This window comes from Acipenser ruthenus, chromosome 1 (assembly GCF_902713425.1).
Source record: "Acipenser ruthenus chromosome 1, fAciRut3.2 maternal haplotype, whole genome shotgun sequence".
Lineage (NCBI taxonomy): Eukaryota > Metazoa > Chordata > Actinopteri > Acipenseriformes > Acipenseridae > Acipenser > Acipenser ruthenus.
Window position 1 is genome coordinate 94,650,019 of NC_081189.1, and position 144,179 is coordinate 94,794,197.

At 38.0% G+C, this 144,179-nt stretch overlaps 1 protein-coding gene across 4 annotated transcripts; it reads left to right on the forward strand.

The window, feature by feature from the left end:
- Window positions 1-22,820: 22,820 nt before the first annotated feature.
- Window positions 22,821-107,911, forward strand: LOC117421044 (PR domain zinc finger protein 5-like). Of its 4 annotated transcripts, none has more exons than XM_034034911.3 (16): window positions 22,822-23,131; window positions 24,275-24,358; window positions 31,069-31,191; window positions 34,776-34,944; window positions 35,526-35,688; window positions 37,607-37,699; window positions 37,856-37,977; window positions 41,370-41,449; window positions 49,500-49,584; window positions 50,038-50,195; window positions 54,911-55,004; window positions 56,612-56,772; window positions 70,921-71,014; window positions 85,785-85,870; window positions 101,787-101,891; window positions 105,143-107,911. In XM_034034911.3, exons 1-16 carry the CDS (start codon window positions 23,033-23,035, stop codon window positions 105,305-105,307), a joined length of 1,881 nt encoding a protein of 626 aa, XP_033890802.2. In that variant the 5' UTR covers window positions 22,822-23,032; the 3' UTR covers window positions 105,308-107,911. The 4 variants fall into 4 exon arrangements, with proteins under 4 accessions (XP_058888381.1, XP_033890802.2, XP_033890805.2 ...); XM_034034912.3 differs by having other exon boundaries at window positions 22,823-23,131; window positions 34,776-34,935; XM_059032398.1 differs by lacking the exon at window positions 31,069-31,191 and having other exon boundaries at window positions 22,821-23,131.
- The last annotated feature ends 36,268 nt before the right edge of the window (window positions 107,912-144,179 follow it).

Here is a 144,179-nt window from a genome sequence, read left to right on the forward strand (position 1 = left end):
CCGTTGACCAACATCTGCCAGCATATTCCAGTCTCTAGCAGCTTCCAGTTGTCCTGGGCGAGGATTGGTTTTAACACCTTTTCTTGGTGGTTGCTCTCCTGGGCGGAGGAATGTTGTCTTTTGTGTGTAATGTTTTGATGGAACAGGTGGCAACTTATTGGTCATGTTACGCTTGTCTTCCAATGCTAAGGCCAAACATCGCAGCACCTGGTCATGGCGCCAAGTAAACCGTCCTTGGCTAAGACCCACCTTACATCCTGTCAAAATGTGCCTTAATGTTGCAGGTGATGAACACAAAGGACATGAGGGATCCTCTCCTACCCAGAGGTTTAGGTTCTGTGGTGATGGGAGAACATCATATGTTGACCTGATGAGGAAACTGATCCTGCTCTGTTCCATTGACCATAGGTCTTGCCAGCCAATCTTGCGTTGTTCCACACTCTCCCATCTCATCCATTCTCCCTGTTTGGCCTGGGAAATGGCCTTTATACACCTCATCCTCTCCTCCTGCTTTTGCACCTCGTTGACTACCAGCTTCCTCCTTTGAGCTGGGGCCGCCTTGTGCCATGTAGGAGGAGTTGAACTGAAACCAAGACCCCCTCTTCCATGCTGAACTTGCCCCATGATCTCACCAATTCGAAGGGCAGCCTTTGCATCTTCCACAGCTTTCTTTGCCGCCCACTTTCTTCCAGTTTTCAACACAGGTGCTGCCTCCCTTACGCATTTATCGCGTGACTCTACTAATGTCATTTCCAGTCTGACCTTGGCGCACTTAAACTCCTCGGTTAGAGCAGAGACTGGTAGCTGCAGTATTCCTTTACCATAAAGTCCCACTCTGCTGAGGCAGCGTGGAACTCCCAACCATTTCCTGATGTATGAACTGATTAAAGCTTCCAGCTTCTCTACTGTTGTCAAAGAAACCTCGTACACAGTCAGTGGCCACAGCAACCTCGGCAGTAGACCAAACTGAAAGCACCAGAGTTTTAGTTTACCTGGTAGAGCGCAGCTGTCTATGCTCTTCAACCCTTCCACTGTTTGTTGTCTAACTTCTCCCACACGAACTGTGTCCTTTAGATCCCCGTCGTACCATCTCCCAAGACTCTTCACTGGCTTCTCAGACACTGTTGGTATTGCCTCACCATTAATGAAGAATGTTTTATCTACTACTTTGCCTTTAATTATAGAGATGCTCCTTGATTTAGTGGGCTTGAATTGCATTCGTGCCCATTCAATGTTATTGGTTAATTTGCCCAATAATCGATTAGTGCAGGCTACTGTTGTAGTCATGGTTGTCATGTCATCCATGTATGCTCGAATTGGTGGTAGTCGCATTCCAGAAGCCAAGCGCTCTCCTCCTACTACCCATTTTGATGCCCTAATGATTACTTCCATTGCCATGGTAAAAGCCAGTGGAGAAATGGTGCATCCTGCCATTATTCCAACCTCTAGGCATTGCCATGTAGTGCTGAATTCTGAAGTTGAAAAACTGAATTGCAAATCTCCAAAATAGGCTTTCACTAAATTTGTTATTGTCATCGGTACACTGAAAAAATCAAATGCTGCCCAAAGTAGTTCATGTGGCACTGAACCATATGCATTAGCCAAATCCAGGAATGTCACATGGAGCTCCTTCCTCTCCTTTTTAGCTGATTGAATTTGTTGCCAGATCACATTGATGTGTTCTAAGCAACCTGGGAAACCTGGAATGCCCGCTTTTTGTATTGAAGTGTCAATGAAGCAGTTCTTTAATAGGTAAGCTGACAATCTCTGAGCAATAATGCTGAAGAAAATCTTGCCTTCTACGTTTAATAGGGAAATGGGACGAAACTGACTGATGCTTGTAGAATCTTTTTCTTTAGGTATAAAGACTCCACCTGCTCGGCGCCATGCTCTTGGTACAACCTGTTTTTCCCATGCCACTTTCATCAATTTCCACAGAATTCGTAGAACTCCTGAAGCACTCTTGTACACTCTGTACGGAACTCCATTAGGCCCTGGAGATGATGAAGCCCTTGCTTTTTTCACAGCTTGCTCTATTTCTTTCCACTTAGGTGCACAGTCCTCCATTTGATATTCTGGTGGATTGATAGGTGGGATGTCTGACGGAACTGACATAGGCTCCTGCCTTTTTGAATCTGTATGTGTTTCCTCCAAATATCTCTCCAGCTCAACCTTAGATGCTTTTAGTGTGCCATTCTTCTCACTGGTGAATAACTTCTTTACAAATTTGAATGGGTCTTTATAAAAGTTCGCTCTCGCACGCTCCTTCTTTTTGTAGCGTTTCCGTAGGCGCTCAGCTCTGCGCAATGTTGCAAGCTTATCTTTTATGACCCTTTGTAAGAGATTGAGTCCCTCCTTCTGACTTTGTTCTGCTCTTCTCCATTGGTTCCTCAGCTGTCTCCTTTCTCTAACTAAGCGTTCAATCTCCTGCTGCCGTCTAGACTTTCCAGGAATAGTTTGTACTTTTTCCTTCCTTTTTTCAACTCCAAACCTCTCACTTCCATATGCGTAGATGATGTCCCCAAATTTATCCAGCTTCTTTTCAACTGTTCCACTTAATCTTTCCAATGCAACGCAGAGATCTGTGTTTACTGTGTCCCATGCAGTTTTCTCACAAGCTCTTGGCCATTTAACTCCAGGCTTGTGCCCGTTGAGGTTCTTTTCTCTCTTATGCTGGTTTGTCTGACCGGGTTATACAATATCACTGTGTCATACATCTGTGTCATTGGTATCCTGTTCTTAAAGTGCTCCCATTCCCCCTATCCATGTTACTATGAATGCTAATGCCGGCCCATCACCCCTTCCTCCCTAGCAAAAGACTGTATTATGCCATTGAACATCTGCAATTCCATACAACAGAAAGTTACGCTAGGACATAGATTCATATTACAGTACTATTGGTAGTCCTTCTGTCATTTGACCATCCATTAGTTAAGGTGGAATTTTGTGAGGCAGACCGACTCCGACACGTTCAGCTTGTTCGATGTGGAACATGAACAGATTTTAGCCTTTTGGCTGACAGCGATTTGGGGATGCTATTTGTGCATTGTGATGATTTTGTTTAGACAAAAAGTTCCAAGCAGTAGTTACATCATATGTAATAAATTATAACATTAATATTATCGGTCAAATATATAAAAACATCTCGCTATACAGTAGAGACTATCGTAAATCGATGCTACGTTTATTGTATTTTGCCAATATTGCATGTACAGTTGCAGTTTATCTATTAGAATACAGTGAATTAGCTGTGCAGCTATGACCAAAAGTTTTGCATCTCCCTATATAATTAAATAATTTTGCTTCACGGAGTCGAATGGAATAATGCTACGTTAGCATACTGAATTACATACTGCTTTGTAGTTTTCTATACGTAACACAAAACTGTAATTCGTTGATCGACTTTGGGAGAGTTAGTACTGGGGAGTTTGAGGGCAGTTAAGAGTGGGAAGTTTCACTACTATGTTGCAGCATTTGATCGACTTACCCCTGCAGTTTTTGTGCTGAGATATGGAATTGCAAGCATAGACTAGAGTTAATTTGCCACTTGTTTCTCATAATTTATAGCATATTAGAATGTTTTTTCCCAAAATGTTATGCAAAGTGGCATTTGGAAGAGCTGTAGCAATAGCTTAGATTTGATAAAGTCACAGAAATGTTTAAAACTAAATATTTTGAAGAAAGTGTATTTTCAGAAAGGAATTTAAATAATTTTAACATAATAAAATGTACAGAAATCAGAAGAACTGCAACTGCTCATTCCTGCAACCGTTTCTTGCTAGTTTACAACAGATTACATTTTTTGATTATTATTTGTTTATTTAGCAGACGCCTTTATCCAAGGCAACTTACAGAGACTAGGGTGTGTGAACTATACATCAGCTGCAGAGTCACTTACAACTACGTCTCACCCGAAAGAAGGAGCACAAGGAGGTTAAGTGACTTGCTCAGGGTTTCACAATGAGTCAGTGGCTGAGATGGGCTTTGAACCGGGGACCTCTTGGTTACAAGCCCGTTTCTTTAACCACTGGACCACACAGCCTCCAGTGTGGACAATAAATGTATACCTTTGTGCTAATATTTCAGCTTTGTAGAAACTACGTCCCACTCTGAAATGTAAACATACTCAAGATTAGCATAGCTTTCCAGGTAATAACAGATACAGTATTGGTTGTTATCTAAACTGAAACATACAAATAACATACACATTCTGTTCTTCAACACACATTTAGACAATACAGTTGGATTGTCAATTGTGGACAATTACAAATGATCAAGAGGATAAAATGATTGTAATGTTGTAAGACAGGCCCTGAATGAAGCCTATTATATAACCATTGTAGCTGGATATATTAGAACATAAGAAAATGTACGAATGAAAGGAGGCCATTTGGCCAATCTAAGCTTGTCTTCCCAGTAGCTGATAGTTCTCAGAACTTGGTCAAGTTGGGTGTGAAAGAATCCAAGCGATTCTGCCTCCACAACATGACTAGGTCGTCTATTCCATACGTTCATGATCCTCTTTGTGAAACAGTCTCTTGTAATGAATTGGCATCTCAGCCCATTGAATTGGAATGGAAAGACAAGGGCAACGGCAAACCATACAGTTCAAAGATGAACGTCTTACAATTCAAGTAAAGAGCGAGCTCTGTAGTCAGAGGTAAGTACAGGTCTTATGCTGATGTCAGTACTATTAAGTCATCAGCTGCTAGGAGGAGATTCATTACAGTCTCCCCCCACTTAATCAAAGCTCGTCATCAAGAGTAAACACAAGTGCGCATCCACCTCAGCTCAGGGAGTTTCAACACTGGGATTGTACCCACGACCACTGGCTATTCCCCAGGATTCGGAGTGACTTTACAGAATCACTTCTTGCAAGCCATCATACGTGCTATAGCTTATAATTAGGGCTTCTGATTTTCGGTTTTAACCGATAAAACCTGATAAAACACCCTGATACAAAAAAATGAAATCAGTGGATAGCCAATAAACACCGGAAAACACCGGAAAATACTGTGGAAATGATTAATCAGTTCATGTTGACTTGACCCTTTAACCATTCAAAAATAAAACCTACTACAAAAATAATAATAAATACATTTCCCAGTGCTGCTGGGTAATGTCACGGCTTCCTGACTTGCATTTATCATTGATTCGTTCTGAATACTTTAAACCCGCCCCAACTACTGAGTGACAGCACATTCCTACATTTCTATTAGAGATTCCGCTTGCGAGAGTTAAAACAAGATTACAATCAGGATGGAGGCTTGTTAGCGGGATTTCAAGCTGTATTACAGTTAAGATACAGAGGATTTAAGACAAAATTGTTGCGAAATGTACAAAAATGCCTCCACACAAAACCCCAGAATAATGTGCCCGTGACCATAGGGATTTCGTTGTGGAAGACAGCAAAGGAAAGAAGGTACAACTTAAGTGTGCAAGTACTGTCCAGTTACTACTATACCAAAAACACAAATTTCATTCAGTATATCAAAAACGAAAGCCCCGTAAAAAAACGGTATACATAACACTCGAAAATAGCTAACAATAAGCACCGAAAAATACAATTAATAAAACCCGAAAAACAGAAGCCCTACTTATAATAGGCATTTTTGTACATTTCATCACAATTCTGTTTTAAATCCTCCGTATCTTAACTGTAATACAGCTTGAAATCCCGCTAACAAGCCTCCATCCTGATTGTAATCTCGTTTTAACTCTCACAAGCGGAGTCTCCAATAGAAATGTAGGAATGTGCTGTCATTCAGTAGTTGGGGCGGGTTTAAAGTATTGAGAACAAATCAAGTCAGGAAGGCGGGACATTGCCCAGCAGCGCTGGGAAATGTATTATTATTTTTATAGTAGGTTTTATTTTTTAATGGAAATGTAAATTGATTAACCATTTCCACAGTTTTTCCGGTGTTTTCCAGTGTTTCTTGGCTAGCCACCGATTTCATTTTTTTGTATCGGGGGTGTTTTATCAGGTTTTATAGGTTAAAACCAAAAATCAGAAGCCCTACTTATAATATTATGACAAGAAAACTGATATTTCATTACCTGTTTCAACCACAAGGGGCGGGATTCTTCAGTAGTGTGCCACTGTAATGAACTGGCATCTCAGCCCATTGAATTGAATGGAAAGCCAAGGGCTGGACGCAAACAGCAAACCATAAGGTTAAAAGTCAAACGACAGGTGATTCATTACACTCTCCTTCACTCTGTCCTAAGTCTATCTCCACTTAATTTCCAACTCTAGTCCTGGTTTCTGCACTTAATGTGTGGTTAAGACTTAATGATTAATGTGTTGGTTAGGGTTAAGAACTTTTAAGATTTAAAATACTTCAATCATGTCCCATCTAATTTTTAGTCTAGTTGCTCTTCGGTGGACTCTCCCCTTGGCCATAATGTCCCTTTGGTACTGTGGTGACCGGAATTGGACACAGTCCTCTAAGTGCGGTCTCAGCAGTGCATTATACAACCTCATCATAACCTCCTTAGATTTGTACTCTACACTTTTGGCCATGTACCCAAGCATTATGTTTGCTTTTTTAATTGTTTCCCTGAACTGGTTACTGACAGCAAAAAGTCTATTACAGCGATGAGTCTATTTTCTCGTGGTGAGACTGTTCCAGTTCTATACTGCCCATTTGGTATCTGGATCTTACATTTTTGTGACCAACCTATAGCACTTTCTGCCCAAATGGATAACAGCTTACTCGGTACATCTACCAAAACATCCTTTGTGGTTGTTTCTTCCCCCTTTGCTTAAAGAAGTCTGACACAGTGGTCCCTGATTTTACTGTTGCCATTGTAATCTGAGATGCAGAATCCACTACCACTATAAGGCCTACAAAAGGCCTACGACTGCTCTAAACTTTATATACAGCACAATTATTTTAATTACACTTAGCATTGCCTCATGATGTGCTTTCCTTATTTATTAACAGTACTGGTAGCAACTTACTGGGCACATTTTTAGTATAAAATGGTTGTCGGTATATCATTATTAAAATCGATCCTTTTCTGAACAGAATAATTTAAATGGCTACAATTAAAACTTATGCATACATAAAAGAAGTATAGTTTTCACATACATTTTATTACCTTTTATTTTTACTGGCCTGTTTAATACCTGTTGTAAAAACAATATTTCAAATCAGACTTTTATGTCCTCATCTGTGCTTTACAAGATATTTAGTAGCCTGAGAAGAAAACCATGTATCCGGTCTGACTGGTGGTTGTAGTAATAAGGAAACACTTGGGAGGTAACAAAATTAAATACATAATTATTTTTGTTTCAGATCAAAGATGTGCTAGGGATTCATGTTCACATAAATTAAACATTTAGTCCTCTTTTCTTCAAAAGTTTTCTTTTAACTTCCCTTTTTCATTTTTATCTTTGCAGCTTGAGTGTTCTCTTTAAGTTAAAATACCAAACTGCACCGTCTAGGTAATGTTGTTACCCTGTGGCCACTACATATACTGGCAATCTGAACCTTACACCACCCTAAGTAAGTGTATTAATTCAGACGTTTGTGGACAGATGATGTTCTTGGCTAACAAGTTCATATTAAATAAAAATGTGCCTCGTTAAACCTCATTAAACCACAATGCACCTGCATATTTCAGTCAGTATCTTCTCCCAGCAGCATAAATACTCTTTGTGTTTATCAGTTTGTTGAAGCAGTGTGATACCATCCAGATCATCCAAAGATATTGTGTATGTAGGGAACGTCATATAAATATCTAATATGCTGTACAGCACTGTGGCAGGTAGGAATATTTTGTTTTGTCAACAAAAATGTTGAGATTTGAGCTAATTCCCAAAGGCTGTAATTAATCTGTTCCTTATGGTATAGTAATAGACTTATGTACTTTCATACATTTTGGGATAGTGTTTTTCAAAAAGAAATGTGGAGTATGTTTTCAGGTGAAATGATATATCATTCCAATTAAGCATTCTTTACTAAATGAAAAATAAATATTGGATTTATTTTTCCAGGAATATTGTAAATTGAAAATACAGGAAAATACAGAAATAAAAAACAGTATTTTATCACATGAAAATGTATGAAATCATTTGCAACTAATAGTAATAATAATTAGATTATATTCAATGGGCAGCAGTGTGGAGTAGTGGTTAGGGCTCTGGACTCTTGACCGGAGGGTCGTGGGTTCAATCCCCAGTGGGGACACTGCTGCTGTACCCTTGAGCAAGGTACTTTACCTAGATTGCTCTAGTAAAAACCCAATTGTATAAATGGGTAATTGTATGTAAAAAAATAAATAAATAAAAAAAAAAAATAATAATAATGTAACAATTGTAAGTCGCCCTGGATAAGGGTGTCGGCCAAGAAATAAATAATAATAATAATGAGAGTTATCTTAAAGCAACAAGAAAAAGTTACATTTAAAGTCAATGAAACAGGAATGTAAAACAGTCCAAAACTCCCAGCAGATTCTCATAAAATTAGACATATTTATGGTTCTGTTGGGATGGGTTGTTTATGGTTTTAACACATTTAATTTTCAATCTTTAGATTTGTAACAGCTTTTGGAAAAGTCAGAGCTAAAACACCTGAGCCTGGTTGAATAAGACAACGGGTAACATAGTATCATGACTAGCCAGCTCAAGCATTTCAGAATTTCTATGCAGGCAGTTAAATAGAGTGAGTATGCGCTGTGGAACTTCACAAATAATGATGCACTTGGTTATTTGGTGCTTACAGTGTCACAGTGTCTATTTCCTGTTAGGTTGATTGTGATAAGATGAAAAAAAGATTAATCTTATGTTTACCAAAGGTGACACTGCTTATCTCCAAGGGCAGTAACAGTGTTATTCCTAAACAGGAAGGTCAAGTGATGAACAAATTACCTAAATTATTAGATTTTTGACAAGTCATCCTCATGGGTGTTTGCAACTAGCTTTGCTGATGATGAGGTACTGGTGGATGTAATTAAAGGCTTGCAGATATTCCAGAAGAATTAGCCCCCTATCACTCCATATCTTAAAGGGTACATAAGGACCTTTTTTATTGTGTTACATGTTCCCATGTGTTGCTACAACTGTTTACGTAAGGTGTGTGTTGTGTTATTTTTTTTATTTTATTTTTTTTACATTTTGATCACTTTATTAAACTTTTAAATTGCATTCCCTGCCTCAAGATGGCTTCCCATGTACCCGCATGGACCTCTCAGAACTACAGTTGTAGCAACACATGGGAAGATGTAACACAATAAAATAAAAAGGTCCTTACGTACCCTTTAAAACCTAACTTTTCCAATCCGTCATTTTCTTTTACTCCCCTTCACCTCTGACTGCTTTGCAGCTGCATCTCTCTTTCAGGGGTGAATGGTTTCAGTCACCTGGCCTTGGTTAACCTCTGAAATCTCTCAGAAATCCCATAATAACTTTCCTGGTCTAAAGAAATTAATATTATTTTAACATCCTTTGTATGAATGGAAGTATTGTTGATCTTGCTGAATATGGGCAGGTTAAAGTGTTTTCTTTAAAATACTAACCAGGTGAGATCTTGGGACACATCTAAAACTATTAGGCTATTTTAGATAAAGTAATATTAATCCTTAATTTGTATTTTTTTTTTGTTAGTTTGTAGAAAGCATTTTTTTGTGGTTTCTGTTCCAAGCTTTCTTACAATCAATGTGAATTAGGGAGAAGTGCATGAGTTTTTGTGGTCCGTGCATTTCACATTGCTCAAAGTGACTTATAGAACAGGCAAGTTTATGCAAAGCTCCAGTGTAAACTCTAACCAGGTTCTTGATTTTACCAGCATTGCAATACATACAGCCTAAAAGTTAAAGAGGGGCATACTGTTCTTACAGTTATTTTCTCCTGTATATAATTTGTCTGGGAGATATTCTGCATTGATCTAAATCAATAACCACCTAGTCAGTATTATAGCAGGAAAATAGTGTGAAATTGTAGAACCATAATGATGTCAGAAATCTGAACCATCTCAAAAACAAAGCCATGATGTCAGACGTATTAACTGTTGGAATCATGAACTGCCAGAAAATCCTGTCGACCAGCTTGGATTGATTAAAGTATTGTAGACCACCACTGACCGAGGGAAGGATAACCTCAAGCTTTACTCCAAATACTGCAACCTTTCGTGGCTGTACTTTTCACTGTTTCTCTCAGGGAAGGTTGGGTGTAGGTCCCCAGCTTGTAAAAGATTTGATGTATTTTAAAAACAATGAAACACTCTGTCCATCAGACAGTTGTGTTTATGCCTGTATGAAGCGAGTCCATTGCATTTTGCATACAATGCAGTGTATACTTGTATAGTTTTTTTTTTTTTTAATGGTTATTACTATGAAACTTTTATCAGCATAATTATTTAGTTTGACTTGTAGTACTTTAAAGGTTATAGAAATCATTAACAGGAGAATTAATAAAACAATGCAATATAACTCCCTTTATTGGTATCTGCTGTGTGGTTTGTATTTAAAAAAATAATAAAAAATTATGCCATAGCTTTGAGACCATTACAGAAAAACAGGGGGCTTGAGTTACTTGATTTCAAACTTATAGCATTTATTTTTTAATGATTATTTGGAAAGCTCATTTTATAGTTAGGCAGTTGTCTCACCCTCCTGCATTAGTTTTGAATTAGGCAGAAATCGCCACAGTCTAGGGCCCCCTGGTCCTAGGATAATACCCTTTTTAGGATAAAACGTTTGGACATTATCATGCTCACAGTTCCAGTTTACAGCTTGACTTTGCACAATGCTAAAAGTGGATTGTTTCTAAATTGCACCACATTATTTTGCCTTCATGTATAATGACTCTTTAATTGTTCGATGCATACTCAGGATATTTGTACAATATAGAAGTTCAAACCAGTGAATCCAGGGGAGACTGCAACCTGAAATCACTCGGCTATCCTGATTCACTAAAACCTTAAAATACTGTACTTGGTTTTTTACTAAATACCACTTTGGCTGAAGTTACTCCATGCTCCCTAGTAACTATGAAGGTAAATACATTTGTTTAACAGAAATCATGGGGGGAAAAAAACAGATAAAAAAATAAAAAAAAGCTAATAGCATTTCACATAAATCATAGTTGCAACATTTCTTGAAATTTTTCTTTCTTTACTATATTTTTGGTTTATTTAAAAAGGAAAACAATAACCAGATCTGGCGTACTGTTTGTCAAATCTCTTGGACCCCATTCACACCTCAGGGCCGCCTTTTCTCTTATGTGAATGCTCCATCTAGATTTAGGCCCCCTTTTCGATGTGACCCCGGGCCTGCAATCCAGGACCAGGACCAGCCTTTTTATATATATATATATATACATGAACACAAAGCAGACTTAGGGCCGCCTTTTCGTATCACATGACCAATTTGGGTACGTCGTTCAATACTCCCATGTGCGCGAAAGGTAAATAGAAAGGTGAATGTTCTGCTAGCCAAGACAACAGTGGATCAGTACAACATTCATTATAAAAATATTAAATAAAAATAAATCTAGCAGGTTAACGTTCAGGTTGTTTCTTTCACATAATATAGCAGCTGCAGCGCATTCATAATTAAGCTTAATTTGTCACAATTACCTTTTCTTCCTGTTATTTAGTAACTAAGTGATACATCTAAAAACTGCAGGATTGTAGATCTCAATATTCATATTCAGCCACCATTGTTTATTTTGCAACAATATGCATAGCTACAGAAGTGTGTGTCTTTACATTAAAATGCTGATCATTTCTTTTAGCTGCTTGCTTTTAACACTCAAAATACTGTTCTCATCCATAAATATTAAGATGCAACCTAACATTAAGTAAAAATAGTCAATAATATATAGTTTTTTTTTAATATATAACATAAAATTGCTACTGTGCTGCACTGAAAAAAATATATATTAATAAAAAAACATCTGCTACAAATCAATGATTACTGTATATCCCTGTAGCTCTTCTGAGTGCATAAAAAAACAAACAAGCAATTAGCCACATTTTAGGCCTGCTTTTCAGTCACATATGTGAACGCACAAAGGCGCCCTAAACCACAAATGTGAACAGGGTTGCAGACCTAAATATGCGGAGGCCCTGAGGCCCTGGGCCAGCACAGTAGTGTGAACGGGGTCTTGGTCTTCCCCTTGTCCCAGTGCTCAAGCATTTCAGCTAAAGTCTTCATCAGCAATAGATTATGTTGATGCTTCACCTGATTTTCCCAAATTACAAAAGTAATAAAAAAAATCAAATTGATATTCTTGAGGACCTTCTCCTGATGCAGCTGCAATGAACATCACCATCATCTGTGTCTTGGCATGTGTTTATCAGACGGGATTCTAAAAAAATCCCTGAAACTTTGCCATATACTGTACAGGCAGGCATGGCAGAAAGCATTGTGATCATCAGCAAAGACGTCGACAAATGAATGCTGATTGTAAAATCAAGCAGTGGAACTAATTACAAACCAGCAGAATAATGATCATATGGAAGAAGTGTACATGAGGTGGACTGAGCTGCAGAATAAAGGTCTGTAAAAAAGAATCATAAGAATTGAATGAGCTGCATTGTCTCAATCTAATATAGTACAGAATCTGGGCATGAATCAGAGACCATACACCCTAAGGAAGCATCTGAACCACCGCACAAAAGAGCTACAGTACAGTGGGATAGTTTGAAAATGCTGTTATGGAGCTTTTAACCATATCTCAGTGACAGTGGTCAGAATCTGTAAACGTAGTGCGTCACACAAACTGCTTCTGTTAGACTAGCTGTTAGTGGGCAGTTTGGTAAAACTGGCTCTAGAAAGTCTCAGAAAGGACTTTAATCTGCATGCTGCCTTCGTTGAAAAGGTTGCTCCCGGCAGACTTGTAGCATGCCCATAGAGTAATCTGGGGGTCCTGACATTACCCACTTCTCGAGATATCCCTTCCTAAGATGTACAGTCTGTGACATTTTACTGTCCTTTAATCAAAATGACTACATCTGATTGAAAAGGGATTTTAAAATGAAGTCAGTGATATCTAATCATTGTTAATTTGCACAGAGACTCACCCCTTTTAATTTAGTGACCAATTATTATTTTTATTTATTTTTCCCCAATTTGGAATGTCCAGTTATGTTTTTTCTCCTCACTGCAGCGAGTCCCCACACAGCACAGATGTTCTGAGGGCGTGTGAGCGTCCTCCGATCTCACAAGCCTAAAGCCAGAATCGCTTTTACGCAGAACAATCCAGAGCAGAGGTGGGCCGGCTACCGATTCCAGTGCTCGGTGTCTGACCAGTAGGGTTTGCTGTTGTGTGATGAGGAGAAGCAATCCCTGCAGGTTTCCCATCCACCACCCCGGGAGCATCAGAGCTGACATGATGCCCCCCTCAAGGTCCCCAGCAAAGTTCGGCCTCTTTGCACAGCCTGGACGCTTATTATTTTTATTTTAGTAAGTCACATACCTCTAAACACAAGACAGCTGAGCTGCGTTTCCAACATTGGTTGTTTAATCTACCATTACAGTTACGTACTTGGCTTCCTGTAATTTTGCATCTAGCAGAACCTGAGGCACCGAAGAGATTATGCCATTCTGAATCTTGTTAGAGGTACCCGAGAATACTATGGCTATTGACAAGTGATTGCTTAACATGATATCGTAGTCAGAAATCAAGAAAGTAATTCCAGATAATTACCTCTATTTGAGGAATTGATGTCTTCATCGTGCCCTCTGAATGCCAGTTTTTGCATGCCAAGGTAAACAATGGAATCAATCAAGTGTTTAAGGACCTCACGATTTTCTTACTTGCTCATTGTGATGTATTGTATCCCAACGCTTCTGCTCATCCAGCTGAACATCAGTCCGGGCTTGTCCAAAAGTTTTGAGTGTTACAGTGGCTCACAAGTGACTTTAAGAACGCTCATGTTTTTGTGCTGACTTCGTTAGACATCCTAGATTGCTGTAGCCAGTGCTGTTCCATATAGGCTTTTCTGTACTGAACAAAATCCAGTTCCAGCAGTATACTTTTTTTTAATTGACAGCTACTGGTAAGCCATGGATACCTTTCATAATTTGAATTTTGGAAGTGGTGAGTATATCCCTTCCCTTCCTGTGTCAGTTCGGGTATTTGTGGTGTATACCTCCACTTGTTCTGAGAAAGTTGTTCTTGAAAATTGATTTGTAACCAAATCGACTTCGATGTCTCCATTGTCTGATGACATTTTTGTTTAAATCTGTAAAAATCAGCTATTCTTACACCTCTTACCCTAGCATATTTATGTCCCGCCTGCTCACTAATGATTGGACAGCTGCAAAACCAGGGCAGTTCTTTGACTTTCCCATTGTTTAAACTCCCAATTATGTCCCGCCTCTGCTGACTCATTCCTGGTCTAACTATGTGGAAGCGCTGTTTCCCACTTCTGAACACCATATGTCACAGATGGCTTGTTGTGACATCAGACAGGAAGAGAAGGCAATACTGCAAGGTATGAAGCACTGTCGCGCGTGTTTATTAAACAAACTGAATACTTGAACAAACAAAACAAAACACTTTTCAAAACAAAAGGCACGATGGCCAAAACAAACAGAAAAAACACAACCAACACTAAACAAACAAGTATTGTGTTGGTTTAAGGCCAGCACGAGTAGTAATTGTTTATACTGCAACTCTCTTTACCTTACGTTCCGCCTCTGAACAACCCGACCATGATGAACAGCTGGTCCGCTCTTTTATACAGCTGTGCTGGGGCTCGTTTGCTTATTAATAAGAAGATCGAGCCCAGGCACATTCTGCACGTGATGGGAACCAGTCCTTCCCTGCCGACCTAAAACACCTGTGCACCCCAAACATTAATTTTAAATAATAATAACACACCACAAATAGAAAATAATACATATAAACACAGGGGCGGGGTATACCCTGTCACAGCCTGTTTGACAATGGATGAGCAAATAAAATATATTGCTTTTTTGAAAAAAAATGTTACAGTAGGCCAACAGTATGTACTGTATATGCACTTTATTTGCTGTTTCTAAATTGTATCTGTCGAGAAAATATTATGTCTCATTGTTAAAACAATTATTTACGGCAATGTGGGCAAAACAAAGATGTCATATATTCATTGTCCCCATTTTACACGAACAACGTAAAACCCCAAGTGCAGAGCTGCAGTACCAGTGTTTAGAGTCAGTGCTCAGTGATTAGTATTTGACACATGTTTAGACAGTGTAATCACTTTCATCAAAGCTGAGAATGTTTTTCCACATCCAGGTCATCCACAGTGCCATAGATATAAACATAAGGCACATGGAGATCAGATCGAAGCCCTGTTAATGTACAGGGGTTTCCAGCCTCAAACAATTGAAAGCATTACCTGGTACTAAGTGCTTTTTAGAGTTGCATTTAAGCCTGTCTGAAAACCAAACCTTGTAGTGGTAGAAAAACCCCATTGGCCATAAAATTAAAGACAGGGGCCTTTATCTGGGAAAATTGATGGCTTTGGTCTTCACTTCCAGGATGTGCTGTGCTACAAGTCCGGAAGCACCTACCATGTTTTCTTTCAAATTGAGGTGCACCTTGACAACATGTGCCCTACTTAAAGCCAATCTGACAACACCAATTCCATTGACACACAACCACCACCATACAGTCCCCCCATGTAATAATCAAGCAAACTTCACTGACAGGGTTGTAGAGTATAGGGTATATAACCCAGTCTTTCTGGAAAGCAGCAGCTATCAATGTTACAGTTATGTTGTATATTTGCATACTTTATTTTGCAATAGTACCTCATAGCAAACAGAGTGCCGTTAGAAAACTGGGCCTACACATACAGTACATAGCCCTGTAATCTGTTATTTTAGCAAGAATGAAAAAAATCAGATGTTCAATGTCTTAGCATAACTAGATTTTAGTAAGTAGAAGCTGGCAAGCTACTGGCCTTTCAGGTGTCTGCTTGACTTCATCAGGCATTGAATGCATAGAGGTGATTGACAATATATATATATATATATATATATATATATATATATATATATATATATATATATATATATATATATATATATATATATATATAAAATAAATGAGTGTGTGTGTTATGTAATACTTTTCTAAAGAAAAAAGATTTAAGAACGGTACTTGAAATATTACATTTTAATTGCCAAAATGATGAACATTTGCTGTCAACCCTTAAAATGACCTTATAGACAGCAATAATCTGGTGGATAATAGCAAGATGGAAAACTGTAATACAAGCATTCTTTTACTGCATGTTTAATGTTCTGCCGCTAGCTTCTGTAATTTTTTTTAATAACATATGGCTTTATCTCAGCAATGTGGCTAATTGTTTTTTTTTGCTTCTTGGCCTTCAGTTATTAAAAATATAATGTGACCTTAACATTTTCATTATAGATGATGCCTTTGCATTGACACAGTGACATACAATTTCATAATGTTATTAAACAGACAAGCTTGAATGCCATGGAATTTACCCTTCATGATTCAGAATAACCAACCTGTAACCCTTATGTTAACATACTGTATTATTATGTTACAGCAATTATTATATTAGAAAACAAGTATTATTTCTAGACTGACACAGAGGGAAAGTCCATTGTCCTTGATTCTTTGAGATCACTACCAATCTGGTTGGGTCGCCATTTTAGCTCCTGAGATGTTATAACAGGGGTGGCCCAACTTCCTGACCCTACAAGCTGTAGAACAACATTTCCCTATGGTCTGCGACCGAGACATTTTAAATACTAGCATTCTTTTTTTTTTTTTTTTAATTATCTTGAACATTATAACAGAATCTTGCACTTACTCTGTGCAGTACTGTAGTTGTTATCTCTTGATGGTGTTTCAGTGTCATTTCTATTGTAGTAGATCTACAGTGTATTAAACTTTAAATCAATCAATCAATCTTTATTTTATATAGCGCCTTTCATAGTGGACCACCATCACAAAGCGCTTTACAAGATGCAGTAACAACAAGAAAATCCATAATACTTTAAATACAGAGAAATGCATAATACATGATATACAGTAAAAACAATGCTTAATACAATACAGTGAAAAATGCATAGTACATGATAGTAACATAATACATGAAATAATAGCAGCAACGCAGCAGCTAATAGCAGACATCAGGATTAAAGAAATGTAACACTATGGTGTTTTTCTATTGTTTCTGTTTATACGGTACGTATTATGCACTTTACATAAACTATATATTCAGTTATTATGATGCAAAATATGGCAACTGTCTTGATTTCACCAAAAACACCACATAAAAAGACATTTTTGTAAGAATTCTTTTTGACAAACTCTTCTGAATGCTGGGTGTTGGCCTTTTATTTTATTTTAAAAGTTTAATTAGGTCCCATTGACATTTAAAGATACAATAATCACATCAAGCAACAAAAACACTATAAATGGATACCTGCAAATGTAAAAAGAAAATAATAGCTGGAAACATAGTTGTTACTTAGCATTCAGTTCACAATCTGTCGGCTATTAACAGTGCATTTTCTACAATGTAGTATAAGCAAATTGAAAAGCCATGTTATCCAAGTTATTGACTGGTACTATCCATTTAGCCTTTACAGACCTCCAAAGGGATATCTCACATTTCAAAGTTTCAGTTTTCTCTGTTCACAGAAGCATGAGCTGAGCTACTTTGTAAAGTGATTGTTGGCAGGGAGCGATAACAAAAGTATATTTGGCACCTAAATAAAAATCCAGCAATGTTTCTATAGTTAAGAGTAAGTGGTGTTATATCCCAAACAGGAGGGATTTAAAGAGTAACATTTGCATTGGATATGACTGCAATGTGTTTTTATGTCACACTAATGCTTTAGGAATAAAGGATAGGTTTTGTGATTGTGGCTTTGACAAATATATTTTGCATGGATACTTTTCCATTCAGTCCTTAGTTATGAACTAATAACCCTAATAACTGGATCATCTACACAGGAAGATATTTTATATGGCCCTACAAAAAGGACCTGGAGCATTACTTTCGTGTTCTTAAAATAAAGCTTCTGTTAGGAGTCTGAGGATAAAAAAATAACATTGCTGTACACATGCAACAATAAATAACAGTAACCGTACACAGACACATTCAGAAAGACTTAAGATAAGCTTGTCATTTAATTTATTACGCTTCTTTTAGTATTTCTAAAGACTATACCTTACCTCATTAGTCCACCATTAAGAATTATATAATTGACAGATTATATGTAAACACACTTGGTTACAGCAAGTTGTTCCGCTAACATCTATTTGCAAATAGAGTATATGTTTGGGGTCAGGCAACTTGTAGGAAACCACAAATTAAGGTTTAAAACCACTAAAAGAAAGTCAGAAAAATATGCAGAAAACACTCCCCCGGCCAGGCTGGCTACGCCGCCCAGGTTCCTCATAGATCAGAGGGGATCACCGGCCGGGCTGGCTATGCTGCCCAGGTTCCTCATAGATCAGAGGGGATCCCCGGCCACACCTGTTTTTTTCGCAGCTCGTGCGCTTTAGCCTCAGCGAGGCTCTAATCTATATGCCTTTCTCTTATCCTAACCCTCTTCCCCTTTCGTCCAGGTCCCGTGGGCATCCAGCGGGTGCCCGGCCCTCACTTTCGGGCTCACACGTGATGGAGGTCGGTTCTACGGACCGTACCTGTTTAGATCTTTCCTTTTTCAGGTCTGGGTACCCTTCTGTCCCCCTGGGGTAGCCAGGTCTCCCTACCACCAGTCAAGCTGCCGAGACGGGTCCTCCACCAAGTGGGGGGGTGGGTGGGGGGGGGGGGTGGAGTTTCCTCCAGTAACGTACGGTGGCCAGTCTCACACCCCACAGCATTTTTACCGCAAGAACGCATGCGTCAATATTAACTGTGCAATGGAATTTGTGTAGTCAGGTGACACAGTTAAGGCAGCGACGCACTGTGCTTTTTTCTCACTCATTGCTGAGACTATAAGGTTGGAATGCGCTTGCGCAACTGAGTAGAGTGGCTTACTCTCGCTGCCTCTTGTCTTTTCATTGAATTTTGTATGTTACCAAAAAAAAAGAATCCACTATGCAGAAACCACTGGTTTCCTCTATCAATGATTTCGGTCTCCAGCCATACCGGAGACCACTTGTCCCCTAATCTCCACAACTGCTCAAGCAGCTAGTGGACCTCCAAGCAGTAGGGGACCTGTCCTGTCTGTTCGACTTTGTCACTAACAAAGTCCCCCTAATGCCCAAGTCCCACAAGCACTCCATCCCCTTCCGTCTTTTGCAGGCTTCCTGTGAAAAGCAATAAAAGGAGCTCTTCAGTTGCAGAACTGGAATTCAACATCAGTGAAATCTTAAATGAATGAATGTTTACATTTATTGTTTTAGAGTTTATTAATGTAAGTGTAAACTGTCATAAATGTTGAGAATTAATGACTCGGTAATATCCAATCTTGAACTAAAAATATGCAACCCATTCTTACTGTTTTAAAATGAGATTAAAACTGTATGTGACATTAAAAGCAACAGTATAGGCCCTGAGTTCTGTCTGGACTTCATACCAAAGAAACACTCCTTAAAGGAGGTAAGATTCCTCTGCTAAGAGAAATGTGGGAGTAATGTAAAATGTTACGTTAAAATCTGTAATGGATGTTAAGTGCTCTTTGCTAAAGGGAGAACAAATATGTGCAGTCTGTCATATTGCTGATGTTAATAAAATAATGTGTAACTGTCTGCAATTTTGCATGGTTTATTAGTTCTGCAAGCTCTGGACATGGCTTGAAAACATCTTTAGACTTACCACTGGGGACGAAGTTGAGACCACGAAAACATAATTTATTTAGGTTCCAAATGACCTTCATGAATACAGGAAATTACTTACTGTTTCTTTAGCCTTGACAAGGTTTGAACACAGGTCGCAAAGGTAAAAGGTGAGTGCCCTTCACATATGGCATACCCACTTCCTGTATTCAGTGGTAGATTTTATTTATGATCTTTTTTCAGAGTGTGTTTCTGTTAAACTGTATCAGGCTTATAAAAAAAATTAAAAAAAAAAAACTTTAAAGAATTGCATAAAGCTATTGTAACTGTATTGTGTGAATGATTGTGCATATGGGCCCATATTTCACAAATGACTTACCAGAACCAGTGTTGCTCTAAAAAGAAAACGTAATGTTCATGTTACAAAGCTTCAAATAAATAACTCAGTAAGTTAAATTAGGGGTTGCAGCATTCAAATACCAGACAGTTTAACTCCAATATTAATTCAGAAATGTAATGTCAGAGTTACCAAAAGTATAGAGACCATTACAGGTCTTTAAGACACCATCTAGCAGAACATTGTGTGGTCCTGCAACCCACCAGTGGTAATTTGACTCCAATGGTGACTTGTTACTATACATGATTTCACTGTCCTGACATGAAGACCCTGCCCCGAGACTTGGCTGAATAAATAAAATGTCACTGTACTCTTTTTTTAGCAGTACTGTACTCAGTATTTAAATAATTAAATCAAATTATCTCTGTTACAGTCATTGGCATTTAGCCCATTATTATCAAGAGGATTAATCTGTTTTCTTGACTTAGACACAATGCCACTAAGATGCATTTATTTATTTTTTTGGTATCGAAAATGAGTAAAAACAAATTAAATTCCCAAAATAAACAAAAGACCACGAATTTAAAAATGAAAGCTTACATTCTTGCTTTTCTATCATATATATATATATATATATATATATATATATATATATATATATATATATATATATATAAATAATCAGAAAATCAAACCATATCTGGTCTAACACATGTTTTGCAGATCACTACAAAAAGGTAGACAAAGCAAAAACATTACATACATCTATTACAGGAACAATCTGCCGGAGGCTAGAGGGACAGTTTTAATAGTGAATAAAGACAAGTGTAATTGTTAAGGAAAGTTTTTAAAAAAATGTTTTTGATTTCTTAGAAAGGTATAGTTCCTAATCAGAAGTGCAACATGTGGTTTGTATTGAGGTCATGTCAATGTGATTTGTTCCGGATAGGTTGTCAGTAACTGTCCTCTCTCCATCAGCACAACACAAAGAAAAACCCAACGATCAGATACAGAACATTAACAGGAGCCATGGTCGGCAACACTGATGACCTCCATGTGTGACCCGAACTATCTTCTTCCTGCACAGTATATTAAAGTGATAGAACCTGACATCAAACAAATCTCACATTTCTAATTCCAAATTGCCATTTTGCTTTATCAGCAAAATCTCTACATTTCCTTATTAAAAGTACTGTATGTATTTAATAATAACATTAATCTACTTTGATGCCATTTCTCTTGTATTTCCACAGGGGCTTTAAACCACTGTGTCGTGTATGTGTGTGTATAAAATATGATATTTACTCAGTATATAATTCAAAAATATATATTTTCTGATGAATATGTTTAAAATTGACCATGTCTGATTAGAAACATCTCCATGTGGCCATAGTATGACCATAATAAATTAAACAATGCCACCCTTAACGGTGTAGTCAGGAGCCATAGTTATAAAACCATGCTATTTGTGTTCCACCTTTTATCGAGAATGAAAGCAAATGGGAGCCAAGATCATACTGCCTTTTAACAGAGTGCAGTGCAACAGGCTCCCTAATAAAGGGGAAGCACTGTACATTGTTTAATAGAGCTATCATTCCACTGCCTCAGTCAGCCGATACTGTTTGAATCCTAGCATGTCTGAACTGAAAGACTTGCACATGCATGTCTGAACTAAGTAGAACTAGCAGACTCAAAAGCATACAGTATATCTAAACCCAGACTGCTCTCCACTGCTTTATGTGAGGTCGCTTTGCCAAATGCAATTAAATGACCAAGAATATTTAGAAAATATTATGTCAAACTGTTCTTTTACCATGAATTCTCTGCCCTAGTAGTTTTCAGAAGCGAAGAAGTGAATAAGAAATGCTTTTTTTTTTAATGTGAACAAAAACTAAGCACCCAAATGGCACACTCTAAAAACAAAGGCATATAGAATCAAATGGTTTGTAAATACAAAGTAAATGGATATGTGTGAATTTTTTTTTACTGCTATGAAAGGGTTCATTCTTTTTGTTTTTGTTGCTGCAATACCTTTGATTAAACTTGACTAGAATCTGAGAATACAACTGGGCACTGAGTATGAGGCCAGTATCCCTGAGGTTTAGGTCTTTATCACACAGAGCCAAAAAAGTTACATAGTTACGTCAGCCATATTACATTTGAGGTAAAAGTTAAGAGTACCATGAGATTTTGCCCACAAAGACTCCACAGCATTGAAAATATGAAACAGCATCAGGCAAGGTTAAGAGATATTAGCACTTGAAATAGCACCAGCAGAAGAGTTACAAAAACATACAGAACCCCTGACAGGGATGATTTAAAATGAGTGGAGTACAATTAGAATTTAACAAAAGTATCTGTTTCATTTTTTTTTTATATCAGATTACTTGTAAAAGTGTGACTCGTTTATTTATTCAGTTGTACTTTTACCTCCTAGAAGCAAGTGAAGACATGACATTTGTAGACATATGTTGGATGTACTGTATTATGTGGTCCTGCAGGTTCCACTACAGTATCTGTGTGAATGACAAATCAGAAGTTCACAAAAAGCTAACAAAAACATATATTGGTGTAAAATTGTACAGAATCGAGGTTTTGATTTTTTTTTTTTTTTTAAAGAACACGCAGGGTTGTTTAAGTGGCATTTGGGGTAAGTCAGTCATTTACAGGTACTGGTTATTTTGATAACTTTGTAATTGTACAGGTATCAGATTGAAATCCAAATCATACACGGCTCAGTACTCCTGCACTTCTCTCTGCTCTCCACAGCTTTGTTTGGACACAAACTTTCAACCAATAGAAACACAGTATTCCGTTAACCCAGACTGCAACAACATGGAATCAGAGACTCGACTGAAAAACTTTGATTAACTTCAACCTCTTTACGCAGTTTAAAAAAAAACAAAAAAAAAACAAAAAAAAAAAACGAACGCACAGCAAATGAGACATAAATATAATTCTCTATACATGTGTTTTTGGAAGAAATGAAAATGCTCGGTATGTACGTGCCAGACAGATTTTCCTTGAAGTCCTCTCAGGTCCAAGATGGAATCGGTCTTTACACCGCCAGACGGGTGAAAAAGGTTGGTTTATTAAAAAAAAAAATGTCAATGCATATTCAGTGCAAAAAAACAAACAAACCAACAACAACAACAACAAAAAAGATATTTCTAACTATTGTGTGTTATGAACGAAAATCGGAATAGTATTATTTAGTATTTCGAAACAGCTAGCTTGCTTGCAGACTGCCTGCAGATCTCTGAGGTTTGGAGTGCCACGTATTTACTGCTGGGCTGATTGAGCAAAGTAGGCAGGACCTTTTCCCAGCCCCTCAAATGATTTAGTATAGTTTAGCGCCGTAGTAATTCATAATGCAAATCAAATTATTAGAAGATATCGGGTTCTGGATAATTTCTCATTGTAACTTCAAAGTCATATTGGTTGTAAAAACGTTTTGCTTCAGACTTCAGAGTATTGTGTAGGCTAGGTTTAAACATGTTGTTGTACGACGGTATAAAATTGTTAACAAGTAGACATATAAAGTCACAAATATTTTGTTTATTAAATCAACCTTGATACTCATTTTGTACATGTACATTAGGTTATTAGTTGGCATAGATAAAGTTGTATATAGACTAATTACTAGTTACAGGGGTTGGAATCTCCCTCACATGACTGGTAATGAAAAAGGTGTGTGTCCTGTAATCCACAAAGCAGCATGCCTGTTTCAGTCTGCTTGCTGATGGTAGGTGTTCAGTTGACAGGTGCTTGCACATCTAAGTCTGCAGACATTACTGATGTTTAATAAGGAATGGTCTTTAAAGCTGTTACTCTAGACCAGGAGTCTCCAACCCTGGTCCCGGAGAGCTGCTGTGGCTGCTGGTTTTCATTTAAACCAATCTCTCAGTTACTTAATTGAATCAATTATTGGCTTAATTAGTCAATATGAACAGGTGTTCTTTAGCCACTGATGATGTAAAGACACCTATAAAACCTGCTGGACAGGGGCTCTCCAGGAGCATGGTTGGAGACCCGTGCCCTAGACTTTGCTGCATGGTAATCACGCCAGATTAATGAAGTTCGATAGTGGTTTTTTTAGTCAATCTAACAGAGAAAAGACAAACGTTGTGTGTGACACTTTAGGTGGTCTGATCTTGAAATCTTGATGCACCAAATGAATAGAAGTCAATGCAGTAAGCTCATTTATTACATTTCCTTCTTTGAAGGGGGAGAAGTTTGGTCCATTTGCAGGGGAAAAGAGAATGCCCCCAGAGTTAGATGACAACATGGATCCTAGATTAATGTGGGAGGTAGGTTCTCTTAAGTTTCCCATTTCAGTACCACAGTGGGGCATATAGGATATTTCTATCCCAAGAGGACCACATTCTGGAATGGTGTTTCCTCCAATTGTGGTTTATGATACTGTATATAAACCACATGTGATGGAGAAAAGAGCTCCATAATAGATGTGTTCATGCAAAAGTAGAGCTGTGTTACTCATGCCCCACATATGTATGAATCTTGCAAAAAAGCCCTTTTTGATGACTGTTAATCTAAGTTTCTTCCATGTGTGGAATAGCTTATACAAATAATGCTTGTATTGTTTTAAAGCATGTTTCAAGGATGTTTACATCATATATGCCTAGGGATTCTACTTGTGCCGGAATGATCCAAAAATCAAATAAAGTCTGAAGCAGTGCTACTTCATGTAATGCCCATGTTCACGATCAACTCTGATCTGGCAGACTGAAATGTATAGTATGTTATTTCAAATGATGTAACGGCCTGTACTATGTCTGCTTCCTTTTGTCCCAGAATAGTATCCTGGGAACAGCCTTAATTATAACTTTTTGATTTCTTATGAGGAAAAAATGCAAAACAGCTGATGCCATGTACATGTCAAGAGGGGATTTTTATTTTGTTTATTTTTAGTTTTGTAAATAAAGTTAGTTTAATTTGAAAAAAAAAAAAAAACTTGTGCTAAATATGGCACGGCTGGGTTTAGAATCCCTCCGAAATAAGACAGGTGTGGAGTTTGGCCAGGCATTAATTGATTTATTGAATTTCAATTAGCCCTGGCCATATGCTATAATAGAGAAGCTGGAAAGCAGCGGGACTTCCCTTTTCAATGGGAGCAATGCTGAAGCCAACTGTGTGGTGAACTTTTATTTTCTAGCTGTGCCACAGTGTTTTGTTTTGCATTTTTTTTTTTTTTTTACAAAAAATGTAGTAGTCGCCAATTATTTTTTATTATTTTCTCCCAATATAGAATTTTCAATTATTATTTAGGCTCAGCTCACCGCTACCACCCCTGGGCTGACTCGGGAGTGGCTGACTCGGGAGTATGTGCCGTAAGCCGACCAATTCTTTTCACACTGCAGACTCACCATGCAGCCCCTACAGCGTTGGAGGACAACGCAGCTCTGGGCAGCTTACAGGCAAACCCACAGGCGCCTGGCCAGACTACAGGGGTCGCTGGTGCGCGGTGAGCTGAGGACACCCTGTCCGACCTAAACCCCCCACCCCACCGGACGGTGCTCGGCCAATTGTGTGCCGCCCCCTGGGAACTCCCGTCCACGGTCGGCAATGGAACAGCCTGGACTCGAACCGTCGACGTCCAGGCTATAGGGCGCATCCTGCACTCCACGCGGAACGCCTTTACCGGATGCGCCACTCGGGAGCCCCCCTGTTTTGCATTTTTTGTATTTCTTTTGTTTACACTTGTGTGTGTGTCCTCCTGGCACTAGTGGCGGCTTCTTGTAACAACACCTGCAAAATATTGTGAATAAAACCTGGATGCCTGTGCTGGTATATCAACTGCAATCCCTCTGTCTCTCTCTCTGTCTCACTTTCACTCTCTCACAGTGGGTTCCCACAACACTCTTACATTGTGTTATTATAATTCAAGTAACTGATTTAACTGTGCCACCTAGTCTGTCGCATATCCACCCGTCACATATCCGCCCTAGCTGTTTATCTGTGACCAACCTCTTCAGCAACGTTAGTTTATTATTGAACAGAGATTAGTTCAGAGATTGTAGATCCTACCAAAGTTTTCATACACTGTGTTGTATGTGCTCTGTGCGCAGCCATGGCTGGTAGTGTCACGTGAGCTGTTCATTGTGTTGCTATGTAAATAAATCCTGTTCGCCTGTGGTGTGTATCATCTTCAACCTCCGTCTCGATCTCCTGCCTGTCACTCAGCAGCGAATGCATGCACCCACACGGCAGATGGCGACCCTGTCACAAGCATTAATACCCTGTACCTTTCTAAACAAGGGAATTTAGGGGAGCTCCCTAATAAAAGCTGAATCTCAAAATAATAATTGTGTGAATATAGTAATTGTTACAGCATAATGGTATTTAAAACAGGATTAATTCATCTGCCTTTGTACATATCCGCCCTTACTCTGGTCCCACCGCAATCAGATATGCGACAGATTACTGTGTGTTTTTTTGTACTTGAAGTGCTAGTAAACATCAGTTAATATGTGTATTATGACTCAATTGGTATTTCATTTAATTAAAGATAACATTAAGTAAATGTTAACTGTTTAAAATGTCCTTTATTGTTTTTTTTAGGACAGCTCTAGTACTTTGTATTTCCACATCTGCTGCTGAACATTAGTGCATATCTAAAACATGAAAGGTTTCTAAAAAAACAGTTTTCTTAAGTAATACAAAGACCATATTTCATACTTGTTTTTTAATTTTTTCCAAATCATATACCTTTTCTTTGTGTGTTGGATTTGAAACATATACATGGATACTGTAAAGCCATAAATATTTGCGAGCCTTCACATATGAAAAAAAAAAAAAAAAACTGCAAACATTTTTGGCACGAATATCAAATTCCACTAAAAATACATACTTTGTATATTACTCCATTTCTGGAACAAAATAGGTTTTATGGGTGTGATTCGCCAAATGTTTTGGTCGCAAATATTTATGGCTTTACAGTATTCGGAAAATGGCCAGCAAAATGATAAGTGCATGTTTAAATTTCAAATACTTTGGACTAAATTACAAATCTCATTTCCCATATAAATCTTAAATAAGCTGTATATTGCAAAGACAGGAAGTATAACAATAATTAATGTTTATGAGTATAACAAAACACTGCAGTACCCTATGCCAAAATCATTCAATGAATGTAAATAGTTGTAATACTGCATTAACAAATGGTGCTATTTCAATAAGAGCAGCCTTTTGTTCATCAAGATCACAGCAAAGGCAACTGCTAGGGCTATTGTTTTCTTAAAGGGAATGTCAGTTGCTCCTGATTTGCTAGCAGCTTGTGACTCCCATTTTTTGTTAATTGGTCAGCACTAACGGAATTCTGACAGTGCCCAGCTCAAACTCCCTTCAGAATCACAACATGAAGGGGAAGGCGGAATTCAGCGCAAAAGTAAAGCACTTTACTTTTACGTTTGCGTTTTTTACAGCATTTCCTCAAAATCATGCCCTGTGTCTTTCAGCTGTCATTCACATGTTTTAATTGTCAGTTATAACTGGACAGAGATTATCTGCCCTGCAAAAAAAGCATGGAGGCTGTACATCTTTAAATGCAAATCAACATGAAGCGGAGACCTGCTCGGTATTTAACATATACATTTTTTTTAAAAATAATTTAGTCGATGCCAATTATTTTTTATTATTTTCTCCCCAGTTTGAAATGGCCAATTATTTTTAGGCTCAGCTCACCGCTACCACCCCTGCGCTGACTCAGGAGGGTGAAGACGAACACACGCTGTCCTCTGAAGCGTGTGCTGTCAGCCGACCGCTTTTTTTCACACTGCAGACTCACCATGCAGCCACCCAAGAGCTACAGCTTTGGAGGACAACGCAGCTCTGGGCAGCATACAGGCAAGCCCGCAGGTGCCCGGCCAGACTACAGGGGTCGCTGGTGCGCGGTGAGCCGAGGACACCCTGTCCGACCTAACACTCCCTCCCCCTGGGCGATGCTCGGCCAACTGAGCGCTGCCCCCTGGGAGCTCCAGTCCATGGTCGGCAAAGGAATAGCCTGGACTCGAACTCGCGACGTCCAGACTATAGGGCACATCCTGCACTCCACGTGGAGTGCCTTTACTGGATGCGCCACTTGTGAGCCCATTTTAACATATACATTTTTGAGGAATTTTTCATATATATTTTTCATATATATTTTCATATAATTTTTCAACTATAATGCAATCTAAATATATATTCTATGGAAGTTGCAAGGTCATGCACTTGCTTTTTAACTCATTCAGCGCTTAGTAACTTTACAGAAACAAATTCCTAGGATAACAATAAAAAATACTCATAACATAGATATATGTATTTTTATTGGTCTTCTGTTTTCCTAAAGCTTTATACAGGCCTGCAGTGTTGAAATAGTTAGTGTTATATTTTTGCATAGTAAAAATAGCCATTTTGCATTATCAACATACAGTAGATTCCGCTTATTAACAACCTCTCGCTTCCCAGCTAGAAGTTGTCATTAACCGAAAGTTGCCTATAAGCGAAAAGCCCCTGTTTTCAAGTGTATTTAGATGGAAAAAGATATACTGTAGTTGTACATATATGTCACTGAAATACATTTTAAATGTTACAGTGTTAAAAAATTAACATGAGAAACACGAAATACCCAAACATAGAACTGTTTACTTCACGTGTGTGCAAAACAAAAACAAAAAGGAGTAAGCAAAAATATGTGTTGTACTTACAGTCAATTCTGAAGAGCACAATTTTAAAATAAGAAATTTTCCAACATTGTCTGCTTTTTACAGTGTACCACCTCCCGCTGTAAAGCCATCTCAATTTTCTGTGCAGCTTTGTAGCCAGTTTCATGCCACGATTTGCGAAGTTGCGAAGTCAGTGTGTTATAAAAGCTGCATGAAGTATGTGCATAAGTCATGCAAGTGCGCTCTGTAACACTGGCAACTAGTAATAAAGATGTCAATAAGCGGCGTGCAGTTGCTAATAACAGAATTACATTAACATTAAAGTCTATGGGAAGGGATTGGTTCCTGGGAAAATGTTGTTAATAACTGAAAGTTGTCTTTATCAGGGTTGCTAATAACCGGTATCTACTGTAATTTGCTTTGAAAACATACACTGATATCATTTCAAAAAGTGAGAACACAGTGTCTACTATAATATTTAAGGTTGATCTTACATTGATGGTTTGACTTTTACCAGGTCTCCAAACGTCCTGGTAAACGTTTCTTTGCATTTGAAAATTGTGTACCTGTATTCTTGTGGAACATGGAACAAGTCAGTCTTTTATTTCAAATATATTTGTGTGTTTTAATTTTGACCCTGCCTCTTAGGTTTGAAAATGCTTTTATCAGCATAGCGAAACAAATGGCATCTGTATGGGTTGAGCATGATTTTACTATTGTACCCAGGGCTTGAATTTCAGCGCAGGACCACAGGAATTGTGCATTTTCCAAGTTGCTCCAGCATATCTGTAACTTTCAGTGCAGGAAAATCCCACAGAGATATTTTAAGACACCAGGCTACTGTATTTTCCACCGAATTTAGAATGCCTGAAACGCTACAACAATCTCTAAGGAAGTGGGTGTCAGTGACAAAAGCACTATGAGACGCATTCTGAGTAGTTCTGGTTAAAATAAATAAATAAGTGCTGGATATTTTAAGTGCCGCAAGACTTTATTCTCTCGTACGTGATTCTCGGCCGCTATCTTTAAGCATTATAGAAACTCAGTACACTGCAGTAAGTAAACAGTTTTGAAAATAAAAATACGATATTAAGTCTATCTAGGTGTTTTGCAAGCGGTGACTTTCGCTTTAAATCTTAAAACTCAGCCCCATTTATTTTAGGGTGCCAGCGCACCGAAGGTTACACACATATTACTCAGGCACTGAAAAACCACCTACCTGGTGGTCATGGCTTGTTTAAAAGTACAGATTTAGGGTTTTTCAAAGAAGTATTCAATGTGTGTACGCGGTACTCCTAGCCGGAACTACGATCGCCTGAAGTTAAGCCTCTCATCATGTGACAGAGTTAACAGCTTAGGTTTCGTTTTGAGTCTATTGCTCCGTCATTGTAGCAGCTAGACTGAAAGGGGTGGTATTGTTGGAAAGATTAGAAGCTCAGCTCCCCCCCCATGTTCATTTCATACTGAAGTTCAATGGTGCTGTTTTTTTTTTTTTTTAGACATCTATCATTACAATATATCTAAACATATATTCTCATCTCTACCACATATAGTATGCCTGATCCTGTTGCAACTTACATAATATGAAATGAAATGTTGTGGCCTTTCATCTGATATGTTACATGCATGCAGCACAAACTATCCATTAGTTAAACATACACAGTGAAAAACAGGCAGAAATAGGGCTGAATGTAAAGAGTTAAAAAAAAGAAATGGAGCGCTGGTTAAAAAGAAAAGCACCTTTTTCTTCTGCTGCAGCAAAGACTTCACGTCAGGCAATGCCAAAAGCAATGGAGAGTGCTCTGTCTCACAGTGATGAACAGCTGTTAGGTCTCCTGAAAGCAGCTTATTTTAAAGCAACACCAGTGTGAATGATGATGCAGTAAAATATACATAGTTTTTTATATGCAAAAGTGCCTTTTTGCCATTCCCCCCCAAAAATTTTGGAATCCACCCCCATAGGGGGGAAATCCCCTCAGCACACAAAAATAAAAATCAAGCCCTGGTACCAGACACCAAGCACAATGAATAAAACATAGTAACCATCGTTCATAGTAAACATAGTAAAACAAGCAACCAGAGCTCAACGGGCATACAAAACAAAATCAAAGGCATTCTATAGATGTTACAATGATAACAGTGAAATGGTTTTGGAGAAATAAAGGGGAAGAAGATAAAGCTGATTTGTACTGTTCCAGTTGTCTTAGATTTTTGTTACAGGAAAGGTAAATTGATGGAAACCCACTGAAGTAACACGAAGCTATTGCTCTGGTCTCAGTGGTCCACAGGCCTTATCTCAGAATGCACATATTAAAACTCAGTGTTTTGCTTGTAAAAATCATTTGGTGTTTCAGGTTCGTGGGAGTAAAGGAGAAGTGCTTTACATTCTAGATGCTAGTAATCCACGGCATGCAAACTGGCTACGCTTCGTCCATCAGGCGCCATCACAAGAGCAAAAAAACCTGGCTGCTATTCAGGTAAAGCTGTCTGCTTTCAGATGCTGGCCATCTTCTTATCTTTGAAAGTGTGTGTGTGTGTGTTTGCATGTTTTGTTTTGTCTGTTTTCACTGTCTGGGAAGTTCTTCCAGCGCAATTAGAAAGTCAGTTTCTGAGTATACTGTAGTACGCGTTGGAGAAATGTAGTGTATATAAAGTGGAATCAGTTAAACAGTGTTTTGAAAAGACTATAGCTTTTATAAAAACACAACTGTAGGAGTCTAACTAACCCTAATCTTTTGAAGAGCAGCGACTTGTGGAATTCAGGGAGACACAAAAATAAATAACTTAAATAATTTCTAAACACATTCAAGGAGTTTTACTGGAGCTTTCAATTTCAGGAATGAAGAAACACATCTCCAACACATTCTTTGAACTAATCTGCCAAAGAGTGAAGCAGGTGTCAAGAGACATGTGCAAGATTTTGTCTGAAGACTTGCTGCAGTTCATTTTTAAAATATTTTCACTATCATTAAAAGGATATATATGATGAGCAGATGATTTTAATATTGTCATATGTGCTATTACAAATATAGTGTTACTGGAAGCAAACATGGTTAATTCAGGCTGAAAGGAGTTCGAAAAATTATTTTTCATAAATGCATGATTCTCAAATATAGCGCTATAGATAAACTGCTTCATCCTGGTACTTCTGCTGTAGGTAACATCGCTTGGCCATTAGAGTGAGTTTGAACTGTAATACATAAAGTGATTGATACCAGGATGCATCAGCAATTTTTCATCTATAGAAAAAACAAAACAAAAGATCTTCAACTGTAAAAAAGACAACCAGCAAATGTATTGCTAGTGCTAATAACAGGTATGGTATTGATTTTAAAACAAAATGGGTCATTTGAAAATAAGTCATCATGCAGTGATAGATAAAACACATTAAAAAAAAAAATGTCAGTAAAGTTTTATTAGTTAAACAAAACAAAAAAAAACACCTTTAACACCAGATTTCATTATGAGCTCATCCAAAGGCATCTAGCCTTAACCCCTAGGTCCTAAGTCATTAAGAATATGATGCAATGTTGGTCTGTACAAGATCAAAAAAACAAAGAACCAGATTAGTGCAGCTGGAAAGGTCGGAGAAGAGTTATTTACTCTGAAGTTGAGGACTTTTTAAAGACCACACTTTAGAGATGTTAAAATGAAAGATAGTGATGAAGAACAAGCCAGCACTTTTATGCATCAGGCTATCTCTGTATAACAGGCAAAACATTTTGGAAAAAGGCAAGGAAAAGTTTGGATAAGCTGATTAATTCAGTTACATAGAGTGTAGCAGTCACACACACACATCTGAAGTCTAGTCATGGTATTTTAATATCCATTCTTTTTTTCAAAGGGCTAGGATTAACTTGTTATGCAATCAGGACACCAGATAGACCACATTAAGGATATTGAGGATGTGTTGAGGATAGATTTAACTTGTCTGAATGATGTATTTATTTTGTGGGGGAGATTAATTTATTCACTTTCAAGGTCAAATATTAAGTCAAAGTAGTCATTTAAATGAGTCATTTTCTTGTCCATTACAACCCTTTCAACATTCCAATCATCGGCATTTAAATAGACTTTTTTGCTTTTAATGATGAATTTAACTACAGTATGAGTGATACATTCGTTTTCCTGTTTCTCTTGCCTCTTTTCCACTGTAAACTGAGCCACGCCAGGACCGTACCGAGCCATCACGGTGCGGTTAAGGGGAGCCTGGGTTGTTTTTTTAAACTGCAGAGCCGAGCCGAGCAGTGCTACTGATGTCACACGCAACGAAAGACAGTTGTTATTAATTACTCTTATTAATTAACTCTGTTTGCCAAAAGACGCACAAACAAGAAACTGTGCGAGCGCAACGAGAGCCGTAGTTGTATGTATGGTGCAGCTGTACAGAATTTTGTCTGACTGTATTTTTGTAAATAAGTTTACAATTGTTTTATTTTCCGCATTTTCTTCTTTATATTAATATAATAAAGGTCAAGGATGAGAAACTTCCCACAGAGAAACTAGAGCCTGCACTTCCACAGCATCCCAAGGCTGTGCTTTTCTCTCATCGCACTCGCAGCCTGCCATGTTTGTTGTTTTGCTTTTACTGACTGATGCAACGTAATGACGAAAATCCTTAACCCCGCCCCTGGCTCAGTTCGTCTGCAGCCGGATTCAGATGTCTTGTGAGGCCGGAGTTTCACGGTTTGGTTCTCACTCGGCTTGACAAATAGCCAGTGGAGAACCACCCATACCTGTACCGTACCGTACCGAGCCCTCACGGGTCGGATGTGCCAGTGAAGAAGGAGTATCTGTGTAAAAGGTTTTTGGGTCCCAATTTATGTGCAAGGGATTCAATGAAACATTCTAGACGAGAATCTTATTTGGCCCTTACACTGCTACAATGAATAAATGTAGTGGAGTGTTAAAGCTGGTGCCATGGAAGGGATGCTACTTGTGCTGCACGCAGTCCTGGTTGTTAGAACAACCATGTAACTAAAATCAGGTGCTGCAAAAATCGCGTCCATGCTATTTTGCAGTTACCTGAAGCTTTTCCTGCCTCAATGTGGAAATAAACTGAATGAGTCTTATTACAGGTTGAAGACCTCCTATAATAACTAATTAGACATAACAAGAGGCTGGTTTCTGGCATTTGACCATTTCACTAACAAGTTGGTTCTAATAAAAAGACACTCTAAAAAGCCCTCTACTTTGTCTGTTTTTGGCTGAGAATGTTGCATCTTGTGATGCTGTGAATTGTGAAATTAATTTATCCTGAGGACAAACTTGGAGCTTAGATCTTACAGTTCTTATAGGTGCAAAAGAAAAATGCCATCAGATCTTTTTTTGTTACAACTTAGTTGTTTTTGTACATGTGAAATATGGTTAGATACTATTATACTGTATTTAAATATAAAGTTATAAGGACATTTCTCTTGGGAATTGAACATTATGCAAATTGTTGAGGTTTATTCAGGTTTTTATGTCTATTTTTATCATACAATTAGCTGCATACTTGACCAGTTGACAGTAGAAGTTAATCTTGTAATATTACAAAATTAAAAACCCTTATCTAGAAGTTTGAAGACGGACATAAATGCATAGTATAATAAACTGCGTCAGGAAGTTTAATTAACTGTGCTGGATGTTAATCAGTTCAACCTTGAGATTTATGATGCTGTTTTCAAGTCTTTATTACAGAAACATTGAATGCAGCTATTCATGGAAGTAGACACTTTTCTAGCTTTTTATTAAGCTTGCAGGTGAAATTGTCGAGAAACAGCATAATGAACTGAAGTAGTCTTAGTTACACATAGCCGACATTACAAATGTACCAGTATCCCTGGCATTTGCATCATTTTAGTTGGTTTGCTTTACACATACCTTCAAAATCAACCAATCTGTACCAAAATGTGGGGTGGGGTGGGGTGGGGGGGAGGGGGGGGAACAAGAAAATTACACATGGCTCAACAACTAAAATCTGGCCAGCAAAACCATCCTCTGGCCAAAAGCATGGAAAAAATAAAATAAAGTAATCACAAAGGTCCTATGAAAGAAACATTTTATGTTTTCATGACAGGATGGAGAAAATATATTCTACCTGGCTGTAGAGGATATTGAAACGGACACTGAGCTTTTGGTTGGTTGCTTGGACAGTGACATGGAGGAAGTAGAAGAGGAGGAGGAAGAGGAAATCCTCATCAAAGTGGAAGAAGATAGCATAGAAGCCCAACAGCCTGGTGAGAGAGGTCTGAATGGAGCATTGAGCAGTTTGAATCTCTCCATACTTGTATAAACAGCATGTCGCACAGATTTACATTTTTTAATATGGTTTTCTGCTACAGTGTTTTTCATTTTTCCTCTCAATCTGAACATAAATGATGCAACATCTAAAAAAAAACTTTGAAAATATAGTTTAATTAAACTATTGCAAGAAAGCGGTTTGCATTCCGTGGGTTGATAGTGTAAATTATTTATATTGATTCCTAGACATAGGGACAGATTCACTAAGGTTTTCGCTCTAGTGAAGAAAAGTAAAAACAAATAAATATGTACTAAACAACTTAGGAGCCCTAAAATTAGGCTATTTATATCTGGTTTTGTAAATTTACTAGTTGGTATTTCCTTTTATAATAAAATGTGGTGCATTCAGTATATTGGAGCAAAAGCTTAGTACACCAGAAAATCAGTAACAGCCATGCTTGCAGGCTTGTTGATAGTCCTGTGATGGTTTTGCATGGTTTTGAACCATCAAGTAGCAACCGGTTGATGCAGTCGTATATTAGGGTAAGGAGCTGTATGTTTCATTAGTTCCATTGTGATTTCACAGGAAAGGAGGACCACCCCTGTCCACACTGTGAGAACAGCTTCCCTAGCCAAGTGATACTTGCTGCACACTTACAGACGCTTCACCAAAAACCCAGTGAAGAAAAAGAATTCAAGTGTAGGAATTGTGGGAAGAAATTTCCTGTCAAACAGGCTTTTCAAAGACAGTAAGTGTTCAATGACTTTATATTTTTAGAGTGCATTGTTTTAAACCAGAGTACATCAATGGCCAGCTAAAACCAATATATGGATATAAACTCAAAATAACATGGGCCAGACAAAATGCTGTTATCTAGTACAGTTGATATTGTATGATATGTCTGGGTAATGTAAAAGCCTTTCATTTCTGCCTTGTAGTGGCACTTCTGAAATAAATACAACATCTGGGAGTCTGGTAGGTCAGGTTGACTGCAGAAATTCAAAATTTCAAAGGCTAAGTTAAACATGTTTAATATAAGTAGAATGGGGGGGGCCGTGTGAGTGTATTTTCTGATAAGAGCGCAAGCAAGACATTTTTCATTGTACTTCTAATTAAAAAATAAAGAAACAGTTCACCAAAAACTTCTATAATAAATTTAAGGTTGTTAACTTACAAACTCAACTTGAAAACAACAGCTTATGCATTTTTTTTTGTAAAATGTTATTCATAAAATAAAAGCAGCACTATGATATTTGATTTGTTTTTTCAGTGGCCGCAGTGCTAAATCAAATGAAAAAAAATGTATTTCTATAATAAAGACAAAGAGAGGATTGCTGGGGGCCGCACAAAGTCATGCTGGTGGACGCATTTGAGAAATGTTGGTATAGAGCCTACTACTTGTACAAATAGAAGCATGAGCATGTCTATTGTGTGATAAGGGGTGTGGGGGGAGCTTGTGCCCCTATAGCGTTAAATCTATCTTTGTGGAATGTAAACAAACAAACTGTTAACAAGCTGGTCAGATTTCTGAACAAAAAAAGTACAGTGCACAGATGGCTGACCTATGGAAGGCTATAGTAGGATTATAATAGTGTGAAATTGAACATGATTGTGGGACACATTTTAGCAATGAGCCAAGTCATTGTGAAATTGATTGAGGAACTGGAGAACGGTATATAGGGACTATTATACTAGATTGCTCACTATCTCTCTTGAACAGGCTGTGATCTTTTGTGTTACTTTTACTGCATTTACATGGTGGTGTAAGACGTCGACATGAAAGTGATTTATGGTGGTATTGCTAGACATTGGTTGAAGGTCGTAATGCTAGATGATGTTTTAAATTACTATTGTTTCCTTATTTAGATGACATTCTAGCAAATTCAAAACATAGGATGGTTTAGCATGCTGGCAAATGCATAGGACAATGTAGCTAGGGAAACTGAAGGTTATATACAGTCTGTAATTATATATATATATATATATATATATATATATATATATATATATATATATATATATATATATATATTATATATATATATATATATATATATATATAGTAAAATATATCACTGATTTTAAAGGTTTGATAGCCCTTTTGAAGCAGAAATTGATGTTTAAATAGCACTTTTACAGAAAATAAAAATCAGAAAAAACAAAACAAAAACCGTCCTTATCTAACCAACTGGACAGCTAAGCTGTTTACCAGTCAAAAACATAAACACTTTTACACCCACGAAAAGTTTCACACAATACCTTCTGCTACTGACAGCCTCTTACCTTCATACCGACTGCAGACTGCCCTGAACAAACATTTGTGAACTGTTTTATACCTGCCTGCTTAATCACAGACAGGTGATACTCGTTAAATCATTAGAACCAGGTGAGTTTCATCCTGGCTCTCTCCCGTGACATTCTGGGGAATGTCGTCTTTTAGCCTCTACATTTAGCACTACATTTCTCTCTCCTCCTCCCCCTAGTCTGCCACTCTATATATATATATATATATATATATATATATATATATATATATATATATATATATATATTACACACACACACACACCCACATTACTTACTTGTACTGCAATTGTAAGATTCATATCAGATAAGAAAAAAAAATGTATTTGTTCTTAAACCAATATTTTCTTCTATTTTTGTAGTATTCTGCAATGCACAGAAAATGCCAGCCCAGGAGACACTTCAAAAATGTTCCAGTGTTCCCTCTGCAGCACCCCCTTCAGCTCTGAGTCAAGGTTCATCTGAGAAGCTTTTCTGGAGTGCCTTCATTTTGCATGACTGCTTACAAGCATAGCTGCCTGCATCTTAACTAACACAAGCACCTAAACTCCTCTTATCTCAGTTTTACAAGGCATGAGGGTTACTCTCTTCTCTTTGGTTGTCTTGTACAGTTTCAAACAGCACAAGGAAGCCTGCAAATGTGATGCCAGGTTTATTTGTAAAGCTGTTGGCTGTGGAAAGAGGTTCAAGAGCAAGGATTCTCTGAAGAAACACAAAGAGAACGTCCATACAGGTAAAAAAATAAAAGGTCTTCTTGTTTTTCTGACTGTTGTCTGTGTTCAACGAAGTCATAAGCAGACATGAAATTCTTGTTAATGGGTTTTACATATTTGGTAAGTTTTATTGATTACAAGAAGGATTTTAGATGAACCAATACCTACACAAGTCTGTTTTTAGCCAATCGATATTTTGGACAGTTATCTAAATGGTGGTGGAGCTGTTTCATTTGAAAAAACAGTACCACTTCATGACCCTAAGTGTGTCCTTATTCATTCAATTGTTCCAGACGCTTCAAACCTCCACTTTTGTGGTGATCAAAAAAGTTACCTACAACTCCTTCTGTGATTGGACGTTGCCATAGAACAGGGAAAAGGTGTATGTAGGCAGCAAGCAAGTTATGTTTAGAAAGCGTATTTATTGTTGCATCTTTACTATATATTAACTATATGTTGTGAAACAGCTGTATTGATATTAAAGTGCTTACTATTTCTCATTATCCTAATGTTCAGCGAAACACAAAGATACAGCCAGTATTCCCTTCATGTATACTTTACACCCCTCAGATTTTGATATTTGTTTGAGAGAGCCTTTAGACATTTTTAAATCTCATAAAAGATTTAATTTTATGTGATCATATTATTTGCTGTTTGTATTTCCACAAAGTAATAGCATAGTACCTTAGGAGAATTACATTTTATGTGCAAGTAACTATCTACTGATAAAGTGTAACTTACAGCTCACCCAAATAATTGAAGTATTAAAACATAACAAAGAGCATTCCATTTCAGAAAGTGCCCCAGATGTTTGGCTCAGATGGCGTGCCATGTGTAGACCCAGCTTTGTGGCCCCTCTGAGACTTCCTTATTCTTATCACTATCAATCTTAAAGCCTGTTACTGTAACACTATAGATCAGAGTGGCTATTCTGCAAGTAATCCCATTAGGTCAAATCATGTCCCAGTTGTAGGTTACAAGCGGTAGTTATTGCATATAGGAAGCTTTCCTAGATGTTGGTGCATAAGGGTCCTGAGGTAAAATTACACTTCAAACGTATTATAAATCACAGATTATATCAAGTGGTGATTTTGAATAAGTGATGTGAAATTTGGAAAATGTGTTTTGAAGCCCCTACAGGAATGTAGAAATTACATTTTCATAAAACTTATTTGAATTGGAATTGAGGATCTAAAACAAGGAAGTGTTCTAATCTTTTTAAGCAACCCTTAATATTGCTATGGCTAATTTGATGCGCAGCTTGATGTATACAATGCCTACTAAGAGTGTGGGTAATTTGGGTCATTAAAATATGGTATTCATTATGTTTCTTTAAAAACAATATACAGCTGTGGATGGTAACTGTATCAGTGAGCCAGTTAATCTGCAAAGGGGGAAAACAGTACAGGCATACATGCATTAAACCAAAACATAAGAACGTCACTGTGCCATATTGCTAGAGCTCTGAGTGATACCATATCTAAAACGCTTCATTCCATCACACTTAGAACTAGTTTTCTGGATTAGTTAAGAATTAAAGTTCTTGGAAACTGATAATTGTTCCCACTGGTTTGGTAGATATTTTGGTTTCTAAAACTTGGCACTGTGACTTTTTTTTTCATAGAGATCTTTTGTAAAGATCGCCGTTTAGAGATACTGCATTTTCATCCAGTTTTAAATGTGTGTGTGGGCTGCTTTCCCAGCTGGTCAGTGGCTAAACAGCAATTTTAAAGGATACTTAATGCCCTTGTTCTAATCTGTATGCATGAAAACGAAAATGTGACCGGTATAATACAGTGTGTTATTGTTGTTTAGTTTCTTCTGCTCTACACAATTTAACCATGAGGCTCTAAAAAAACAAAAAAATAATAATTAGGGATGCCCTCCACCTGTACAAGCCAGTATACTGCAAGCAAAGCATTTTCCCAAATTAAAGTTTTTGATAATTACAGCTATTGCTACAAGCGTATACAGTTTCATGCTGTTATATTTATTGGGTGTGTTGATCTTTCTACATGCATCACTGCTCATTTTAATAAGCATGTTTCACCTGACTTTTTTTTTTTTTAGCAGCGTATAATTTGAAAGAGGATGTGAAACATCCACTGGTCATGTGGACATTTTTTATATATAAAAAAGAATGCAGGTCTACAATAATAGTGCCCTGTAATAAAATACATTTTATAGTCTATTAAAATGAACTTGAAGTCATTGGATATAGACTCATGTAATTAGATGCTCTGTCACTTTTTAATCCAACTGTGAAAAGGAAGGGAAATACATCTGGTAATTGACCTTCGACCTACGATACAATTTTTCATGGGTGTTCAGATTAATAGCCCCATGCTTTGAGCAGAGCGCTCATGCCTGTTTCTATTGTGAATCACTGCGTTACACTGTCAAGACCAATTCTTAATGAGATGCTATGTTAACTTTTATGTGCTTGCATACACATTATCGCGTTTCTAATATGTTTGAAATTGCCATTCCAATGGTTAATATTACTAGCTTTTACAATAATCTGTCCTAAATTAACTTGCAGTTGTTTTTTCATTTATCGTGTTTTTCATCTACACATTTCTAGTGTTTTTTTTGTGCCATCCATGTGCCATGTTGATGTTTTATGGCAGTATAATGGAAATTCATAAACATATTGCCATTTTTGTTTGTTCTAGCAATGAATATATAGCAGCCTATGAAAGCTACATGCAGTTGTGTTTTACATGCTGTTATAATTGCAAATGATTTTTAAAATGAGTGTTCTAGTACTGTTGACTGGATATGAATAATTGCATTTCTGTTTTTGCACATAAATGGAAAATGTAATGTCTTTTTATGCCTTGGTTGACTGCACTCTCCAGACACTTCTCAAGTATTCATCAATGGTTTAGTTTGACTAAATTGAAACACATTACCGACAGTAAGGGGTAAATTAATGTTTCACAACAAATGCGAATCCATTCCATATCACATTTTGTTTCTTACATTTGTCTGGGTAACATCTCACAATTGTAACTGGTATTAAAAGAATCATTCCTCCGTTTCTAACTGCTCACAGGTTTACAAAAACAGCCCCCTAGATGGTTTCTAATTACACAACAGTCGTTATACCTAAGTGGGGTCTTTTTTTGTTGCCGTTGCAGTTGCATGTTTTATTTTTTGTAGAGTGCTAGGTAATGGAATGACCTTTCTGCCTGTTCTTTAATTTGACATGCGATATCCTATCAGAAATTTCTGAAGTTACAGATCCCCCATTGAGATCCTCAGCAACCCGACACCATTAGAGAGTGTAAAACGCACAGTTTTGGATGTGTCAAGTGACCTGTGTAAAACCACACACCCAGTGGAAGCATTTAGGGGTCACTAGTGCTCTTCCTGGTCAAATGTTGGTGGTATTTTGTTTCTCTTGTAGGAAACCCTCGCAAGAAGCTGATGTGCTCCGTTTGTAATAAGAAGTGTTCTTCAGCTGTGAACCTGCAAGAGCACCGAAAGGTCAGTTGGGTAGGACTGTCTCTTGATATGCTCTGCTTGCGCCGAGGTCAATAGGTCATGTTTTTTGGACAGTTACAAAAAATATATATTGTTTCTCTTTTGATATCTGATTTAAAAGGGAAAATGGATTGCACACTTATTCTGGAAAGACAGGTTTCTCAGTGTCTCATTTCTAAATTGAATGGGTTTGTTAGAGATTTGGCATTTACTTTTCATGTTGACACTGTGAAAAGGAAAGATACACATTTCCTACCTCCCACTGCTTTTGGTGTGATATCTAGCTTTGCAACTGAGAAGCCCCAAACAACACATCATTAAAATTTTGTAGAAATAAGACTTTGGGATAGATAGGACACAGGCTTGTTTGGGTTAGGGTTAGGATTCGGTTTCTTTGGCTTTTTGGCATTTGGCAATAAATATAGTGTCCTAGTTTTGTGCCGTAGGAAACCGCTGAAGAAATAAATAGTCACCAGTTTTACACTTTCCGATGATGTGTTACATACTGAGGTTAGTAAGACATTTCACAAGCAAGTTTCAGTAGATTCCCTTAAGATTCTACTGTGAAATCTAAAACCTCACAAATAGGCTCAAGATCTTTTTAACTGCCCCATCAAAATTCCTTTCCATCATGCAGTGTACACCGGAAGTGTTACAATGAGTAATATAGTTCAAATGCAGCTTTCTGTGGGGTGAGGAGTAATAGTATTAGCAGCAGTGTGGAGTAGTGGTTAGGGCTCTGGACTCTTGACGGGAGGGTTGTGGGTTCAGTGCCAGGTGGGGGGACACTGCTGCTGTACCCTTGAGCAAGGTACTTTACCTAGATTGCTCCAGTAAAAACTCAACTGTATAAATGGATAATTGTATGTAAAAATAATGTGATGTCTTGTAACAATTGTAAGTTGCCCTGGATAAGGACGTCTGCTAAGAAATAAATAATTATATATATATATGTGTATGCCTATAGAAAGTCTACACCCCGTTTCAAAATTTTCACCTTTTGTTGCCTTATAGCCTGGAATTAAAATGCATTAAAATAGTTTTTTTTCATTTATCTACACATCCTACCCCACAACTTCCAAGTGAAAACAATATTCTAGAAATTTGTAGAAAATTAATTAAAAATAAAAACTGAAATAGCTTGGTTGGATAAGTGTCCACCCACCTTGTAATAGCAATCCTAAATTAGCTCAGGTGTAACCAATCACCTACAAAATCACACCCCCAAGTTAAGTGGCCTCCATCTATGTTAAATTGTAGTGATTCACATGATTTCAGGATAAATTCAGCAGTTCCTGTAGGTTCCCTCTGCTGGGTAGTGCATTTCAAAGCATAGACTCAACCATGAGCACCAAGGCACTTTCAAAAGAAATCCGGGACAAAGTTGTTGAAAGGCACAGATCAGGGGATGGGTATAAAAAAATATCAAAGGCCTTGAATATCCCTTGGAGCACAGTCAAGGCGATTATTAAGAAGTGGAAAGTGTATGGCGCCACCAAGACCCTGCCTAGATCAGGCCGTCCCTCCAAACTGGATGACCGAGCAAGAAGGAGACTGATCAGAGAGGCTACCAAGAGGCCCATGGCAACTTTGCAAGAGCTACAGGCTTTTATGGCCAAGACTGGTCAGAGTGTGCATGTGACAACAATATCCCAAGCACTCCATAAATCTGGCCTATATGGTAGTGTGGCAAGAAGGAAGCCATTACTCAAGAAAGCCCACCTTGAATCCCGTTTTGAAGTATGCAAAAAAAAAAAAAACACTCGGGAGATTCTGTAGCCATGTGGCAAAAAGTTTTGTGGTCTGACGAAACTAAAATGGAACTTCTTGGCCTAAATGCAAAGCGTTATGTTTGGCGCAAACCCAACCCAACATATCACCCATATATATATATATAGTCGTGAATTAAAAGAAGCACTTTTTATATGGCGTTAGTGTGCATTTACAAAGTGATATAAGTTAATGGTTTTCAACTTAGTTCGTACATGTTGCTGGTTTGAATCATTTGCCATACAACTTGAAGATGATCCATTGTGCTAAATCCACTCCTGAATCCTGCTTGCTCATTTGATTGTGCCGTCTGAAGTCTATTGGTGAGTATCTTGGTAAAAATGTTGTAGATTATAGAAAGTAAGCTAATATGTCTGTAGTTCTTGAGGTCTTCTTTATCTCCTTTCTTATGTAAAAGTATCACTGTTGCGTTGTTCCAGTCGTTTGGCACTTTATTTTGCTTAATACAATCTTTAAAAATACATAACAGTATTTTTGTCAGTTCTTCACCTCCTTCTTTCACGATGTCAGTCGTTAAGCCGTCTTCTCCGGGTGCCTTTCCTGTCTTCATATGTTTGATAGCATGTTTCACTTCTTCTGGTAGAACGTCTGGAACTTCTTCCTCGGGTTGTGTTTTTTCTGTCTGGTCTTCGTCATCTGCTACGTTGCTGTTTTCATCTTGATATAATTTTCTGTAAAAGTCTTCGACTCTCTTCAAAATCAATTTGCGGTTCTTGATGACAGTCCCCGTCCTCTTGTTTGATTGCTAAAATCTTTTTTTTCCTGACAGTTAGTCTTTATTTTGCTTTCTTCATGCTTCGGTTGTTTTCAATAGGTTACTCTATCAACCTACAGTTGAACGACCATATATCCTCAGTAATGCACTTTCTTACTGTCTTGCAGAGCTCAATGTATTCAATCTTTGACTTCACAACTGCTGTTTGTTTTATTTCTCTTATTTTCTTCATGAGGTCTTGTACTCTGTTTCAGCGATGTTTTTTGCTGTTTCTGGAATTACTCACTTCCTCAAAGATTTTGTTTACCTCGATTGCTTCATCTTTTTGCAGATCTTGAAGAGCGCTGAATCTATTCCTGAGTTCCAGTTGAAACACCAGGCTTTGCTTCTGGAGCATTTCTACGTTGACTGTGTTGGATTTCGTCATCACGAGTTTTGCTCTCTCCAGTGCTGTGTTTAGGTGTATTTTGCATCTTACAAGTCTGTGGTCACTTCCTGTGTTAAAATTGTTTAGTACTGAGACATCTTGTACGGTGTGGTTCTTGTTGGTGAGTATGTAGTCAGTTTCATTCTTCACTCCGTTGGGTCCTCTCCATGTCCATTTCCTGATTTGGTTTCTTCTGGAAGAAGGTGCTCATGATGAATAAGTTCTTGTTCTCTGGAAATTCGACCAGTCTGTCACCCCTCGTTCCTGTCGCCATGTCCAAATTTGCCAGCCTAATTCTCTTCTTCTTGCTGGGCTCCTATTTTGGCGTTGAAGTCACCGATGATGAACTTATAGTGGCTCGTCCCATTTTCGTGTAGTTCTTGTATTTCTTTATAAAAATCTTTGACTTCATCTGAATAGCTTGTTGTTGGTGCATATACTTGGATGACCTGAAGTTGATACTTCCTTGAAACTTTCACTGTCAGTCTTGCAGACCTCTCTGACATGCTGTCAATCTCTACTACATTATTCTTGATTCTCTCGAGGACAATGAATCCAACGCCTCCTGTTCGTCCATTTGTAGTGCCTCGGTAGAAAAAAAAAAAGTCCACTCTTGAGTTCTAGTAGTCCTTCGTCATTTCGTCGTACTTCGCTTAGTCCAAACGATGTCCCACTTGATTCTTCCAAGTTCTTCCAACTCTTGAAGTCTTGCTTCACCTGAAAGAGATCTGCAGATGTACGTGGCCAGGGTCAGCCTAAAATCGTAACCCGGTGATTCTTCGCACCCTCTGCCTTCATGCCTAACTGGCCGCTGCCTTGGTCGGTGGCAATCCAGTCTCCGGGGAATGAGGGCCATGTTTTTGTCTGTGCTTTCACCATGGGGGGGGGGGGGGGTTGGCCATAACTCACCACGCTGGCCAGGCGGTTTGGTGAGTGCCCCTTCCCCTTTGGCTGAGTATGTTACTCAAGCTTTCACAACATGGTTGAACCTGCCAGAGTCTGGGTCCCCGCTGTACTTCGTCTTGAGAACCCGTTGTCACCCTCCTGCCACTTTGAGGCATTGGAAGTTATATTATATTATATATCCTTCCTAAAGTCCAACTTCTAATGTGTGTATATATATATATATATATATATATATATATATATATATATATATATATATATATATATATATATATATTGGGCTGTCACTAGATTACAAATTTTGATTGGTTAATTTATGGGCATTAGTTGATTAATCTGTAGATTAATCCGTCCACATGTTTAATAAAGTTAACTGTCTTATTACGGTTGCCCTGCATAGTAATACAGTACTTCTAAATCAATAGAATCTAAAAAAATAAGCCCAGTGGGAATTAGGACCTACATATTTACCATATGCATATGGAAAACATAAAATACTTGATGTTATAAAAACAATCTAAAGAATATATGAAGTTGTATGGCGCTTTAAATACAATTCAGAAGATTTCTTTCTTAACTGTTAATTTTTTTTAACTACATTATTTGTAAAAAATCCTTAGTGGGACTTTAGCGGTCACTAAAACTGCAGCGTATGTAAAGAATGTTTTTCACCTGGCGTTCTGCACCCGCTATCAAATTAGCACTTTGCCATCATTAATCAGTTTAAATTGTATTGAAATGTATTCAAATTAAGAAAATAGCTTGGAGTTGGGCAGGGATCTGGAATACTAAGCAGGCACAAACATTATAATGAGATGTAAGGATTTTGCCTTGCACTTGGGCAATTGCTGACCCTCCAAAAACTTTGCACCTCTGACAAGGTGCAGCCCATTGTAGAAGCGAGTAATTAAGAGCTGTATAAAACCACACACCTTCAGAGACCTGAAATTGGCCCCAGGATGGCTGCTGTGGTACACTTTCTGATGCTGCGATGCTTGGCTCTTGTTGAGGACAAGCAGGGAAACCTTCGGAGGAGAAGGGCAACATGGAGAAGACCCTGCTTATTCAAACCCATAGTCAGTTTGTTTGGGATGGATTGTCCTCTCCGCTTGCCTCTCCAGCGGTGTCAGCTGTGATATGGATGGCAGCCCTCCTGTTTCTACTGCGTTGCAAGTTTCGCTTTTGTTTGCCGCCGCTGGTCCTGCCACCTTTTCGTCATCTGGTTCACTGTCCTCCTGGTAACACCGACATCATTGACTTTCTCCACTATAGAAGGCCATTTGGTAGCATAACGGATGTTGGCTTTTCCAAATAACTCAATTTCATGCTGAGTGACCTCAGCCTTAAGGACTCTCAGCTCCTCCTCAGAAAATGTTTTTCTTTCCGTGCACCAAGAGGACTTTGCTGCCCTTCCTCTGACATATTTTTTTGTTTGGTTTGGTTTTCGTGCTCCACAAATCTCATACAGCGCCTACTGTTCTCTGTACTCCTAACTCACCTCACCTCTGGGCTGTAAGTGCGGCCGCTAAATAGCTTGATGCACAGTCGGCACTCACTGTGACCCTCATTATCATGATTGAGGCTCATTATTTGTGTGTTGAGTAATTTGCATTGCTCTTAAGCTTATATCGGCTGCAAAATAATTGCCTGGCCGCTAGGCAATTTGGTGTTTGCAGGCACAGTTGTTTGCACTGCGCCTATCCTTACATCAGCCCCTAAGAGTTCTGCCAAAGACATCTAGGGCATCCAAATTATCATCAGAAATCTGAAATGAAAGCAGTAAGATCCAAATTTAATAATTTAACTGCTTAATAGCATTTTTCGACTGTCGACCAAGACAACAGATTTGAAGGCAGCTTTCTAAACTAGTCTTTCTTTTAATCTTTTTTTTTGGAAGAGGTCTGTAAACATTCATAGGTAAATAACTAAGAATAAGGGCCAAATTGCTGGCATCAGATGGAAGAAAAATGTTTTTTTTTTCTTTTAAAACAGGCAGCAGTGGGTGATTTTAATTACATTTATTTTAATGTATTCTACCAAGATCATTATCAATTGTTGATAGTTTCTTCAGGAAGTGATCCAAGCTAACAAAAAAAAATAAATAACCTACTTCACAATGCATATATTTTATTAGTCATTGGCTACTAGTCTACTGTTACATATGAGTTATGATCCTGGGTCAAAACTCTTGGCATTAGATTAACATTTTGAAAGAGTTATAATAAACACGTGTTTCTATGCTTCAGGTGCAGTTCTTTTATTAAAACAAAAGGTCAAATGGTTGCATTAAATTGTGTAACTGCCTGAATGGGGGGAAAAAAAGACAACATTTTTAACATGTGTGATATTATTGTCTTGGCTCACAAGAAAGAAAGCTGTGATTTCTTGTTTTGTTTTTATTAAAGGGGAAATGACATTCAAATTGTATTCATTTTACCTGTAATCTGTTCCCCTGGTATTATTTGTGTTTTCATTTTGTGTAAACATGTACAGCCCTCCTGTCCTGGTTTACTGGCATGAATAAGAGGTGTTTGGTTCTTTTCCCCAGGATTCTACTGTAAAAATGGTATTGTAGTACAGTGGAGATTTCACCTCTTAATATATCTACATACAGTCAGATCCCCAAACTGTCCACGACCACATTTGAGAGAGGGCTGCTAACAGCATTAAACCAGTTGCTGCAGTGTGAGGGTTCAAGATACCTGGTACTGTAGACAGTGGCAATGGGAGCTCCCTGCACGGAGATGAGCTGATGTAGAAGTGAATTATTATTATTATTATTATTATTATTATTATTATTATTATTATTATTATTATTATTATTTATTTCTTAGCAGACGTCCTTATCCAGGGTAACTTACAGTCGTAAACAAATACATTTCAAGAATCACAGTACAAGTAATAATACAATTAAGAGCAAGATAAATACAATGACTTTGCAAGTACAAGTATGACAAAATACGATTCAATAATGGAGAAGATAAGTGTCAGTGATAGTTGCATCAGGATATAATAAAATACTAAATACTACAGTTGGCAGATTACAGTACTCTAAAGTACAGGATTAAATGCAGTAAAATAGGGGGCAGATAAGAGCAAGTAAAGCGCATTTAAGGGAGAGTGATAAGTGTCCAGGGGGAAAAAAAAGAGGAGGTGCTGTCTGAAGAGGTGAGTCTTAAGGAGGCGCCGGAAGGTGATCAGGGACAGGGCAGTCCTGACATCTGGAGGAAGGTCATTCCACCACTACGGGCGAGGGTGGAGAAGCGGGCTCTGGAGGCAGGGGAGCATAGAGGAGGTAGAGCCAGTCTTCTAGTGCAGGAGGAGCGGAGAGGTCAAGTGGGGGTTTAGGGAGAGATGAGGGTCTGGAGGTAGCTGGGTGCAGTCTGGTCAAGGCATCTGTAGCTGGGTGCAGTCTGGTCAAGGCATCCATGTCCCCTTACCTCTGCTTTCCTTGTTTAGTTATTTTCCTTGATAAGGTTTCCAGTGCCAATTCTATAACATTGTGTATTGGGTTTGTTATTTCCAATCCTTTGTTCAACATTTTACTAAGCATTTTATGTGTACAGCTGGAAGCTGTTATGGAGAACACCATTTGGCCTTAGCTAACTCAAACCCAGGGCAGAAGAGGGTAGCTAACCCCCTGTTGATTACATCGATAATTAAGTGTATCCAAGGAAGCAGTAACAATAAATAGCATGTTTGTTGACTTTATTTGTATTGTGTTGTGTATCTGTAACAAAAACCAAAAACAATCTTTCACCTAACACAGAGTTATGTATATAATTGGGACTGACACAAGTAATTCTACACAGATTTCTAGTATGGAGCCATCAGTGCCTTTGAATAAATTGCCTTGATTCAAACTCAGTTGGTAAATATCTGCTTTTACACTGTCCTTTAGGAAAGTTTTAATTTAATTTACATTACAGTATATTTCATTCTTCTGCTACAGAATTGATAGCAGACTGTCATTAGTAAAAATGTTTTCAAAACCTGCAATATTTTTAATCCCCCCCCCTCTTTTTTTGAGCTGTTTAAATATTGCACATTGCATATTTTTTGGAACAATGTCCTTGGTGCTGTGAATGTTATCATAGCTGCAGGCTGGGGTGTTATTAAAGCCCACCACAGGTATACTTGGAAGCATGTGTGCTTGATCTGAAAGTCCCCTATAAAGTGTGTGTAATTGTCACCATTTATCTACACTTTTGCAGGTCCATGAAGTCTTTGACTGTCCGGAGTGTGACAAGAAATTCATTTCAACTAACCAGCTTAAACGACATATGATTACCCATTCAGGTAGGGGGCAAGGTTGTGTTTGTTGTAGGAGAGAAACCCTCCCAGCACAAGGAAACACTTTGGAAGTAATGGCACATTGTGGATAGATTTGTAATGAAGCCACTCACATTGGAGGAATCATGAGTGCTCTTACATTCATGTTCTTTATGTGACATCTGTACACTTTGAAGTCATTCTCTTTTGATTTAAGGTAATTAATCTGAGTTTTGCATTTAGAAAAGAGGATTGCTGAGAATGTACCATATTCTTGAGATTTACTAGAGTTCATCTTTTAAGAAGTGATTTAATAGTCGGAAATTAAGGGTATTAGATGCCTGTCTAATTGGTTTGAACTTAATTGCTCTGACTTAATTGCAGAATTCTCTCTGAGGAGAAGATTCTATTCCCTTTCATCTCTCTCTGATGTATTATTGAAGATTAAATGCCCTCTTCCCCCCCCACCCAAACCCACAGAGAAACGCCCCTACACCTGTGAAGTCTGCAGCAGATCTTTCAAACGCCTCGACCAAGCAACGGCTCACAAAATCATACACAGTGAAGATAAACCCTACAAGTGCAAGCTGTGTGGAAAGGAGTTTGCACATCGAAATGTGTACAAGAACCACAAGAAGGTAACCAACTATTTTTAACAGTTTTATTTTTAAAAGATAAACAAACATAAGGGCTTTGCAATCGGATATCAAAATAAGAGACAAAAGCTGTCTATTTGTGGTTGTTGGTTTAATACAATCCAATGGTTTAACAAATCTTGCTAATTTGAGGTCATTGGTAATCATACAAGTTGTATTCAAATCACGTGTAATAAGTTAACCAATCACCAAATACATGTGTTTAGTGTAACTCTTTCAACTCTGCAGACCTATATACAGGTCTAGAAAAGAGAATTATACTCAAAACAGCAGACCAGTAAACAAATGTACGAATATGTATGTCTGACAGTTTTTTCTTTATTTTTCCGTGTAAGACACTATTAAATTGGTTACCTCAGACTCTTTCTGTAAAGTTGCTCACTGCTGAAAGAGTTAGTAAAGAGGATTGTAGTTATTAAAACAGCTGGTATTTTAGAGGTACAATGTAGACTGGTACTACAATTCCAGGACTTACAGGATATAGCAGATAAATCAATCACATGAGCTGATGGAATGTCTAATTTAAAATCCCTAAAAATAAAATATCTCCTAGAAATGTGCCATGTCCAGTCAATTGCCTTTTGGTGTAGCTTTCACAGACATATCTCTTCTAGAGCAGAGGTTTTGGGGCCAGCTACTAACTGTGGTCCCCATGGTGATTCATCTAGCTAAACTGTGGTTTTATATCCAGTTTCTACACATCGGTTAGTATTGTTTCCACAGTGAAAAAAAACTTGATCTATTTGGATACAATCTTGATCTCAATACAAATATAGTGCATTACCACACTGCCAGTGCTGAGCAGACTGAAACAAGCTTGTTTAGTTCCAGTGGCATGTCTGATGCTGTTTGGTTTCTGCTGTCTAGAAGGTTTTCAAGACGCACATGCAGTGGAACTGAGAAATGATACAGTACTGGGCAGTGTCTGTACTGGTGTTTTTGTTGCTTTATTTACATGGCTTCATTTGTAGTGGTCCAGTGGTTAAAGAAAAGGGCTTGTAACCAGGAGGTCCCCGGTTCAAATCCCACCTCAGCCACTGACTCGTGTGACCCTGAGCAAGTCACTTAACCTCCTTGTGCTCCGTCTTTCGGGTGAGACGTAATTGTAAGTGATTCTGCAGCTGATGCGTACTTCACACACCCTAGTCTCTGTAAGCCGCCTTGGATAAAGGCGTCTGCTAAATAAACAAATAATAATAATAATAGTTGGTAAACGTTTAATGTTAAATATGTTTACAAAAGAACACCTCATACTCATTTTTGTTGAGAGACACATTTACATATACAATTTATTTCTAAACATAATGAACAAAAACGACTTATATTTTGAAAGAGTTGTGTGTACCAAGTCTGTAATTTTTTGGGGTTCTGTAAAAACTTATACAAGATCACTTTTAGACGGGTATATTTGTAAAATAACTTCGCATACAAAGGATGAATGAGCACAATGAGTACACTCAAACTTCTAACCCAAAGGCACCTTTATTCCAAGTACTAAGCCATTTGATCGGTTAACTGCACTGTACTGAAATATTTATTCTGATGTTTATAAGGTAAAGAATACGTCTTGTACTCTATACATCTATTGAGACTTCTAGAAGTTCACGTGGGTATTAGATGAAACAATATCCTGAGAATGTGGCCCCGACCTGCCTGGCTTAATTTCTGTAATGTCTGTCATGACATGTGACCTAAGGTTATACTTTCAACCAGCAGACTTCTCTAACTGGGGCTCAGAAATTATTAGACTGTAAAAAATGACTTGGCTGGTTTCCTGCCCAGTCCTTGGAACCACACTCCCATTGCTGGTAAAAGCGATACAAGATACTTGCAGGCTTTTTACAGTTTGGCTATGCAGTATGTCACCTGGGATTCGGTATAGGATATTTGCATCATATCTCTCATATCTTTAGTCATAAATCAAATGAAAGCAATGATAATTCTTCTTTTCTGAGTGGCATAAATCTATTCACACAGTATGGATGTGTTAAGGCCTGTAATACTGTTTGTATATATGTACAGTGTTGCCTAGTTAAATTAATTTATGAGAAAGCAGTTGAGGGCAAAGTATATGCAAGTTAATACAGTACTATAATGACATTTATGATTCACTTAAACATTTGTACTGAATTCATTCAATGGCCCATTGTCCCATAATCATGTTCAGCTGTCCACTAAACAAATATCATTACTGGGTGTCAGCTTGCACTTTATCCATCTTTTCCCTCTACTGTTGGAGTGAAACATTTTGTTTAAATGTCATGCTTTCAGTCAAATAGGCGTGTTCTGGCTACTGTTTGCAGGAGTGTTATTATAATTTTTGTTTAAATTACTTGTTTTATATCAGGATGACTTTGTCATATTGGTAGCATTTTACTTTTGACTAAATGTAGTTAACTTCATGCTGACATTCGCTTCATGCTTTCAAGTCGTTGCACAGGCTACGTCGACACCACGCTTCTTGCTGTTTGTAAGTATCTTTCGGCTTCTTCAATTGTACCCTGAAGAACTGGCCAAGGCGTTTGTCTACTTGACTTAGTTTCTTATAGTTTTACATTAGAATTCTTATTTATGGTGTTCCTTCAGTTGTCCTTGGCTTACCGATTAGTGGTGACAAGCAAACAGTTGTTATAAAAAATATTGTTCTGCTGACTTATCACAGTGTAAATATACATATATTAATGAATTTTAATAAATATTAACACATTTCTCAACTTTAAAAAACATTTTCAAACATCCTATAATTAAATATGGAAATGTATTCCAGGTGCATCGATATATTTGTGCTTGTGTTGCTAATAATGTATAGTTTCACATTAGAATTCTTATTTATGGTGTTCCTTCAGTTGTCCTTGGCTTACCGATTAGTGGTGACAAGCAAACAGTTGTTATAAAAAATATTGTTAACACATCAGCAGGAGGGCCAGGATACTGTGGAAGGTTAAAACTAGATTAATAGGATGTTTAGGATACCAGAAGCTATTTTCAATTCAAGGCAAATCTGAGCATCTTGCGATTGTTTCCTAGATACTGGGGGAGGTGAGGGTGATGGGGTGGAAGGATCAATAACGTATTAGCAGTTAGCAATAGGGATGTGCCTTTGGTACATTTATGAACGTTCAAATGCTATGCAGGTGTCCTCGTTTAAACCATATCTACATACACACACACTCTGTATATTACATTCTGATGTACACTGACAGCCCTGGTTAGTATTTTCCAAGCAAATAACCCCTAAATAAGCAAATAATGTTTTCACATTGCAAAGACTTAACTACAAAGTAAAAAAAAAAATACCAAAAAACATTCAAATTTTTGATCAGTTAATTTATGGGCTAGTTGATTAACCTGTAGATTAATCAGTAGATTTATCCGTGGACATTTTTATAAAGGTAACGATCTTATAGCTGTCTGTTGGATGTGATACTGAAAAATCAATAGAATCTAAAAAAAAAAAGAAAATTCCAACGGGAATTTGGTCTTTTTAAAAGCATTTGTGTTCTTATTTTTATCTTCGTAAATGTCGCTTTGTATTTATACTGCGCTGTTGAGATGTACCTGTGCTGGCCCTATGGGAACAAAGTGAATAAACTAAACTAAACTAAACTTTTTTTTTTTTTTTTACATTATATTATATTCAAAGAACAAAGCAAAACTAATAATAATATTAATAATAACAGTAAAAAAACCACAGCTTACATATGTTATGCACAGATTCCAATACATTGTTATATTACTGTTCAGGGATCGGTGCCACAAATAGGAAATCCAATTATTATTTATTTTTTCAAACATCCCCTTCTGTTGACAAATTACATAGATGTTAAGGGCATTTTTTTTAAACAAATGATTTGCGTAAAATTGTACTGGTAAATTAAAGCCTATACATAATTCATTTACACTTATGTGTTTTCTGAATCGATATTGAAAAAATAAACGTCCTTTTAAAATCGTGTTATACGTATTCACAGTCAACATCTAGAGTGTTTATTATGGATGTTTGCTTTTTACTGCATTCAGTAACTCCATCCACAGTAATTCCGAATGTTTTTATTTCAAATGATTACGCATTGAACTTGTGTTTTAGTGGTACGGCAATATTGTTTGGCAGAATTAGAATGCATATCAGGGTTTTCTCTTCCGGTTCCTCAAAATAATTCCAAACGTCGCTTTGCCTCGTTCCTTTGTTTAGAGATGCAATTTTATTAAAAATATATAACAAATGTCCGAAAAAAAAAAAACGATTTTCTTACCCCATGTGGACTGAACAATACCACACCCGCTACAGCAGGAACACACAGTGTACCAATGAAGCGCCAGATTGACCGACAATAAAACCTGCAAGAGTGACAATCTTTCTGTTGCATGGTTGCCAGTTACATGTCTAGCATATTATTCAGTGTTTAACCACTTTTTTAAAAGTTTAAAATTCCCATCCCTAGTTAGCACCCTGTTGTTTTGTTATTTGATGCTGCCTGCTAATTTCTTTCTCCCCCTCTTGAGATACTGGATAAATTCCAAATAACTGAGCAGATTGCATTTAACTGCATGAAAGGGGGCATGTTTAATTAACACAGCAGCTTCCTCAATTAGAACCGTTATCTGGATTCATGTGATGGGATGGCGTAATTACATTGATTGCACGTTATTGTTTTCCACAATCTGAAGCCTCACGCAGGTTTTTCTTTCATCTCCAGACTCACTCTGAAGAGAGACCATTCCAGTGCGAGGAATGTAAGGCTTTGTTCAGGACTCCATTCTCCCTGCAAAGACACCTGTTGATACACAACAGTAAGTAGCTACACAAGAACAAGAAAAGAAGGTTGTGATGTTTATACTGTACAAACTCAAGCTGTCAGTTTAGAGGAGACTTCCCAGTATAGCCAAGAACATCAACCAGGGAATTCAGGAGGGAGAAAGTATACATGTGGAATCCAAGTGTTCATACTACTGTAATGTAAAACATTTTCAAAAGAATACATTTTTAATTACTAGAGTACTTAACCCTTTCTCCTATTACCACAGGGATCAGTATTATGTCCTCTGCTCTTCCTAATCTACATTAATGACTTAGATTCTGTTATAGTAAGCACACTTTTTAAATTTGCAGATGACACAAAAATAGGAGGAATGGAAAACACCGTTGCAGCAGCAAAGGTCATTCAAAATGATCTAGACAGTATTCAGAACTGGGCAGACACATGGCAAATGACTTTCAATATAGAAAAGTGTAAGGTACTGCACACAGGCAATAAAAATGTCCATTATAAATACCATATGGGAGATACTGAAATTGAAGAAGGAATCCATGAAAAATATCTAGTTTATGTTGACTCAGAAATGTCTTCATCTAGACAATGTGGGGAAGCTGTAAAAAGGCCAACAAAATGCTTGGATATATAGTGAAGTGTTAAATTTAAATCAAGGGAAGTAATGTTAAAATTTACAGTGCATCTAGAATATTGTGTTCATTTCTGGTCACCTTGCTTCAAAAAGGATATTGCTGCTGTAGAAAGAGTGCAAAGAAGAGCGACCAGAATTATTCCTGTTTTAAAAGGCATGTCATATGCAGACAGGCTAAAAGAATTGAATCTATTTAGTCTTGAACAAAGAAGACTACGCGGCGATCTGATTCAAGCATTCAAAATTCTTAAAGGTATTGACAATGTCGACCCAGGGGACTTTTTCGACCTGAAAAAAGAAACAAAGACCAGGGGTCACAAAGGGAGATTAGATGAAGGGGCATTGAAAACAGAAAATAGAAGGCACTCTTTTACACAGAATTGTGGGAGTCTGGAAACAACTCCCCAGTAATGTTGTTGAAGCTGACACCCTGGGATTCTTCAAGAAGCTGCTTGATGAGATTCTGAGATCAATAAGCTACTAACAACCAAACGAGCAAGATGGGCCGAATGGCCTCCTCTCGTTTGTAAACTTTCTTACTTTCTTATGTTCTTATTATGAATTGCTGAAACCGTTCCCTTTAGTATATTAACAATTGCATAGAAAGTGCTTCTAATTGGCTAATAGTTGCAGTCCAACAATCAGTTGCTTTGGTAAATATTATGTTTTTATTCAATTGGTACATTAAAAATTGGTGAGGATTTTCTTATTAAAAACAAGCAAACTGAAAAAAAAACAAGAAGTCTTACTATACATGGACTGTAAATATGATTTTTTCTAGCATACAAGTAATTATGCATAATTTCTCATCAGGTGTGTCCCTTTATAAGAGTGATTGTCCCTTTTCCTTGCTACTGCAGCATTGAGAAAACATCAGATGAGCAAGGTTCATAAACATCTACTGAAGCTCTTACTGTTCTTCTTCAACTATTAATTATTAATAAACGTTTCCTGTGTAGATTTTATTTATACTGTGTCACATTTTTTTTTAATAGGTGAAAGGACATTCAAGTGTGATCATTGTGATGCAACATTCAAAAGGAAGGACACTTTAAATGTTCATATTCAGGTGGTGCATGATGGGCACAAGAAATACAAATGTGATCTGTGCGAGAAGGCCTTTGTGACTCCCTCTGTGCTAAAGAGTCATAAGAAAGTAAGTGATAATTAAAACTGGGCTTCTCTGCCAATATATATATATATATATATATATATATATATATATACACACACACACAGTGCTCCCTTGATATAACGCTCTTGGTTATAACGCGCCTCGGATATAACGCTCCTACAGCATGTCCCCAACTTCCCTATACTAGTGATTCATGCAATATTTCTACAGTAAATACAGTACCGTGTAAACAACTCAGTCTAACTTCTGTTTATGTCTCTCCCTTTTGATGCAGTATCTGAAATGAAGAAAAGCTGCACTGGCACTTTATAACACAGACATCTTATTCAGCATTCATTTTATAACTAAATAAATATTAGGCCTGTTATGTGGTTATCTTTCCTAATGTATTTACTTTTTTGCTGCAAGTGTAGCTGCAGCTTTCTCCGGGAGACGAGACGCTTCAGCTTCGCTTCAGCTCCGCTCTGGCAGACGAACCTGGGGCGAGCCCATTCCCTCTTCCCCTCTCCCGACCCATCTGTCGCTTCGAACTGAACTTCCGACCACTGTTTAGCCAGGCTATTTATAGTTTAAAAACTGCTCATTTTAAAATGATCCACGAGTGGGAATGTTACCTTTTTTAATTTTTACAAAAAAAAAATATATATATATATGTATATATATATATATATATATATATATATATATAGTGTTGATTACACGGTGCTTTATGCATGGTTAATTCACAGAAAGTTACATTTTTGCTTCACTATGTGTGCATTATAGAGAGGGAGTTATTTTATTTTGTATTTTAGTCAGATGTGTGTTGTGTGTCCCGCGGCGCACCCCCCCCACCCCCCCACCCCCTCCCCTGTTTATATTTATAACGCTCTTCAGTTATAACGCTCATATTGTGTGTGTCCCCGAGACCCATGTTATAGCGAGGGAGCACTGTATATATATATAGGACTTGAGTCCAGGACACAAAAGATTCGGACTCGACCTTGTGTGACTTGGACTTGGACTCGAACATTTGGGCTCTGTGACTTGGAGATATTAACGGCAAGTCCTTTTTTATTTTCTGTTACACAAATAATATTACAGTTACTAGGAAACCTGTGCACAATGAAAACCCATCCAACAAAACATTATCCAACCACTGGTTAGCCCTGTTGTCTTTGCAGCCAATCATAGTAAGAATAAGAAATTGGAAGTAGGTTGCAGCGTACAGACACCCCCACTCAAATCCAACTGGCTGTAAAACACCCCCCCCAGACAAAACCTAACTGCAGTTATCGCAGACCACATTTGTTTTTTCCTCTTTTGCATTTAGTTCTATAAGGAATAAATGATGTCAGCTTGGTAAACAAGTACATATTTCTCTTTACTACTTTAAGCCATGTTCTTTTTAAACCTTCTTTTTAAAGTTTTATAAGCGCTGTAGTACATTTCTAAAACTGCATTCTTCAAAAATATACGTAATTTAAATTTGAGTTTACTGAAAACAAAAATGAATGAAAAATAATAATAGTGTAAGTTTATAATCATACTTTTAGAGCTTCTTAATTCATATCAGAAAGTCGCTGTGTGATTAAATATTTTGTGTTTTGCTTCTAATCTCCACTCGTCCCCAGCACACGCCATCACTGTTTGTAAGCAACATCAATGAATTCAGGCAGATATAAGACTGATAGGACAGGACTGATTGATAGCAAAAAAAAACAACCCGACAGAATAACTTAATACCACTTAATTTACCGAAATGAAAATGATTTATTATGGATGCCGTAAAAACAATACACTGTGCAGCGTTCTTGTGTGAACTTCATGTTTTTGTTCCATTATGAACCTACACAAAGGGGAACTACCAGGGGCAGACGGTTAACAGTGTTCATTCGCTCGCTGAACCCCCAGTCTCTTATTAATGAATCACACTTCCCTTCTTCTGGGTGATGTGCATTTCATTTCCCCCTCTCACGTGACACTGGCACATCAACAATACCATTTATCCCATCAGTTTAATGGGCTGAAGTCGGGCTGTGCTCGCTCAGAAATGCGAGCACCCAAATCTGCTGTGCACATGTGCAGTAGCAGCCAGCCGTCAGCCAGGACTGGCTATGATTGGTTTGAAAATGTCTGGATGGGGCGCAGCCGGTTAACGAACACGGTGATCAGGCGATCAGCACGCATTTATGCCATTACAACAAAGGCTATAAATATGAGCAGCACGACTTCGGCTTTTTGCAGTCTTGCATAGTGTGTTAGTTTGCGGAAAGATAGAAAACGTTTAAGCTGTTTAAATATTAAAATAAAATTCACAATTCTAATTATCTTTGTCTAACTTCGTTTAACTTTAAATTAATATTATTTGTCTTATTTGTTCAACTCCGTTCTTTTCACAGTTTTAATCTGCTTTTACTTTGCGCTGTCTGTCCCTTTTTCTTCCAAGGCTGCTGCTCTTCAGCAGTGCTATATTAAGCTCAGTAATATCTTGCTGTGTTAGGCAATTATTATTATTATTTTTTTTGTTAATTTACCGACCACTACTGCCTGTTTAGGGTAATCGGTTATTAAATATACCATACAGTATAATTGTATTATTTATGTAATATTTTATATTATTTTATCTTGTTGATAGCCGCTTCAGGCTGGACAGTGCTTCTACCACTGAGGTTGGCCCCCTGGACCTCACGCCCTCATCTGCATCTGAGGTGTGAACACCCAAAAATTTTGGCCACCAGCCACCACTGGGAAATACATAAACATAATGTTTTTGTGTAAAAGAGAAAAGATAAAAAAATACATGATTTGCAATCAAATGAACTGAAGCACAATCTTGCCCTGCGATGGACTGGCGTCCCGTCCAGGGTGTAGTCTCGCCTTGCGCCCTGTGTATGCCGGGTTAGGCTCCGGCTCACCACGACCCTGTAAAGGAGTAAGCGGTTAATGATAATGGATGGATGAAGCACAATCTCGTAAATGCATCACTGTAAATACAGACTTAATAAAAGTGCAAATGCAATGAAAGTGAAACATAACGTTTCTGTTCTGCAAAACAAATAATAAAAATGATGCTAAATTTACTATTTAAGAACACAGTTTATATACAGTTCTAGCAATGTCTAAATCAGATTGGCAGAATTGAATTCAAAGTAGATGCTATAGTCAGAGATGAAAGTAACTTTTAATTTCTTACCTGTGTAGTGTTATTTTTAGGTACGCTCGCGCATGCCCTAAACAACTTATGCTAAGAAAGCAGGGAAGCGCCCATTCAAATATGGTACGTTATGCTGTTTTCGGTCATTTACGTCATCATATTTTCCAGTCTTTTACGTCATTTTTAATGTATTTTTCCACCATTAAGAAAATAGTATGCAAATATTTATCATATGCAGTACATGGGGTCTTGTACATTTTTTTTTTACTTGTGCAACTTTGCATTGGACTTCTCGTGAATTGTTTTTTCTTTTTAGAGAAATTAATTGTCTGTTGCCAGTTTTAGTTTGCAAAAAAGTATAATTAATGGTAAATGTACCTCTTTAGACAATAGGAAAACACCCATCAGATCGCAATTGATTGCACATGTACCAAAATATGACAACGCACAACTTGCAATCTGACATTGTACCACTTTCTGCCATTACATGAGTAAAGTTGTGGTATGCATACCACATTCTGACGATGTACCACTTTCTAACACTACACCGGCTCTATAGCCAGGTCACGGCTTCTATCAGAGTGAAAAACAACGTCCACAAACTTGAACTTAAAGCTTATCTATAAACTTCAGGTACATTCAAACAGCATTCCAATTCCAAAAGAAAAGAAGATATTATTACTTGTTTATTTAGCAGACGCCTTTATCCAAGGCGACTTACACTTGTGAGCTATGCATCAGCTGCAGAGTCACTTACAATTACGTCTCACCCGAAAGACGGAGCACAAGGAGGTTAAGTGACTTGCTCAGGGTCACACAATGTGTCGGTGGCTGAGATGGGATTTGAACCGGGGACCTCCTGGTTACAAGCCCTCTTCTTTAACCACTGGACCACACAGCCTCCTGTGTGACAGACAGATAGTGACAGACTCGTTGAAAAAGGCATGCAAATAGAATAATCTAGCTAGAAAAACTAAATCGAAAATAATTTGTAGTATTTTTATTTTTTATTATTTGTGCATTATTCCTGAGGGATATCAGACAACGTTCGTTAGGTAAACGGTTCCCCAACTACTACCACTAGTTGAATGACAGCTGATTTGAGTTTGTTTCAAGGACTCACTCGAATGATAGTGACTCAGACTCGGGCTCGGGCCCTGATGACTCGGGCTCGGGCCCTGATGACTCGGGCTCGGGTCCCTGATGACTCGGGCTCGGGCCCTGATGACTCGGGCTCGGACCCTGATGACTCGGACCCTGATGACTCTGACCCTGATGACTCGGGCTCGGACCCTGATGACTTGGACCCTGATGACTCGGGCTCGGACCCTGATGACTCGGGCTCGGACCCTGATGACTCGGGCTCGGACCCTGATGACTCGGACTCTGATGACTCGGGCTCAGACCCTGATGACTCGGAACCTGATGACTCGGGCTCGGACCCTGATGACTCGGACTCGGACCCTGATGACTCGGACTCGAACCCTGATGACTCGGACTCGGACTCTGATGACTGGGGCTCGGACCCTGATGACTCGAACCCTGATGACTCGGACCCTGATGACTCGGACTCGAACCCTGATGACTCGGGCTCGGACCCTGATGACTCGGACTCGGACCCTGATGACTCGGACTCGAACCCTGATGACTCGGACTCGGACTCTGATGACTCGGGCTCGGACCCTGATGACTCGAACCCTGATGACTCGGACCCTGATGACTCGGACTCGAACCCTGATGACTCGGGCTCGGACCCTGATGACTCGGACTCGGACCCTGATGACTCGGACTCGGACCCTGATGACTCGGACTCGAACCCTGATGACTCTGACTCGGACCCTGATGACTCGGACTCGGACCCTGATGACTCGGGCTCGGACCCTGATGACTCGGACTCGGACCCTGATGACTCGGACTCGGACCCTGATGACTCGGACTCGGACCCTGATGACTCGGGCTCGGACCCTGATGACTCTGACTCGGACCCTGATGACTCGGGCTCGGACCCTGATGACTCGGACTCGAACCCTGATGACTCGGGCTCGGACCCTGATGACTCGGACTCGGACCCTGATGACTCGGGCTCGGACCCTGATGACTCGGACTCGGACCCTGATGACTCGGGCTCGGACCCTGATGACTCGGACTCGGACCCTGATGACTCGGGCTCGGACCCTGATGACTCGGGCTCGGACCCTGATGACTCGGACTCGGACCCTGATGACTCGGGCTCGGACCCTGATGACTCGGACTCGGACCCTGATGACTCGGGCTCGGACCCTGATGACTCGGGCTCGGACCCTGATGACTCGGACTCGGACCCTGATGACTCGGGCTCGGACCCTGATGACTCGGGCTCGGACTCGACACTCAGGACTCGGACTTGAGGTTTGAGGACTCGACTACAAGTCTGATTTTATATATATATATGTGTATGTGTGAATCTTCTCACTTAGTTCATTTTCAGTACAGACTGATCCTAGTATCAAACTGTGTGACTCTATGGACATACTACAAAGCTCAACATAACTTCATTTTCTTCTGTAATGATTGAAACAATGTCTCACAGAGTGTAAATTAATCTTTGGATACTTGTACCTGTTTGAATGAAATATTCTGAAAGGAAAGATCACTACAGAAGTGCTGAAGCAGGTATTGAGACTAAGACAAAATAATAGTCTGTCGGTCCGGGCGATTGCTGAGATAACACATTTAATCCAAGTCAGCTCAAAACCAATCCATTCCACTAAAGATGAGTGATAGATTACAGTATTTTGGGCACCGAGAAAGAAAGGTTTATGCCCTATTTATAACTAACAGAAAAAATAAATGTAAAGCTTGTTAAATTAACTCATGTGCTCCCGTTAAAATGATACAATGTTGTATTCTCTTATGTAGATTTAACATTAAAGTAGTGGTGTATGTCTGTATGTGTTTTAAGCAGAAAATAGTTTCAAAAGCTTTATTTAAAATGTCATTCAGACCTTCAGTTTCCACAGGTATACAAAAAGCCCAGAAAAGATCCCACCACAGATTATAAAGTTTCTCAGTTGTCTGCTGTAATTATGGGTTTGGCTGAAATTGGACCCAATCTTGGCACACGACAAAACAAATTGCTAAAATACTACCTTGTGAGCTTCAGCAAAGACATGCAACTTAATTGAATGCACTGGAGCAAAATGATGTGCTCTGGGTTTTATTGTAGAAAATGAGCTTGAATCATTGTGGGTAAAGACCAAATTATGGGTTTGAATGTGGCTATTGAAAACAAAATTCTTAGAGGCAGTTGTTCAGATCTTTATTTAGAGATGCAAGGTCTTGATTATTTAATTAGTTTTTTAATTGCTATTTGTATAAGAGAAAAAAAATTTGTCGTGTTCGTAAACAACTTTGTAGCTGAGCCTCTGCGCTGTTTATTTCAGCTATTAGTTGACAACATTAAATGTGTCCCCCCTTGCTGTTTTCTGTCAGTGGAAGTCTCCAGCAATGATGACATAAATTCACTATGGCAGATAGGTTGGTAGTTCTCTCTGCCTCACTTCGCCCACGCTACTCCACTACTCCGCTCGCTCCACTGGCTCCCGATCACCACTCGCATCCAGTTCAAGACTCTTGTACTAGCCTACAGATGCCTTGACCAGACTGCACCCAGCTACCTCCAGACCCTCATCTCTCCCTACACCCCCACTCGACCTCTCCGCTCCGCCTGCACTAGAAGACTAGCTCTACCTCCGCTACGCTCCCCTGCCTCCAGAGCCCGCTCCTTCTCCACCCTTGCTCCGCAGTGGTGGAATGACCTTCCTACAGATGTCAGGACTGCCCAGTCCCTGACCACATTCCGGCGCCTCCTTAAGACTCACCTCTTCAAACAGCACCTGTAGAACTCCTCTGTTTGTATCCTGGGACACTATCACCCTTCATGTAAATGTGCTTTATTTTGCTCTTATCTGCCCCCTATTTTACTGCATTTAATCCTGTACTTCAGAATACTGTAATCTGCCAAGTGTTTAACCTGTAGTACTTTGTATTTAATCACATCCTGATGTAACTATCACTATTTAATCATATCCTGATGTAACTATCACTATTATCTGCTGTATTATTGAATTGTGGTTTGTCACACTTGTACTTTGCTTGAACAAAAGTTATTGTATTTCTTGCTCTTATTGTATTACTTGTATTGTAACACTTGAAATGTATTTGCTTACGATTGTAAGTCACCCTGGATAAGGGCGTCTGCTAAGAAATAAATAATAATAATAATAATAATAGATTTCTAGATTGCTAGTTTCTTCTTGTCAATGATCTTTCATATGGTTTAGAAAATATTACATAAAACGTGACATCCGGTATAAATGTTTTAAATAATTATGATACCGACAAAAACACCATTCTAGTTGAAGTTAATTTTCCTACACTGTTTAATTTTTGCAAGAATTATTTAAACCCTTGTGCCTCGCTTTGTATTGCAGTTTGAGAGGCACTGGGCCCTTAGCAACAGTGTTGGAATCATGTGACCTCTTTCAGGATAACAGTTGCCGGTAACAAGCAAAAGAAAACAAAACTCTGCGATTTTTTTTTTTAATTGTGATGATAAAATAATTGCAGCATAGACAGAGACAGCATGCACTAATTAAGTTACTAAACCAGAAATCAGACATTTAATTTAAGGGCTTATAAGCAGTCTTAAGTTGTTTCCTGTTAGTTTCAGAATAAAATAAATGTTGTGACTGACTGTCACACATGGTGAACACAGTAACTGCCTTGATTTTGCATGATTCTTAACCAAACGTTTATCAAACGCCACCAAGCTCCTACGTCCCAGCTTGTAATATTGTATTTCTACAAACCCTCTTTATACATGTAAATTGAGCATGTCCGTAATAATGCTACTGAAAATGAACTTCTGATTTAGCTATATATTTTATGAACATTGTAAAGAATGTGAAACTGCAGTGGCTAGGTTTTTTTCCAGTTGTGCCTGTAACAGTATACATATTGCACATAAACTGAGGAATATCTGTGGGTGCAGAATTTCAGTATTGTTTTTAGTAGTAGTGAACCTGTCAGCTTGCATTCACAATGCTCTAATAAAAGATGGTTTATGATCATCACTGTCCCCACTTTCGTAATGGTCTTCACCAAATACAAGGAAATGATCTTTTTATGCAAGCAAACCTGATGTGGTATCTACTGATCGGTTCATGAAGAGAAGCTGAAATTTAAGATAGAAGACAGTTTGTGGCTTTCGAAACGTAGAGAGAGACAAAAGTATGTTGATGAAATACAGTTAATTATATTATTTTTCTTTAAAAATGTAATTGGAAATTTTGAATATTTTAATGGTATCTGTTTTTCTGTAATTTAGTCCTACAATTTAGACTGGACCTAGACTATTTTATTAGTAATTATAAACTATCACCACAGATTATTAGCAGCCAACCCGAGATGGAATTGTTTTCCTGTAACTCACTGAAGAGGCCCATCTATTATTTTTTATAATACATGGATACCCTTGTGATGCTAATATTAAAGAAGACGAGTTTCAGCAGTAGAGTTCGTTTTTTTTAAATGTAGTGTTTCAGTGCTGTACAGACGTTCTATGTCGTTATCCGTTTCTCCAGTTTCTCTGAGATACAAATGTACCAGCTTTACATCTTTTTTTTAACCTATTCTCATTTTGTTGAGCATTAATGAACATTTCTGTACTGTGGGTGTTGTCGAGTGATTGAAAACGAGACATTTTGTATTGTCTGAATTGAAACTGATGGTCTCGAGGAGTCAAATGGGTCAAAGTTCAAGTATATTTTCCTCTAGAGGAATTGTCACTTTTTGATGTCACTAGTGTGGTATTATGCCTTTTTTTTTTAGAATGGCTCAGGATGCAAATATAGTCTCCATCCATGTATTATTATATATATATATATATATATATATATATATATATATATATATATATATATATATATATATATACAGACGTGCTCAAATTTGTTGGTACCCTTACAGCTCATTGAAATAATGCTTCATTCCTCCTGAAAAGTGATGAAATTAAAAGCTATTTTATCATGTATACTTGCATGCCTTTGGTATGTCATAGAATAAAGCAAAGAAGCTGTGAAAAGAGATGAATTATTGTTTATTCTACAAAGATATTCTAAAATGGCCTGGACACATTTGTTGGTACCCCTTAGAAAAGATAATAAATAATTGGATTATAGTGATTTTTCAAACTAATTAGTTTCTTTAATTAGTATCACACATGTCTCCAATCTTGTAATCAGTCATTCAGCCTATTTAATTGGAGAAAAGTAGTCACTGTGCTGTTTGGTATCATTGTGTGCACCACACTGAACATGGACCAGAGAAAGCAAAGGAGAGAGTTGTCTGAGGAGATCAGAAAGAAAATAATAGACAAGCATGGTAAAGGTAAAGGCTACAAGACCATCTCCAAGCAGCTTGATGTTCCTGTGACAACAGTTGCAAATATTATTAAGAAGTTTAAGGTCCATGGAACTGTAGCCAACCTCCCTGGGCGCGGCCGCAAGAGGAAAATCAACCCCAGATTGAACAGAAGGATAGTGCAAATGGTAGAAAAAGAACCAAGGGTAACTGCCAAAGAGAAACAAGCTGAACTCCAAGGTGAAGGTACGTCAGTTTCTGATCGCACCATCCGTCGCTTTTTGAGCGAAAGTGGGCTCCATGGAAGAAGACCCAGGAGGACTCCACTTTTGGAAGAAAAACATAAAAAAGCCAGACTGGAATTTGCTAAAATGCATATTGACAAGCCACAATCCTTCTGGGAGAATGTCCTTTGGACAGATGAGTCAAAACTGGAGCTTTTTGGCAAGTCACATCAGCTCTGTGTTCACAGACGAAAAAATGAAGCTTTCAAAGAAAATAACACCATACCTACAGTGAAACATGGAGGAGGCTCGGTTATGTTTTGGGGCTGCTTTGCTGCGCCTGGCACAGGGTGCCTTGAATCTGTGCAGGGCACAATGAAATCTCAAGACTATCAAGGCATTCTGGAGCGAAACGTACTGCCCAGTGTCAGAAAGCTCTGTCTCAGTCGCAGGTCATGGGTCCTCCAACAGGATAATGACCCAAAACACACAGCTAAAAGCACCCAAGAATGGAAAAGAACAAAACATTGGACTATTCTGAAGTGGCCTTCTATGAGTCCTGATCTGAATCCTATCGAACATCTATGGAAAGAGCTGAAACTTGCAGTCTGGAGAAGGCATCCATCAAACCTGAGACAGCTGGAGCAGTTTGCTCAGGAAGTGTGGGCTAAACTACCTGTTAACAGGTGCAGAAGTCTCATTGAGAGCTACAGAAAACATTTGATTGCAGTGATTGCCTCTAAAGGTTGTGCAACAAAATATTAGGTTAGCGGTCCCATCATTTTTGTCTATGCCATTTTCATTTGTTTTATTATTTACAATATTATGTTGAATAAAAAATCAAAAGTGAAGTCTGATTTCTATTAAATATGGAATAAACAATGGTGGATGCCAATTACTTTTGTAAAGTTGTGCAAAATTGTGCATTCTTCGTTTTTTGTGGAGGGGTACCAACAAATTTGAGCACGTCTGTATATATATATATATATATATATATATATATATTACACACACACACACACACACACACACACACACACACACACAGTGGAACGTTGCATATCCGACCATCAGATAACCGCCCTGATCAATTAACCACCTCGCTAAATAAATAAATATTAAAAGTAGGCTACGAGAGTAATGGTATTGGCAGCAAATTCAGCTTCCATGATGGAAACAGAAAGAAAGCGTTATAGCAATCAGCCTTTTGGTGCATTACCCTTTAAGAGAGACGGGCTGTGTGCGTGTGTCAGTCAGCTGCGTGTAGCAGTGACGTTTCAATACACCAGTAGAGAAAGCTTTTTTTTTTTTTTGGCAATGTGTTTATATGATGGAGCTCACGCTTGCAAATATTGGCAGCGTGTTGTTGTAGCTTTTAAATGCATTTGAATTAAACAAAGCAAGCTTCATAAATGCAATATTCAAACCCAGCTGCTTATCGGCTGTTGGCTATATCAAGGATGAGCGCAAAGTACCGTGTCAAAAATATTTAAGAAAGCAGAACCAAGGAGGCAGGGACTTCTAGAGTTAAGAAAAAAACCATCAGTTGCAGGTTACTGTATATTTACCATTTTTGTATTATATATTTTTTTTTTTAAAAAAAGCTTTGCGTGGAGATGGCTTATAGCAAACCGCATAGCAACACTGTGTATTTGTAGGCTAATTAATCTCGTTTATGTTTGCTTACTTTTTAAAGCAAAAAAATGTCCCCATGTTTACAGCAGTTTGCGTGTTGTTTTTCTTCACTAACCCATTTATGGATGTGTAAATGCTTTTTCTACAGATGTTCGCAAATCCGACTTTTTCACATATCCACCTATACCTCAGTCCACAGGGGGTCGGATATGCGATGTTGTACTGTGTGTATATGTATATATATGTATATATATATATGTGTGTATATATATATATATATATATATATATATATATATATATATATATATATATATATATATATAATATAATTTCGAATGATCTTGTTAAAATCCATTTGTTACCTTTTTTCCTTAAAAATTAAAGCCTATATTATACACAATCCTAATTTTTCACAGACCCTGATTAGCACGCCATCATACTAAAAACTTTACAAAGCCTGAGTATTTCTAAAATGTGTAAGTAAACATTTGCCATGTTGTAAACCATGAAACAAAAAATGAAACACATCTTAAAGATTTGTAACAAAGCACGATTTCATATTTTACCCATAACATCGTATCTATTTTGAAGTATAAAAGATGTATGTATTTTAAAATAAGCTGTAAACCAGTCTGTAAAAAGCTAAAATAATAAATTCTGATAGTGTTGTCTCTGTGTAGCCAAAATGGTTTCTTCAAAAAATGTTTGTGTTACACGATATTAGGGATGAAAAAATGAAAGACCTAACATTTTCATGTGAGAAAAATACATTTAAGACTAATCGATAAAAATAAAAAAAAAACTCCATGACTGGCTTTAAATGCTGTTTATTCTCATGCTGTGGTCTGCAGTGCTGAAGAAGTGCTGAGACTGCTTCGGGCCTTTGTGCATTGAGATAGGGCCTTTGTGCAGAGTATGGTTGAGCAGTTGTGAGTCATTGCACAATTTAGTCTGATTGACCTGACAGAAGTGACTTTTAACAGACCAACTATTTAAAAAGAAAAAAAAAAACTTTTTACATTAAATATGTGTACTCATATTAGCTAGAGACACTATTGAGACTTGTAATTATTCTACTCTGACAGTAGACGTTCATGCTTTTCATTTAGATCAACTGTAAAGTCTAAACCGATGAATGATCTTGAAAATGAATAAGGAACTTATGCCAAAATGCATTTGCGACATTTGTTATTTAAATGGAAAACTTAACATTTCTTGTTACAAAGCTAGGAACAAGCAGCTCAAGTTAATTTAAGGAATCAAATGTGTGCCTAAAAGGTCTGGCACTAGTTTTGTAAGAAAAAAAAAGTCAAAAAAGGTACAATTGCATCTGAGTAAAAGAAGACAGGCAGGCATTGCTTCTGTAACATTTTAACTGGAGTAAATGAGATTTGAGAATCAAACCCATAGGTTGCTGCAAAGTATACAGTTAAGCTCAGTCTCCACTGCCCAAAATTCAATTCACTTAACCATTCTCGATGAGCAGTCTCCAAGGAGTGCAAGAACACTTAGTTAAACATTGCAAACACATTCTTTATAATGTTGCAACAACTGCTCCAGGATCACAACAGGATTTCTTAAAGCTTTATTATGTAAATTTACAGGATATTACGTGTCATTGGTTTATTGGCTTTGATACCTTTTAGTTATTTTGCCTCCATTTAAATGATAATTCCCAAATGTTCCTAACATGTGCACCCCTTTCTCAATACGCCCACTTAACTAGTTTCCATTCCTTTGTGTTAACTCTACATCCTTTTTAGTCTTTTTCTCTAAAATACATATTGGTGCAAATTAGTGAAACAAAGTCTGTGACAATTAAGCATTTAAAAAATTGAATTAATTTGTTTGCTGCTAGGAGCAAAATCATTATCTTCTGCAGTTTTAATTTAAAAACGACCCTTTGGCATATTATAAAATATAACAAAAATACCTGCTATTATCAAACAGACCTACTGTTGTTAAAATGGAAAAAGCTGACACTATACCATTCCCCTGACTTTGATTTTAATGCACTTTGTATCTTCTGGTGAGGCTCATTGGTACAGGGGCCCAGCAGCATTTTGAATGCTGAGTCTCAATGGGTTTGTGCAGCTGGTGGTGCCATTCTTGAAGGCAGTGATAGCTTTGAGATCGAGCAATTAACTCTGATCCCTTGTGGCTATTGATTTTCTTGAACAAGGATCTTTTGGACTGGCAGTCTGGGGATTTACATTTTCTCTGTAGCTGGAATACAAGTATTCATAATGTGCAATATCATTTTTTATTGCTATGCTTTATGGTTTCAGAGTCTCTTCAGTAGAAATACAGGACAATGAAATTAAGTTGAGCCAGCGTAAGTTTTCTATGGAAAAGCCCGTCTGTGATTTCCCCAGGCAGCTGGAGTTTCAGCTGGATACTGCAGCATTAGAAACATAAATATTCCTTTAGAATGCTGTAATCCCTAGTAAGTTTATGAATTGTCCTCCGAGTAACCTGCAGAAGGACAAATGGAAGATCGGGTTATTGGTGCATGTGCTGCAATTCAGCGATTGTGTATGAGTGGTGGTTTTATGCTTCTCTTGTTTGTGTGCCAGATAAAATAAATGTAATACAGTTTCTGTAAGGAACTTGCAGTAGGAGGTCTTTAAATATATACTGTAATGACAAATATGTAGAATAAAAATATGCTTAATCTTTGTCGGTGTACTGTCTTTTTTTAGTTTAATTCACATGATTTAATGTTCTTTATTTTCCTTCCCATGATATTGCTTTCATTATATTATTATAGACCCACACTGGAGAAAAGGAAAAAATATGCCCATACTGTGGTCAGAAGTTTGCAAGCAACGGGACCCTGAGAGTTCACATCAGGAGCCATACAGGTAAATAATGACTTTGAGTTTCTTCACTTTTGTATGACCTTTAGAAACCAGAGCCTACACAATTAATCATTTACTGAACATTATATGGGGAGCAATATTAAAAATTGAGGTGAAGCATCAATAAACGGGGTCAATAGAAACCCACAGAACTGTTCTATTATTATTCATAACAAAGCTACGTGGTGCTCAGTTTTTATTGTGGTAGACTACGGGTGTATGAATTACCATGTTAAAGGTTCAGAAACAGTTTTAAAGTCCTTAACACAGTTTGCATCCACATTATACATGGTTTGTAACTGTGTTTAAAAACCAAATTCGGTTTTAGGCAAAATTGGATTAGTTTACCTGGTGGACCTGTAATCTGGATGTGAAGTGTGTTCGAGTTTGGTTATAGCATCCTCCAAAATGCCATACTGCTTTGCAGTGATGTCCCATACTGCCTCGGGTTGTATGGGACTGCATAGTTTGAAAGTAAACAATAACGTGATTGTGAGAGGAAAGTTAACTTTTAATTAAAATTAACATTACTTGTATTGTCAATTTTAGCGTTCAGTTCAGTTGTGCTTGTTGCAGACAGGATCAACAAATTGAATATAAAATTGTCAATTTGAAGCAGCTACATAATTCTATGAATATACCATCTGCATTTGAAGCAAGATGCACCACAAAGCCATTGTGTTGCCATCAGACGCTGCACTCTCCTTTCTCGATGCAGCTGCACTAGTGTTGGAATTTAAACATTAAATTCCTAGCCAACAGGGACAAAACATCATCCTCGACGGGGAGAACCATGTTTTTCCTTCCACATTACAAAGGGTTGCTGGGATACCGTCTTCCACTAATCTACAATGCAATGTGTTTCAACAACAACCAGGTTAAACTATCCCAGTTTCATAAGTGCTATCTGGACGCTCTAACCCTTTTGGGCTGGTTTCAAGTAGCCTAGTTTTGATCTTGGTTCTCGAGCACGGTTGTGCTAATATGGACAGGCCCTAAGTCTACTGAGATAATAATGAGTGAATACATTGTGCTTCATCAGATTCTTACTGGATGCAGGATGATAACTTTCTTAAACCTGCATAAAAGTCTGCTATTTTTTAACTTCTGTTTTAGAAGTTTCAAGATTGCAGTTACATTGTTATAAAAGTATTTATGGCTCTTCATTTATTACACATCAGTTAATTTACAAAGATAAATACACTGATTAAAGGTGATGCAAGTGCCACTGTGGCACAGTATGCAAATATTGTTTAATGCGTACTATCGTCCAGTTATATTGCAGGCTAAAATATGTTAACACAGAAATCACATATATATATATATATATATATATATATATATATATATATACACTATATTGATAACACAAACTGGCACTGGTAATGATGAAATGTAAAAATAATGACACTTTTTAGCACTTTGTACAATGTTGTTGGAACACTGGAAGCTACTTCCAAAAAGTAAATAGATTCCAGACTGATGTGTATATATATCATTTAAATTCAGGGTTTATTAGAAACTTGTCAAAGAAAAAACACATACAGAGACCTGACATAGTGTATTTACATATGATAAGTTTCTATAAAGCCCTGGTTTCCTTATCTCTCAATCTACCATAACTAGCTGTCAGTATGAAAGCTCTTAACATTGTTCAATTGAGGTACAATTTCAGCAACCCTGTATCTAATTGTGTGGAATGGAAAAAAAGGAAAGTTAACCCTCGGTGGGGGAGCCCGGAGTGTATTTTTCGCCTTGACATGTCAGGTTTTATGTTTCTACTCACACAAGCAGCAGAAAGATCCCCCACATAGTTTCACCTTAAATAAGTTATTGATATTTTTGTAAACTTTTGTACCCAGTAAAAAAAAAAAAAAAGCTAAAGATGCATACAGAAAGCTATACTGTACTTGCATTCATTGTTTATATGGTGGGAGACCACAGTTAGCTTACAGTTTTATTTCTGGGTCATAAATTACTAAGCTTTTGTTCCAGTTGGAAATAACAAAGAAGGTGTGTGTATAGGAGCCGTTAAATTAATATTCTGAGTTGTTTAGTCTAGTTCTGAAACACCAGCTGTTTTTTTTTTTTATTTCACTTTGAAAAAGCTTTGTAAATGTGTCCGCAATTGCTATTGTATGATTATTTTGTTCTACACACTGTGGTCATGGTTTAACTTCTACATGCTACTAATTGGAGGCTGTATTAAAGCTGCACTTTATCATCTTACCACTTAACCAAATCAGAGTTCTAAAATTATAATAATAATGATATTTCAATGTTTACACATATATAGGGTGTTATGAGACACAGTTAATGAAATTGCTTCACTGTGCCAATGGGATAGATTGTTTCTGTTAATAGACATATAGATGCCTGGAGATTAGAAATCTATATTCTGCCCCTTTACTTATCCTGGAATTATGAAGATATGCCTTGGTTGAGCGAGTCACAATGCCAGAGCAGATTAGAAAGCGTACTTTTAGTATGGGTTCACATGGTTTAGTATTCCAGTTAAGTTATGCATATGTTGTTAGATAAACTCTATTTTGCAGGCTAAGTACATTTTTTTAGAAATGTGCCTTCAAACTTAAGTTAACTTAAATAGTTTTGCTGACAAGGGAATGGACAGAGAAAATAAAGGAGAAATTGAAATCAGTGCAATAAAAAGGCTGTTTAAAGAACATCTATTTACAATGGGGCACATTGCTGCCGCTTCCACTGCTCAGCTGAAAACCTTTGTGATGGAGCCAGCTTCTTTGTCGCACATTGCTCAGCTGTGTGGGAGACTTTAGGATTCTAGGTTCAAGAGTAGTTCTGAAGCATAAAGTGTTTTTACACATGGTCTTCAGCTATTGTGTTTGATCATTTTTGTGGGGAAAAAAAAACCAAGAAAACATGCCACAGCTGTTCAGATATTCCCATGTTCCGGTACTGGCATCTTATTTGTGCTCTAAGACACCATGACCAATATGTATAAAAGATGGCGGTAATTTCTGTCCATTAAAAGAAATTACTGGCCAGTATTTAACACATGATTTAAAAAAAAAAACTACTGCCTGGTTATTTTACTGGCCAATAATGGTTTTAGATGTGATTTCCCATCACGGATTGTTACCGAGAGACTGTATCTAACCAATTGTCAGAGATATGCAAATGAGCTGTGCCCCCTACTTAAGACATGTGTTGACACTGTCACATTATGGCTGCGGGACATGTCTGAAGACAGGTTGTCCTAAATATAAAGATGTCAGGTTAAAAAAAGTATAAATAAATTACACACATACGCATGTTTAGTGTTCGGTTTATTTTAAATGCATACATCATTGTGCTGAAATAATATTAGCATATTCTTCGTACATATTACATTAGCCTACCGTATGTAAAAATATAAATCTGCACAATAGGCATATACAGCTTTGGCCAAAGGTTTTGCATTACACCCTATAAAATTAACACATTTTGTTTAATAAAGTGGAACGAAACCTGCTGAATAATGTTATGTTAACATTTTGAATTATACCGCTTTATTTTTCCCATATACTTAACGAAAACCTGAGATGAAGTCCTGTACAACTATTATGGCTTCCAGTAGACTTTTCCAATATAATTTCTTTGGTTACATTGTGTTAAATAAGAGATCAAAATTATGTTCATATTGTTTTGTTTTTTAATTACGTCTCAATCCTAAAATTCTAGATGATGCTAAACTTTTAGGCGTAGCTGTACAGCACAGTATAAAATCATGTGAATAACCTTGGTGCAGTTTATTTTTACTTGGTCTATAGGCTACCGGTAACACAATACAAATCATGCCGCTGCATTACACATACTGTACAAACAAACATGTTTGTTAAATTGAAAATGATTTTAGCGTATTTTATTTTACCGTAGCCTACTTAGTATGCAAAACAGATCATGGTGCAGCATTCACAGGTTCTGATACTGTACAGTACCTTACATATACTGTACACACTTGACAAAAATAAATCATTTTTAAATGTAAATAGAAAACTGTGCAGCGTATGGGTGGCTACAAATAACACAAAGCCTACCTACTACTTTTTTGTTTTCTTTTTTCTTTTCTTTATTTTCTTTGCAAAACGCAATTAAAGACTTCAAATTCAGAATATTATAGTCCACATCTTGCATTTCGAACTAGCGGAGTCCATCTGTATTTCTGAAAGCTTCTTGCCCTTTTCCAACCGATCAGTCTCAGTTTGTTTAAACTCTGTAGAGTATGTGTTTAGGTGCTTTCTTTTAATCATGTTCTTAATTTTAGTGATTTAGTAGGCTACTTGTATCTGTTGTTGGTTTTATTTTCATCCAGTCTGTATAAGTGTTTTTTTTTTTTTTCCAATGGGTCTCTTTGGATAATGCAATTCGCAGTATTAAAAGAATACATACTTATCAACGCATATTAGCTGTTTGGAAATACAATGTTCTGTGGCTGAAAAAATATGTCGGGAGATAGCTGGTGGGGTTAATGCGGTTGGTACTGTAAAAGGGGAGATCATACACTGCCAGAAGTGCTGGCAAGATGAGCGACAGATTGTAAACAAAACTGCAGGGTCTTCTCATGTTCCAAGATATCTCCCTCCTCTTGATGTACAGTCCACACAAGCACACAAAGCCTGGTATTTCTTAGAACAACGAATAAGCTACAAATGTGATTTATATGTTTTCCAACCAGTAAGTAGCCTACCCTTTTCCGACAAGTTAATGCAATTTAATGTATGCGTTACAAATAACAAAATACTTAAATTATGTAATTATTGGATAATTAAACATATAGACTTTTTTATTATTACTATTGGCTTAAATACACATTTCTAAACACAGAAATTATGCTAGGAAATGATACCGTTAAGATGCATCTCATTCTCTGTCTGGTCTGAGGCACGTGTTAATTATGATTCTAGTAAGGGTCAATTAACGGCACAATACAGATTTATGAATCAGACGAATAATATGCTAATGAGAAAACTGGTCTCTAAGGGAACGTTATTCTAACGTCACGAGGAGTGATGTTTTTTGACTGTTAATGGAGTTTATACATCACTCGGTGAAATACTGTCATGTTAAACACTATTAATGGCATATAAGCTTCAAATTGTGGGCCCTATTCACAAAGATATAACTGAGTTATTTAAAGATTGTTTTGGAAGTCTATTTGATACATTAAATACTGTATGGTATGCATGAAACTTTTCAGGACTCTTAAAGAAATGTTCTTTAAATAGCTTATTATTTAAAACTTTGCGAATGGGCCCAGAATACAGGAGATGTTGAAAGAGACTTCTGTCAAACAGTGTTATTCAGTGTCTTTTAGACAACTATAAAAATAACAGTATACAAATGAATAAATAAGTAATCTACAAAATAACCAACAAAAAAATGTAATTCAGTAGCAGAACGTTCTTCCAGCCTACTAATGCCATAGGCAAATGAACACATTAACTAAAAATAAATGCAAAATGTGTCAAATAATCACACATCTCAGGTAGTGACACTCTGCTTCCTCTGGAGCCTCACAACACACCGGATGCATGCCACACTTTTTACAACAGTGCACATCCTGTTACGGCTATAGCACAGGTTTAAAACGCAAGATAGAGTTTAAAACGCAACTTTCTTACTTCTGTGTTGTATGTATTTCAACATAATCCCAATTTGTTGTGATATTTATATTCACATATCCTTGATGATAAATGGGTTTTAATTAGTGACATCGAGCGAGCACTGGATCTTCAGGGAAAAACATATTTTCAACAGCACAGTATCCAGGGTTTGAATCCAGACATAGTGCCAGCACAGACACTGCCTGGTTAGATCAACGTGGAAGCTGCTTTTGTCAAACTAAAGTCATGAAAATAATAAACCAATTGTGATTATGTTGAAACAGATATTGAGGGAATAAGCACAACACAACCGGCAGCAACGATATATAACACTTTTAAGTAGTAGAGTACTTCATTACAGTAGGCTGATCATGTATTGATGAAATGTGGCCGCTTCTTCAGCAGAATTCACATCTGCTAAGCTTTGAGAAGGCTGATGGTGGAGATCAAGCTGGAGATTTTTCAGTCATTCTGTAATAACTGGCATATGGTTGAAAACCCCCTGCAGACCTTTTTTCCTCTTCTTTTTTTCACCCCCATTTTGCCTTTATCTGGAAATGGCCGCACATTAATGAGGCCTAACAATAGCTGGCATTAGCAGATCGTTTGAATTGGTCTGGGTTGAGTGAAGGTGCATGTGCAGGGAGCAAACAGTAGACATGGAGACCCTAGGCAGACTTGTTGCTCTGTAATCCATCATCCACACTAACAAACTGGCATAGACAGACAGCACATTCTAGGGCTCACTCAGAGCACTGCAAAGCATTGCAGTGCCATATCCTGTCAGCTAACTGCTTTCTTGGGGTCATTGGGATTTGTGGTTAATTTGGTCTTAAATCTTCTCGTTGGTCACACAGATTCTAATGCTTAATTGTAAATTGTGAACACAAACACTGTGAACAGACCCTTTAAAGCTGAGGAAGGTAGAATAAATCACTTGCTAATTTTTTTGATTTTTTTTTTAACAAACATACCTCAACTAGGGAATATAAGGCTTAATGTTTTAAGTAAGAAATATAGACTTACTCTGTAATTTGAAATATTCATAGACATAGGAAGGAATTTTGACACATGGAAAAACAAACGAGAGCAATACTTTATGCAGCTGGAATAATTTTTGAAAACCTACTGTAGTTATTCTTATGTGAGCACGATCATTACCCAATTGATTCCCAAATTATGAAAAAGACATGATGATCTGATGTTAGTTTATAGTTTTGCCATTTACATTTTTTTTAACAATGTTTTAACCATTTTTTAAATCCCCCCCCCAAAAAAAAGTTTTTCAAGAACAATACTGTGACTTGAATGGTAATACATACTTTAATCATTTACCTGAAAGCACATCAAAAAATATATTAAAAAATATTAGTGCTTGGACACATTTTCATTTTGAATATTATTTTAAAATTCTTCAGTTTTGAATTAGCTGGAAAAAGTTTGTGGTACTGTAAAAAAAAAAAAAAACTTTATATATAAAACAAGGTCATTTTTACACCCGCATACACTTAAAGCAGTGTTTACTTGAGTATTCAAATGTTTTTTTTTTCAATTAATATCCATATCAAGCTAATTTTGCATTGGAACATGTTATTCCAATGCTACTTTACCATTGATTTCTATACATATTTGTACATATTTGACCATGGTATACAGCAGTGAACATTTATTTGGGTTACCGTGCTATTGCGTTTGTAAACTTAAAAACATACATATTTTTATTTAATTGATTATTATCCTTTAAAAAATGCTATTGTGTTTTTCTTTCAGTGTATTTACACACAAAGCTCAGGTTTTATTTAGACAAAAAACAAAGTGTGCATGGCGCAATTGTAGGGATGGACTGATAGCTGCAGTTTGATACCTTTGATAAAAAATGAAACAAACATGCACTTATAACCTTGGTAGATTGTAAGTTTTTAGCTGAACTGTCCACTGTATTGCACAAATTCAAAATGGTTTACAGCTTTAAAGGTCTCTTTTTAAATCACAATTGAATTGCATTTGCTCCACAATTACTATTCTCTTAAAACCTGGAACTTTTAGAAAAAATGATCCCAAAAACTATTTAAGAAATCAAATGCAGTTCTTTAGTGCCAGGTTAAAACTGTTTCCTTCATGTCCCAGCAGAATACACACAGTAACTATTTTTAAAACAGTTTTTCGCTACTTACAAGCTAACTTTAAAGACTGGGTTCGATATTTATATTTTTACATTCATTTCAGTCATAGTATCTTCAGAAATACTAAAAGATACAAAGGTTAGGCAAACAAACATTTTGACAAAAACACCAGCATTTATTTGCTTAAACTTTTCTTGTGTTTTTGCTGTAGTATTGTTTTATGGTTTTTAAGTTCATTTAATGACTTAATATGAAAACTGCTGAAACTGTTAATTTGGTCTCTATGGGTTAAGTTATGCCGAAGAAAACAGATGGTGATGTGAGAACTATGTGGAACTGGAGGACGACAAAAGCAAGCCCCCATTTCCTCTTTCTAACTCCTCTGCCAATGGAAGTCTTTGATTTTGTTCAAGCATAAGGAAACATTGCATTCATAGATCTCTGAATAGTTATTGTAGATGCCTTAATTAGATTGCCTGTATAGTCAAGGTGATTGGTCCCAGTATACCCCTTGTGGTTGGGTTTCCCTTTAAGGGCCCCATGTTGGATGCTGGGTGATGAATTCAAGTGGTGACGATTTATTTTCATTAATTCAAAGCAGGAACTAATTGATTGACCAATGCGGTCTGTACATTAAATTATGGGGGTCAACAAAGTCTGAAACTTTTTTTTTTTTAATGAATTTGTGTGCTAAGACTAGTATATCCACCCTTAGAAATCACCCAGTTTTGTAGACAAACAGCATCTTGATGTAAAAGAACATGTTTGCTTTTTTCTCACCAGTGTTAACACTGAAAAAAAAATGAAAACAACAAAGTGTTTGCTCTGTTTTTTTGTCTACAATTTTCTTACAGCTGTAAACGCAAAGGAACACACAATTCAAGGTTTTTTTTTTCTGTCAATGACTACCTTATAGTGTTTTATAGGTGTGGAGTTTTAGCAACAGATTTAATGATGTCATGTTTTAGTGACAGATTGACCCCTTAAAATTGTTGCTAGCTTACTCACCACATCAGAAGACACATTAACTTTGTAAAATGGTGAGATCTGTACATAACTTTGAACACAAAAAAATGTTAAATGTAATGTAAACTTAGTGATCAACCAATGCTGACGGAAGTTAAAACGTTTGCTAATTATTACGTTTCTACTAGATCTGTAATGGTGTCACGCAATACATAATAAAAACATTTAAAAACATATCATATTACACAACACAGTTATCATAGCATCAGAAACCATATGACCAATATTTCATTTTTCAAACACTCGCTCCTATAATAAATATATCTAAAAGTTGGGAAACTAGCAATGAACTACCGAAAACACTTTACCATAATGACCTTCTACTCTGGTATGGAGCCAGAAATTCCATCCCTTTCATGTACCGCCCCTCTTTTCTGACTGTTCTGCCCTGACCGCTCTTGGATGCCCTGTCACGCTTCTTTCTCTGATGTGTGTCTTCAGGTTAGGCCATTGTTTCTTTACTTCCTCGACTACAATTGACATAAAAAATATATACTTGTAATAACCTATACTGCACAAAATCCACGTGTTTATGTATGCTATCAGTTCATAATTCCATGTTTTATATACATATCATTCATGCCCAAGTCCACGGCATGTCTTTCCATATGTTTTCTTTTTTTTCAAAGTCTTTGTAATCTTTGTTGGATTTATCATATTTAATTTTAAATATGATAAATCTTCTTTGGCGACACACACAATTAGATTTTCCATTTTGTTCAGGGAACTGCAAGAACCCATGTGTCTTCCCAGTCATTTTTCATTGGTCAATGTCATTTTTAATGTACGTCAAATCGAACTTGTTACGGACTCAGTGTGCAAGGTGCAATAGGGAATGCACAGGATCGTTTCTTTCTTCTTAGACACACGTTAAAATCGGATGCATGATCGGATCCAGTGTGCAATGACCTTAATAGTGAGCTGCATGAATGACTGTGTAGTTTCATCAACTTGCGTGTATATCGTGCCTCTTTTGAATGAGTGGTTTGCACATGTACATTTACCCATAAACTGTGCATAATTTGTGAAAAATAGTAGGCTTCTACTAAAATAGTGTTTTTTCAGTATTTATTAAATGGAAAGGAAAACATAGGAACCAAGAAAAGCTCTTATGATAATGAATAATAGCCAAATCTACAACAAATTGTTTCATGTTCATTCATTTACTAGAAATTCTCTGAATGTTATAGGCTTCAGTGTATGTCGGACCAAAAATCAAATTAATTATTTGCAGATCCCAAACTGAAAGTTAAAACACATTTACATTATATATGGATTGCTGCTGAAGGGACTAAATGCAATTAGATGAATCTGTCTGCCCATGATCTTGAAGGTACATGGGCTCCAGCATAATTAGGGCAGATTAATTCTGTTTTGTTACACTTCCACACCTATAAATATTCACCTTAAGATACTAAACAGTAACATGCTTGTCATTAACTGCAGAAAGGAGTTGTGCAGTATGAAGTGGACTTAAAAACTTTGAAAATGTCAATGCAAACCTAGTTGTGATGTTGAAATGGGTTTTGTACATAAAAAATATAAAAAATACAGGTTGTGGCCAACTTATTATTAATTGTTGAAACATAAAGGACACCCTTAAATACAGTTGTAACCCCTTTTAAATGTAGCAAATGCCAGAATATCTGGGATTGATTTCTAACAAACCACTGTTGAGTATCTCCATAAATCTAATTTCTAATTAGCAAGTATCACTTCCCAAGGCCTTGGACTTGCTATACACCTGGCGTACATTCACAGCTGTGTCTAATTGGGGCAGGTATGCTTTAAGTGGCCAGACCTCGGCTCAAATTCAAAAACTTTTGCAGTCCAGAGCTCAAACCACTGAGCTACTGTATTCTTACCACAATGATGTTTTATAAGCGGTTATAAACCCAAATTCAGTACACATTTGTTTAGTTTTCATCAACAGTACACCTGAATATGCACATATCTGTAAACACCTGCCAGAACTGTAAAGAATCGTCAGCCAGTTTACTGGACTCAACTGGATTAGTTTATATACATGCAAGGGATTAAAAGGGTAACATTTATGGATATTAATAAATCAGAAAAAAAAGTTTAAATTGCAATGAAAAGGTCAAATGCAAGTTGTTAGATATTGCAAAGGATGATCAAAGGCAAAGGCTTACCGAGGATAGCAGATCGATATCAGATTACTTCATCAACCTCCACTGGCATCAGCTGAAAGCTTTTAAACATAAATTCATCGGAATTGAGGGAGTCTGTGATTAATTTCTGGTAGACATTGCTAATATGTTTCAGACCAGCTCCCTCTACTAGTGGTGCTTGTAACATGAGTGTGTGGCATTTTTTGGACTGCTTACACCCATCTGCTTGCCAGCATTCCCAAACTTCTACCTTTTAAAGTAGAGACGCATTTGAATGGAAAAGTGTCAGATGAATCAATTAGCAACCTTAGTGGCTTCTGGTGTCTGTACAGTGATGGTAGGGATTAGCGACAATAAGGTCAAATAAGTGTTGAGTTTCAACAAATGTTAAATCAGTTAAATTAACCTCCTGATAACTATTATTAGTAAGACTTTTTAAAAGTCCCAATAGGCAGTAGCCACTGTCTTACATTCAATGGATATTCAAATCTGCACTCTAGCTTGCAAGGGAAGTCAATCAATTTCCGTGTGGTAGATACAGAAGTATTTGTTCTGTGCCATGTCTATAGCTGATTTTAGAAATGCTCGATTTCATCTGTCAACAGTGTTTACATTAAATAGGATGATGTCCAAGCCACATAATAAACACATGGCAAGATATCATGCACCACACTGCAATCCGCTAATGCATTATCCAGCAATGCTTCTACAAACTTCAGTATTAACACGATACCCTAATTGCTACTCAGAATGCCTTTTCTAACTGAAATAACTTTCCCATCTGGGACTTTTGACCCTGTTAGTCAACAGTCAGAATTACTCAAAAACTTGGCTGAATAAGAGAGAATTCTGTGAAACTACTGTAACTTGGACAACCACTGAATATGTGAATGGAACTGAGTGCAACCTATTAAAAGCATGTTTATTAAACAACACAAAACAAAGCTCATATTTGCCCACACATACACAATTATTAATACCAATCAATGACAATCAAACAGAGGCTTCTCAGACAGTGTCATTTTAATATAGAACTCGAGATCCTACCTATTACAACCACTTAGATTGTATCTGTGAATATTTTGTCTGCTTTACATAAAATCTACATTTTCTAATTACACTTTTGAGTTTTTTGTGTCGATGGAAACATTTCAATCTCCCATAGAAGAAGGGATAGTGGGTATAATAAACTTGAAATGTGTTTAATCTTTAGGAATACAAATTGCCATTAACAAAATAAATAAATAGAAGAAACATATATCATTTTAAATTCTATTTATCTTTATATTAAATTGTCATATTAAATTGTACTTGTAATTTGTATATTTGCCTAAAATGTAACATAGAAGAGTGCTGTAGGTTCATCCATGTTCATCTCATGGGCAGTTTTATTAAGACATTGTATTCCTCTTCTGTTGACATTAACATAGGTCTGTTGTTTTGCAAGATGTATAATTGTTATAAACAAATGGGTATCGTTAGTTAGATAATAATTCCCCCTCCAATCAAAACAACTACTAGCAGACAGTCTCTCAGGAAATGATGCTGTTTGATTGCCATTGACTGTAACCTGATACCTGTGAAGATGAGTTGCAAATGAAGAAAAGGCGTATTTTGTTGTTGTGTGATTAACACGTTTTTAAGCGGTTTCATTATGGTTAATTTTAACACCTGCCAACCAAACAAAAAGGAAAAAAGAAAATTGGAGTGTCTGCACACCCCTTATAGATTGTACTGTCTATTTACAAATCCCAGTTTGTTTGTCTACAGTATTTGTAAATGGTGCAAATGGGAGGAAACAGACTTAATTCATAAAAAAAGAAACATGTATAAGCATTTTTGAGACGTGTTAGTCATTAAATGTTTAACTATTGTTACATAGTATATATATATATATATATATATATATATACACACACTATCTTACGAAGTTCAGGTTTATACAGTTTAAACACTGAACTACTCTATTTACCACTTTGCTGGTGTAGACCTTGGGGGATTTGACTCCCTGCCAAATATACCTTATTAAATTACCCTCTGAAATGATGCAAATTATAGAATACATTAATTTAATTCTCTTTTATTTTCTCATATTACCTAGTAGCTTGAGTTGGTTTTCAAACAGAGCCAGCTTGTGTTTCATATTGCTTGCCTGAAATAACAGAAAACAGAATTTGTATAACAAAAAGGTTTCCCTTAAAGTATATTCTGAAGTTTTTTTTTTTTTTCAAGGGACATTTTAATATTAAAGTATCATTATTTTAGAATAATTTATTATTTTTAGAAAATATTATCGTGTGACTTGTTTCCATGCAAAATACTTGATGCTGATAAATAACTAACTAGATACAAAATTAAAACATTGATATGCTGTTTGCAGTATACTGTACACAAAGTTGACAAGATTGCAAGTACTCTAGTCTTGAAAGGCCGTTATGCTACATTATTCTAGCTAGTCTTCTCATAGCCAGTATCATACTCACAACGACCAACTGGGTTTTCACCCGACTATATCCTCCTGGACATTCGCATCTCCATTGTTCTGCTACTGTATTTTAAAAACAATAATAAATACAAAAATAACTACATAGGAGATTATACAAATCCATGTTTATTTTTTTGAATATCCAATGACATCTGGCCACTTGGAGTTCCACTCGACCATTGATATTTTAGAAGCAGTCTGCCAATCTGCATTTCCCTTTGCTCTCCATTAGTGTACTTCAAAAGCTTTAGGTTATGACAGCAGTAGCTTAAAATGCAATTACGCTTTTCCTGACATTTCGCAATGTGTGTTTCTAAAATGACATGTCGATGGATCCAAAACTCAGTATCTGATTCATTGGTTAAAAATCCTAGACCCAAAGAAGATATCCGTTTCACAAAAATGTAGCAAAAAATAATTGAATGTGCATATTGACATAGAAAAGTTAAAACCTTTATAGTGCGTTGAAAATTGCTCGCCTTTTGCCTGGGCCCCTACTCACCAACCAGTCCAAAAGCCCAGACAATTCCCAAGCAGCTAAATAGAAATAAAAATGCTGTAATCTTTAATTATTTTGTTCCTGAAAGAAGCCAGACCATTTTAACATTCTAAAACTAGTAAAAACAAACGCAAAACAGCAATGTAACTGCTCCTACCTGCAGCAAGTTGTTTCTTGTTAGTTATAAAATATTGGTGTTTGAAAACATGGGGGCAAACTTTAAACTTGAAGCAATAATGTCCCTGCATTACCTGTAAAACAAGCCTCAATTTCAGTTTCTAATGGGTTCTACAAAGCCCCCTTCACAAGCAGCTTTGTACAGGTCTTTCCTGTTGCAGCAGTTTATATGGCAGATAATACCGGCAGTAGCGGAGGCAGTGTTGTCTTATATAAAAAATAAAAAAAAAAGTTCATGATCTGTAATTGCAAATCATTTTCCTCACAAGTTAATGTGTGTTCTTTGAATACTGTGATGACACCTGGATGACTATGCAGACAGGCAGATCCAATCAGTATGGAATTAAGACATAGTTGGCTGTCAAGCATAAAAATCATGATAGGAGATCCAGGGAACATATCACTCATTTGTTGCCAGTTTTGTATTTTTACAACATATCTTTGCATGGAACCATACCTTAGCAGGCAGCACATCAAACACTTGAAAAGTGGAACTTTGATCCAGCCCTGCATGTGGCCAAAACAGAATTTTTTTCTTTACGCTTAGTTTCTGGAAAGCTCTGATCTCCCTGTTTGAACTAAACATTAACACTAGACCAGAAGAATTTCTGTCTTTGACACTGCCACACTGTGATACCTTGATGTGCCGAGACAGCCGTTTCCCCTCTCTGTGTGCCTTTCCATGCCTCTGATGCTTATCTTATTTGCAGGTGAGCGCCCCTACCAGTGTCCTTACTGTGACAAGGCTTTCAGCAAGAATGACGGATTAAAGATGCACATTCGGACGCACACAAGGGTAGGCAACATGTTCTTTTGTTGTTGGCATTCCAGCATTAAATGTTTGCAAACTACAGCTGAACTGTATTGACAGTTTTATTCCCTTCAGTCCCCTAAAAGTGCATTCATTTTTTTTTATAGATGTTCGATGTTAATGGAAAGATCGTACTGTATGGAAAGTGCTTAATTCTATAATCATGTGTTGAGTGCTAAGAATTTAACACCTTGGTAATTGTTTTTATTTAGTAAGTTAAAATACAGTGGGGATGGGGGAGGGAAGGTGGGCAGACAAATATAGGGCCTCGTTTACGAAAGGGCGCTAAACTTTATGGCTCGCAATAATTGCAATTGTAGTGCAAAGTTCATGATTGCCGTATTTACTATTGCAATTGTATTCATTTATCGCTCAAAATAGTGGGCATATAATGGCGCACACTCATTTTATTGTGTCACACTATGGTGATGAATATGTTATTCGTATGGTAATGCATGTATTTAAAAGAGGCACCCTGCTCTGAATAATGAGGTGATCTTTAGTCACACCGTATTTACTAAAGGGTGATAATCGTAGTGTGCACCTTAAAGTGAGCGATAATTAGTTTGTTTGGAAACCAGGCTTTAACCACTGATAGGCTCGCTATTTAAACCTCTTTTGCTTGGCTGAAAAATAGTGATGTGCAGTTCGATTCTTTTTACTGACTCGATTTGTTTGATTCATTCAGTTCAGTGAATCAATTCAGCAGATTTGTTTGTTTAATTCACTAATGCAAAATAAATACATCTTGCTGAATTACTTGGTTATGAAAATTTGTTTGAACAGAAAAAGTCCAGAAATGATAATTGATTGTCTAGGTCAGGGGTGTCAAACTCATCTGGCAGCAAGGGCCATTTAAGATACGACTGTTCACTTGGTGGGCCGCACTGTAAAAAAAATAGTTATACATCGTAATGTACCTGAAATTATATATAGACCAATATACTCAAGTATACTACTTTACACAAAACACATTACTCCCACTGCACGATTCTTATTCATCAGTAAGTATGCAGGCACAGTTTCAATTAATTAATCAACATATTACTTAATGTATGTTATAGTACAAAAATAGATAACATAACTAGAAGCAGCTTTCCTGGAACACTGACAAAAAACTAAATATCACAAATGTAATGTAATGGAGGAAATAGAGTATTTTACTTTCAATGGAAATCTTAAACAGTAAAGATGTCAGAGTATATAATGCTAAGTCTCAATATTTAACTTAGATTCCAAAATATAACGTTTTTAACAGCACAAGCTGTGAGAATGCGATTTAGTAAACAGTACCCTATGAAATGTCCCTTTTTTTATGACTTCTGCCAAGACATTTGGCACTTCATTTCTGGCACAGTTCTAATTCTGCAACTTTTCCACATAATGCCTGTTGATGCAGAATCCAGTGTAAGAACATTGGTACTTCTGCATTTTTTTCATAATTTTTTTCCAGCACTCTGCTAGCCAGTCATATATGGTGCACCAGTTAATTTCTTCCAAGGTAACGATTTTGGAATCTTCTGTGTTCCACCTCCACCACCTCCAACTACTTTTTGGCTACTGATTTTAAATGTTACGCAATGTAAAATAAATCGTTTAAACAAGCCTTCGCTTCGCTATCCTTATCAAAATGATATATGCTGTGCTGTTATGTGTGTGTGTGAGGAAACAGATCTTGTGCGCCATTTCATTGTATATTGTACTACCTCTGTGAGCTTTAGCTTTAGAGTATTAACTATTTATTTTAAACTATGCCATTCAGCTTTAACTGCAACCTATTTAATAACCTAAAATTTACACACAAAACATGAACAGCTATAGTGTATGAAATTAAGAAGTAATAGTCGATTTCTAACTTTCCTTTTTATACAGGATTATACAGAGAGGATTGCAGATATAGCAATAATATGTGTTATTTATTCTGCCAGTTGCAATTACGTACGTATGGATCATTTTTTTAAGTGACTGTTGCGGGAGCAAGTGAGACTTCCAGGGTTCCAATACATTTCTAGCTACCTTGTATTCATATCTTCTGTGTGTGTTTGCATATGTGATTGGTGCTATTGGTTGTACTCACATAGCACTGTCACCCCGATCCATGGAGCCTGCTCTGCAGGGTGGCAATGCTGACAAGGAGGAAGAGAATTGAGGCAACGTCACATCAATCAATATTTCTCGCGTAAGCAGAACAAAAAGAAAAAATATGCCATTGAACAGCATGACTTTTATTGTATATGCATTGAAGGAGAAAGGAAAAAATCTTTTTTTTTACATCAGACAAGGAATACATGTTTAAATTAAAAGGTAAGCAGTGCAGTTTCACTTTATGTTGCCTCTGCTTGTCCCCTGCTGAGTGCTGTGTCTGTTGATCGCTCATTTTCGGTCAATGAAAGCCACCTCCACCTTCACAATACGCTACTGACCAAAAGATACGCCTGGATTGCCGGGGCTTTTTATATGAAGGTGGTCACGTGTAGTCTCGGACATTATCGTGCGCATTCAATTATCGCTTGCACTAAATTTAGTGTGCGTGCTATGGCATGTAAATGAGCCAAACAGTGTGCATATAAATTAATGCATTCTCTGTTAGTAAATGGGCCAGTAAATTTAGATTTATCGCGCACGTTTGGCTCACTACTTTACGTGAGTGCTAACTCTAAATTTCAAAAATGAGGCCCGTGGTATGGTAATTTACTCACATGATCTTGTTGACTTGCATGTTATGCCTAGCTCTTACTCTTAAAAATATATGGTCTTGTATTTTGTGTCTGGTAAATGCTGCTTATAGTTTTATATTTAGACCTTAAACGTGATTTGAGAAACAGTATATAGGTTTATTTATCCCCTCCTCAAAAAACCTACCCTCGACCCCACCTCCCTCCAGAACTACCGTCCTGTCTCCCTCCTACCCTTCCTCTCCAAAACCCTCAAGCGGACTGTACACCGCCAGCTCTCTTCTTTCCTGTCCAACCGCTCTCTGATTGACCCTCTCCAATCTGGCTTCCGCTCTGCTCACTCCACTGAAACCGCCCTCCTGTCTGTCACCAACTCACTTAAGTGTGCCCGAGCCGCCTCTCTCTCCTCTGTCCTAATTCTCCTCGACCTCTCTGCTGCCTTTGACACTGTTGATCACTCTATTCTACTATCATCTCTTGCTGACCTGGGGATCTCTGGCACTGCTCTGGCCTGGTTCTCCACCTACCTCTCCAACCGCACTTACCAGGTAACCTGGCGTGGAGCAACCTCCACACCTCGCCCTCTCTTAACTGGAGTCCCCCAAGGGTCAGTCTTGGGTCCTCTCCTGTTCTCTCTCTACACCCGCTCCCTGGGCCCCCTCATCGCATCCTATGGTTTCTCATACCATTTCTATGCTGATGATGCTCAGATTTTCCTCTCCTTCCCCACCTCTGACTCCACCATCTCCTCCCGTATCTCTACCTGTCTGTCTGCTATTTCCTCCTGGATGCACTCGCATCACCTCAAACTCAACCTCTCTAAATCTGACCTCCTTTTCTTTCTCTCCTCCTCCCCCTCCTCTGATCTCTCTATCTCTGTTCCTCTGGAATCTACCACACTCTCTCCCTCTTCCTCCGCTAAGAACCTTGGAGTCACCCTGGACCCCTGCTTATTCCCAGCACATCTCCACTCTGGCACGCACTTGCCGATTCTTCCTGAACAACATCCGAAGAATCCGACCCTTCCTCACCAACTATGCTACCCAGCTCCTGGTCCAGGCCCTGGTACTCTCCCGCCTAGACTACTGCAACTCCCTCCTGGCTGGCCTCCCTGCATCCGCCACCCGTCCGCTCCAGCTCATCCAGAACTCTGCTGCCTGCCTGGTGTTCTCTCTGCCTCGCTTCGCCCACGCTACTCCACTACTCCGCTCGCTCCACTGGCTCCCGATCACTGCTCGCATCCAGTTCAAGACTCTTGTACTAGCCTACAGATGCCTTGACCAGACTGCACCCAGCTACCTCCAGACCCTCATCTCTCTCTACACCCCCTCTCGACCTCTCTGCTCCGCCTGCACTAGAAGACTGGCTCTACCTCCGCTACGCTCCCCTGCCTCCAGAGCCCGCTCCTTCTCCACCTTTGCTCCGCAGTGGTGGAATGACCTTCCTACAGATGTCAGGACTGCCCAGTCTCTGACCACATTCCGGCGCCTCCTTAAGACTCACCTCTTCAAACAGCACCTGTAGAACTCCTCTGTTTGTATCCTGGGACACTATCACCCTTCATTTAAATGTGCTTTATTTTGCTCTTATCTGCCCCCTATTTTACTGCATTTAGTCCTGTACTTCAGAATACTGTAATCTGCCAAGTGTTTAACCTGTAGTATTTTGTATTTAATCATATCCTGATGTAACTTTCACTATTATCTGCTGTATTATTGAATTGTGGTTTGTCACACTTGAACAAAAGTTATTGTATTTCTTGCTCTTATTGTATTACTTGTATTGTAACACTTGAAATGTATTCGCTTACGTTTGTAAGTCACCCTGGATAAGGGTGTCTGCTAAGAAATAAATAATAATAATAATAATAATAATAATAATAATAATAATAATAATTTAGCAAAACATTGATTTTGAGGTTCAGTTTTCTTCATACCTGACTTGACATTTTTTGTATTATCACACCAGCATTGTAATCTCTTTTCAAAATCAGGTGGACTTACTGACACACATGCATTCTAGAATGTCTTGTTGTCACAAAGACGGCCAGAGTGGGTGGCGTCAGACCAGAATCAGGAATTCAAACAAAGACAGTGGTTGTGATGATGAGCTGAGTGCAATGTCTGCACTCAGCGTTTATTAACAAATAAAAGGTTTTAAACGGTACACAAAACAGGACACGGCACTGGTAGCCAAAAGAAACATATAAACAAAACGGACTAAACACTTAACAAACGGTGCACGGAGACAAACAAACACGGTGAGTACAAACAACTATTATATTTACGATCTTACTTTCAATTACTCCTCTCTCTCTCACCCGTTCTCCACTCCCGAACACCTAACCCCGACTGCATGCTATGTGTCTCTATATATACTGTTGTGCTGGGATTCAATTACTAATTAATTATTCACTTGAATCCCAGCACGTGAATTAATTCTGTGCAACCCTGTGCTCACATATTACATTTAACCAGCACGTGAAGTGATTTGTGCTCTCCTCGTGCCTAAATACAATCTACACTTTTTAAATACACGTGAAACACAGACCCGTTTATATCCCGTGTACCAATCTATACACCAACATTTACACACGCACGCATACATACATACACAGAACACACAAATGCACACAGGGGCGGGGCACTTTGCCACATATACCCCCCCTTGTGCGCAGCACACATGGCCTCAACGGCCACCTCCCCCCTTAAAAACCCAGCAGTCCAGAACAAAGTCTCGGGCTGGGAAGGGAGGCTTCAGTGGGCCCTTGGCTGGCAATGCTGTCAGCACCCCTGCCGGTAGTGGCACGGCTGACAGCCTGTTGGTCCCGTCCTGCAGCGAAAAAGCTGCGGGGGCAGGTGGTCCCCCGACCTCCCCCTTCTTCGTAGCCGGCAGCTCCCTCCTGTGGGGCTCCGGCCACAAGAACTCCTGCAGCGAAACTGCTGCTGGGGAAAGTGGTCTCCAGACCTCCTCCCCCTTCTTCGTGGCCGGCAGCTCCCCTTTCTGGGGCTCCGGCCACCATACTCCCTGCGGAGGTACGGGCAGCAGAGGCAGCTCCTGCTCCTCTGCTCCGGGCGGTGGTGGAGGCAGAGGCAGCTCCAGCTCCTCTGCTCCTGGCGGTGGTGGAGGCAGAGGCAGCTCCAGCTCCTCTGCTCCTGGCGGTGGTGGAGGCAGAGGCAGCTCCAGCTCCTCTGCTCCTTGCGGTGGTGGTGGCGGAGGCAGAGGCAGCTCCTGCTCCTCTGCTCCTGGAGGTGGTGGAGGCAGAGGCAGCTCCTGCTCCTCTGCTCCTGGAGGTGGTGGAGGTAGAGGCAGCTCCAGCTCCTCTGCTCCTGGCGGTGCTGGCTCCCTCTGCTGTGGCGGCTGGGCATGTGCACGCCGTGCTGCCTTCAGCAGCATAGCGAGAGGCTGCTGGGGGACACCAGCATCCTGCCCTTCTCCCCCCAAAAAATTTTCAGGGGGTTGAGCCTGCAACTCCTCCCCTTCTGGCTCCTGGGGCTGAACCAGCAGGCATTTTCCCTCTGCTGGTGGCTTGGGTCCCAGGGCTGTGGAAGCCCCGACTTGCCTCCCTTTGGGCTGTGGACGCCCCGACTCCTCCCTGTTGGGCTGTGGACGCCCCGACTCCTCCCTGTTGGGCTGTGGACGCCCCGACTCCTCCCTGTTGGGCTGTGGACGTTCGGGCTCCCCCCACTCAGGCGTAGGACGTTCGGGCTCCTCCCACTCAGGCGTAGGACGTTCGGGCTCCTCCCACTCAGGCGTAGGACGTTCGGGCTCCTCCCACTCAGGCGTAGGACATTCGGGCTCCTTCCGCTTGGGCTCCTCCCATTTGGGCTGTGGATGCTCAGGCTCCTCCCATTTGGGCTGTGGAGGCAAAACCAGCAGGCATTCACCCTCTGCTGGTGGAGATGGGGACAGCAGGTACTCACCCTCTGCTGGTGGAGATGGGGACAGCAGGTACTCACCCTCTGCTGGTGGAGATGGGGACAGCAGGTACTCCTCTGCTGGTGGTCCTGCTACCTGGGCTGCTGTTCCATTTATGGTTGCCTCCAGGTAGTTGAGGACAAACTCCACACCCTCCTCCAAGGTGTTTGGGGTGTGTTCCTCCTGATAGGCCTCCCATCTCTCACTGTCCATCATCCACAGGGCCTGGACGACTATGGGCAGAGACTGGGCCTCCAGCCCAGCATTCTCCAGCATCCAGTCCCGCACTTTGATGGCGTCTTCTGCCATTTTTTTTTTTTTTTTTTTTTTTCTTTTTTTTAAATCCAAACTGCGGTTCCTGCTCTGGCCTGAGTCCTGGAGGCGCTGTCGATCCCACGCAGGACACCACGTGTCACAAAGACGGCCAGAGTGGGTGGCGTCAGACCAGAATCAGGAATTCAAACAAAGACAGTGGTTGTGATGATGAGCTGAGTGCAATGTCTGCACTCAGCGTTTATTAACAAATAAAAGGTTTTAAACGGTACACAAAACAGGACACGGCACTGGTAGCCAAAAGAAACATATAAACAAAACGGACTAAACACTTAACAAACGGTGCACGGAGACAAACAAACACGGTGAGTACAAACAACTATTATATTTACGATCTTACTTTCAATTACTCCTCTCTCTCTCACCCGTTCTCCACTCCCGAACACCTAACCCCGACTGCATGCTATGTGTCTCTATATATACTGTTGTGCTGGGATTCAATTACTAATTAATTATTCACTTGAATCCCAGCACGTGAATTAATTCTGTGCAACCCTGTGCTCACATATTACATTTAACCAGCACGTGAAGTGATTTGTGCTCTCCTCGTGCCTAAATACAATCTACACTTTTTAAATACACGTGAAACACAGACCCGTTTATATCCCGTGTACCAATCTATACACCAACATTTACACACGCACGCATACATACATACACAGAACACACAAATGCACACAGGGGCGGGGCACTTTGCCACACTTGTCTAGACTTTTTCAATTATTTGTGCTTATGTATCGTAGATTACAAAAAAGACAAATATGTACAATTATAAGCTTTTTAAAAGGGGCTCTCCAGGACCAGGGTTGGAGACCCCCTATTTTAGACCTAATGGTGAACAGGCACATCATACATTTAAGCATTATATATATATATATTTTTTATGACAAATCAAATTGAAATCAGAGAGCAGTTTACTTCTACATTTAAAAATGTCTTAAGAAGATTCTTTTCAGACAATTAAACACATTATCTACACTGTTAATGGATCCCCAGAGACCTTGGAGATCATTTCAGCAGTAGAAACTAATTAGAAAATAAGGTTTTTAATTGGATATTTTCCTCAGTTGTCTTATGTTTATATTATACTCTACATTGTGTTACAGTGCTTTTTTTATCATTATTTGTCCATCTTGTGATAAATATAAGTTTTATTTTTTTCAGTTCATCCAGCACAACAACTCAGCATTTTGTATGTTACATGCGGGAACTACATTTCTGAGTTTAGTTTATGTTAAACTGAGTAGAATATATGCTATTAAAATTGAACAAAAACGGGCACATGGGTTAGCTATAAAAGCCAATGCCTGGCTTCAGCACAGGGAACTATGTCCTCACAGGCTCGAATCTAGGCATTTTCTGAATAAATTAATTATTATTATTAAGTTAAATTGTGTTGTTTCTAGGGGGCTCCCAAGTGGCGCATCCGGTAAAGGCTCTCCACGTGGAGTGCAGCATGCGCCCCATAGCCAGGAGGTCGCAGGTTCGAGTCCAGGCTATTCCACTGCCGACCGTGGATGGGAGCTCCCAGGGGGCGGCGCACAATTGGCCGAGCACCACCCAGGGGGAAGGGGTTGGCCAGTGTGTCCTTGGCTCACCGCACACCAGTGACCCCTGTAGAGTGGCCGGGCGCCTGCGGGCTTGCTTGTAAGCTGCCCAGAGCTGCGTTGTCCTCCCACGCTGTAGCTCTGGGTTGGCTGCATGACAGGCCCGCAGAGTGGAAAAAAAAGCAGTCAGCTGATGGCACACGCTTCGGAGGACAGTGTGTGTTCGACTTCAGCGAGTCAGCGCAGGGGTGGTAGTGGTGAGCTGAGCTTAAAATACAATTGGATATGTCAAATTGGGAGATAAGCAGGGTAAAATTCATTGGCGACTACTAAATTTCTTTCTGTGGCCAATAATTCGCTTGATATATTTATTTCATTTATGTAGCACCTTACGTCATAGATCCCAAGGTGCTTTACAGAAAACATAATACACACAGCATAATAAAACATTAAAATAGCAAAATATTATAATAAAGACTATTTTAAATAAAAGTAAATACATTTCCAATCATGTATATTTAAAAAAACAAAAACAAAAACAGTAATAATAAAAAGACTATAATAAAAAGGCCTGTGTATATAAATAAGTCTTCAATCTTGACTTAAAAACAGCAAGACTCCTAGCTTCACTGACAAAAAAAGGCAGAGTGTTCCATAATGTAGGAACCTTATCAGAAAAGGCCCTTCCTCCCATACTATTTGTATTTACTCTTGGAATAACCAAGAGCCCTGCATCCTGAGATCTAAGATTCTGCTTAGGAATGTATGGGATCAACAGCTCTTGTAAATAACTGGGTGCTAATCCATTAAAGGCGTTATAAGTTAAAAATAAAATCTTAAAATCAATTCGAAACTGCATAGGAAGCCTGTGTAAATAATAGATTTGTGTTTAGCTATATTTCTCAAATGATAAAAAGATGCATTAGTAATTTTCCTAATGATAGAACAGGATCAAAAATGACCCCCAATTTCTGGCTTCAAGTTTTAGTTCTGAGGAAAGGCTGCTAAGATCTATTTTATATAAATCAACATTTTTTAACTGGTGCTGTGAACCCACACGCATGACCTCCGTTTTATCAGAATTCAACATCAGAAAATTCTGTGACATCCTACATTTTATGTCCGCAAAGCAAGCAGCTGAAAGACAAGTACAGCTGAGTATCATCTGCGTAACAATGTAAATTCACTCCATGCCTGCGGATAATATCACGTAATGACAACATATATAATGAAAACAACAGGGGACCTAAAATAGAACCCTGAGGAACACCACAGACAACCTCTGACAAATCAGACTTCATCTCCCTGACATAAACATACTGAAACCTATCAAAGATAAGGCCTAAACCAAGAATGGACAGCGTCTGCCAAACTCACTAAACTCCCAAGCCAGTTTAATAGAATGGAGTGGTCCATGGTGTCAAAAGCAGCGCTAAGATCAAGAAGAATTAAAATTGAAGGAAAGCCAAAGTCGGAGCTTATCAAAAGATCATTTACTACCCTAACAAGAGCTGTCTCAGTGCTATGTGCAGATAGAAATCCAGATAAAGCATTACAAGCTAAAAATATGAATCCTAAGCAAAATTACACAACATCCTACACTTTGACCTTGACTTAAGTTTAGTGGCTTTGGTGCCCTTTACAAATTTATTGAACTTAAGGCCATTTTGGCATTGCCCTTTTTGTTTCCCTGAGATACTATACCACAGTAACTTAGTTATTTTGGCCTGAACTGTAATAAGGGAAATAGTGAGTAAACTCATATTTTGGAAAATAAATATGAAGCCCCCTTATTATTATTACAGCAGCCCACCAAAAGGAACCGAGTAAAATGGGCTGCAGGTAATAAAGATTTTTGTCCTGTCCACACTACACAACTGATTTAGAGAACCGTACTCAAAAATGTTTGAATTAATCCAGCTCAAAGCGTCCACACTAAAGTGCTGTTTAATGTTTAGTCGGGCTTAATGCGTACACACACTATTAAAATAGTTTGGTTACAGTTCCTAGCAGCGCAATGGACTGTAGGACTAAATACTATAGTATCCCACCATGCACTGTTTACAACCTTGCAAATATGGAGCCCGTGCCCACAGAAGACATAGCACTTCTTAGCATGAACGTTATGATTTTGTTTCTTAAAAACACAAGGCACATTTTATCACAATGTTTGCCATGACATTGTAAAACAAGGCTTTAATAATTGTGTTTTGATATATAGTAAACAAAACTCATGCCTTTTAAAAGTGACACATACACATATATCTGCAGTAAGGACTTGGTGCACTGGCAGAACTGCTTTGCCTCTGAGGTGTGTTTTGGGGAGGCTTGCTTGTGCACTTAAAACTTTGATCTTTCAATTTAAAGCTACCATCTAGCTTAGAAGAATTTTTTTTAAATAATAAAGTTGATCATTTTGTATTTTTTTAATTGTGAAGGCTCAAAGTCAGTAGAGGGCGTAACTCAAACCTAAGATGGCCACTGGGCAGAAAAAGTAGCTGAATTTGGTTTTGATTTCAGATGTTTAAGTTTGTTAAAATCTAAATGTAAATATTTCGTTCGACCACCCTACTTATGGTAATCTAATCACTTTTTAAATTACAATGTAAGGAGCATAGGAACTTTAGGCAGAACTACTGGTTACCAGACTTAGATCACTTCATTTGATGAAAAAGAACATCACAATTTAATGTAATTTAATACCTCTGGTAGAATTTGGGTTGAAAGTTTTTTTAAATATTCACACATTTGTCTATGAAATCTGATGCCCCTTAACTTCAGTCAGCTGTATTCTGTGTGATTTGGCTACTCATCTCAGCAGGAGTTAGTATGTTGACTATGAAGTCTGTTCAGAAAACAGAACCAGTGTTTGGCTGACATTTATTAGGCCACGGTTTCCTGCAGGACCCTACATATTAACTGTTAAAACAAAAACTACATTGCAGTACTTGTGTCAACAGTTTGCTCCCTGTTTACCTCCCTTATGCTGGAAAAACAAAAGATGACTTCTTGACCCTGGAATTAATACATCCTGATGTTTGTAGGCTTTATAACCTAATGATAAAAGGAACTCTGGCCATAGGTGGCTAAATATTAAGGACTGTATTTAGATGACACATGGCCTGAACCTTTTGTTGGAACAGCTGGGAAACTAACTAACTTCCTTTTGAGACAAAGGAACAGAATTCACCACTATCAGTAAGACCAGTCAGAATCATTTTGCCAAGCCCACGGGTGGAGGGTGGGGGGGAGTTTAGTTAGTCCAAACAAGTGTTTCGTGAGGAATTTGTAACACTTATATTATCTTGCATTAACAAATGTCTGGGTGTCTTAATAGCCTAATTTCAGTCCCACTGTGAAGAAAGGCCTCACATCATTCCCACATGTGAATTGAATTTATACCAGTGTCATACTGTGCTTGAGGATTAAAATAAGTTGACTGCTGTTACATCATTTAAACAAAGCTTGGCAAGAATAAATAAGTGATTTGCTGTTGTTTTCTTTAAATTTGTAGATTTCAGATTTGTATTGTACATAAAGTGAATGGCGTGCTTGCTTTGTTTTTGGCTCGCTCTAAACCAGCACAACAATTTTTTTTCCCCAGATGGCGTTCTACAGAGAACTGTGTGCGTGCGCATAATGTGGTTTGTTTACTTTTTTCTGTCTAAAACTTTTAAATAGAGGCTCAAGAGCTACTGTGTTGATTCTTTGTTATATATATTAAACTCCCATATCACACAGCACTCTTTTTCATTTGCCGTTTTTTGAAACTGTCGCGCAAATTCTGGTGAGACAGTCAATAATTATAAGGTATTAAACTCCATTCTACACTGCACAGGGATCCAGTGTAATGAGGCCAAAACAGGGGTAATATGTTCACTTTTCCTGGTTTTAGTCAGAATTCTAGCAGCGGTATTCTGAACAAGCTGCAAGTGGGATACCACACGTCAAATGATAGATCAGGATCAAAGATGACCCCCAAACTCTTAATTTCTAGTTTAAGTTTTGCTGAGAGACTGTAAGGTCTGAGCTCATGTAATCTCACATTTCTTTTTGTTAGTTCTGTGATCCCACTAGCATAACTAGTGGGATCTGTTTTATCGGAATTTAATATTAGAAAATTCTGTGACATCCAATACTTGATGTCTGTAAGGCAAGTAGCTAATAACACCTAGGCAGAAGAAATTAATGGCTTTAGGGACAAATATAGCTGGGTGTCATCAGCATAGCAATGGAGGTTCACTCTGTGTCTGCGGATAATGTCACCTAACGGTAGCATATATAATAAAAACAGCAAGAGACCAACTGAAACCTATCAGAAAGATAAGATTTGAACCAGGATAGACAAGGCCAGACAGTCCTATTGTGCTTTCAAGACGATGTAGTAGGATGGAATGGTCTACAGTATCAAAGGCAGCACTTAGATCAAGAAGAATTAATATCGATGGAAAGCCCGAGTCAGAGCTTATCAGCAGATCGTTCACAACTTTGACAAGGGCCGTCTCGGTGCAATATATCCGAGCATCTTGTTTGCCTTTTTTTTTTTACCTTCCACACATTGTCTAGATGAAGACATTTCTGAGTCAGCATAAACTCCTAGGTCTTTTTCATAGATTCCTTCTTCAATTTCAGTATCTCCCATATGATATTTATAATGCACATTTTTATTGCCTGCGTGCAGTACTTTACACTTTTCTCTATTAAATGTCATTTGCCATGTGGCTGCCCAGTTCTGAATGCTGTCTAGATCATTTTGAATGACCTTTGCTGCTGCAGTGTTTGCCACTCCTTATTTTTGTGTCGACTGCAAATTTAACAAGTTTGCTTACTCTACCAGAATCTAAATCGTTAATGTAGATTAGGAATAGCAGAGGACCTAATTCTGATCCCTGTGGTACTCCACTGGTTACCTTTCTCCATTTTGAGGTTTCTCCTCTAATCAGTACTTTCTGTTTTCTACATGTTAATCACTCCCTAATCCATGTGCATGCATTTCCTTGAATCTCTACTGTGTGTGTATATGTATGTGTATATATTATATATAGGATATGCTATACACATAAATACATGTTTGTGTAGGTCTTTCTTTCTCTTCTTTGGAGCAATAACCATACAGGAGCTTGCACACAATCCATATTGCCTTCAGTTATATGCACATTTAGCAGGACAGAGTGGTGGCGTATTCCGTCCAAAAATCAAACCTTTCGACTTATTGTTGACTTTTTTGCAGCGATTATGCTCAAGTGTGAAAGGTAGTATTCAGTGCCATAGGTTCGATTTTTTTACCCAAGAAAACACAGTGAATAAACGCTATAGTGTGAATAGCCCTTAACTTATAGTTCAGGGAGTATCATTTACAGTATATTCCAGTAACAACTAGGCTGCATTTATCAGTTACTGGGTACACAATTCTTTTAAGATTCTTTTCTCATTTCTGAAGTTAAAGTTTTGAAATTCCTGTATATACAGCAGTTTTGTTTTATATATTTTTGGGATATATGTAAGTTTATTTGTTTTTGTTTTTTGTGCACATAAATGGCAAGGTTTCTAGTAAAGTATAGTTTCCCATTCAAATGCTTATTTTTTGCATTGTACAGAAACTACTTTTCTAAGTTCAGCATGCTTTAAAAGTTGACTATCTGGGGGTAAAAGCAAACAAACAAAAACATTGAACTTTTTATATTCTTTCTTTTTTGTGTTCTTTCAGATACATGTGATTCATTTGTGGTTGAAAACTACATTTTTCTTTCAACTCAGATTATTCTTGCATCAAATTGGCTGTGTCAGTAAAAGTTCCATGTTGGCATATCAATTTTTGTGAACTACAGTAGATTTCTTAGTAAGTAATATAAAGACTCGGTCGAAGACATAGTGCACAGCCAAATGTAATTCCTATTGTAACAGTATAAATAAACAACTTTCAGTAAAATGTACCTTTTATCTCAAATTGTTTAGTGAATGTGCACCCTCCAGAGGAAACCTAGCTAGATTAAATATATTACTTCAGCTTTTGCCACTATGGAGTACTTCAGATCTTTTGTTTCAAAGGTTTACAGAGTGTCAGACATACTTAGTGAGGAAACAGATTTTAATAGAACAAGGCATCTTGAAATTTGGTGCAAAAACAGTGTGGTGAATTTTATAAAGCATATTTTAACTGCATCCCCAAATGCCATCTAAGCCACTTGCACCTTGGCCACATTCTCAGTAATCATGATAATCTTTTAACGGATATTAAAACCTCCTATTTTTGTTATAAAATGAAATACTGAAATCCTGTACTATTTTGCACAAAGAACAACACATATTAATGACCCAAACGCTGTCTGGAAGAAACATTTTTAAAAAGTTGGATAATGCACATCTGATATATAACTAACATGGTCAGACTAAATAGCACTGCATTTTTAAACCCATGTATTTAGAAAAGTGTATATATAAAACCTTATTTGCATATATTAATTGAAATTCTTGATTATGTCATGTTGAGCCAAAGAGACCACATCACCATCAATGGAAACGGTGTCAATATAATTGCAAAGGAGTTTGCAGTTGAAGAAAGAACACAATGTCTTGGCCTCACTATATTGTGTAAATAATCGTTTTCTGTAATATTAGTCATTCTGACTAGGTGATTTAACCTTAAGTATTTTGTATTTTTCTGTGTTCCCGTCACACAATTTTATTGCTTCATTCCAGTCCGGCTCACCTGTATTTAGGTTGTGATATCCAAGGTATACTTTTTCTTTAATAGTCTTCTGTCTGCTTTGTATGCCACTCCCTTGGCAAGGAACATTTAAAATGGCTGGTTGAAATTAGAGATTTTTATTGATTGTATTGAGGCCATGCTTTTGAATTGAATTTCCTTTGCCAACTTGTATCCTAAGCTATCCCAATTAATACATAAATAAATGCACTATGCTGCTACATGCAAATGTAATTATAGAGCATTAAAAAAAAAAAAGTCAGTTAAAATGATATTATGAAAACCATTAAAATGTAGATTGTAATGTGTTTTTGGTTAGTTTCCAGTGCTGGTTTGTTAAAACCGATCTTCTCCTCAAAGGACAAAAGTGTGCCCAGTCAATGCATTAAATTTAATACCGGCTGAGAAAATTAGCAAGATCATTTGTAAAAATTGTTCCAGACTACTACTTCTGTCTTCAAAAATCACTGTTTCTATTAGCATTCATGCTGTTTATATTAACTTGTAATATGTTGTAGTATATTAAGCAGAATCTATACCTAAAACTCCAGACAACTAGATTACTAATTGGCTTGGAGAAAACTTTTGTAATCACAGTAGGCTGATTATGTTTTCACTGTCTGAAACTACTTGGAGAGACTATAAAAACCTTGTCAGGAATTCCACTCCCTTAACTGGCTCATTTTCTGCACCAACTCAATTTCACTTAATTGTGGTTACAGGAAAAGCCATACCAGTGCTCCGAATGTAACAAGGCCTTCAGCCAGAAGCGAGGTCTGGATGAGCACATGCGGACACATACAGGGGAGAAACCCTTCCAATGTGATGTAAGTAAAATATTAACATTTAACATGTTTTATTTTGTTAATGCTCTGTGTTTCTTCACCCATTCTGTTGACAAAGTACTGCCATACCAATTTATCTTAACAAATCTGAGAAGCTTAGAGTTGACCCTAGTCACTGAATAGAACAGTGGTTTTGGAGGTGCTGGCTTTTGGTTTAAAAAATAAATAAAAAAAAAATAAATGTAAATGCACAAAAGGCAAAAATGTACTTTCATTTTTTATAACAAAACTATGTACGTCTTAAAACTAGAACAACCGTGTTTATAGGCATACCTAGAACAACCATGAGCAGTCAATTTGACCAGCATATTGAAAACAACATAAATATTATAGTGAAAGGACAAACAATTGAATATAAGTTGTAGTTTTATTCAGGAACATCATATAAAACTACACAACCGAAACGTTGTAAATAAACAGACATTTGAACAGAAATGTGTTTATATACAGACATATTATGTAAAGCACAACCTCAAAAAATGGTAAAAAATGAAATAAACAAATATTTGAAAATAAATTTGTGTATATACAGGTATATCATGTACATACAAAACTGTACAACTGAAACAATGTAAATAAGTATATAAAAAAAGTAAAGTAAAAGGGTTTATATTGCCTACATAACAAAGCGCATATACACAACCGAAGCTATGCGTTTATGTACAGGCATACTATAATCAAAATGACATGAATAAATAAACATTTGAACAGAATGAGCTTTGTTTACAGTCGTTTACAAAGTCTAAGTGCTGGCACAAATCACACAGATCCTACGCTTTTCAACATATGCAGTGCACTTACCGCAGACTGTCTTTGCACATTTGGCACAGCTATCAATGGTCTTTTTGCCATTACATTTTGCAATCTGGCATTGTCGTCTCTTGCGGCTGGCTGCTTGTCCACTGTAATATTCTGTCCCGGTTTTTAGCAGAGAATTCTATTGTCAAAAGTGGGTCCAAATTTCAGATGCCAGGGCAAATTTGTCATTTTGAAGTGGGCGCTTCAGATCGAAACGCAGAAATCGCAAAATTTCACAAAAGCGATTCCGTGGCATTGCCTCTGAAAAAAAATCAACTTCCCACTTACTGGAGCACAAACTGTACAGTGACAGGCTTCTGGCACCAAATGCTCCACGGGCATATACTAGTGCAATGAAAGCTTCTAATTCCTCTAAGGGCATTGATCAGGAATCATCTTGTAGTTGTCGGTGGGCTTCTGCTTCAGTGTAGCGTTGTATGTGGAGAAGCGTAGGCATGTCAATCAATAGGCGAAAAGCACTCAATGCGCTGTCATCAATGTTGCATTTTGCATATGCCGTGGGCCCTGGAACTTCCCTCAAAATATTATGTTCACCCCTTCTACCTGCAGCTTCAACAGCAGGATTTATAGTGTTCCAAACAGTGCCATCATTACCCGCCTCTTGAGTGCCAGGTGGTGCTGGCACTACCGCTGGAGAAGCGGCTGCCTCAGGTGAAGTAGCGGCTGGATCAGGTGCAGGGGCTGATGCAGATGAAGTGGCTAGCATCCTTGCAGGGGCTGCTACGGGATCTCCTGTGCCCTCTTTGCGCACTCGGTCCTGGCACTTCGCTGGCATCCTTCTCTCTGTCACTGCTGCTATTAGATTAATCTTCGCAAACCCAGTCTGCTTCAGAGCCAGATTCGCCATTGTCCGTCTCTGCTGCATCGGAATCATTGTTTGGTAAAATTTGCAGTAATTCCAAACACTGCTTTGCTGTCATGCGTCTTCCGTGATCCATTTTCAATGTGTATTGGGGTAACAATTAATTTCTTAGAAAAAACTAGTGACTTATTTAGTAATCCGAGAGCATCTAAAACATAGGTGATAGACTCTCCTCACAGACAGACAGCCGGGTGCTGTGAGCTGTCAAGGCTGATTGATGGGCTATCAGGAGGCTCATTGAAACAATAGAAAGGCCGCTCAATTGAGGAATGCAGACTGATATAATCAAACTTCAATATATGGTGGCAGGTCCCGACTGATAAATAGAAATAATACCGCAACATTTCATTGTTATAATATGTTTTATATGTATGACAGTATTTTATCTTGCTAATTTTTGAAGCTACGTGATTCTTTCTTTGTCAGGGTAATTAGTACATATATATTTAGGAAAAGTCAGGAAAGCACAGTTTCGTATCTTAAACACACACACTGCAATTTCAATTTCAATTCCAAAAACTGTCAAGATGACCGTCTTGGTTGTTCTAGTGTTAATTCACTCAATCCCTAAAACTATTTGTAATGAACAGTGTATTTTTATTTATGATGAATGCACTACAACTTACATTTTGCTGCTGACCCTGCTGGTTAAGAATGAATTTGAATTATTCCAAAAAAAACCTTAAAGAAGTTTGCATAATAATACACATGAATTATTTGACATAGTTTAAAACACATAGCACACATTTTTTATGGTCATTGGTGATGTGAATGCAGGCTTTTGAAAGGCTATAATTGAGTTTATGCTGTAATGTTTTTTTAAGATGTATGGAGGAATTTAGGTTTGGATGGAGCAACCATAGAATATTTTAATGTTAGCAGTTTATTCTTCACTGGTTTACATTGATGATCTAAGGCTTTATCCTTGTCATCACATTAGTTACCCTGGTTAAATGATGACATTCATAGGCTATGTATTCTGTAAATGGGATGACACACTGCATTTTTATCATGACTCCAATTTAAACTCCAGCCTTCAGATTCCTCATACTTCATCAACAAACAATTCCATTTGAAATCCTTCTTGTTATGGATGTTTCCTAAAACCTTATCAAGCATCTTTTTGGAAGAAGGTATTCATTTATTTATATATTGTTGCATCCAACAACTTTTTTTTTTAGGGACCAGTATTGGGAATATATGATCAAGGATGGAACCGTTTACCACAAGCCTTTTTAATACAAAAGCACTGTGGTGTCCAGGATACTGGATAATATATGTGTAGTTGTGTGGCTAACCTTTTTGTTTGTATGATTTCAGAATTCCATAATCTGCTTTTAGGGGAATATGCTTTGCAAGATGTGATGATTAGAAGCAAGTCATAGCTATGCATAGTCTTAATAAGGATACAATACCAACTATGAATACTTTTACATCCTGAATAAAAATAGTTAAATGGTTTTAGAAATATTTGGTGGAAGACACATGCATTGATGGAAGTATTTCCTTCATTTATTTTTTTATTTTATTTTTTTTACTTCTATACCTACAGGTTTGTGATCTGTCCTTCAGCTTGAAGAAAATGCTGATTCGACACAAGCTGACTCATAATCCAAACCGACCCATGGCAGAATGCCAGTTGTGCCACAAGAAGTTTACAAGAAATGACTACCTCAAAGTACATATGGAGAATGTGCACGGAGAAAGAGACAGCTAAAACTGGAATTCAATACAGCTTTGAAGAAGATAAAAATATTTTGGTGAAATGACAAACATATATATATATAACAGCAGTGTGGAGTAGTGGTTAGGGCTCTGGACTCTTGACCGGAGGGTTGTGGGTTCAATCCCCAGTGGGGGACACTGCTGTTGTACCCTTGAGCAAGGTACTTTACCTAGATTGCTCCAGTAAAAACCCAACTGTATAAATGGGTAATTGTATGTATAATGTGAAATAATGTATAATGTGATATGTTGTAACAATTGTAAGTCGCCCTGGATAAGGGCGTCTGCTAAGAAATAAATAATAATAATAATAATAATAATAATAACAGGTCTTTGGGAAGCACCTTGGTGATTAGAGAGGGCACACCTTTCAATTGGACCAAGCAATCCCCAAAACTGCTCGTGTCCACGCTATCCAAAATTAACCTGGATACTTAGAACTTTGGATTTTTTTAACCAAAGGGCAAATAACATACCCCCAGATCTCCCCTGGGCACACAAGTCTCCGACCCTGTCTCCACTCCATCATATAGTTGTATTACAGTGATTCAGAATTGCTGTCAAGTAATTGAATTACAGTGCACTACTGTACCATAAGAAAAAGGAGTTTAGCTTAATTACAAACTGGTTTGAGTTTGGTACACATGGGAATGCCAAGCATCTCCATTTGGAATTTATTTTCTTCTTTTATTTCTGGAAATACCACATTTATTCATTGATCCTTTCCACTGGTTACTAGTCAGACAATTCATTAAATACAATCTAGTTTACAACTGCCTTGCTGTCATTGCCTCCGAACTGCTGGTTTCAGTGATGTAATTCGATGCTGCCACATTCTGACTCAATTTATCTTCTGTTGTAACCAATAAATAAAACCAGTACTATGTTGCACTATTTTAGGAATGTATGATATATTTTGTAGTGTTTTCAAAATTTTTGTAACATGGAAGCATGACATGAGCATTGTATTACAGTTTTATGTTTAAAACAGCCAAGCCATCCAATGCACCATTTCTTTTTTTTATACAAATGCTATACATTTCAGTACTTCTATAAAGGTTAGTGATAAACCCTGCTGGCTTGTTGAAAACATGCTTGTTCATAGAAATGGCATTAGAGTTTGTCAGCTGGAGCTCAGCAATTCAAATGTTTAAGTGCCACCAGCATTTATAAACTTTATTTTAATAGCTGGGAGTTGTGTAATTATTTTCAAAATTAAATGTAACATTTTAAATATTGTGCCCTTTGTCAAAGTAGGAATTTTCTAGTGGTAGACAAACCTGTTAATAAATGAAAGGATCATTTGAGAAATAGTATTAAAAAAACATTGTTAATATACTTTTTATATCCAATAAATCATGGTTATATTAACATGTTTGATAAGCAAATGTAATTGTCACGTGTTAGCAAAAAACGTTCAACCTTCTCTTCGGCACTGATCAGCTCAACCACAAACACTGCTAAAACATGAACCAGGGCAGGTTATTTTTTAAAACCATAAAATCAATTCAATTTTTGACAAAGATAAAAATACAGATCTGTGTTTTATTGCATCCATATCCTGAAAAACAGCCAGTCTATACATTTCACAAACAGTAGAAACTAGATTTAAGCAAATGTATTTATGCTGGAAACATGTGAATGCATTAGATGATTGGACAACGACATGGGTGAAGCCGAGAGGCTAGTGACAGTACACCTGAGACCAATCCTGGTCCGGTTTGTTTACAATGTACTGGAAGGACTTGCATTTGTGGTGTAATCATATGTGTTTAGATTACTTTATACAGACATTAGATTATACTTTCCAGAAGGAGATTAACACTTAAACTAGCAAGGAGAATGCAAGTGAATATAACCAAACACAAGAGCCATCTTCAACTCTGTTAATGAATTTGGCTCTCCAGGGAGAGGGAGAAAACTGTCCGGACCTACTTGTACTGAGGTTTGTAAGATTTTCACTGTTTTGTCCAGACTCCAACAGTCTTTTTCTTAAATTGTACTGTTCAAGACCAGGCAGTAGTGTGTCCAAGTTGGTGCAACGCTATTTTCCAGGCCACATCTTGCAGTGTTCTTAAGTAGATCTTTGTGTCTCTGCAATATGTTTTTTGACCTTTGGAGCACCGTCTTTCTTTTGATTTGCTCCTATGTTTTGGAATGTACTCCCAAGTGATATTGGATGCATTTTTACTTTAATATCTAGATAAGACATAAGGCAGGACTCAAACTATTTGACTTTGTTAGTGACGCTCTATAAAAATGGTGGTTGTTTTATGGAGCAATCTATCTGGTATTGCCCCGTCTCAGATCTGTGTCAAAAGTATAGTATAATATCTCAAGAGGTAAATATCATATGGTAAACTATAGCATAAGAAATCTGTTTCCCACTGAACAGAAACTGATGACGCTAGATTCTATGAAAAGTAAGCTGTACCACAGTCGCATTTGCAGTATAACACTTCAAGGTTGCTATGCCTATTTCTCACTGTGGATTTGTGTTTTCCTTCCTTTTTATTACAGCTAGGAGGCTGAAGCTACCAAAATGTATGTTTTTGTGTTTATTTTAATAAGTTTGCGAAAAATAAATTCAATTTGGAATGCATCACCTTAAATGTTTAGATGTTTTTTTTCTTCTCAATATTGGGGAGAGGACTGATAAGAATGAAGGGTTTTTAGGTATGTGATATATCTTAAATGATCATGGGGCAAAACTAGTCCGGGGACATAACAAGAACAGGCTGTAACAGGAAGAAATCTTTTTCTGCAGTATACAGAATAATACTAGTTTCTCTCAGTTTCTTTCAGCTGTGAATGTAGGAGATAAGTCTTAATGTATGAATGTAATTGAACTTCATGAACATTACGGTAGCTCTAACCTGTGCCACTTACAATGCAATGTGAATTATAATATGGTGATAATATTATTTTGTTGTTAATTTAACTCTTTTCCACTTATCCACAGCTTTGTATGTATTTGTGTGTACAATAATAGAATTTCTGACAGCCTATGAATCAGTCCACAATTACAGCTTGACTACAGAGCAGCCCAAATAGCTGTGGTGTGTGTGTGTGTGTGTGTAACAAATCCTTTCAGTTGGCTGTTGAGTTCAACACAAACCTAGCAAGAGAGCTAAGAGTAGAGGACTAGGATATCTACAATATTATTGAATATCTTTGAGTTAGGAAACTGTATTATTTCAGGTAGCAACACTATGTGTCTGACAGCATGAATGTAAAACACACTAAAACTGTACATATATAAGATTGTTATCCTCAGAGTACAATTGGATGTACTTTATTCCTTATTATTATTTTTTATTTTTATTTTTTTACATTGCCAATAAAATTACGTGCTTCACTGCGGCATCTATGGTGGTCAGGAAAATACCAAGGCCACAGTGAAAAGCTGTAACAGCTGATGCCCTGACTGTCACATTTGCTTTTAAATTAATTTTCCTCCTAGTGTGGGTCATGCAGGACCACAAATGTAAAGAGATACATAGTGTGCATCTTTCAAATCTCTTAGTGTGGCCAGTGGCTTAAGTTGAAATAGCAAAAGAGATTAAAAGCTTCTATCCGCATGTGGTCTGTCATCACCCTCAGATGACAAAAGGTACTGCACTAGCTCACACAGTTAAGAGTGGCAGCCATAACTACTGCAAGCAAGCAGACCAGATGCTCACACTGATGTACCAAAGTATGTAATGGAAAAAACAGACCTATGCCCCACAACTGTGCCCAGCAAGGGGTTCAGTTGACAAGACCAAAGATGTAAATGTAAATGCATTTCAGATATGGATGAAAACAAATTAGCTCCTTTTGAAACAAAATACACTAACCCCAGACTGAAAACTAATGATTGTATTATGTCTTTGTTTTATTTACAGATTCTCTTGGGATAAACCTTAATTATGCTAAGACTGTCTGTTAACAAATTCCTCACAATGATAGAGGCACCTTGGGGACTTCTGAATATTTCTTTAAGATAATTTTGTTTACATTAGGGTACTGGTTTGTATTACTGTGAAATGTAAAAGCCCTTCATCTGTGTGCAGTTTTTTGATCAATGGGGGGGGTAGAGCTGGTCTCTGAAACAAAATCACAAGGAGAAAACATACAAAGGATTAGTGTAAGCAAAGGAATAGACTTTTTCATCTTCACTAGCTTTAGGCCTATAGTCTGGTATTAAACCACAGTGCTTCTATTCCTAGACATATGGTTAAACTCTTAATTAAACACAGAAAGCCCTTTGGTATATTATAATTTATTATACTACAGGAGTATTTTGAAACAAGGTAGGTCTGAAGAAATAGAATATAACTAACAACAGCTATATGGTAACAACATCCGAGTACTGCATATATGAAGGAGCTTGTCCAGACATCTGTATGTGCATCAATTACACCTTGACTTGTACATATAACCAGATAACCTATTAAAACAATTAAGAAACTTGGTTAGGAATTTTGGTAATACATTTTTTGAATTGGATAGTATGTAGGGTTACATTCCACTGGTAACTTTCATTTTAAATAACTTAAGTGACTTTAAAGATTGTGATTAGGGCTCAATATTTGCTATTTAAAAGTGTGCTTGTTTTACTTTTGGAGGAGCAGGGATTACTGCTCTATTGATCTCCAAAGCAATCTATAATAGAGACTTTGAATTGAAACCTTCAAACTCAAGAAAAATGTGTTTGAAGTTTGACAGGCTGTGCTTTTAGGTCATTTAAATACTAGGGTGTTCTGTGTATTATGGCAATTTCTCCTAGTACAAATAATACACAAGTAAAAAGCCTATTATTTCTAACTTGGAGCCTGTTATTTGTGTTTTTTTTTTCCCCCAACAGAGAAAAATACAAAAAACTTACCAAGATAGATATCATCTACCAGTTCTTAATACAACTGGCAGCACCACTGTAGCTTTCAGTAAGTGGGTATACAAATGTGATTCCCACAGGAAAAGTACACACCACAACGATGTGAAACACTAAACAAACTTAAGTTTTGCTTTTAGTTATGCTATTAGTGGTTAAGCATTTGGTCAATGTACTCAATTGCAGCACATATTTATAGATTTCAATTTATTTTTTATTTTATTTAAAAATAAATACTTTCCTTTTCTTTACAGTTTTCCGGATGAAGGATATATATATATATATATATATATATATATATATATATATATATATATATATATATATATATATCTTTCTGGAAGTTTGTTTAAAAGACTACTAGTTTGTTTTTTATCAACTTCTTAAAGCTCTGCTTTTTTGTATTCAGCCGATGAAGGACTTGTAGTCCGAAACGTCCTGATAATTGATTTGTAATCAGTTATTCTACCTTTTTAAGTACCTGAAATATCCTTTTCTTGTTTTCTTTTTTCTTATTGATCATTTTGGTACACAGCAGTTTTCCTTTTTCTCAAATTATATATATATATATATATATATATATATATATATATATATATATATATATATATATATAAAATGTATTAGACACATCAAAATATGCCTTGGAATAATTGTTTCCAGGATTACTTTTCCACTATATGTAGCCTTTATCCATAACTTCATACATTCAATAATACAACCTTAAGAACAGCAATCTGTCTACATTTATTTACTTTTATTCACATTGATTTTTTGGGAATAATTTTATATCTTAGGCAACATCTGTCAGTCAGTTATGTTTCATTCATGGGTGTAGCAAAAAAGGGGTTACAGTAAATTTGTTTCTAATTATATGTTTTTATTGTAAATCTGACAGTTTCTTAAACTGGAACACCATCTGTGGTTGGTCAGACTGGAGCTACTGGTTGTATAACCCACATAAATGTGGTTTCTGCACAAAGTGTTCTAATAAACAAGTTATAGTACATTATAACCAGGATTGGGCCTTTCAAAATATGGAATACGATTCTAAAGGTTTTTATGTTATTTCCATGGTTACCTACCAGTTTTTTTTAGTTTTTTTATGTTATTTGCAACTGGTACTTTACCTGAAGAAAAGGTGACCAATATTGGACTCCCAGAGTTTTCTTCTGATGTATTCTTTTTTTTCCTTTGTTCACTGTCATCAAGACAAGTCTGCTTTAAATTTTCATACAGGCAGAACATATTGGCTCCTGCACTCTGGTACCTTTTTGAATAAGATTGGGCCTGCATTTTTTTCTCTTCTAATCTAATCCTTGTCACAATCAAGCAGCAGTTCTCCTCTTCTATTGACATAACCAGATAACAAATCAACCTGACTAACAATATATCATTTAACTTTCTAAACACATTTTTGACTTATTTATAAAAAGTTAATAATAAACTCTACTTCCATTCGCTCTTCAAGCAGTACAAACCTGCAGCCTACATGGTGTTGCCATAAAGGCTTACCATGAGTAGAACTTCATGAGTCTATAGTGCCTTGGTAAATAATTTCATGATTTATCAGCAAGATATATAACATAACTAGCAAATAAAAAGTACTGTACAGTAAATACACTGTCTATATACTGATAATGTATATTTCTTAAACAAATCTAAAACCCATTTTTGTCCACATACTTATAAATAATGTATCATTTATTTGTGATCCTAATGCAATTTGTTTTCTTCCCAGTGTTCATAAAAGCATGCAGAAGAGATAGATGTGCTTTCAGTTTCAAGTTTCATTGTGCTGAAGATTGTTTGACATCATCTTTGCAAAAAGTGCTAGGTCAAGACATCAATAGATATCACTGTTACACAAACTGAAGAATAAATTGTCCAGGGATTAGGTTCGGTCTCAGTTTGTACAAACAAGATCAGATAAAGGGCACAGTTGTTGTAAAGTGGGATGTTTCTCTATCCAATGATGAAGTATTGAGACATTTCTGATAAAAGTCAGAAATGTCTCAAAGGAACAGTTTGCCAAAGGGCTGGCTTGTTGTGCAGCACATGGCTTTATTAATATTGGTTTGGCTTACTTACTTCCCCTTGAATTGTTTATTTAAATTAATTTAATATTTTTTCACCAAAACTTGGTTTTCCCTGGATCTCCCCAGTTTTAGGCTCTGTGTCCGGGAATTTAAGTGGGCTATCAAGGAACACAATCCTAGATTTTAGATACAAAACATCAAACAAATAGACAAACCAGTCGATACACTGTATCAATTGGCTGCCAATCGTAAACTATTATACACTTTCCACTTATTGTGCAGTAAGCCCTTCTACAAAGAGGTTTTACTTTAACAACCCCCATTTAGCTTCAATTATCTGTTTGGGTGGCCTGGGTTTAATGACTAGATGTGTAGCCATCTTTTCACACAACTCACATTAAAACAGTTACTATTTTAGTTTCCTTAGAAGTTCCCCTAAATGGGTATGAAGTGGTGGGGCTGTACCAAATGATTTGGGAGTACTGTATAATAACGTTGTTGTGATATTGGCCTTCAAAAGTGCAATTTCCTATTGACATTTGAGGTACCTCATGGTCATACCAGTGCATTGACTTCACCTAATTGCCACAAAGATTTTGAACATAATGACTTGTTTAAATATATCAGTATTCATTTTATACATGTATAATACCACATTTTGTGTCTCCTAGTACATTAAATAAATGACAGAATCTGTGTTTGCAGACCAGCCCCTTCCAAAAAAGAAAGACCATCTTTGAAAGTGAGCCAAATTTGCCATCTGTGTTTTGGGGGATTGGGGTGGTAAGCAGTCGCGGACCATATGTACTGCATCCTTAGGGAGGAGTTAGATAAGTTTCATTGGATACTTCTTGTCCAGTCTACCGTGACCACTGTTTTAGTATGCCGAAACATAGAGATTTCCATACTCCAAATGTGAAGATCCTCTTGAAACCATGTAAGATGGCAGAAGGGCTAATTAATAAAGTATATAATTCTGCTGCAGTCATTACTATGGTGATCAAATATGATGTGTATTGTTCCCAACAAATGATCAAATCTGGTTATAAAAAAAATAAAATGAAAAAACATTTCTGACACAGAACACCAAAATGATTGGAGTGCCTTGATGCAGCCTTGGCTTCCCATTGTATTCTCTGAATCCCCAGCTGCACCCTTATCCTCTAATTAACATCCACCCATGGAAATGTAAACTATTGGGTTTGCTGCTCTCACCTGGCTTGACCAAACTTCAACAAAGCAAGCTGTCACTGAAGACACTGAGAAAGACTTGTAGTCAAAACGTTTGCCATTGAAAACCACTATATGATGTATCAGTGTTATGTTTCCTTGCACAGAGTAATTACAATAGAATACAAGCTCTTATTTGATTGGCTGAGAACAGGAATCCTGGAAGTAATGGCTGCAGTGTTTTCTGCTAATTTATTTGACAAATATAAAAGACAAAGAAAATCTCAATGAATAAAAATGACTTCCTTGCCTGAGTTCAAATATAGCAAAGGTGTTGTGTGTGATAATTTCAGTTTATAAAAGGTGATAGGCACTCTCATCACAAACATTTGAGTTGTTCCTGTTTCAAAGGGCAAATCAAATGTAAACACTTCCTCATCATCACAGAAAACATCTATTATAAGAACAGTATTCTGGAACAATATAATTTCCATCAGGACAATCTTGCGTTTAATAACCATCTTTATTATAATACAAAATCTTACAGAATTCAATAATAAATTTATGCAACGTGTTCATCCCGCTGAACACAAAATATAAGGCAGAGGAGCATCGTATACTCCACCCCAAAGGAGAGGCTGAGAGATTTGGAGAATCCCTTGCTAAAAATTGGTGCGCCGTGTTTATCCCGGTGAACAAAAAACAAGTTGTCAAAAACAAAAATATATGTAAATACATATATAATTATGACCACCTACTCCTCTTCACATTTTGTTGTATGCTCAAAAAATATTGAATAAAAATAGTGAACTCCAGAAAAAAAATAAAAAAAAATAATGTGATATATAATTTTATTGACCAAAGGTAAACAGAGGGATTAGAAAAAACCTAAAAGAGAAAATCTCCGGGGGTCCTAGACCTTCGGCCACCTCACATCCAGGCCTAAAAAAAAAGTACGAACATAGTATAATTATACATATTACTAATAGGTGGCATCATATGGCAGAATGCTTTTTTTTTTGTCCATTAGGATGCAGGTTCCAGGTGTTGGGCAACGAGAATATCTTTAATATTGTTCCTTATGTAAATCTCTTAAGCATCTAAAGACCACCGACCAAGCTTTTTCATGACATGGACAGGAATGTTTTGCTGAGCAGCTGTGATTGAAGCTCCACTCCTGAAAGAATGGCATGAATAGTTCGAGGAAGAAAGGGTGCCTTTTTGGAGAAGATCTTGGAGTCTTGCAGAAAACCAAGATCTGGAGACTGTGAGGTTCTGCGCAGTTAGAAGCAGCAGGTCCGAAGACACGTATTGGGGTCTGGAGGCCAGATATCGTAGCATGGGGACAGAATTAGTGCGAGCAATGTGAACAGTTACTCCTTCTCTTAATTTATCAGATTTACTTTGTTAAAAAAAGACAGAAAACACCACCTAAACTGCAGGTAGCTAGAAGGAGCAGAAAATGGCAAATAATACAATTAGTATGATATTTTACGTGCTTTAACACTAGAACCGCCACGGCAGTCATTTTGACAGTTTGAGGTTTTCAAATTTAAATTACTCTGTGTCTGAAAGTTATGCGATTGTCTGTTTATGACTTTTCCTAAATGCATGTATTAAATACACTGATGGTGTTCCAAAGACAGGATCGCTTTTTATATACGAGCCTGTTAGCTCTACTGGACCTGGCAGCCATCAATTCCTTTGTTTTGTACAAGGAATGCACCAGGGAAAATATCAGTAGGAGCAATTTCATCTTGAAGCTAGCCACAGTGCATCGGCAGAAACATTTAGATCAGAAAACTGCAAAGCAGCCGGCTGCTGCAGTTCAACCTGGATTCAGTGCTGCACTGAGTGACACACGCAAGAGAAAACATATGTTACTTTAGTTTTATATTTTTTAAAAAATTAGGTTTTTACAGTTGTGTATGTACATATACCTGTTACACATGTTTACACACTAGTTGAAATGTTTATTTTATTATAGTTTTTAATTTTTTGAAGTAGTGCTTTATATGTGGTAAGTTAGAAAATAAACCCTTTTTTATGTTTAATTGTTCATTTAAATACGGTGTTTCGGCTGTGCAGATGTTTGATGTGCTTGAATAAAACTTTTGAGTTGTATCCGATAGTTTGTCTTTCATTTTAATATTGATGTTGTTTAAAATGTAACCGTCATAATGACTGCCGTGGCGGTTTTAGGTATGAGTATAACCGCGGCGGCTCTAGTGTTAAATGTACGGAATACATGATCCTGAGTTTAAGGTCTCCGATGCAGGGGGTCCGATGATGGATCAAGGAACTGGCTTTGGTGGTGATTTCGCCATGCCGGAGGAACCCACGGTAGCAGAGACGGACATCGTTTCTCATAAGGACATCCCTGAATGGGAGAAGCATCCAGAGTGCAGTGTTGACAGACTCCAGGACTCCTTTGTGATGGGTGGTTTGGAACATAAGAACAAAACATAAGAAAGTTGGAGGAGATCTTTGGATGTCCTGCAGTGACATTTGTTTCCAACGTAGTGAGTTAAAGGAAACATTAATTGTGAGTAGCGAAGGTGATATATCAACCTGATTAGTAACGCATATCGTAGGGAGACATGAATTGCATTAAGCAAAAGCCATTAATTATATAGTAAAAGTTTGAGTAGTCAAAATGGCCAAGCATGATTGAACTGTGATTAACGAGTAATATTGTAATCATGATGACTAATGAAGTATGCAAAAAGAGACACTAATTGCATTGAGTAAAGCAAAAGTAGAATTATATAATAGGATTTTCAGTATGTGACCTGACAAAGTATGATTGAGTACAGAATCTGATAACAATTGCCAATTCTAACAATTGTCTGTATTATAGGATCCTTGGGTGCTTTGGGAACCTAATTTGCCATTAGGTTGAATGCTAGATCATAATGTGTGTCTTTGAAAAGGGGGTTTTATTCGCACGTGATGATGTCTTGAACATTGGGCATGAATCCTGTAGAGAGTCTTGTGCTGGAAGGCGTTACCGGCCGCAGCGTGAACCCCGCTCTGGGAGGCCCACTCCGTACTGTCCATTGAGATGGTTCTGGAGGATTGGTGAGTGAGTGAGTGAGTGAGTGATAAAACGTCCAGTTTATCGGAGGTTAGAAGCAATAAATTAACCCTTTGAATAGTATGAACATACTGGTACGTTCTGCAACTTAAAACTTGAATTACTGAGCCTACAAAACTCTGGATCACATAATAGTGTAACACTAGATTTCTGTAACACCTTTTATTGGTCTGTTGCGCCCTCTGCCAGATATTGACTGAATTATATATAATAAACCCAGTCACAAAAATGTCAAAGTGTTTGTAAACTGGTGAAAATCGCTCAGTGAGACAGAAGTATTAGTAATAATACTGAACTCAGATTCCGATTTAAATTCAAATACATACAATTCTTCCACTGAATTGGATTTCAGTGAGTGTGTCAGTGAAGACATAAGAGAAGAATATTTACCATCAACATGAAGTGACAGCGAAGAGGCGGCGCCCATCTCTGTGTGTTGCTCCATGCTTCAGGAGTACCATACGCTGAAGTATTAGACACTCTCACTCCCTCCACCCCCACAAACTGTTTACCTGGATATGATTTATTCATGTCTCTCGCTCTCTCTCTCTCTTTTTCTCTCTCTCGCCCTCGCCCTTTTTTTTGTTAGGACGTGTTGTTGTGGTTGTTCCACCACGTTGTTTATTGTTTATTGCCTACATGTTATTTTTTAGTCAAAACTTTTCCCTTTGACTAAGTAAAAAAAAAAAAAAAAAATGCATTTATTTACAGTAAAAATTATTTGTATGTATTTCGTCAGTATTTATTACAAACATACAGCTTCAAGTGCATACAGATGACAGAAAAAAACTCCCGTAGGTTCTACGAGTACCATAAAGCATACTCCGCTAAAGCCACCACCATCTTATCAGCAGATAACCATTTTGTCGATCGGTCTTACCCTGATTTTAGACCTCTTTTAACCGCGTTTTCAGCGGTTTGTGAGCCAACGCCTGTGGACTCTGCGCATCCATAGCCCATTTTACTTTCCTCTGTCCAAAATACAATCCACCGCCATTCTCTTTCTACATAGATTCGCCGCAATATTATTGAAGATTTCCAGATTTCAGGTGTTGGCATGATACAGCATCAGAGCATTTAGGATAAACATTCCAATCACGTGGACTATTCATCACAATAATCAAATCTATTCTACCCTGCAGCATTTTCTAAAGTCAACAGTTTTATTTTATTCATAACGTCCAGATGGCAGTATAATACCACAAGTTCTATATTTTAGCTGGTCCTTTCACTGAGAAAGTCATGTATTTTCAAATCAGGTTAATATCAACGAAGCAAGAAAGAATATTAAGACGTGGGCTACTTTAATTCGTCACTGGAACAGCCGTTCCTTATTCTATCAAGACCTGATTTCAGCTCCTCGTGATCTGAATCTTTTTATTGACGCTTCATTCTTAGGATTCGGGGGTTACCTAGGGACTGAATGGTTCTCTAGTGAATGCCCTCCTGAACTTCATAATCTTTCTTCCCACCTCAAAGCTACTGCTCTTCTGGAACTGTATCCCATCGTCACAGCTGCTCACATCTGGGGCCACCGATGGTCAAGAAAATATCACGTTTTTTAGCGACAATAAATCTACAGTCCAAATCATCAATAAAGGAAGATCTTCCTCTCCCCGTATAATGCAGTTACTACTTTGCCTCATTTGGATTTCAGTGTCTTTTAATTTCTTCATTCAAGCCCGTAACATTCCCGATTCACAATGCAGCTGATGCTCTTTCTCGCCTACAGATCGCCAGATTTCAGCAGTTGGTTCCCACAGCATCTCCCGCACCTCTCCAAGTTCCGCAATACCAGCACCTAGTATTCCTGTGAGCTTTCCTGTCTTCAACCTTCTTAAATCTGCTAGAAATTACATGTCCGCTGGCCTAGCTCGATCAACAAGATCATCCTACTCTACAGGCTGGTCTTCTCATTCTGTGCAAACAAAATTCAGCCAGTTTCATTTAAATCAAGACTAGATCCTAACCTTTATCGTCCACGCACAAGACATTCTACACCTCTCCGCTTCCTCAATCAAATCTTACATCTCCAGAATTCAGTTCCATTACCGTCTCATGTAAGTGTCCTCTCCGATTCTTCTGGCCATTCCAGCAATCCGCCTAACGCTCCGTGGCATATCTACTTCCCCATCTCGACTTCCTTCCATCAGATATTCTACAGTCGCTCATATCAATCTAGCGAAAAGGCTGTTTCAACCCCTTCGATCTCCTCATGGAAGTCATGCGCTTAACTGCTTTCTTTGGATTCCTCAGATGCTCCGAATATATAGTCCCATCCCTTTCCAGCTTCCCTTCTCTCGGCATCCGTTCCAACGACGTCTCCTTAGTTCCAGATTCTCATTTCCTAATTATGCTCTGCATCTCTAAGACAGATCAACTTCTATTGCAGACGATAGCGGAAAGGTTGGGTGGGGGTGCAGGGAGAGATGAGGGTCTGAAGGTAGCTGGGTGTAGTAGTCTGGTCAAGGCATTGGTAGGCGAGTACAAGAGTCTTGAACTGGATGTGAGCGGTGATCGGGAGCCAGTGGAGTGAACAGAGCAGTGGAGTAGCGTGGGAGAAGCGAGGCGGAGAGTACACCAGGTGAGCAGTGGAGTTCTGGATGAGCTGGGGCGGACAGGTGGTAGACGCAGGGAAGCCAGCCAGGAGGGAGTTGCAGTAGTCTAGGCGGGAGAGTATCAGGGCCTGGACAAGGAGTTGCGTCGAGTAGTTGGTGAGGAAGGGTTGGATTCTTCGTATGTTGCTCAGGAAGAATTGGCAGGTGCGTGCTAGCGTGGAGATGTGCTGGGAGTAGGAGAGGCAGGGGTCCAGGTAGAGATATAGGAAGGGATGGTGGGGTCAGAGGGGGGGAAGGAGAGAAGGATCTGAGCATCATCAGCATAGAAACTGTATGAGAAACCATAGGATACGATGAGGGGGCCCAGGGAGCGGTTGTAGAGAGAGAACAGGAAAGGACCCAAGACTGATCCTTGGGGACTCCTGTTGAGAGAGAGTGAGGTGTGGAAGTTGAGCCGTGCCAGGTTACCTGGTAGGTGCGGTCGGAGAGGTAAGAGGAGAACCAGGCCAGAGCAGTGCTGGAGATTCCCAGGTCAGCGAGACAGGATAGGAGAATAGAGTGATCGACAGTGTCAAAGGCAGCAGGTAGATCGAGGAGAATTAGGACAGAGGAGAGAGAGGCAGCACAGGCAGAGTTTAGCGAGTTAGTGACAGACAGGAGAGCAGTTTCAGTGGAGTGAGCAGAGGGTGGGTTTTTTTTCCTCTCCACAGTGCGGCAGGTAAACACATAATTTCACTCTACCCATTCTTTTCTCCAACAAAAAAAAAACTAATCCATCTTGTTTGTCTAGTATGTCTTTTTTCCTCCTTTCTTAAATGTTGTGCATTGGCACATGAACTATTGTTTGTCCCACGGGTGTGGGGTTTTGCGGGGAGCCAGGGGTACAACCTTCGGGTGTAAGTGAGGCTCACTTCCCCAACCTCTATGGCTGCTGCCATCCACCTCTCCGCTGAGGGGGGGTTCTCACCACATGAGTCAGAGGGGAACCCCGGCCACACACTCTATCCTTTAGCAGCTCCTGCTCTTTATCTTACTCAAATTGAGACTGGGCTCTATTTACAGTTCCCTATTCTATCATTCCTTTTCCAGGTTCAAGATTATTTCTCTTACATGACTGCCGCTCCGCAGAGCCTGTCGTGGGCTCTGCCGAGCCAATCTATCTGTGTTTTGTGGTTCTCGAGGCTGCTGAATAACCTGCCTTTGAGGCCACTCTCTCTCCCCTGGCCAAGAAGGTGCCTGCCGGTTGGGAACCTCTTTCCTTTCCTATCCTATCCCCTGAGGCCACTCTTCAAACTACCTCTCCAAGTAACAACCTTTCACTCCAGCCCCGGCTCTCGCCCCGTGAATTGGTCGTGTGACATTTAGATAAAGCAGTTGCATGGAACGGAAATGAGCGTCACTGCATGATGAAACTGGCCACCGTGGCATCAACTTCCTGGCAGCATACATGTCTCTCACTGCACAACACAGCAGAGTACCGCAGATTTTTACATTTTTTTATAACATTATATTTTAAATTAAATACTGGGATGTTATATAAATGAATTACTGTCGAAAAATTCAGGATTCACTATAATCAGACATCAGTTATTCTGCTGAAAAAAAAATCCTCTAATCGTTTTGCCATCTAGAATGAATTTGTGCAGAGTGGAAATGTTTATATAGTTGTGAGCATATCGATTTTTGTACATAAAACAGTAAGCATATACACAGAATAACCTATCATCGAGCAGGATTCTCTTTGCAGATTTCACATTTGTGAATTATTTCATAAAATAACAATAACTCAATTCTGATAATAATAACACCCATCCCCCATGAGAGGACAGAGCGCGCATCGCAAACACAGCAGTCTCGTAATCGATGCATGAGCATCCCAGAATTCAATATCGAAAACACACCCATACCTCAATAGAATGTTGTCTGCCACGGCATGTCCCAAAACATTCAGCATGTTTGTGTGGTTCCACGTCCGGCGTGCCGAGGTCGCTCCCTATTGAGCGAGGAATGGAAGGTTATAGAGACCGGCATAATAAGTTTGATACAAACTGTGCTGAAACAACATACTATAATAGCAAAACATGGGAGTACAAATGCAGCGTTTTGAAAGACTGACTTGTAAAGTATTGTAGCAGCGGGGGCAGCTGCACCCAGGCACGGGCAACATAGACTGCATCAGAGACTGGGGAGAGGAATGGGATGGTGCTGTATAATGCCCTGCATAAATGTGAGTGTGTGTCTGTACCATAATGTGTGGCGAGTGCAAGCTGCTCTCTCTCTCTTTTACGATTGGCCCGCTCGGGCTATCTACTTTTTTTTTTTTTAAATTTAGTCGTTGCCAATTAGTTTTTATTATTTTCTCCCCAATTTGAAATGCCCAATTATTTTTTTTTTAGGCTCAGCTCACCGCTACCACCCCTGCGCTGACTCGGGAGGGGCGAAGATGAACACATGCTGTCCTCCGAAGCGTGTGTCGTCAGCCGCCCGCTTCTTTACACTCTGCAGACTCACCGTGCAGCCGCCTCAGAGCTACAGTGTTGGAGGACAACGCAGCTCTGGGCAGCTTACAGGCAAGCCCGCAGGCGCCCGGCCAGACTACAGGGGTCGCTGGTGCGCGGTAAGCCGAGGACACTCTGGCCGACCTAACCCTCCCTCCCCCCGGGCGATGCTCGGCCAATTGTGCGCCACCCCCTGGGAACTCCCGTCCACGGTCGGCTGTGGAATAGCCTGGACTTGAACTCGCAACGTCCAGGCTATAGAGCGCATCCTGCACTCTAGCGAGTGCTTTTACTGGATGCGCCACTCGGGAGCCCGCCCAGACTATCTACTTTTGTGAATGAGGGCAGAGCGGTACGTCAGCGAATGGGAAAAGGAACCAATCACCAGAGCTCATTTGCATATTGTGTGTTGAATGGACCAATGGTGTGAGACATGGGGGGGAAAGCGGGAGATATAAAAATGGGCACTGCGTTGCCAGCTGGGTGTTGTGAGTATGAGTAGTCATAGTGAGAACTAAAGGCAATAATTAAAAAGAATAGTGGAGAGCGCTGAAATAGCATTAGATCCTTAATTAAAAATAGCAGTTAGAACTGCTTTGGACTACACGCTGTCTCTGGTATTTCCTTTCTTCCCACTATGAACTTGCTTAAGGCAGATCGTTACAGTATGAATATCCTCTGTTACGTTAACAACGGTGAAACAATTTATTTTCTTTTTTCTGTGATCCTGTTGTGCGTGATTGCTCTCGCATTCGGCTAAGCCCCATGGCATTGATGCATACATGGCAACACATTGGATTTGCGTCACAGGAACTATGAACTATGAACTAAGCTGAAACAATTCTAGGAAAGTTACTTTTTTGCACAAGTGAGGTGTCGCAGTGTCGCAGGTCTACAATTGGAGAAGTCGAATCCAAAATGCAAAGGTAAGGGACAACGTCGTTACGACCGGCGGGGAACCGTAATCAAACAAACGACGAACAGTAATTCGAAAGCACAGCAGGCCTGAGTTTGTGAAGTAGGTTATTTATCTTGCTCTTAATTGTATTATCACTTGTACTGTGATACTTGAAATGTATTTGCTTTCAATTGTAAGTCGCCCTGGATAAGGGCGTCTGCTACGAAATAAATAATAATAATAATAATAGGTTTATATACCTTATAGGTTGATGGGAACTTGACAGTAATTGGCTTGTGGATTGAATGAACTAGGCACTTGTATTAATGATACTATAGACTATAGGTACTATATAAACCTTGCAAGTTTTATAACAACAAATCTTATATCAATCTAAGTTGTTGTCCAAAGCTAAAGACTAATGATCATTTTCTATGTGTTTATTTAACATGTATTTTGTGAATTGGGCAAGTGTTAACTGAGTTTAAATCAAGCATGTAAAACGACATCATCAGTTGATATGGTGCACATTATTGTCTTCTATAAAAAGTAAAAAAATATATTTCTTTCAACAACAACGACCTTACAGATAATAAATAAAATAATTATAATTTGAGTGTGATACAATATTAATATTGAAATATTACTAAAACAAAACAGAATTGGGTTGATTTTTAAATGTATCTCTTCACCAATATTCAGAACAGGTGTACCTACCCAACTTAAACAAGATTTCTGAATGTCAACACCTCCCCTCATCTATACCATGCATGTCTGCAGGCATCTGATTCAAACATTCAAAATCCTAAAAGGTACAGACAATGTCAACCCGGGGGGACTTCTTTGACTTGAAAAAAGAAAAAAGGACCAGGGGTCATAAATGGAGATTAGATAAAGGGGCATTCAGAACAGAAAATAGGAAGCACTTTTTTACACAGAGAATTGTGAGGGTCTGGAACCAACTCCCCAGTAATGCTGTTGAAGCTGACACCCTGGGATCCTTCAAGAAGCTGCTTGATGAGATTCTGGGATCAATAAGCTACTAACAACCAAACGAGCAAGATGGGCTGAATGGCCTCCTCTCGTTTGTAAACTTTCTTATGTTCTTCTTATGTTCTTATATTGAAAACACATTTATTTTTTACCACCATCCAAGGTAGTACCTTGACGAATGTGTTGGCGGCATGATCTGGGCTATCTTAAGGCCTGAGAATCACTTCAAGAACCAATAGTAATAATTAAAGATGTACCCATGCTTCTGTAATTATGTTGTGTTTCAGATTTCTGTTAAGTATCCTTAATTTGACTTGACATATTTGCAAATAAGGATGCAATCACAAATCTGATTGGGCAAAAAGAAACCCAACATAACCGTAGAAATATGTGTGTTTCTAATTATTCCAGTACATACTATTAATATATTCAAATCCTGTCACTATACATGCATCTTTTTTTTCTCACCTGAAAAACACATTGTAATGTATCAGTTTGCCAGAATAACAAAAGGGTGACAAAGTTCATCCATTTTACTTACTGAGCTGCTTTGCTATGTTATCACTAGGTGTTTAGTGTTGACAGAAAAGTTTTTACTTGTGCAATCAAAACATTTAGTACAAAGTGCAGAAAGATACACCTAATCCCCACCCAGATCCCAGGTCACTGTGTCCAACTTCACTAAAAATCTTTCTTTACCCTGTCTATTTCCCCCCCTGTACACCATTCTCTTGTTAGGTACCAGGGGAAATGGAATTCTGTATCACACAATTCTTTCTGGACAATCTGTAACAGATTAATGATCTTGTAGAGATATGGCATGTTACACAAATTGGAACATTTTGTGTCTATTGTACCAGTAAAAACATATGGGGAAGTAGTATCATGTGTCCCCTCAGACATGCAGAATTATGTTCTTACCAATTAATCACAGAATAATGCTGACAGGAAATATATATATATATATATATATATATAATTTATGTAGCCTTTTGGGAGGCAGTCTAGCACTCTTGCAATCTTTAGGGGGAATATGTTTTTGATTCTTGCAATGTTGAAAAAGGTCATTAATTTTCACTGCACTGAACTAGCTATTTGTTTCAAATGTTTTTTGAACTCCAGGAGCACATGCTGCAATTAGTAGACTGTTTGGCACTTTCTCTTATACAGACTTTTTTAAATGGCATTTGAATTCGCTGATACCACAGTTGTAGGACATCTACTAATTATGATAGCCTTTCCACTCAAATCTTTTTTCTGGTCCTCGGATACGGCTACTTGAATTAATCATGCTGCCCACAGTGCAAATGGACCACACACATTCCCCGCTCTATTAAGGCTGACCATGAAGACAGCAAAGGGCTGCCGACATGAGGCAGCTGCTACAAATAAATGTAGAAATAAAGTAGCTCTTTAGACAACAGTCCATTCAGGAAATGAATGCAGGTATTGTTGTGTGCTTCCATGTTACTTTCAAAATGATGTTCAAGAGTGTGGCGGAATTGGCAGAACATCTTTAAAAGAAGATGATCTGCTCCAATCAGACAACGTCCCATGAGAACTAAAATGTAGCCTTCATATTGTATTATTATAGGAGCACAGAATATACTGTACAGTAGTGTTTATTGTTTCCTGGAATCAAATTCTTGTTTAATTAGCATTTTCCCAGATTTTAGGTTTACCAGACTCAATAGAGAAAATACATTTTAGTGTCAAAATATTATTATTATTCCACTAATAATCAGTTTCAACCATTTTTATATGTTACGGTAAAAGTCCAACTCCGGTCAATCTTAAATTTTACCGGTAAATTTCAACATTTACCAAATAAGGTGGTAAATGTCCAAAATGATGAAGAAATAGATTGCTTTTCAGACATTTACCAATTAATATTATGCTTTTACCAAACCTTATTGGTAAATGTCAGAAATTATGAAGAAGATTGCTTTTCAGACACTTACCGTTTTTTCTTGCGATTTACCGAAGCTCATTGGTAAATGTGCTGAAGAATGTATTTATTCCTGCATATAAATGATCAATTAACAAAATAATCATTAATGTCAATTTATTTCTGCATACACATTTTCCATTAACAAAATAATCATTAATGAGCATACAGTAATGCACAATTGAGCAATTTAAACTAGTTCAAAATGGTACTGAACAATATTTTGAAATACTTCTGTAGAACAGCCAACATTCTGGTAAATTTGCATATAAACCCATTCACAATGGTGTTGAAGGATATTGTACTCCATATGTGGTAACGTGACTGGAGGTCAAGGCTGGCCAGCAGCAGAAACAGCAAACACACAGAGGCTGTAACTGCAGTTCAGCACCTTGCCACACTTTTGTTTACAGGTTTACAAAGATAGGCCACTGGCCGTTTAAGAAAACAAACACACTTCTAGCTCCCCCAAGAGCAATAACTAAACTTTTTAGTTGGTCTGACTAAACACAGGATGGCTAAGCCGCATTACCGGTAACCCAAAACATTTGTAGCCAGGGGTGAAATTCTCAACAAAAAAGTGCAGGTACTCATATGCACATCCGGGTGTAAACATTTAAAAAAATGGAGACAATTTGAGTGCCAATGAATAAATACTTTTAAAATGTAGACATATTGGTACACTATACATTTATAAATACAAAATAAGCCTTAAAAAATAACTTATCAATTACAACCTATTCACCATAAACAAAGAATATGAAAATACTGAAAGCTTTGTACCTGTATTTTGGAAAATTAAAGACTTGTAGTTGTGGCAAGAAAAAAATTACTTTCTATGCTGCCTGCTATGCCTCTGAGAGAACTAGGTTGCTATTGCGTAACATCTTTCTTGCAACACACTGTATAACATTGGCCACTATTGTGTCAAACTTCACCAGCGAAATTTGAATTTGCTGGGTCTCACCAATGGTAGTTAGGTATTTTTAATGGTTTAATTATTCAAACGTCTGCAAAGATTTTTGTGCAGTGTTTGTATTTCTCAGTCGACCATGGTGTAAATCTTTCAGGTTGCTTTTCTTTTTCAGTCATCTTGTTTGCAGTTTATTTAATTTTTTTAATGGTTTGTGTTTGTGGCTTTTCTTATTAGCCTAATTTGGGGCAATGTGAAATTCTGCACTATCTGCTTCATTTTCAGAAGAGGTAAACTGAATAATCAATAGCAAAAGGGCTTTGCTGAAAAAAAAAACCCAGATGTGAAAATCATCTTAAGTGTATTTGCTATTATTTAGGTAGCAAACCCGAATTATACTCCTTCCCAACATCAACATTTTCTCAATTTATGCACTATCTGAAAATTAAAGCTGAAAGGGGCAAATTTATAAGAGTTTCAAAATGTTTTAATTTATAGCAGTTTCTTAGCCAAAATAAATACACGAATTAAAGAGATTTATCACATAATAATCAAATTAGGCTTACATTGCATTTAAATGCTTTGAAAAAAAAAAGTTTTCGCTTGATTTAGTTCCTCTTTAATTCAATAAACCAATGTACAGTTAAAAAAATATAATGTGTTAGCTGGATGTTACATACAGTTCAATACAGTACATTTGTCTTTTTTTTTTCATTTAAAGCTGCAGGGTCCCCGTAGCAGGGCAGAACAGCCCTGTGTGTAAATATAGAGCAGGACAGAGCACTGATAAAAATGTATTACACTATGTAACACAATTTTTGTTCCTGGGTAGTAAGTGTTATTTCCTAATTGCTTATGCCTCAAAAGTATAGAAAATGGCTATTATTCCCCACAAACTTTGCTTTTGTGACCAGGACAGTGATATTTTGAAATTTACCTATTTCCAATGAGAAAACGGGCGAATTTGTGTCTTTTCGTTCACATAAAGTCAGAAAAAAACAACATATGAATCCAAATTAACATGTATTTATACTAAAGTAATACAAAAATGACTACAAAAGATTTAGAAGTGAGTAGTTTTTCGAGATCTACGATTATACTGTAAATCACTTTTAAGAATCAGCCCCCAAATGTAGTCTCCCATCATGTTCTCGTTATACTGTCCTTGGTAGCGGCGTTCAAAGTCCAGTATATCCTGGTGGAAGCGCTCGCCTTGCACCTCCGAGTACGCTCCCATGTTCTTCTTGAATTTATCAAGATGAGCATCAAGGATATGGACTTTGAGGGACATCCTACAGCCCATTGTGCCATAGTTCTTCACCAGTCTCAACCAGCTCCACATAGTTTTCGGCCTTGTGATTGCCCAGGAAGCCCCGAACCACTGCGACAAAGCTGTTCCAAGCCGCTTTCTCCTTACTAGTGAGCTTCTTGGGGAATTCATTGCACTCCAGGATCTTCTTTATCTGTGGTCCGACGAAGACACCGGCTTTGACCTTTGCCTCAGACAGCTTAGGGAAGAAGTCTTGAAGGTACTTGCCGACTCCTTATCTAGAGCTCTGACAAATTGTTTCATAAGGCCCAATTTGATGTGCAGTGGTGGCATCAGCACCTTCCGGGGGTCCACCAGTGGCTCCCACTTGACGTTGTTCCTCCCCACAGAGAACTCGGTCCGCTGTGGCCAGTCCTGCCTGTGGTAGTGCGCCTTGGTGTCCCTGCTGTCCCAAAGGCAAAGATAGCAGGGAAACTTGGTAAAACCGTCTTGGAGACCCATCAGGAATGCCACCATTTTGAAGTCTCCTATGACCTTGATGCCATCTCAGATAAATGCAGATATGTATCCACTTAGGCAGCTGGAACTAAACTGAACTGGTGGGCTTAAGGCCCCTGTATTTATACTACTATTTATATTACTGGAAAGTTCTAGAAAGTTCTAGAAGTTACTCCAAGTTTACTCAGCACTGAATCTATCTGGAATGTTCTGGAAAATAGGTACATTTCAAAATATCACTGTCCTGGTCACAAAAGCAAAGTTTGTGGGGAATAATAGCCATTTTCTATACTTTTGAGGCATAAGCAATTAGGAAATAACACTTACTACCCAGGAACAAAAAAAAAAAAAAAAAATGTTACACGGTGTTATTTTGGGGTGTATTTTTGTAGGGAATGTATGGTATGATTTAAATGTAGTGTTTGGGGTTTAAGAACGAGTGATTTGGTGTATTATTGTATAGTTTAAATGTGGTCTGGCAGAGGCAATGTTAGGAGCTCGTCTCTGCCAGACATCTCGTGAGAATGCGTAGTCAGCAGCTAATGATTTATTGACAGATTGGCTGTCGACCATGCAGGTTAAAACGTCTCGTGCAGAATGTGGCCATCTCCAGATTGATTATGTATTACTAATCTGGTGAGGACCACATGTATAAAAACCTGCAGCATTGGTTGAACGGGGTGGGTGTTCAGAGGAGAGAACATGAGCGAGCGGAGGAGAAAGAAAAATAAAATAAGCAATTGCTACTTGTGCTGGCAGGACCAACACGATACTTGTTTTGGGTAGAGGTAGTATATGTGTTTGAGATTTATTTTTGTTAAAACTTTTATTTTGCTCTGTGAGCGTTGGTTTTTTGTACATCCTTTTTATTTAATTTTTGTTTAAATAAATACGCGCACTAGCGCTTCAACCTGCAGTACCTGTGTGTGTCAACTTCCTGGTCCGGGTATGTCACTGCAAGCCGTCCTGTCACAGTCCCACAATTGTTTTCAATGTTACATTAAAAAATAAAGAATTCAGCAGAGTCTCTACTTCTTTCTTTCCAAATTTAGTCATCTATGCAAGTACTGTAGATAGGCCAACAGACCACGAAACCCTCTTGCCACCATACAAGAAAGTGAGCCAAACAAAGCTCTCATAAGGCTCAGGAAGCAACACTTGACTTTATTGGAGAGTTCCTACTATTTTACAGAGTGATTCCTTTAATTTTGTAACTATCGCTTATTGCTAATTAATTTGTTATTTGTAGAGAACCCACATGTTTCCAAATGCCAAGAAATGTAACTTTCCACCCGATGATTACAATATTTAATAAACTGAATATATTTGGTATTGGACCATGATATTTACATAGTAATCGACCATGGCAGGACGGCTTTGTGGTGATGTCCCCAGATCAGGAAGCTGACAGAGAGGCACAGAGGCAGGTACATGCGGGTTGATGCGCTGGTGCATGTTTTTATTTAAAAAAAAAAACAATGAAACAAAAACAACGCTCACAGAGCAAAATAAGTGCATACAAAAACAAATCTCGCAACACAAAATAACTGACCCCTAAAACAAATACTGTGCTGGTGCTTCCAGCACGCGTAGCAATTGTTTTTATATTCTTTTTCTTTCTCTTTCTTCTGTCTCTCGTTCATGTTCCTCCTACTTGAACAACCACCCCGACCAGCAAAAGCTGCAGGTTTTTATACATGTGACCCCATCTCTGGATTAGCAATAAATCCAGTCACATTCTACACGAGAGTTTTTTAGTTTGCGTGGCCGACAGTCAATTTGCCCCACATGTTGACCTGTTCCTATCCAGTTGTAAATAACTTTAGCATAACAGAGGCAGAAGTGTTAAAGGGACTAGGAGCTCTTAAAATAAACAAATCCCCTGGGCCAGATGAGATCCTCCCAATAGTACTCAAAGAAATAAAATAAGTTATTTACAAATCGCTAACCAAGATCATGCAACAGTCTCTTGACACAGGGGTTGTACCGACAGCCTGGAGAATTGCAAACGTAATACCGATCCACAAAAAGGGAGACAAAACCAAACCAGGTAACTACAGACCAACAAGCCTGACTTCTATTATATGTAAACTTATGTAAACCATAATAAGATCCAAAATGGAAAATTACCTATATGGTAACAGTATCCTGGAGGCAGTCAGCATGGTTTTAGGAAAGAGAGATTGTGTCTAACTAACCTGCTTGATTTTTTTGAGGATGCAACATCAAAAATGGATAAGATTTCCAGAAAGCTTTTGACAAAGACCTGCATAAAAGATTAATTCTCAAACTGAGCGCAGTAGGGATTCAAGGAAATGCATGCACATGGATTAGGGAGTGGTTAAAATTTAGTAAACAGAAAGTACTGATTAGAGGAGAAGCCTCAAAATGGAGCAAGGTAACCAGTGGAGTACCACAGGGATCAGTATTAGGTCCTCTGCTATTCCTAATCTACATTAATGACTTAGATTCTGGTATAGTAAGCAAACTTGTTAAATTGGCAGACGACACAAAAATAGGAGGAGTGGCAAACACCGTTGCAGCAGCAAATGTCATTCAAAATGATCTAGACAGCATTCAGAACTGGGCAGACACATGGCAAATGACATTTAATAGAGACAAGTGTAAGGTTCTGCATGCAGGTAATAAAAATGTGCATTATAAATATCATATGGGAGATACTGAAATGAAGAAGGAATCTATGAAAAAGACCTAGGAGTTTATGTTTACTCAGAAATGTCTTCATCTAGACAATGTGTGGAAGCTATAAAAAGGCCAACAAGATGATTGGATATATAGTGAAAAGTGTTGATAAATCAAAGGAAGTAATGTAAAAACATTACAATGCATTAGTAAGACCTCATCTAGAATATTGTGTTCAGTTCTGGTCACCTCGCTACAAAAACGATATTGCTGCTCTAGAAAGAGTGCAAAGAGCGACCAGAATTATTCAGGGTTTAAAAAGGCATGTTGTATGCAGACAGGCTTAAAAACTTGAATCTATTCAGTCTTGAACAAAGAAGACTACGCGGCGATCTGATTGAAGCATTCAAAATTCTAAAAGGTATTGACAATGTTGACCTAAGGGACTTTTTCAGCCTGAAAAAAAGAAACAAGGACACAAATGGAGATTAGATAAAGGGGCATTCAGAACATAAACACAGAGAATTGTGAGGGTCTGGAACCAACTCCCCAGAAATGTTGTTGAGGCTGACATCCTGGGATCCTTCAAGAAGCTGCTTGATGAGATTCTGGGATGAATAAGCTACTAACAACCAAACAAGCAAGATGGGCCAAATGGCCTCTTCTCATTTGTAAACTTTCTTATGTTCTTATTTGTCAGTAATCACTATCTGTCGATCATGCACTCTCACGAGCTGTCTGGCAGAGATGAGCTGCTAACACCACCTCTGCCAGACCACATTAATACATTATTTTATAATACATTCACCCGTGTTTTTAACCCCACACCATATTTCCCACAATATTTATTAGCAGGGTTTTGCCCTGCTCCACTAATAACATGCAGGGCTTTTCTGCCCTGCCACACTGACTTTTACAAGTGTTTTCCTAGATCCTTGTTTTTCAGCATGTTATCTATTTGTCAAGGGCACGAGGAACATCCATGCTTCCAGGAGGATCGACACATATCATTAATCCTAATTAAAATAATTATGAGATTGCAATCAGCATAGCGATGAAAATCACAACCAGAATGACACTGAAACAGTGTGAGGAAATATTACAAGCAGCAATAATGAGAAAATCAAAAAGTGATAGATGACACACTGACAAGCGCACACATTCAAAAGCAGTAACTGCCACTGTTCAAATGGCAAAGAGGAAGTTACACAGAAGTTATATTAAAGCACATGCTTATCTAAGCTCAACTGGGCCCCCATTTCCTCACTGTCCAGGAATCCCAATGTACTGTAACGGCAGTGCTAGGGGGGTTAGGCAATGTTTCTACAGGGTACACAGTAAGAGTTTAATGACAATGTAAACACACTGTACATGGAACTCATTATACTCCTCATTCTTTATAAATAAATGCAATCTGACCAAAATATTTAAAATAATAAAGAACGTGCCAAGCAGAATACAGCTGTAAAATATCTTCCAAAATGTTTATCATGGTAAATTTGTACAGTACAGTTGCAGTTCATGCGTTTACTTTAATATACCACACTATTTGTGATTATAAAATAAGGAATATTTAGCCATGCCACCTTACAGGTTGGGGTACTGAGAAATGTTAGATTAAAAAACTGATGAATAATTTTAACATGTATTGTTAATTTAATTGTCAAATAATTTTCTGAATCTTTTTTAGTGTTTCTATTTTTAAAATTAAGTGTATTAAACGAGGGCTCGCATTTTTCAGAAGACTTTCTATTGCCTAAATGTGAGTGCTACCAACTAAACAATAAACTTGTCCCACCTCTGGGATGTACTTACAGTAAAGTACAGCAATATGACATTTTACTATTCCTTGCTTTATGCTCTCTTTATGGCAATGATTTATTACTAGTGGTAATTTTCATTCACTTATTTCAAAGCAGATAAAATAATGAAATACTGTCTGCTGAAACTAACCAGGTAGTCTGTGCGACATCAAGCCTCAAACAATAATTAAAGAAGAAGGCGCTTAGCCACTGCGACTGTATGAAACAATGAAGGACTCAAGCCTCTGGGTATGAAGTACAGAAGGACTGTGCATTGTCATATTCTGTTTCCCAATTGAAACTAAAACGCACCCTGTGTGAAAACTTTCACAAGCAGGCACTTCCAGCCAACCCTTTGTAGTTTTAAGCACAGTACGTAGTGTTTAGAATAACAAGAAAAAAAAAAATACTTTGTAGCAGAACTTACAACTGCTGTGTCCCAAGAAGAAATAATGACAGGCATGACATTTAAAGAGCTAGAATAACAGGAAAGTAAATTAATTGTATTTGTGTACCCCTACTGTAGTGTTGATAGTTAATGCAGTTAAATCACATTAGTCATTATACACACAGCACAAAGCATGTAAAACAGCGCTCCTTGTGAGGGCACTACACACTTATGTATGACAGAAGGCATATAGGTTGGGAGTGACATAAATGTGGTGATTATATGAAGTGTCTGTCTCCGTGTGAATAATTATAAAACCAAGCAGATGAGAATATAACACCTACCAAATCAAATATTCAGTGTCTGGCACAATAACTCGATGTTTTGAAATGTGCTTGTCTTCATTTATGTAGAAACAATGTTTTATGGTCTTTATGGGATTCTGTGCAAAACTGTATACATAGACAAGTAGAAGCACAGAATCAGTCTGATGATAAAAGGCCTACCGGAAACATAGCTGCTATATACTGTATAATCTTTTGATATTTGCTTTTATCTTTGTGTAGTTTGGACATATGTCCTAGGTGACCTAAAACAGGATACAACACCTTGGATGTTAGAACAAAGAATCCAGCCTATCCACAGAGGTCCTACCATGTGCTTCTCTTCTTCAATCATGTGATTAGGTTTATCTACCAAGTCTTATTCTATAAACTTCTCTTTGATCAGAATAAAGCAGAAGATTAGTGACTGATGGTGGGTTTTATACAACATGTAATATTTGAAACCTCAGCAAGGACCAAACAAAATGTGTTTTGTTATTTGTTTTTTAAATCAATGATTATAGTTACAGGTCGTACCTACATTTGTTTGACCCTGAATTCTAGATACATATTGAATCCAGTCATATTTAAATAACATGTCACTTCCTCATGCTTATATGCAATAATACTGTTATGAAAACTCATTGTATGAAATTATTTATCTGTTTATCTGTGTTGTCTTCAATCCTCGTGGGTGATGTTTTCTGCAGGCAGCAGACCATTTCCATACATCTGCTACCGGATGACCTGAGCCCTGTATTCCCAAAAATATGTGGTGGCATATAGGTAGGGTTACCATATGGCTCCAGATTAACCGGACGCTGTGAGACAGAACGGGATTTCAAACTTGCCCCTAAATTGAAATAAATGAAGGTGTAAATGAACCATCCTTAGCTACAATTAATAATGGTGCTTAAATACCCGCATGCGCGTCAAATAATTGTATTATACCAAGAATGAATTGCAGCCAGCCGCTATTATTTTCTGTTTGTTAAAATTCAATCGCCCATATTATTCTGCAAATACAATCAAAGCATCATCATCTCGTTGCTCTATCGATAAATTAGCTGTTCGTTCATTAAGATCTGATCAGAAGCAGCTGATCAGTGTGAATTGTTTGCTGCGCCCAAGCAATTCCACCACAGCAGGATTAATCTCAGCAAAGGTGGAGCTCATTTATACGTGAATTACTTTCAATTTAGGGGGGATTTTGAAATCCCGGTCTGTCTCAAAGCGTCCGGTTAATCTGGAGCCATATGGTAACCCTAATATAGGCAATATTCATAATGATAGTGGCAGAAACTGGAAAACTGAAGATGCATATGAAAAAGGGAAGAATACCACAAATGTGTCACTGAATATTACAATTCAGTGACACAAATGTGATTATGGTGGCCTGTTGAAAACTTTGTGTCATTACCCAAAACAAATATACTGTATTTATGTATTTTTAATTCTGGATTCCCTATACATTTACTTTCTATATATTACTTCAAATGATAATGTTTTAAGCAATTTCTTGGAAGGTAGTCATCACTGGTGAGGGAACCAGCCTGCTGTCTGACATGCTGAAAGCTTTTGGCTCCATCAGCAGAGTAGACAGACATGTCTATATACAATCCAGCTCAACTGAGTCAGCTAACAGAGAGAGTTCACATACTGGTACTCTCCCATATTAATAAAATGTGTCCAGAGAGAAATTTGAACCATTCTACGACACATAGCCAAGCAAAGCATTTCAGTGTTCTTGACATAATATAGCTGTTAATAACTGAGGATCAAATCTCAGTCTTCATGTTCAGAGAAATGTAAGCTCTTACTGTAAGCAGATCAGACATACAAATCTTTATAAAATGGCTTAGATAAATTAAGTGTTGTGACTGGCTGAACAAGATCACATGACAGTTATTACCGCACGGCTATGATATCATAGACCAACTTACTTACCTGATCTATTAATATTACTATGCCTTAATAGTAACAATTATCTAAACAGTCTTTCTGTAGGTAAAAATGTCAACATACAATTGAAACAGCATTTAAATCATTCAACAATCTCTATCTCTGTCACTAAGAATTATAGAAAAATTGTTAAATATACTGTGGTATTTATTTAGTCAGAGAACAGAACAAAGCCAGCAAGCAGTAGCAGTAACACTATTCAAAAGCCATCTCGGAAATCATGGACACGGAATTTGTTTAGTCCACATATCATCTAATGCTGGTTTACAATCTAGAGAAACCCTGTCATGGGTTATTTCTTGCATATACTACTCAGCTCAGTCAGATACCAGGAAGAGTTCATTAAAATGCCAGATTTAAACTTTTATCAATTAAGATTAGATTTTTTCTTATTCATCCAGGTAAATAATCATGTTATTTAAGTAACTGGGTGTAATGTGTCAACCTTTGGTTTCTACTTGGTTCTACTTGTAAAAACACTTCCTAATATTTTTTTTTGCCTCACATTTTGGCTGAAATTCTCTGTTCTTCGTTATGAAATGTGTTCCAGTTTAGTTTTCATTAGAAGCCTTTTGAGCAATTGGAACCATTCCTTTTATATGAATATGCACAAACAGTATGTTGTTAACCAAAACCAGATCTTCCAAATCTTAACATATTAACTGATCTTGCCTTACATCACAAGTAACCCAGGATGATAGCTTTTTGAGTCTATAGATCACAGTCTTGTGCACTGGACTTTGTGGAGTGCAGAGGCAGAGGGATTGACATTAGCACTAGTACATCTGCAGGACACCTTATTGACTTAACAAGAAAGGCTGTCAGGTGTGCACCATGTGAAGTCTCTTGTGTAAACTTTTTGCAAACTTGTTCTTGGCTGCCCAAAGTGGCCCTATTGACATGGTAGGTGTTTCTATCCCCCCAACACCCGTACTGTACTCCCATAAGCATTTAGCAAAATGCAAGATCTCAAATTGACCTTATACATCAAATCCAAGGCAGCAAACCCCAAAACAATCTGGGGGAATGCCATGCTTATAATCACAGGGAACCATAATTAAAACACCCATAAGAATTAAAAAAAGAAACCCACATAATTTAAATTTAGATGGTGGCTTCTTTCACAGTGAGTAACTGGAAACAAAATAATTTAGGCTTAGTATGGGTCAGATCAGTGGTGCACAAACTTTTTATCTGCCCCCCCACCCCCCCACCCCACCCCACCCAACCCACCCAACCCCACCCAACCCCACCCACCCGACTCTATTTTAAAATGTGTTTGTTTTCCGGATTTAATGTAAATCACGTATTTCATAAATGAGAATCCACAAATGATCATTTATTGGTTTAAAGGAAACATTCCCATACGATATACAGAATGAAACTTTTGGCCTGTGGCCTTGTCCATAGGAGCTCATTAGCCGCCCCTATGCCGGCAGAATATGTAATATCTAAAACAAGATTTTAAACTAACTAATGCCAGCGGGCAGGACAAGTGACTTTGGGCCACCTTCCCCCAAGAAGATGAGGCCACCTCTACCTCCACCACCTAGCAGATTAAACCATATGGCTCTCAGGTAAGGAAAACCCCCTTACTCAAACAGTAGGGGGAAACCTTAGGGAATCCATGGCCATAGGTAGCCCTTCCTCCAGGCTCCAAAACAAAAAAAAAACTCTTATGCTAAATTAATTAACCACATAACATTTTTTTTCCAGTTAACAAGTCATTGTCATTTTTTCGAGTGTACACGATGTCCATCTCCCCATGGCTTTGATTAGATGTGGAGGAATGTTTCGTGAAGCAGCAGACGTAGCTGCGCCGATTCTGAAAGAATGTCCAGAATAACTTTCAGGGCAAAAATCCAGCGCAGAAGAAAAGACAAAAACGTAGGGATTTGATGAACTAAGTCCTTGATGAGATCATTCTTTCTGGTGTGCGGAAGAGGGGTTCGTCTGGAGTGGAAGTCGAGCGCATTGATAGGTAACTGAATAGAGCAGAAAAAGTACAAATAATATTAGTTTTAAATAAAGACACGTCCTCTCCCTTTCTTTCCAGATCGGTTTTTGAATGTTTCAAAAATAAAGAATATAGAATACATTGGAGTTTGAGATCGCTTATGCAAAGGTCCGCAGATGAATCGAAGGACTGATTCCAGGAGGTAATCTCGCGATGGATCGAAGGACTGATTCTGGGAGGTAATCTCGTGACGGATCGAAGGACGGATTCCAGGAGGTAATCTCGCGATGGATCGAAGGACTGATTCTGGGAGGTAATCTCGTGACGGATCGAAGGACTGATTCCAGGAGGTAATCTCGCAATGGATCGAAGGATGGATTCCGGGAGGTAATCTCGTGACAGATCGAAGGACGGATTCCAGGAGGTAATCTCGTGATGGATCGAAGGACGGATTCCAGGAGGTAATCTCGCAATGGATTGAAGGACGGATTCTGGGAGGTAATCTCGTGACGGATCGAAGGGCGAATTCCAGGAGGTAATCTCACGATGGATCGAAGGATTGATTCCAGGAGTTAATCTCGCAATGGATCGAAGGATGGATTCCGGGAGGTAATCTCGTGACGGATCGAAGGACGGATTCCGGGAGGTAATCTCGCGATGGATCGAAGGACTGATTCTGGGAGGTAATCTCGTGACGGATCGAAGGGCGAATTCCAGGAGGTAATCTCACGATGGATCGAAGGACTGATTCCAGGAGTTAATCTCGCAATGGATCGAAGGATGGATTCCGGGAGGTAATCTCGTGACGGATCGAAGGACGGATTCCGGGAGGTAATCTCGCGATGGATCGAAGGACGGATTCCGGGAGGTAATCTCGCCGCACCAAAGGAACCCACAGAAAGCCAAGATGAACATTGCTTCTAGAAGGATTTCCTTGTAAGGGGAGAAGCATCCAGTGCACAGAGTGTTGATAAAGGATTCCAGGATTTCCTTAGTGATGGGCAGTTTGTTACATGAAGGATTGGGAGCTGATTTTTGAATGCCCCGCAATAAACATTTGTATCCTGGGTAGGGAATTTAAAGGAGGAAAGTTAACTGGGAGTAAATTAAAGTGGTATTGTAAACATGATAGTTAACGGTGTATTGTGGAAGAGAGACAGGTTGCGTTGCGTAAAACAAAAAGTGATGAATTCTATTATAGAATGTTCTGTAGGTGATGTAAAGTTTAAATGAGATTGAGCACAGAATCTAATGAACAATTGCCATCCTGCACCGTATGATTCTTTGGTGCTTTGGGAAACTGAGTCAGCCATTCATTTGAATGCAGATTTAGAAACATTTGACACAGAATTGGGAAGCTGAATCAGTACAGAATACAAGCTTAGAGTGACGGCAGATGTAAAAGAATCATCATAGAAAAAATAAATGTCGTTCCAGTTGAAGAGAAGTCGAATCCATAGTTTAATGTCAGCATGGCACCCTGTGTTGAGGTTGATGTGGTGGTGCAGATAAGGAACAAATGATGCTAAATATAATAGGTAATAAATAAATGATCGACCTTCAGGTATAATCCTGATAGCAAAATTGAGATGACCGAGTAATGAAAGGAGTTCGCGTTTAGTACGCGATTTTTTTAAATAGCAGGAACGGAGAATTTCTCTGATACGACAAAGTTTAAATTGAGAGAGGTGTACTTCCATTTTAACTGAATCCAGTTAGAATTCCAGGAATTTGCGACATGTAGAGGGACCTCAAGTCTTTTCTTCCGATAGGGGAACCCCAAGTTCATGAAAAACTTTTTTAAATGGTTATATAACGAGCAGGGGGCTGGTTAGTAAAGTCAATTAGCAGAAAATCATCTAAAAGATGGAGCACGAATGGCAACATGCATTTATTAAGGAGAATCCAACATAAAGCTTCGGAGAGAGAATTGAAAATGTGAGGGCTGCTCCTACATCCAAACGTAAGACGTACTGCAAAATAAAAAAGTTCTTTCCATTGAACCCCAAATAGGTGCCACTGAGAGAGGTGAATGGGCATGACCTTAAAAGTATCAGTAATGTCAGCCTTAGAAAGCCATGCCCCTTGACTTGCAAGTTTAGTGAACCGAATTGCATTATTCATCTATTCTGGCATAATGAAGTGAACATTGATAGGGGGGATTAAATCGTTTTTGTACATCAATGATGAGCCTTTTCTTACCAGAATACTTGCGAGTGGCGACACCTAGTGGACTGATACGTTACAGCGGAAAAGGAGGTTCAGAAAACAGGCCGATCATAAAGCCTTTAGATTTTTCTTTTTTGACCAGAAGGTCGACAGTTTCTGGATCATTTAAGGCTGATTTGAAGCAAATATGGGGAACGGAGGGAGGGTTTACAACGCCCGTGGTAAATCAGTCATTGAGACCTGCAATTAGATAGCTTACGAAAACCCTGTCCGGACGTTCGAATAATGATGCAGCCAGTATTACGTGATCGATAGGCGTAGATGCCAGGCTTAGTCATTGTTTTCTGAATCGGGATGAGCGCGTCTGGGGCAAACACTTGACTATCACCACAAAAACTGCAAATGTGAAGGAAATAATAAGAGCTGAAAGAGCAGATATTTTCATTAAAATGATTGCATATGGGTTTTCCAGCTGCAGAAAAAAAACCTGTCTTCCCCGTTTGTCATTTCAATGAGGAGTGAATCATGAGTGTAGGTTTAGATGGTATTTGGGATGGCCGAGAATAGATCGATCGTGACAGAGTGGGTAGTAGCGGTATCTGCAGAAGGTGCGAGATGAGGATAGAAATGCTGTGTTTGATTTAATTGTGCTGCTAAAGCGCATAGAGTAGATTTATGATGAGCAGAGCCACAAACCTGACACAAGAATGCTTTTAGACCAGCAAAACGTCGACAAAACAATTCGTTGTCCTGGACGCCCCAGTTTACCTTGACATTAAACTGTTCTAAAATTGCGGCTGCTTTGGCAGAAAATGACTTATGGTAGTCATAAAAAGCTGACGGCGCGTTGGATATGCGATCCTTACAGGAAGCGCCTGCATTGCAGGATGTGTTTTTTGCTTTTGAACAATGTATTCAGAATACAGGGAATTGACCAGGATTTGTATTTTTTATCTGAATCGTGACGAGAAGCCAACCTTGGACTTTTCCGCTTGCCGGATCTTGGAGCTGGAGATAAAGCATTCTCAGAGTTTAGAATGCTTGGTTTAACACTTGGAGGAGTCACCATTATGTGAGGTAAGTCAAAAGACGCTAAACAATAAAATGACAAGAGTGTGTAGACAAATTAGGCTTTTATAAGTTTGATGATTACATTATTGATTAATGGGTGGATTCTTCTATTCAGAAAGTCAACAAGTTTCCAATTTTTCCTAACCACAAAAAGTCCAGATTTAGCTAAATACATAAATGTTTACAAACACATTCTTACAAGTTTTCAAAATTGTACTTTCAGATATAATTTCTAAATGTTGAAAAAGGTATTGTAAATTCAACATTTAAAAACAGTCTATAAATCTTTTTTTTTTTTTTTTTTTAATTGGCGAGTCAACAATTAGCTGACACGTTAAATCTAGGTTTCTAGCAAATAAATCAGTCAATTTAAATATTTTATTTTATACCTGGGGAGTCAACATTTAGCTAACATTTCTAACAATTAAATCCATGAAAAATACATGTAACTTAAATCTTCTTTTTTTTTACACTTGTCGATTCAACATTTACCTAACAGATACATCTGAAAAACATCATCTTTCAGCAATTAAATCTGAAAAAATAAAGCTGTGTTTTCACAAAATAAAAATCTATTTTACCAGCTAAATCTGAAGCTAAATGAGTCAATTGAAGCATTTGGTTTGGCATTGTATGCTGCAGAGCTGCCCTTACACTCAAGCTAAATCAGAACTTTTTTGGTTAAATCTAGGAAAAAATACATGATTTACATTAAATCTTTGAAAAACACTGTTAAAATATAAATACATGGAAGCCGCCATTTTGGCTCTGTTCACTTCAAACATAATTTCACCAGTTCTACAAGTCTAGAGTGATCATCAACGGCTCATTTGAAAGGTAAGAACTTGGACTAATTTATATATTTATTAAAAATGTTCTATACTTTAAAAAAAAACAAAAAAAAGCACAACGAAACATTTTTACAGAACCGCCTCTTTAGTCGTAGTCGTGCCCCCCTTACTGACTCTCCGCACCCTCACGGGGGCGCACCCCTCACTTTGCGCACCCCTCACTTTGCGCACCATTGGGTTAGATGAGAACTCACTCTGTGTGGAGCTGATGCCAGCCTGGGACAGTAGTATAGACTATAGTTTTGCTCTTACCAGTGTGGTAAGACAAGGTATTGGGTTTACTCCAGATTTTTAAACAATTTCTTAGAAATAAAGGGAAGTATTGGTTATCTATTGGTTAATTTTCATGGTGTGAACAGAAGACGAATCAGTCCTACAGAAACTTTCATCCTTATGAAACTGTCAAGTGTTTAAAGAAAAGTTCAGTTCACTGCATCCCTCGAAAGCTAAAGTAGAGCTTTTCAGCAATAGTTGTTTGTTGTTACTGTGTTCATAGCTATTGGCAATCACTGTACATTCTATTAAAAACATACTGTCTACAAATGAAGAGGACAGTTAACTATCCACTAAATTACAAGAATGACAGGCATTATTCAGAACAACAGGACAAAAGATATGGTCACACAGCACAAGAGCACTCACAAGATCATGACACAAACAAGACAACTGTGATACCATTGTATAAGATCTTTACACTATAGTAGCATATGTCATAGAAAGTTATCTTCCTGACACAACATGTATTAGAGGAAGAGAAAAATATTTCTAAAGCTACATACAATAGCTTTAATATATACAGTGATGTATACACACTCTGTATTGCATACTATGGAACTTATTAATGTTGAAAGGACAAATCTAGATTTGAGAAAGCTTCTGAATTCTCAGGCCATAATGGGCAGCAAAGTCAGCTCTTAGATGCTTTGTTCAGCTGTATAACTGCTGAAACTCAAGTTCAAATTTAGACGATCTTGCATTGCAAGTGAAAAACATCAGGAATAGGCTGAACAGTTCACACTGTGCACAGTGAATTCTACAGTGTTCCAGCTTCACATGGCAACCATATGATACCGCTTTGACTTTTATTCAATAAAAATTATTACCAATTATAGAAATATATTAATTAATTTCATCCCTGATTTTAATATCGGAAACAGGGAAGCAGAATGTGACCAGGTGGCAACAATCTCAGTGCAGTCATCACAGGACTTTGCAACCTGCTGGTCTATATGTACAGACACTTTTTCTGTGTCAAACTGTTTTCCTCCTAAGTAAATGTCTCTGCCCTTCTAATACATTTAATGAAGATAATTGCTTCTAATGATAGGTAATTTCTTATTACAACAATTAGAGAATGGACCTTGGGTGGTACAGTTGAATGCAGAAATGTCTCATTAGACTTTTGCAAACAAATACCTCTATAGTAAGTCCATGTTTGTCAGAAGCAATTAGTCTGCAGTGTCATTTTTAGGTCAACATGATAGCAACGTGGTAAACATTTTAAGACTTGACAAGAATGTGCAAGAATTCAGGGGAGCTGACATACTGGTAAAGCCCCTTTCCTGTGTGCATCACACCATCTGTTATATTTGTGTATACTTCAATCTGAAAAGGAAGCTTGCAAGTTTTAAACAGAAATGCCATCTTCATGCCATATGGTAGCTACACAGTAGCAGCATCCACAATCGACATATTCAGAAATACCTGACAATGTAAAAGACTGTAATGTACCCCAATTTTTTTTTTTATCATTTTAAATTGCGTGTATGTGTTACTGTGAGAAAAAAAGCTATAAAATGACAACATGAAGACATGGAGTCTTTCCAAGTAAAATGTGTTAATAAAATATGATCTGGGATGCAGTATTAATCAGTATATACGCTGTATACCAGTGGTTCTCAAACTTTTTGTATTGGTGACCCCTTTCACACAGCAAGTCAGAGTGCGACCCCCTTATCAATTAAAAATAGTTTTATTTTTAACACCATTTTAAATGCTACATTTATAACCCTAGTGTTTACAATTAATTTATCTTTTTTCACCACGTTTAAAAGAAAGACAAACGCATTTTTTAAAATCAAATTGTTGTTATATGCAGTAAAGTTAATTTTAAAATTGTTAAAACAGTCATTTTAAAATAGTTATTACTCACCATAAGCAGCAAGCAGTGGGATGGATGATGCTGTTTCTTTGACACAAGAAGTTGTATTCTTGGCACTGTTTTAGAAAGGGTGTATCTGATGTCATCCTTCACATCAAGCCAGTTTTGGGATTTTGTCTTTATTGTGAGAAGGCTGGAGAATCCACTCTCGCATTCATTGGTAGTGGGAAACAGCAGAAGGGACATTTCAGCAGAAGGGACATTTCAGCCACCAGGGGGTATTCACTTGCAACTTAACACCAGAACTGGTTTAGAGGCAGCTGTGTGAATTTTGCTTTCACACCATCATCATTGATCATGTCGATAAACTGTTCCTGTGCGTGAATATCCTCAGCAGGTAACTGCTCAGCCATCACACTGAAAGGGTTCTTCACCAGGGAATGAAGCACTTCTGGTAGCACTGGGAAGTTGTTCACTGATAGCTGACTTGAGATCTTGGTCAATGTTGACTTTCTCCTCCTCGCTGAATGAGGAAACTGTTGGAAACATGCCGTACTGCCTATGTCCAACTTACTGCTCCACAGATCCAACTTCATCTGGAAGGCTCTGATTTTATTAGTCAGGTCTATTAACGTTGAATGTTTTCCCTTAAGCGACAGATTGAGGTCATTAAGGCTATCAAAGATATCCACTAGATATGCCAAGCAGAGAAACCATTTCTTGTCACTGAACTTTTTGTTCAGCTCTTGTTTCTCTTTTTGCAGGAAAAACTCTGCCATCTCTTCGTGAAGTACAAAAACGCGCTTTAATGCCTGCCCCCTAGAAAGCCATCGGACTTG

What these genes read in the sequence shown, in the direction of transcription:
- LOC117421044 (XM_034034911.3), top strand. Translation starts at nt 23,033, where the DNA reads ATGAAAATGCTCGGTATGTACGTGCCAGACAGATTTTCCTTGAAGTCC. An exon ending in CAAAGAGAACGTCCATACAG is followed by an intron (nt 37,978 to 41,369) that starts GTAAAAAAATAA and finishes TTTCTCTTGTAG; the next exon opens with GAAACCCTCGCAAGAAGCTG. An exon ending in TGCTAAAGAGTCATAAGAAA is followed by an intron (nt 56,773 to 70,920) that starts GTAAGTGATAAT and finishes ATATTATTATAG; the next exon opens with ACCCACACTGGAGAAAAGGA.